The sequence below is a fragment of the Conger conger genome, chromosome 4 (genome assembly GCF_963514075.1).
Source record: "Conger conger chromosome 4, fConCon1.1, whole genome shotgun sequence".
NCBI lineage: Eukaryota > Metazoa > Chordata > Actinopteri > Anguilliformes > Congridae > Conger > Conger conger.
In genome coordinates, this window is record NC_083763.1 from 46,590,830 (window position 1) to 46,735,008 (window position 144,179).

A 144,179-nucleotide genomic window follows, 5' to 3' on the forward strand; every position below is an offset into this window, starting at 1 on the left:
GAAAATATCAGGTGATAGTCTTCGAAGTTGAGTTAGTTAAAGTGCATTTGGGATATCTCAACACAACACCATCATGTTAACTAACACAATCAACACTTTTCGCAATCAACATTTTCAATGAAACAGAGCTTATGTTCAACCTTTAATTTCTTTTAGTCTTTTTACACGCTTAATATAGTTGGATTACAAGTATTAAGCATAAGCTCCGCAGTTGGAAGCCAGTCACCCAACCAGCTGTGATGTTGTTTGCCTGGTAATTACATTCAATTAGAAACTGTCAGGTATCCTCAGTTAGATTACAAAATATTTCAACTTGATTTCAAATACATCAACAAACAGACCAGCATCATACAGGCATAGTAGCCTACAGTATAAGCATTTAAAGGCTTCTTGTGTCTCTAATGACAAAAAACTAATATTTGCTGACATAAGCCTATTCATTTTGAAGTGCTATAATGATAAGATCATAACCTGTGGTGTTGGGGAAATGCATTACATAAACGGTAGGCATAGTGCTGTTTTAATTTGGATGAGCACAGTCATAAGAATACCACAGCCTGACACTTACAAATAGCAAGTCATTTATTACCCTTCCATTATTTGCATTTAAAAACAGCAACAACTTCACACACCCCTGTGGACCAAGCACCTGTTGACTCATTGGCAAAAAGGGACAATAGAAAAAGAAAACATGACTTAAGGGTTTTTTCAACAACAGTAGTTAGAACCAAAAAAGCCGGGTAACCATGCATTAGATAATGTTTGGCCACAGAGTGTTTACAATTCACAGAATTTACAAGTCAATAATACACTAATATATGGGATTGATGCAATATATGCAACACCCTACTCCAGCTTCATGAATCAGAGCCATGTGCCCATAAAATGTGCTATTGTCTCGCGCTTTGGAAGTAATGTGCCACTAACATTATTGGATTGAAACCATTTTTCGCATTGCCAATTTCAATATGAAACTTGGTTGCTAGGCTACAGAGTTTTAACTGTAATAACACAGGACTGCAACAGAGGGGAGAGCCACAGACGTTCCATTTCAATCATTCATGCTCTGGGGGATTTGTGTTACAGTCCCTCCGTGACCGTGATTACGCTGCTAAACCATGACGTCACGCACTGTATCTGACTGTATGCAGAACGTTTCGCTGAGCGCATGGTCTGAGCACATGGAAAAGAGGTCGAGACTTAGCAGCGTGCGAAAGTATTATTACCACATTGAAGACATTTCCACTCCTGAAATGGAATATCAGTCTCCATACAAGAAGTGCGACAAATAGAAGAAAGGGGTAAGCTCTTTGAAACCCCCCTTTTGCGATTTTTGTCAAGCTTGTTGGCTAGCCATTTAATTGTATAGGATGGAAAGTAAATATGAAGCAGAAATAGCTAGCTCGCGTGATATGCAAAGTAGCTACAGCGGACAAAACAATAAGACAAACGAGTTAATTGACACAGTCCCAGACCTCTTTTTATTGGAATATATCGAAGTCATGTATTTAACACAACACCAAATATTGTTAATATATCTTATTTATCCCATTAGGGTAAATTAAAAGCTTTTATTCTAACAGTTAGCTCCGCTGCTAGTCGGTTAGGATTGATACCGCTATCCTGCCTCCAAACTCCAAGCTTTTGCTTTAAGAATACTATATATTACCAGTGGTTTTATGGTTGCTAGTAATACATAAAACAATGCAATGCAATATAGGAACGATCACTATATTTGCATGATGGAATCCGTTTATGAAACAATGTTTTATGAAACAAAGGTATCACAAGTAGCATATTTGTGGAACTTAGGTCTGCATGTCATTTCATAGTGTGGTATTTTGTTAAAAAGGTATATAACACAACACATAATCAGATAGCTAACTACATGCAAACAATGAGTTCACCTCTCTTACATTAGTTGGAATTATGATGTTTACTATTCAGCAAATCAAACTGTATTTTTATTAGAACTTGCAGTTCAATATTTTAATATATACGTGGATACACACACATACACACAATGCTCACCATTTCATGTAGGCTATCTATTCATCCTATTCAACATTTTAAGTGGCTGAAAGGGGAATTATGTAGCAATTCTATTTTGTATATTGGAACATATGGATAAGGAATAGGTAAGGAATATGTTTGTCACATGATTAGGTATCATTTTCCCCCTCCCGAGTAATACTGATACGCACAGAACTGCTTGCGCATACGGATTTGGTGGTGGATTGGCTGAGGAGTCAGCAGTATTAATTTTGTACACTCAATGATTGCTTTATTTGGTATTTATTAGACTTCTTTTTTTTAACTTATTGGTCTTCTGCTGCTGTAGCCCACCCACTTCAAGGTTCGATGTGTTGTGTGTTGAGAGATGCTCTGACCATTCTCCTCTGACCTCCCTCATTAACAAGGCATTTTCTCCCACAGAACTGCCACTCACTGGATACTCTAACCACTTTATTAGGTATGCCTTTCTAGCACTGGGTAGGACCTCCTTTTGCTTCCAGAACAGCCTGAATTATTTGTGTCATGGATTCGACAAGGCTCTGGAACATTCCTTGGAGATTCTGGTCCACGTTGACATTGCAGCATCACACAGTTGCTGCAGATTTGTCAGCTGCACATTCACGCTGCAAACCTCCCATTCCACCACATCCCAATGGTGCTCTATTGGATTGAGAGCTGGTGAAAGTGGATGTCATTGGAGTACACTGAACTCATTGTCATGTTTGTGGAACCAGCTTGAGTGTGCTTTGTGATATGGTGAGTTATTCTGCTGGAAGTAGCTATCCATGTGTAGACTGGCCATAAAGGGATGCATATGGTCAGCAACAATACTCAGGTTGGCTGTGGCATTTCAATTATGCTCAATTTGTATTACAGGGCCTAATGTGTGCCAAGAAAACATTCCAGACACCATGACACCACCACCACCAGCCTGAACCATTGACACACGGCAGGATGGATCCATAAATTCACGTTGTTTACACCAACTTCTGACCATACAGTAGAAATTGCAGTAGAAATTGAGATTGGTCAGAGCAGGAAATGTTTTTCAGCATCTTCAGCTTTCCAGTTTTGGTGATCTTGTGCCCACTGTAGCCTCAAATTTTTGTTTTTTGCTGACAGGAGTGGAACCCGGTGTGGTTTTCTGCTGCTGTAGCCCATCCACTTCAAGGTTTGACATGTTATGTGTTCAGAGATGCTCTTCTGCATGTTGTAATACGTGGTTATTTGAGTGACTGTCGCTTTTCTGTCAGATTGAACCAGTCTGCCCATTCTCCTCTGACCTCTCTCATAAACAAAGTGTTTTTGCTCACAGAGATGCCAATCACTGGATGTTTTTTGTTTTTTGCACCATTCGTGATAAACTCTTGGTAAACACTGTTGTGCATGAAAATCCCAGGAGATCAGTTTCTGAGATACTCAAACAACCCCATCTGGCAGCCATTCCGTGATCAAAGTCACATTTCTTCCATATTCTGATGTTTGGTCTGACAGTGACTGAACCTCTTGACCATGTCTGCATGCCTTTGTGCATTAATTTGCTGCCACATGGTTGGCTGATATTTGCATGAATGAGGTGGCCATATCAGATCAACCATTTAGAAATGACAGCACCTGTTGTACTGTAGTCCCCTCTTGTTAAGGTACTACAAGTATTTGTCGAATTAGCTTCACAGACGTGTTTCTTTAGGCAGGTGTATTCATTTGTGTTGTTTGTGAATGCAGAAGAGAGCTGTTGATTCTAGATTTTGCTATTGCCTTTTGAGATTGTTGTTGGGGTGTAACAACATGAGGAAGTCAGCTGTGTCAATGCAAATTAAGCTGACCGTCAATCAGGAGCATTGCAAAAACCCTGGGCATGTCCAAGTCAAAAGTTTGGTTTATTATTAACAAGAAAAAAACAACTGGTGAATTCAGTTATGTCAAAAGACTTATTCAGAATTCTAATGAATTATTATACACCTCAGAAACCACCTTTTGAATTATGAGCATTTGTTTCAGAACAGCTTTCCACCCACTCTAACATTAAAACTCTAACAGCCTTTTCTACAGTTCAGCTAATCCTCTATTGATATGCAAATGAGCTGTGTGCCTCATGGAACCTTGTGATATCACAATACTGAGTTAATATAGAGATCATAACTGACTTAATACATGACGTGGTTCATATACTGCCATGAAACCAAATCTTCATCTCACGCCTCTGATTGGGAGTTACGAATGCCAAGTAACCACCTAGCAACTGTATAGTAACACCCTAGTTATACATTTATATAATGCATATACTTTAATTAGGCGGCATGGATGGTGCAGTGGGTAGCACTGCTGCCTCACAGCAAGGAGATCCTGGGTTTGAATCCCCGTCGGCTGGGGCCTCTCTGTGTGGAGTTTGCATGTTCTCCCTGTGTTTGCGTGGGTTTCCTCTGGGTACTCCGGTTTCCTCCCACAGTCCAAAGACATGCAGGTTAGGCTGATTGGAGAGTCTAAATTGCCCATAGGTATGAGTGTGTGTGTGTGTGCCCTGCGATGGACTGGCGACCTGTCCAGGGTGTATTCCTGCCTTTCGCCCAATGTATGCTGGGATAGGCTCCAGCCCCCCTGTCACCCTGTTCAGGATAAGTGGCTTAGGATTGAATATACTTTAATTAAACATAGATGCGTATATGATTCATAAACCTCCATTCTACCAATTGGCTTGCATTATGCAGTAGCAGCTCACCTATCTGATTGGCAGTTATAAATGCCTAGCAACCACCTAACAAAATGCTAGCCCAGAAACCACGTAGCAACACCCTAGCAATGCCCAGTCAACCACCTAGCAATACCCTTGCAACCACCTAGCAACACCTTGGCAACCACCTAGCAACACCCTAGCAACCACATAGCAACACCCGAGCCAACCACCTAGCAACACCCTAGCAACCACTTAGCAACACCGTAGCTGCCACCTAGCAACACCCTTGCAAGCACCTAGCAACACCCTAGCAACCACTTACCAAACACAAGGCACATTATAGTATTAACAGTAGTAGCAACAGTCCACTGTTTTTACGCAATCACACTCCACATTTTCTTTAGGAAAAGCACATCTCTAGTTAAAACTATTATAAAGCATTATACAGTAGCATCAGAAAGTATTCAGACCTCTTTACTTTTTGCACACTTTATTGTGTTGTAGATTGAATTTTACCCATCAGTCTAAAGTTTTGAGTGTTCCCAAGAGCACAGTGGCCTCAATAATTCTGAAATGGAAAAAGTTTGGAACCACCAGGACTCTTCCAAGAGTTGGCGATCCGACCTAACTGAGTGACGGGGCAAGAAGCGCCTTAGGTGACCAAGAACTCAACGGTCACTCTAACAGAGCTTTAGAAGTCGTCTACAGAGATGGGTGAATCTGCCGGAAGGACGACCATTTTAGCAGCACTCCATCAATCAGGCCTTTATGGTAGAGTGGCTTGACGGAATATGACAGCCTGCTTGGAGTTTTTTGCCAAATGCCATTTAAAGGACTCTGAGAGCATGATTGGACAAAAACTCTTCGGGCAGAACTCCAAGCACTATGTCTGGTGAATACCATCCCTGCGGTTAAGCATGGTGATGGCAGCATCATGCTATGGGGGTTCTCCTCAGCAGCAGGGACAGTGAGACTGCTCAGAATTGAGTGAAGGATGAATGCAGCCAAATACAGAGAGGTCCTTGAAGAAAACCTGCTCCAGTGTCCACGCGACCTCAGACTGGGACGCTGGTTCACCTTACGGCATGACAATGAACTGAAGTCTACAGCCAAGACAACACTGGAGTGGCTTTGGGGCAAGTCTCTGTCCTTGTGTGGCCCAGCCAAAACCTAGAGTTAAACCCCATCGAATAGGGTGGACAACTGCAGTTTTGGCGAGATGGTGTGTATGCAAGATTTTGCTGCCACCAATTACCCTGGCTCAGCTAATTGCCCCATGACCGATTCACTCGTAAATTAAACCACAATAAAATGCTACAAGACAAGACAATTTTTTAACTGCTGTTTATATGAAAGAATGTGACTAAAAATGACAGATCACGTAAATGATTATGCGAAATAGAATAAATGTTCTTTTTTTTATGTCAAATGAATGACTTAACACTTTATAAACATGCCTTGGAAGTCGCCATATTGCACTGTACTAAATGTTGCTACGCTTGCAGACGATAGTTACAGGTGTCACAAGAATGACTCTTGTTACCATACTCACACTGTGAGCTCATTTCACACCGCTCTGCAGCAATGTGTGCAATACACAACAGTATCGAAAACTCACTCCCCAAAACTGACAGTTTGAATGCTGCCATCATTTCAAACGAGCCGGCTCGTGATTGGCTTCAAGTGTCAAGATGTCGGAGACTCTGAATATCAGATAAATGCATTCCCATGGCAAGCCAGTCCGGAAACGGCAGGGAGAGCCGTATTTCTGAGGAATCTACTCTGAGAGGAATGATCTCTTTCAACACCCCTGGCCGTCGACAGCGTTTATTTACACTCTAATGACTCTAAATTGCTCTTCCTCATCTGTCGCTTGCAGCTTAGCTGGATGGCTTTTATTGCGCCTGTTTGTCCAGGGGCTGGATAACAGCTGATATAGCAGATGGTAAAAGCCTCCACCTGCCTTCAACTGATTCCAGGTTAAGGCTGCGTTCCACTTGTACACGTGGGCAGGGAGTGACAAGTGTTTACCTGAATGTCTGCACTGCACTGATTTCAGAGCAGGTACAAGCTCTTTTTCTGATCTATGGCTTCTGTACTGTTGAAACCACCGACCCTCGCATTTACTGTAGGACAAATCCAAATCCAGCCGTGGTTTTCTTTTCTCCCGGTTAATTAGTTAAGTAGTGCTATTGATTGGCCAGACTGTCTTCACATCTGACTCCCAGGTAAAGGTAGGGTGAAAAACCAGCAGTTCTTGGCCCTTGAGGACCGTGATTTGATGATCTCTACAGTTGGGAAACGTGAAACTAATCACTGCAGAAAGCCATAATCACACATTTGTCCAAAGGTGGAAAATCTAGGGGTGAGAAAGTTAAAGTCCTGCCATGTGTTTCTTCCACTCATGAACTCAGCCAGCTGATTTCACAAATTAGTTCCACCTCCTGGCTGAAGAACTGTGTAAATACAGGGGATGACTTTTACTTTCTTAACCTGGTTTTTCCACCTCTAATTTCACTTTTTGCCCTGGTTCACAATATTGACATTGGATAATTGAAAGCAAAGAACTACAGTACCTTTCAAGGTGCAGCACACTTAATGTCGGGGAACAGGATTATTCTTTAAAAGCCAGCAGCCATACTGTACTACTGCCAAATGGCTGAAGCAAAGCGGGTGTGTGCTTGGTTAGTCCTTGGATGGGAGGCGTCCTTGGAAAAGTGAGTAACTGCTGGAAGTGGTGTTGGTGGGCCAGTAGGGGTCCATCTTCCCTCTGGGCAAATTATCCCTAATGCCCCAGTAAATGTAAAGGAGTGACATTTGTACAATATTGTGAAAAATCTGCACATGTAAGGCTCTGATAGCAATGAATGTCTGTGTGTCTCAGTATTAGCATGAGTTGAATCATACCATAGCGACTTCCAATTTGTTGACATGGCCTGCTCATGGCCATATAATGCAGCTGATCATCCGTGATACATGTGGAAAGTTCAAGAACAATAGCTTCAGATTTATGACTGACCCATTGAAAAGCAAAAACAAAACACATTTTGTCCCAGTCACATATTCTGCGGGTTATTTAAACCTCAAACAGATCTCCCAGCAGACTGTACTCCACAGCTGAGTCAGTGTGGAAGCATTCCAGGGGCGGGAGTAGGAGAGATTTAAGGCAGAATCTACCACAGAGCCTAAAGCATCCTACCAGCACTGGCTCAGCCTTTGCTTTCCTCTCTGCCTGTTTTTACAGCCTGGCGATTTCCTGATGACATCATCATTTTCGGAGCCGCACATTCATACGCACCACTCCACTCTCTCTCTCTCTCTTTCCATCAGAAAGCATCCAGTCTGTGTTTTCTTTGGCAGCAAAGATGATGTCTACCAGCCAAGCATTACCCTGCACAATGTTTTCAGTGTGGGAGATGGGACCAGAAAGGCATAGTTAGATTGTAAAGAAAAAAGTAGCCTCAGAAAATAAAAGTGGTCAAACAGATTTAATAGGACGAAATGACGGACAAACAAAGAACTTAAGCATATCTTACAGCTGGCTTCTCCACCACGGCTCTTATCAGCCAATGTATGAAGCAGCCATTACCTGGTATACGATCAGGTCTCCTCAACGTGGGTCTGGTCACTGTAACTACAGCTGTTTAGGATATCACTGTGACGTCATGTTCTTTTTGGGCTTACTCGTGGTCTTGAGTGTTTGTTGAGTACTTTGGCCTAGACCAAATAACCACAGTTCTGTGATTGAATGAAGACATTGGGCTTAATTTATCAAATGTGAACCGAACAAAACCGACCGTAAATCCACTGGAAATGCATTTACGCAAATAATGTGAGATTTATCAAAGTTTCCAGATGTTAGTTTTTTAGTAAGATCCGAACGGGCTTCACGAGTGCTCTCAGCTGTTTGTATTGTGTGCGGAAATGAAAGTGTGTGGTTGTAAAGCTTGTTTTCTGCTTTTATTATTCCATTCTTTCATATTTTGGAGTGGCTAAATTATTTTAATAAACCAATTAAATATTATAATTAGTCATATCATATAAAAGATTTTGTGCATGGCATACTTCGGAGAGAGCGCATCTTAATTCCACATAGCAATTTCTCTCCTATAATTTTATGAGTTTGCCTCCAGTTTAATGTCAAACCCTTTTGTTTTACCTGTTCCATAATACGTGGAACTTGAGATGGATTTTACAACAACAGCAATATCTTCCCTGGCCCTGGCATTCCACTGCTTACCCCCATTTTACTCCGCATGCAGCATGGCTCTGCGCTGTAAAACATTACATCCCTATTCCCTCAATAAAATTAAGGTAAGTTAACAGATTAATCAATAATATTACGTGTCGTATCAACACTGGTTCCATTCATTTTTGTTCCAGTCCTATGTGGCACATACAAGTAGGCTAATTAGCAACAAACTATGTTTAGATGTTAGTTTGGAACATTTGAATTGGCTACTTATCACTAGCTCCAACAGTGATGATGACAGCGCTCCAAAGAACATATTTTTCAATGTTGTCTTTATACTGACAGTTCTGTGAGTCATAGCTATAGCTCTTTATGTTTCTCCACCAGAACAATCAGCCCTGTCCATTTTTTAACAGAATAAACAAGGAACAGTAAGAGCGAACAACTGTTAACTTCTACATATGTTTCAATATACATTTTAATGTTCACAAAGACAATATGTTACAAAGTAGCTGTAGCACACACAGTCATATATATTGATAAAAAAATCTAATCATGTGTAGGCTATGCAGCATTCTTTCATCTTTTCTCAGCCATCTCTTTAAATTGAAATTGAAAACACCTTAAAAGGTATGTTAGGGGCATCAACTTATGCTTATCATATGTTCTGTGCACACGGTTTTTGTTTATGTTTGACTGGTATGAACACATACACCTGTCTGCACGTATTCGATAAATCTGGTGGAATTTGTTAGTTTGGTTTCCGATCACACGTAAATTTACTTGTGGATTTACGAAGATCATCCATAATATTCACTTTTATCTGTGTCACGTGGCAAATGACTGTGCACTGTGCACAAAACTATAGTGAAGCTAGACTACTGTGCTATTATCTCATTCCTTCCAAAAATTATAAGACTTTGCATTGCAGTTACACATACATAGACCTCCTGACAACAACTCCGTGAGGAGCTTGTTTTACAAATCTCTGATAATTGCTTAACAGACTTTGTTTTGTGTGTGTTGGATGAGTGCCAAGTGCCGAGATTGTGAGCCTGTATTGTTAACTTAATTATGTTCATCTTGGGGACCAGGGCAATTGCCTGGCAGCTGCCTGATCGTTAAACCTAACAGAACTTAACATGATGTGCAGAAGCACGTTTTGGCTGATACATTTTGATTTTAAAGGCACTGTCTGATGCAGTTCATCTAAGGGCCTTGAGTGGTTGAAAGTGGCTTTTTTGTGAGGGTTCTTGATCTCTTGAACGAAAATAAGAAGAAGGCAATTTTGATGGCAATCAGCATACACCCATCTCTTGTTGTCGGAGATTAAAAAAAAAAAAAACAGCCACAAAGAACGGCCATGAAGAAATGAAACGGTTTGTTACAGTTCATGTTATAAAAGTGAACTCTCTCTCATTGCTTGTATTCTGTTGTGTCTTTGTTTTCCCCAAGGCGATTGAACCGCTTTGGAAAATGACAGCCCAGCATCTTGTCCCACTTCGGCCTGCGCAGGACAGCACAAAACAAAACAAAGACATGTTTTGTGGAGACCAAGGGATTTTCTGACCTCGGACGGAGCTGCGGGAGAGAAAGTCCCCAAGCCGCTTTCGGCAAAGCGGGATGGAAAACTTTTTAAGAAGATTTGTCGCCTTGAAAGGAGTTGTCGCGGTGAGTGTGAACTTTTTGACCCAGCTTTTCGTTCCTTTTGCCGTTGTTCGTCCCCGCCAGCTCTGCATCACACAGATATCGCTGCAACATTTCCGAAGAGGAAGCGCCTGTCATTGGGTTGCCTTGCTGGGGGATTTACAAGGGTTTTACAACACGGGGGCCTTTTGTGGCAGGTACACAGGCAGCCTGTTATGTCCTCCTTGATCTGCAACACTGTCCCCCTGCGTCTCAGCCACAGACAGGAACCTCATCGAGAGGGGGTCCTGTTTTTACGCGATCCCTCTCCATGAGGAGGTTTTCAGCAAAGGTGGAAGCCTGGTGTGCAGGTGGCAAAATATAATAGTCAGTGTAATAAATGCTCTGAAAAGCCATTCAGGTTGAAACATTAAGAGTCTTTTGATGCCTCCAGAACAGGCTGTACTCTTAAATAGCTGGAACGGGAAAGTAGGAAATTCTGAGAAATTTTAGTGCAAAATGAAGACAGTTGGAAGGTCCTGGAAACACCAGGGGCACAGAAACCCGCTAAGAATTCCAAATTGTCGAAAGAACGGTCGCCTATTTAGAGAAATACAGCCTGTAATTACCAGTATTTCTTAGTGCTTTCCTGTACACCTTTAAGAGTGTTTTAATGAAGTGTTGAAGATTCTCTGGAAGTAGTGCCACTTGGATGGGAGACTGCAGTCATATTTGTGTGTTATGTTGTATCTATCATTCGTCTTGCAGCGTAATTAGCATGCCAGCTGGTAAAGAGCCCCAGAGAAGATGGAGCGAATCTAAGTGAGCTGAAGAACATGGCCGCATTTGGCTAAACTCCTGACTCTTAATAGAGCTTACAGATGGGCAGTGGGCAGAATGATCTTCAATTTTCAGTTCCTGAAATAGGTGTGCTACCCTATAGCTGGAGATATACTTACGAAATAGGTCAACAAATTAAATGATTAGAGTTTGTTGGAAGTATCAACTGTCTTCATAGACAACAAAGTATTTTTTTTATTGATGATCTGCAGTGATTGAAAATTTGTTTGGGCATTCGTGTCTTGGCCTGGAGCCTGGAAGCATTTGAAAATTCTCATAAAGCACAAGAAATTGTACTAGAAAGCAAGATTTGCAACACTAAGTGTTCATACCACAAAAATGTCAGGTCCATGCAACACTGCAGGTAAGCAAACCATTAGTGCTAAAATGATGACAAGGTAAATTATTCAATAATGAAGTGTATTTATAAAATAGCGTTCACAAACATCTTTCTTTTTCAATAAAAGTTGACAGTATAGTGATATATTTTTATTATGTATGTAGCTTAATGCTTTTATTTAACTTTTATTTAGAAAGCTTTTTTGACATTCCAGTGCTCAATATTTTTGTTTCAATAAGTGATCATTCAATTACGAGTACTACACATGCTAAGAATGCCCAATGCTCATTCACAATGTGTCGCACAAGGTGAAAGACCCCGTTTAGACTTTGTCGTTTCATGTGATTGATCAGGATAGTATCCGGGTATGATTTAACCACATTGCATTTACACTTGATAGTCTCCGGCTAGCCAGATTGAAATCTGAATGCTATTTTGCACTTAAAATCAAACGTTCGTAATGCGTCTTGGGTGCATTTCCACCTGCGTTTTTAGTTGGATAATCGGTATCTGGATATTATCCAACAACCAAGTGTAAATGGGGTCATTGTGGTCTGTGATGACAAATGGCAAATGGACTGCATTTATATAACACTTTTATCCAAAGCTTCTAGCTCAGGGACACTTCGACACAGCCAGGGGGCCTGAACCGGCAACCCTGCCAGACTACTGCTCTTACCTCCTGTGCTAATGCTGCCCCCGTGATCCCAGGGGGCTGCACTGCTAGAAGTCTGGGAGGGATTGGCCATTGTCTCTGTTATTTTGAAATCCAGTACCGGCAGATACTGGAACACACAGCTGCTACCCCATACAAAGACCCTTTGCTGTGACCCATAGCGCATTGTGTACCTTGAAGACACGGAGAGAGATAAGAGAGTCGAAAGAAGAAAAAGCTAGCAACGGCTCCGTGCTACAAAATGACTAACGACAAACAAGCTCTTCAGGCACTGCCTGTGATCTCCTGCCAGGCTTCCTTTAGGATCAGAAAGACACAGAGAGGGAAGGATAAGGCAGCGGGGAGTGGCAGAGCCTTTCACTTTTCCAGTGTGAGTCATGCCACGAGATGAACCCCAGCAGCCGTCAGAAATAAATGAAAGGAAAAGACATAATGAACAGCTTTGCCCCGTTGTCTGGGTTCATTAAGCTGTGAGTCACACCGCAGATTGTAAACAGTGGGTTTCTTACACACTCGTTGTACCTCAAGCCCCAAAGCATTTCCTGGAGCTTACATGAAAAGCCGCCCTGCACAGAGGTACGGTAGGAACATGTCGCTCACGTGCACGACTGTGTGCATCCTGTGGTATTGTAAGCCGGAACTTTGACACAAAATGTGGGGCATTTTGCTAGGAGTTTATAAGCTTTGGTACAGTTTGCCAGTTTGCTTTGCACAAAGCTGCACAGAAGACAAAATACACTGCTAAGGCATAATTCAATGTTACGGAAGCTGTACGTACAGTCAGGTCCATAAATATTGGGACATCGACACAATTCTCATCTTTTTGGCTCTATACACCACCACAATGGATTTGAAATGAAACAAAAAAGATATGCTTTAACTGCAGACTTTCAGCTTAAATTTGAGGGTATTTACATCCAAATCAGGTGAACGGTGTAGGAATTACAACAGTTTCTATATGTGCCTCCCACTTTTTAAGAGACCAAAAGTAATGGGACAATTGGCTGCTCAGCTGTTCCATGGCCAGGTGTGTGTTATTCCCTTATTATCCCATTTACAAGGAGCAGAGTTCATTTCAAGTGTGCTATTTGCATTTGGAATCTGTTGCTGACCAAAAGTAATGGGGCAAACTAACAATCATAAATCAAACTTTCACTTTTTAATACTTGGTTGCAAATCCTTTGCAGTCAATTACAGCCTGAAGTCTGGAACGCATAGACATCACCAGACGCTAGGTTTCATCCCTGGTGATGCTCTGCCCGGTCTCTACTGCAACTGTCTTTGGTTCCTGCTTGTTCTTGGGGCATTTTCCCTTCAGTTTTGTCTTCAGCAAGTGAAATGCATGTTCAATCGGATTCAGGTGAGGTGATTGACTTGGCCATTGCATAACATTCCACTTCTTTGCCTTAAAAAACTCACAGTATGCTTCGAGTCATTGTCCATCTGCACTGTGAAGCGCCGTCCAATGAGTTCTGAAGCATTTGGCTGAATATGAACAGATAATATTGCCCGAAACATTTCAGAATTCATCCTGCTGCTTTTGTCAGCAGTCACATCATCAATAAATACAAGGGAACCAGTTCCATTGGCAGCCATACATGCCCACGCCATGACACTACCACCACCATGCTTCACTGATGATACTCTTCTCTTCCCATCATTCTGTTACAAGTTGATCTTTGTCTCATCTGTCCATAGGATGTTGTTGCAAAACTGTAAAGGCTTTTTTAGATGTTGTTTGATCTGGTCTTCCTGTTTTTGAGGCTCACCAATGGTTTACGTCTTGTGGTGAACCCTCTGTATTCACTCTGGTGAACAATTCTCTTGATTGTTGACTTTGACATACAAACACCTACCTCCTGGAGAGTGTTCGTGATCTGGCCAACTGTTGTGAAGGGGTTTTTCTTCACCAGGGAAAGAATTCCTCTGTCATCCACCACAGTTGTTTTCCGTGATCTTCCGGTTCTTTCTTTTTAAGAATGTTCCAAACAGTTGATTTGGCCACACCTAATGTTTTTGCTATCTCTCTGATGGGTTTGTTTTGATTTTTCAGCCTAATGATGGCTTGCTTCACTGATAGTGACAGCTCTTTGGATCTCATATTGAGAGTTGACAGCAACAGATTCCAAATGCAAATAGCACACTTGAAATGAACTCTGCTCCTTGTAAATGGGATAATGAGGGAATAACACACACCTGGCCATGGAACAGCTGAGCAGCCAATTGTCCCATTACTTTTGGTCCCTTAAAAAGTGGGAGGCACATATAGAAACTGTTGTAATTCCTACACCGTTCACCTGATTTGGATGTAAATACCCTCAAATTTAAGCTGAAAGTCTGCAGTTAAAGCATATCTTTTTTTTTCATTTCAAATCCATTGTGGTGGTGTATAGAGCCAAAAAGATGAGAATTGTGTCGATGTCCCAATATTTATGGACCTGACTGTACACCTCTTCTAAAAGACAACAGTGAGAGATATTGCACTTAATGTGTAAATGCACGTATCAAATGCATATTTTAGCTTAATTCCTTTCGAGGTCTTATTTGTACGTGTATTGCAGGATGTTAACAGGGACTAAAATCCACAGAATCCTATAAATGGCTTTTTAATGGTCTATTGAGGTATTGTGGACAAATGGCAGCACTTAGTGAGGATGCATGATAATGCACCTTAAACAACTAAAGCCTCAGTTAGCTGGGCTATAATGACATGAAATAGAGACATTTTAAGAATTTGGATCCCTCATTGGTTTGAGTTGTATCGCTACGGTAGGCTTATGTATGTTTTAAACAGGCTGTTTTGTTGGCCTTCAAAAATGATCTAATTTTCTCTGACTTAATCTATGGTCTTTAACACCAACTGTTTTTGTTTGCATTATTTGTATCAAACTGTTTATTTTCTCATTTTGCGTTCTTTAGAAATTGTGCTTAGACATTCACCATTTTTTGAGTATTGTATGTTTTTATCAATGGGAATTGTAACTTATTTTCATTGAAGCTATAGTCATAACTATATCAATGAGCTTGATATTTAAACTCTGCCTAACTGAGGTTTGTATCTCTGACATTCTGTTGTATTTTAAGATTAATTCCCCTTAAAACATTTTCATTAGGGTTTTTCCAACGTCTGCAAAGTCTGAGTCATGGGAATCTTTAGCATGCTGTTAATATTCACTTAATGACATAGTGCTGGACAGTTTTTATTTGCCTTGGATCAAAATCACTCAATAGATGTGGACTGAGGCAATTTTAACATATCATTTGTTTTATTAATGAAACGAGAATAGAAAGCATCAGCAATGCAGTAAACAAGCAAAAGCATAATTAGTCAAATTAATAATGGACATTAAAGGCTTTCAATTATTTCTGCAAGAATAACGTGGTGGTCTGTGAGGTAAATGAATCACCTAAAGGCAAAATGAACAGTGCCTTTAATTGCTTATTGAAATTTTCAGATTTGCTATTGTGGAATTTCCTTTGTGAAATAGGTAATGAATTGCTATGGCTAACGCAAAGGGGAATTCTACCCTCCAGTTTGAGTTTTTCAAATGACTGCTCATTATATGTTATTGCTGTAAAATGAGGAGAGGCTTTTTTTGGGAATTAATTTAACATAATGTATTAAACAAAAATCAGAGTCGGGCGGATACTGTCAAGCCTTTACACTTCTAAAGGGCCAGTAAAAGCTAAAGTCTGTGCAACTTGTTTAATGTAAAGCTGTCTATGCATGGTGCCTCTTACTTGCAACTGGCTGTATCTGACACATAACTCATTACTGTATTTAGTATTAATTACTCACCACATGATGCACTGTGTTTTACTGTCATGTGGGCATAAACAGTCAAACGGCCAAACAGTCAAACTGAAATAACATGCACACGCGCAGGCCTAACAAGCTGTGGCAGTTTCAACGGCCCTCATTGTTGCTTGCCTCTGCTAAGTCTCTTTTTTTTCACCTAGAATTAATTCTGCTAAATCTAACTGTCCTCAATAATATTCTCCTCAAACTCAGCCAATTGGGTTCAGCTCTGTTCTCATCCTTCTTGGCTTGTCTGCTGCGTTACTCATGGTCAGCCATGAGGTCCATCTGTAATCCCTGGCCAAGTTGGTCATCTCAGGCTCCACCCAGTGATTGGCCTCACATCCTCGTATCTTTACTGATCCCACCTGAAGGCCTGGAGGTGATCTGGGTCCATCTTGGGTGGTATCTCACAGTGCTAGGTGATTAGTCCCTTTCTCTCCATTTTCACTAAGTCACTTAGTCCATTTATCTCAGTTCATAGCATGTCATAGCATTGCTACGCCGATGACTTTGCTCTTTTTGTCATTTTCATCCTCCGACAACAAAGTTTACACGCATTTCTCTGGATGCCGGAATTGCAGTCTGAATATCCGCCCACCGGCTTAGGCTCAACAGAACAAAATGGACTGCATTTATGTAGCGCTTTTATCCAAGCACAATTAATGCCTCTCATTCACCCATTGGGCGATTGGTCGCCATGCAAGGTACCAATCAGCTCATTGGGAACAATTGTGGGGGTAGGTGTTTTGCTCAGGGACACTCCAACACACCCAGGGCGGGAGATCGCTCTTACCTCCAGAGCTAATGTCGCCTAAATGGTTTTGCCCCTTCCTATCTTGAGACACTATACTTTCTAACCAGACCTCTTGTTCAGCGTCCTCTCTCTGCCTGCTTGCCCCGTCTCTTTGAGCACCTGTCAGCCGAGCTCCAGAGCCCTGGCAGCTCTTTGCCACACTCATCCCCAGACAGTGGAATGACTTTCACTTAAATTCATTGCCCTATTTCCTGAAAACATTTTCAGATAATACTGTTTTACTACCTTTTCAGCCTGCATTTTAGTGTTTCTTTTTAAAAAGTAAATCAGTAAATCTCTCTTCTCAGACTGAGGCATGCACCAGGATGGTGGCATTATTTGATTGTAACTTCACCTATCTCTAGATTGGGGTGCCAGATATTCTTGGTTGCTGCTCCATCAAAGTTTATATTATTTTATGTTTGGATTAATTATTTGGCTTAATACATACAGGTGAGCATGTGCTGGAGGTACTTTCACCAATACATTTCACAGTTAAGATTCAAGCTCTTAATAATTGTTCAAAGTCTGCATCAAGTGCAGAATTAGCACTCCAGGAGCAGTGACTTATTTTTGAATTGAATTGGCTAAAAGCGTCTGCTAAATGACTGAATTGTAAATGTTCTTACAAATCAGAATTGTAGCTGCTTATCATTGGTCAGTGACTTTCTGGTGAGATAATATGGTGAAATCTTTGTTGTAATTAGGTTCACTGCGGCTCAGTGTTCTTCAGCTCCTCAAGCTAGTCAGGTTTCAAACTCATCACATGTCATACACTTGGCTCACCGCCTGATAGGCACAAGCCTAATGGCTTGGGAATGTTGGACCCACTGATCTCCATTTACTTATTGGGTCTTATGCTGGTGATGACAGGTTGGCATCTTTATAGCCTCAGATGCACTGCTAGGAGGGCCGTGTGTATGCAAGTTTTCATTCCAACCAGTAAATGCAGCCTTAATTGATTACTCATTCAGCCATATGCCATACGCATTTAACTGCATTAAAGCACAGAATATAAGCAACACTTGTTAATTATACAAGACAAATAACACATTTCACTTCATGCATTATGAGCAAACCTACAGGCCAAATCCAGCAAATATTTGAGCTAATTATATAAACGAGATCTGAGGCTGGAATAAAAACCAGCATATGCACGGCCCTCCGAGTTTCAGACCACTTGCTAGCCTAATATCAGTTGAGATGACTGTTGTAGTGTGTCAGGTTTTGTAGTGTTAGGTAAATTATTTCTGTATTATCTCTCTCTGCGTAATGGTATTGGCCCCTTACTCATCAGCAGAGCAACGTTTTTGAGAGAAAAACTTATTCACATAAGTTTAATATTACTTGGATACTCTGTACATTTACAGTGAATTTTGAAAAAACTATCTCTTAAAAATGTGATATTCATTCTGTGTTTAGTTTAGGCAAGTGTAGGATATACCATTTGGTTTCAATTTGGGGTGTTTTAATAAAATATCCTGTAACCATCTTGAATTGTCATTTATTTTCATTTACAATGTTAAATAAATACTTTAGATAAGGGATAGTGGCGGCCCACTAATATAAACCATAAAAAGTAGATTAAACCTTAAATTAAAGCTAATTGTGGGATTGTGCAGATTGAATTAACACATAATTATTAACAGTTTTCAGTGACATTTTATCATTTATCAAAGATTAAATTAATGAACATTTTAGTACACGATGATGTTTGAACAAAAAAAAGGCCGTTTAATGATGAATGTAGTGTTGACATATTAATACTGTGACATTAATTATATCTTAATTAGAGTTTGCCAGCCCAGTAAGACATTTGCTTAGATTACACCGGCACCCCTGTATGGATTGTTGCATCATACAGTGCTACTTTAATGAACATAAAAACATGCTAATCAAATATTAATTGCCTTTGTTTCATGGAAACTCGCTACACTCTTCATCACCTGCACATTAGGGAGCGTAGCCTACTCAGCTTTCTCTCAAGACCAATTAAGCAGATTGCCGGTCCTTACTTTTGCAGCAGAAAGCCAGCGTGGTAACAGTAACTCAACCGAGGAGCAGTAATTGCCGCTTCATTTAATTCAATTTCATTTAATTGAGCTGTATTGGCTCAACTTTGTGGAGCATTGGTCTAGAGACAACTAGCGCATTTAGCACTCCCAGATGAAATTCTGCGGTGAGGAACCACTAAATTCCATCATTGTTCTTCGAGATACATAGCTACTGTGATATTTAGTGTGCTTTTTTTTTAAAGCATGGCTTCCATTGTCTGCTCTTCAAATCATCTCAATACCAAACTATTCAGTCTGTTCGTTATAAAAATGTAGTGTATTCGATTTGTTTCAGGACGTGACGTTCCGACCCATGAAACCTGCGTACAGATTATCATCTTTTTCTAATTCCACAAGATTCCTGAGTCATGCGCATCTTTACCAGATTGGTTGAACTCAATAAATCTGTCTTTATTTGTTTTCACAAATGTGTCCCTTCCTTTTTTTTACCCTTCAGAGGGGATGGTTTCCCCTGCTCTGTGTCTCTCAGCAGTGGCTGTTGTGACAGTTGTTGGTTGATGGCTCCCCCCACTCCCTGGAATGTGTTGCCCAGGTCAGTTGGTCCACACTGGGGCCTCCACAGCAACAGCAGTCAAAAGCGGCTTATATTTAAACGCAGACCGGCCCCTCCTGCGCTCCGAGAGGGGTTAGCAGAGCCCCCTGCCCTCTGGTTGCCTCGTCTGATCCGGTTTGAACTTGGGAATCACATAATTGACATTGGCCGAATATTGAACATGCACGCAATCTCCACCAGTTATGGGTAAGGGGAGTCATGGACAGCCATCTAGGCATTTGATCTTACAGAGAGCTCCTGTGTCAGATTTACTGTACAGTACAGACCCCTGCAGTAGACTTCTGAGCTCTTCTGAGGCACACGGGGACTGGCTTCAGAAACCACAGGCTTTGCGAATTGCAGCGAAAGCAAAAGCATGAGTTGTTTTTCGGCGTTGTCACACTTGGCCAGACACGTCACCTCGGGGGCGTCTAAACGAACGTGACAGGGGTCAGCAGGTGGCGAGAGGGCCTCTCCGCACACCTTGACCCGCAGGTAGCAGTCCGAGGCGGGGTCTGAGCCCCAGCTGTCCAAGAGGACGGATCTTTCCAGAAGCCGCAGGAATGACCTTCGGGTGACACCCCTCACCTCAAACCAACCCCCACCAACAAGGGAGTGAGGCAAGCTGAAGCGTCAAGATAAAAATGTGAAATGGTAAAAAAAAACAAAAAAAACAGCCTGTTATAAGCATCTGGCCTGTAACTAAATCTGCAAAGTGCCTCCGTACGTATGTGGGAGAACACACCTGGCAAGCGAGGGAAAGCCAGACTCTTTTGAGACAATTGCCAAAGCCAAGGGTGACGACCTGAGGAAAAGAAAGGAAGGAGAAAAAAAGAATTAACTGCGAGTCGCCGTGGCGACCGCGAGCAGGTCAGAGAGCAGCCTGCCGTCTGTGGTCCGGGTCCCGCTCCGGGCCCATCGCATTTACAGTGCGTAACAGACCTGTCTCTCTGTTCCCCTTCGCTTTGATGCTTAACTGTGCGCACAATGACCCTTGTCCCCCCCTCTAAAACACCGCCTTGCCCCCAGGGGGATTTCATTGCCTCCTCACCTCTTATGTAAAGGAATAGGAGATTGCCTGCCATCTGGAGGAAGCAAGCTCAATGCTGATTCATACGTATCACCCCGCCCCTCCCACGCAAACACACACACCACTTTTTCTTTCTCCCACTTGTCCCCCATCGGCTATGGAAGGATGACCGTGACTCCCTGTCTCATTTTGTCGCGTTAGCGAGTGTCGCCGGGTTTTCATCCGCTTTCCGCCAGCCCACGTGTTCAGTGACTGAAGCCTTTAAACCCCCGTGTCATAACATCAAGAGGATGTGTCATATTATACTCGCACCCAAACACTGGGACGTGCATGAGATCTACAGACGCTGGTGCATTGAATTATTTAATTGCCGATCAGATAATACACAACCCGGACAAGGTTTCCAGTAGAGGCACTTTCAAGCAGAAATGACAACATCCTGTTTGTCTTTGTGTATCTCCCTAGCTGTAATTCTTCAAAGTGCCGGAAGTTTTAGATTAAAGTTCAAAGAATTAAATTATGACAGGAAGCTTCATCATTTTAATTCCATAATTGGGGTTTGTTTCCAAGTCATGTTCACCAAATTAGCAAGTGTGTCACAGGTCAGCGGGACTCAATAAATCAGTCTACTTGTTTTGACATATGTGATTTTCCCTTTTTTTACCCTTCCGTTTATAGAGATAAACAACAACACACAATAGTCCAATCACAGAGTGGCTGAAAGATCATAAATCCAACCCTAAAGGACTACCGCTGGAGCTGCACGCATGGCCATCGGTTTAGTGAGGTGCAGACTTCCTTGCTTAGCCTCAGAACGATTTATGGGAGCATTTGATGTGTTTGCAGGGGGTAGGGTCACATAAGGTGTCTGGTCATCTCATTCACATGGGCCAGTTTATTTCCCAGAACAGATGGGCACAATGAGGTTTCTGCTGTTTCAGACCCAAGGTTCCATCCATCACAATTGCCCTGGTGCTATTAACAGGACCAAAACAGCCACAGTTTGACACCCCCTGTTTTTTTCCCCTTCTGGGAAAATAAGTAAACCGTGTCAGGGAAAATTAATCTTGCTTGATTTAGGGCACTGGAGACCTTGGTGCGTGAACTCTCTGCGGAAGAAAAAAATCGGCTCACGCTAGGTTTTGAAACAGCTGGTAACTTGCTGACCAGTTCAGACCAGCTCCCAGCTTGACATGGTCTAACTGGTTGACCAGTTCAGACCAGCTCCCAGCTTCACATGGTTTGATCAGTTCAAGCTATGATTTGAAACAGACTAGCTACCAACACTAGCTGGTTGACCAGCCCATACCCAGCTAGACCAGCTTTATGACCAGCTTGACCATGCTGGTTGACCAGCTTATACCCAGCTTTATCATCTTATGACCAGCTTGACTAGCTCCATTTTCAAGCTGGCATAGCTGGATTTTACATCAGGGCTCTGATGTCGATACGTACTCTTGCTTCTCTTGCGGTCTGATCATCCGGGGCCGAAATCCACAACCCCGGCCAGGGCATTACGCTCGAGGAAAGTTGGACCGTTTCCTGTGAGATGAAATTTGTATTTCTGCACCAGCTTCATATCCCTCGGTCTGCTGAGAGCAGGAGGTCAGCAGCGGGATAATAATCGGGAGAAATCTGGCCGGAACGTTCCGGAGATGGGAGAGAGTTGGATGTCCCATGCATTCAGATCAGCGACGGCTGCTGAGGAGGCAGAAGACCTCCCTTTAAACGGATTATTTGTCTAGACTTGTTTCAAATCATTTTCATTGATGATATGATTAAGTTCTCAATACCATCATGTGTATGGGTATGACAATTGAGTATGACAAGAAATAAAACTTTTTATTTTCACACAAAATGGTGAAGAAAGAAGCTGTGTGTTTATTTTCCAATGGATTATTCAGATCATTAGCAAACATGTTAAACATGGAAAATGATTGAAAATGGGTAAAGACCAATTTAACGGGGTGTTTTCAGCATCCTCAGTTTTCAGCTCAGCAGCCACCACTGATTCAGATACACTGTAATGGACACTGAATATCTCACTAAATAACATCATCATGTACTGAAGTACTCTGAGAAAGGCAAAAGAAGCAAAGAGACCTCTTTTGGCTTGAAAGTATGAGAACCCGGCTCATCAAATTGATACAGTTCGACAATTTACAGCCTGATGTGAGACTGGGTCGGCCCTATCGTTCTGCTTTGTCTCCGTTGTAAACGAGCAAGGTAATGGACAGGGAAGACACGGAGGGGAGGATGTGTGGAGTCCTCATGCCGAGTCTAAAAGGATTGTTTCAGTTGATGATGAGCGAGGATGAAATGCACGGTATGTATGAGTGTGGGACCCTTCTGAAAAAATACGTGTTTCATGGTCCTTTTCAGAAGATTACAGCCACTTACGAGTACTTTCCAGAGATTGCCAACCTAGAGTGGTGATTTCATGGCTAGGTGTTTGTATGTTTTTTCTTTGACGTCGGAGTGGGCTTTGACTTCTAGAGAATTATTTTAGTTTTTTGTTTTCTATTGTGACAATGCTTATTTCCTGCTTGAGGAAGTATGCCCGAAATAGGCTGCCTCCCTCAAACCCTTTCCCAATGAGCCATATATAGACCTGCTTATATGTTTAAGGATAATGTTATCGGATTATTTACATCCTCACCGACTTTCTGTCTAATATTTAGTCACCTGACATTTATAACCACATCAGTGCCTTTTTCCAGGGTCAGCATTTCATTTCAGGGGATTAACTATATTATAACCCCCAGAAGAATTGTTATGTGCATACATTTTTGCATGATGATCTAATCTAGTTATACAGAAAACAATGAACTTCAGACTGCCTACAGATATCGAGAAAGCTCCACTGTCCCTTAATATATAGCTACATTGTCATTTCCTGTGCTTCTTTTTCGGTAGTTTGTCATTGAGTAGTTTTGTTCAACTACCAAAATCAAATGACAGGTCACCAAATCCTATTTCATGTGAATTCTTTGTTTTGTTTTGACGGGTGATTCAAGACTCAAATGACTCAAGCCTGGAATTTCTTGGCCAAATGATGGCAGTTCATAGGGATTTTTAATGCAGGTTATTTGCAGTTACTCAATACTGAACACGGCATTGACTTACCTTTATACGTATGTTATAATGTGACTGATTATGTTCAGTCGTCAGGTTGCGGAAAAAAATCTGTTGTGGGCAGTCACACAGTACTTTTTTGGGCTTTTCCCCACAATTTGACCACTTTCTGCGCTTGTATCTTCAATTGACAAGGGAGGCGTTTTCGTTATTGCTGATTCACTTTATGAATTATGCATGCTCTTCTCAGATTACTGTGGGCTGCAGTGTAGCCAGCCCATGCTTACTGTAAGAGAAAAATATCTTCTGACTAATGCCCAGAGAAAATATCTCACACGTGACCCTCTGGGTTGTCAACCTGAATTTCAGCAGGTATGCTCAAGGTATCACTGTCGCTTACTAATTATACAATTAGGGACTAATTATCATCATCAGGGCAACAGTGAGGTAAAAGTGTGGAGGAAGTGAAACATAGATGCACAGACAATGTCAAGATAAGCTGAACTACACTCACCGAGCAATTTGTTAGGTATTTATTTGACTTATTTTTTATTTATTCATTGGTCTTTGGCTGCTGTAGCCTGTCCACCTAGAGGTTTGATGTGTTGTGTGTTCAGAGATGCTCTTCTGCATACCACTGTTGTAATGTGTGGTTATTCGCATTACTGTCGCCTTCCTGACCATTATGGCCATGTATTTAATCTTATATTGAGACTTGAAATCTTACTTCTTTTACTTTTTTGCTAAATGAGATAAATATTGCCACTGAGGTAACAGTTTGACTCATTTCATGATTTACCAATGGAATAAGAACATTTAACTTATCAAGCAAACATTAACTTAAATCAAGGTAATACATTCTACTTGAAATAAAATATCTTTTTTATCAAGTTTTTTTTAGTGTGTTATTTAGTAATGTTATTACAAGACTAAAATGCTTTTTAAGAGAGTCACTTTTTTTGCAGTGAGAGAGAGCAGAAAAGAGGGAGCATGATTTAAATTATTCAACAGCGGAAATATTCTTATTGAAAACGTGTTTCATCCAAACATGAACTTTGTCTTAACAGGTTTATCCATTTGCAAATAGTGTAAGTGAGTGTGACATATGACATGTTTGCAGGGGCAATATTGTTCTCTGTTGGGCTGGCCTCCTGACCCATGCAAAACCAGATGGGGAACTCGTTATTCTGCTATGTAGCATTCAAAATACACCGTGTTATAGTTTATGAAGTTGTGGATGGGCGTTATGCCCAGCACCAGTGCAGGAAAATGAGCTTTGTACATTTTTGGAAAGACATCAATTGTTTTGAGAAAATGTACAGCATGAGCCAGACTGATTTCATCCAGTGCTTTGAGAGTCTGGAAGACAGAATTCACAAAGTCTTCAATAAAACCGAGCAGGTTACGAATGCTTATGGAACAATGCCCAGAGCCCAGACAGCAAAAAAATGTAATATATCACTGTATTAAAACACGCAAGCAACACAAGAGCTCAGTATTGCAACCCTGAGAAAGCACGGTTCAGTCAACCCACTCTCAATTTTCTAACGCCTATTGGGATTTTTACCTTAAATGAAGGAGCCCAGTGAAACATTTTTAGCTTTTCAAGCACTGTAGAACAGGTTGCTCTTGAGTGCATCCACCCCTACATCCGTTATTTGAAAATTCAAACCTGATGCTCTCCGTCAGCTTTAATTGAACCTTTCCCACCTTCTAAAAGAAAAACCGTATTGTGTGTTGCTGGTAAATGGTTTAATCTATTGCCACATTGGGTAATACACTACTCTGAGTCCGATACGTGAGTGGCGTGTCAATGCATATAAACATTGTGCCGCTATTCTCCTCATACGACTGGTGAAGTGGTAATTGAATGATCAACCTGAGATGATCACTGCAATTACGTGAATGATTTCTTGAATCGCGGCTTGAAATAGTGGTGGAGGACTGAAATCACAAGGCAATATTTTCTGCGTGCTCAGTTGAGTCCTACTTCTGACATGCGGAGAAGTTTAATGGCATGCAACGACACATAGTTCTGTTCCTCTCACACACAATTCAAATACAATCTGACAGAGCTAAGCTCTGCTAGCTGATTTGAAGTGCGTGTTTTCTGAAGGCAAATGTTTGTGCTTTCCCCTTTGTGGAATCACACTCATTTTAGGAGCTTTGTGAATTCCCCTGCTGTATTCTTGAGAGGCTTCAAAGAAAAGCCAACCACACAAAGCTTTGACACAAGGATAACAAACAAATTTGCCACTGTGTTGGGATTACAAGAAGCATGGCGATTACATTGCACTGTTTCTGTCTGCCTTGCCATGGGTAGAAATTCTCAATGTATTACACTTGGCCTTTGAAAATGCACTAAAACTAAAAACATTTGTTCTCGTTACCATTTCAGATGCAGAATTTCCGCTCTTGGCAGAAGATATTTTGGAAAAGAGCAGTTTTTTTTCTGTTTAAATAAATGTTTAAATAAATATATTTTTCTTACTCAGTACCTGTGTAGCCTACATACATAATTTAACCATGGCAATTTGGCATGTACTTTAAAAGGAACATTCAAAGTTTATAGGAAACAAACTGCATACTGAATGCATTAATTGTCGAGAATTTAACATACATTCTCGATGGATTGCATAATCCTATTAGTCAGAATCATTATTACTTATGTCATAAGCAATGGCAAATTCCACATTAGGGCAATATGTCGCTTGTAACCGCATATGAACAGAAAGACTACTCAATACAGTTGCAGGCGAAGTTGTGTCTTTATTACATTATAAGCATGACGAGGAGAACAAATGCTCTTCTCGCTCCCCGATGGATGTTTGAGTTGTATATACAGAAAAACCTCTCATTACTAATACCCTCAGGAACTTGAACTATGTCTGACTCAGGCAGGCACACAGGCCTTCCTTCTCAATTAGTAATGAGTGCCGGGCGGAAGCTTCGAGGAAAGGAGCGAGCCAGATCAATTAAGGCAAATGGCCCCCACTAATGCATTTAAACTGATTAAGAATGTGCGTAACTTCAGGGCAGCAATAGCTCTTGTTGTCTGGGTTGTGACCGCTTTTTCTTTAGGGGGGGTGGGGGGAGGTGGTGGATTCTCTCCAAAATGAACAGCATTGGTATACGCTGCCTAATGCAGCATGCGAGCATATTATGGTATTTACACTTTGCATTTTCGTTAGTTAGTATGTCATCTTATAGTATTTACAGCCTTCCACTGACCATGAATCATTTCATTCAAAAAGTGTTGTATTTCACTCTTGTGTGTGTTTCTGTATACACTCTCAGTGACAGTGGAGGTGCATTTTTTTTCCCTCAAGGATCAAATTTCCCAAAGGTACAGTAATGCTCTCTTTTGGTACAAATGACTATGGTTTCCTAGCAAATAAGGTACACATTAGTACACATATTGCTCGTTAGGGGTACACTTGTATGCACCTACAGGGTACCACCCCAGTGACAACCGTTTGTATCTTTTTAGGCACTTTTCTTACCTTTATTTCTGAGAGTGTTTGACCTCGATGGCCAGACATAAGCGCTAACACTCTCACACATACTGTACATACACCCAATGAAAGGTTATCACTTCACAATTTGTATACCTGCCTGTCAACAGCGCTTCAAAAGGCACAGGCTGTTATTGAGAGTGGATTCGGAATTGCATCATTGTCGTCAGAATAATTCTGACTGACATTCTGACGTTCAGCTGTGTTATTACTGGGCTGAAGCAGGAGGCAGATCTGAAGTATGCTCATGTTTAACAGACTCGACTGCCTCTACTACAGTCACCTTTGGGTAATTAGGTTATTAAACTCCTTTATTTTGAATTAACATCAAGAGCCTTGTGAACACAAAGGGGGTGAATCATCAGTAATAGACCGTTCTCCTTCAAAGTGTGGGAGAAAATAGGCTGTGTACAGCCCATTCAGTTCTGTCAATGTGTTCTGTTTATTTAGTACTTAGTAATACAAGCATAACAAAAACAATTACAGGACTGCATCATGTGGCTTTAGATAAGAGGCAAACTTGCTTGCCTATCATTCAACGTCTTATTAAACACAAAGTATACACAAAGGCTCAAAGACACACACACACACACACACACACACACATATATATACACACACACAGACTTTCACACACACAAACAGACACACACACATGCATAGACACACACAGACTCACAAGCATACACACAGACTTTCACACAGACACAAACACACACATGCATGCAGACACACGCAGACTCACAAACACACACATACATACACACACACATATACACACACAGACACACACAAACATACTAGATACACACACACGCATAGACACACAGACACAGGCTCACACATATATACACACACAGGCTTTCACACAGACACACAAACACACTAGACACACACACACGCATAGATACATACAGACTCACGCACACACATATATACACACAGAGACACACACACACCCACATACACATACACATACACACACACAATCACACACACAGACTCACAAACACACACATAAATATGCACTCACATACACACACAGACTCACACACTCACACACACAGACTCACAAACACACACACATAAATATGCACACACATACACACACAGACACATGCACGCACACACACACACGCAGACTCACAAACACACACACATAAATATGCACACACATACAAACACACACACACACAAATGTTTCCTGAAGAGCCAGCGCTCCAGACAGTGGCCAGGCGTAGCCGCGTTTCAGGGAACAATGAGCAGCACGGACGTCTCATCACTTCCTGTTGCTCAGCGCTGCGTGGCAGATGGTCACTACGCAGGCACGCTCCTCTCTGCCAGCTGATCCTGCCTCAGAGAGCCCAGTGAGAGCACAGAGGGGAATGGATTCTCTATCTGCTGTGGGGAGCCTGTCTTTGGGGGGGGGGGGGGGGGGGGCACAGCCACACAAGCCTCTTTGTTGCACCATACACTCTTTAGGGCCGTTGTAACTCAGGAGTAAGGCACAGACTGTGACAATGTCTGTTAGGAAAAGAGCTGACTTCCGTTGCCTTTGTGTTACCGATGGAAGGCAATGGCTTTGTGCTTGTCGGGTGTATTTGGGTATGATATCTCTTAACAGTTTCATCCCCAAATGTTCAATTCAATTTTCTTTGTATAGTGCTTTTTACATTGCGAAGAGCCCACATCTGAAACAAATGTGTTACTGTAACCTTTAAAGTTTTTTACAATCACTTTGACACTAATTTCAGGACCTTGAGGTAATTTTTAAAAACTGTAGAGACAAAACTAAACACTTTTTCAATTGCTTGGATACAATATACAAAAACAAAAAATAATTTGATCACTGAACCAAATCACTTCACAATGGCTCAACTTAACTTTCAAAGTATTAGCATTTCAAAATGAAATACATTACATTTGAAAATACTGTTTTTTCATTTATTACAATGCATCTAACTGCCAATGTATCCAACTACTCAAAATGATAAGTAACTGTAACATTACTCCTAAAGCATAGTTTTATGGAAACGGAATACTTATGACAAAATTCCATGTTTAGATCACAAATGTTTTATGATAAATAGATTGATTGACACCTATTACTTTACCACAAAAACAACTAAACAGTGAATCTATAGGTACCTTTTGTGTGGCCGATCTAAACAAATGTTCCTATAGTATTTCATGAAACATGAGCAATTTGAACCAAGGACTTTGGAAGTGCAAGATATCAAAGATATGAATGCACAATGCATGTTTGCTAACCGTTTTGAGTGTTGTGTCTAAGGTTTTGAAAATTGAGTACTAGCTTGTGAGATTAGGGTCGAAGTGAATGCAAAAAACTAGTTGTCAGTGCACTTACACACCACTGTTAACAGTAATATTAATAATAATAATAATCAGGTGATGATGAACTTCAACACTGTACGAACGAGGAAGTGTGTATAAAAAGTTCAGTTCTTAGTACAATCACATGGCTCTCACAGGTTCATATAAACTTTGCTAAACCTCCTGTTAATCTGCGAGATTTAGCCCATTCGTATTCTAATAATTACACTACTGACAGCTCTCACATGGGGGGAAACAAGGCTCTGACCCTCCGCTAAGCCCCTAGCTAGCCTGGACTTCTCATGCCCTCAAAAGGAGGTAGAGTCGGGGGAGAGGGGAGGACAGGCACACCGCAGAGCCCGAGAGGTCTGGCAACCGTCAGAGGCATAAAGGCGTTTTATCCAAACTGTTTTCTAATTTGCTTTTAACTGTGTATTCGACTTCACAAGTGCATTTCAAACATTAAACAAACAGAGGCCGCAGTGTAAATATTTAGCCCGCCCTGTTTAATAGTGTTCAAAGGCATGTGACAAAATGAATGGAAGACTCCCGTCTTTCTCTAGCGTCCCTGTAAACACTGCATTTTATCTGAGTTTATACAACCGAGAAGCCCGAAGCGAACCGCCGTATCAGGGCACCCGACGCGGAGAATATGGGCAAATTCCATTTTTTAAATTTAATTTAAACTTTACCGCATTCACCCAACTGCAGATTCTCCATGGGAAGATGTACCGCAAGCACAATACTGGAATTCACATTGTTTCCTCTTTACTAGTGATGACTTCATATGAAGTAAGCTTCATAACAAGTCAATGACTTGATGACACAGTGCTAAGCAATACAATGTGGAGCTAATAACCTCAATGATAATACGAAACAATGGGCTGGCGACTTCTGAACTTACCAAATGGAATCATATCCATAAGGCAGGCCTTCTCATTGCACGTGGGGGTAAAAGCACATTTCAGAACTATAATGCCTATTCCTCAAGATAGACTCAGCTGACTCTCCTACTAGACCTCCAGTCATGAGCGCTTGACCTGTTTGAACTTTTTGACACTTAGTCTTGACTCGGGGACAGTACTTGACACGGGAGTTTCCTGCCTGTGAAAACATAAAAGGGGCAACGTCTGGTGTCTCGGGAGGATTTGGTGAATTGTTAGTAGTGTGTCTGTACTGAAATGAGAGAAGAATGAATTGTGAACTGCAGAAGGCCAGATGGGTAGCATCAGAAAATGTAACAATTGAAGTCACGTGTTCTTAAATGGGAATTTTCTGGAGGGAATGTCTTGCCCTAGGTTGAGCATTCTATCTCAGCAGACTTTCGTTTGTCTTACAAGGGAATGTTTACGACCCATTTGAGGTTGGGTGGGTCATATTATATTGAGTTCTCCCCTTGACTCTTATACTGAGGTCAACATTTTTAGCAGTGACAACAGGTGGAGTCTTGTCATTAAGAATGACTAGAGACTTTCTGTTTAAGTATTACAGTTAGCCAATACAAGTGCAGATGAATCTTCCTTGTTACATCATCTTGGGGCAGGTCCATGTTTAAAGACAAGCTGTAATCAAAATTCACTTTCTTCAAGTATGAATCGGAGCCTCATAGTTCAGATGAGTTTTTTGACTGAGTTGGTGCATTTAGAAATTAACATTTTATTCAAAGTGCTCTGTTGCTCTTGCGTCAAAGCCCTACGACTTAGTTCTACGCCTTTTAAAACATCATCACAGACTTATGAATGTGAGCTTTCAATTTGAATTGCAAATGTGCTGGTGCTTTTGGTTCAGTTACAGTAACCTGTTACAAAAAAAAAAAAAAACTTGAGTATTTTTCCAGAAAAGGTCTCAATGACAAAAATCTCAGAGACCGCCGAGCTCAGAGGTACTGTGAGGAGCAGTTTGCGGACATCCATTATTTAGGAGAGCGGCCTGTGATCTTGGACTTTGCGGCCACATCGCGTCATTGTTGCATTCCCGGTTTTGACCAGGTAGTATTTTGCGCACAGAGGCAAACCCGGGCTTCTGCCCGCCGCACAGATGGAAATAATGTGGGCCCTCCCGCTTCGTAAGCCTTGCTACCAAAGCGGAGACGGCTTGCACAGAGTGGGCGCTTTATTGTTGATGTGGCTGCGCATTTGTTCCATCGTCCCTGTGACCAAGACTTCATTCTTTTTGAAATAGATACTTTCCCTCAAAGTACTGGGCTTAAGAACACCCTGGCTGGCCTGCCAAGATGAGTAATTATATATATCACATACTTTATATATTCAGCCCATTAGCAGGAAATGGGTCTGAAGCTTTCTCTTTGTACAATTCATCTATTGTACCTTAAAGATAACACGTGTTGTGTGACTCCCAAGTATGGACATTGAAGAAAGATATTCAAAACAAAGATTATTTATTACAAATGTCTGTGACAGCAAGCCCCCCCGGTTTATGTGTTTCAGAAGGGTGGAGTCCCAAAACGAGTCATTAGGATTTACCAAAATAAAATGTGTAGTTTAAACTGGGCTTAAAACTTTTTACTGCACATTTTTTCAAGTCCAATAAGAAGCGCTTGTCACCCGCTTGCCCAATCAGATAAGATGGTGGATCTGCACATTGCCTGTACACTGAACATGATGAACGAACATGCTTAAGCGCTCTCTGTGGCCACCCTGTGTGCACAGGCACTGATAACCAGTTCATGACTATTTATGCTTAGTAGTGGTGTGCACTTGCCAAGTGGCTCTGCGTAGTACTTAAAGCAACTTTTATGCTTCAATAACTTTAGAGCTGTGTGAAACAGCATCGTTAGAGTAAGCATACAGTAAGTATTTGTCTTTTGAGTCACTAAACTAGACTTCTGATTAGGCACCTTCCCTGTTTTTTGGGAAACGGGTACTTAAAGTGAATTGCTTCAATAAGTATCCAGCTGTGTAAATAGATTGTATGCACAAAGAATGTAAGCCATGTCAGTTGCTCTGGATAAGAGCATCTGCTAAATGCCTGCTCTGTGATGTAAGATACAGTAGCTACTTCCTTCTGTGTGTCTTTCTTATCCAGAGGGGAGAATGTTGGCTCCGCATTGGATAATCACTCTTGCCAGTACTAAAGCAGTGAAAACAAAACTTTTAAAAAGTTAGTTTTGAAAGCGCCTGACGTAATAAATAGTTAAAGGGAAGCCAGTTTAATTTTGACATCTTTTTGCTGCACTGTGATACATTAGACTGAGGTTTAACAAAGCTTCTTTTTTTCTTTTCAGACATTTTTTGGTTATAAGTCAGAAGGAAGTTATAACTTCCTTATTTTACAGACATCACTCATTATAGACTACAACTCTTAGGTTAGGCTATATGGAAACTCAGGGCAGTTAGTTAGTCACCACTCCCTAGGAACACTTTATTACTCAGAGATGCAGTGTCTTATTTTTAACAACAACAACAACAACAACAACAACAATATTTACATACCTTTCATTAATGCTTCTGAAATAAATATTGCAATTACCGTTCTCACCCTGAACTGTTCATCGGATGACGATCACAGGTCATGTCATACAGAAAATTAAAAATACAATACAAATAAAAATATGGCTCTAAAAATACACATCGCTAAGGAACTAGCTAATAGCACCATCATGCTTATGCATCATCTGCTCCGCACGATATTAATTAAAAGGAGGGGATTCATGCATATTTAGACATGCTAATCATTTCATTTGAATCGCTTCCCAGATGTGTTCCGGCTTCCTTCCCGTCTTTCTCTGGATAGCGCTGCGTCTTCGGTGCCAGAGATCGCTGTGAGATCACCCTCTGTGTGCACTCCGCCTTACATCACAGCCTCGACTGCGAATTACCGATTTTCCCCTTCTCCCCTCCCTTCAAATACTGTAGTCTAATGATTTCTGTACTTTCTTGGCCGGCCTCCTGGAACAGTTGGTGGTTGCCAAATGCAGGCTAAGCTACGGAGGGAAAATAAAAAGAACATTTTAAATAAATAGCCATATTCTTTGTCTTTAGCCCATGAGGGTGGGGTGGGTTTTTTGTGGAAATTGTTGCTGTACAGACAGGCTGAGCACCAAGCAAATTTGTACAGTCGTAGTGCACACTAACAAGAAGTGACCATTAATCCACCATTTTCAACAGTGCTCTCATTTTCCTGCCAGCGATGTGCTGTGTCACTGAATCCTTGATGTCTGTTACTGACCTGTGTTCACAAAAAAGAAATGGTGTAATCGTTGAGTAATGCATGACTCCTAACACGATGCCTTCTCTCAGACTGCTTTTTAAACTTTAACAGTTTTGGCAGTAGGATAAAAGATATTCTAAGTACAATGAAGGGAAGATTACAGGGTATACTCATTTCTTCTGTTCCTCTGAAATGCTGACTTCAGACAAATCCCCTCTTAAACAAAAACAGATTTTAGGAGTAAATACTGTTTTGTATGTAAAACATGGTTGTGATGGAACAGAAGTTATGGTTAGGCTAAGAAAGCTTACTTTCCCTGCAAAAACGTTAAAACTTGAAGTGAATATGTCATATTATGGACACGGAGGCCATTGTTGTTATCAGGAGCATCTGAGTGGCTTGACCATCATGACACCTTTGTGGTGACAGAGAAGGGAACATATGAAGAGAATGTGGAGGATATGACATATGCTCGGCATGTGGAGGAAATTATATACTTACTGTGCTATACCACTGCTTTATTGTCCTATTGCCTTTGGTTCACGCATTACTCTGAAACTTCAGTGGCTGACATCTTTAAAAACACATATGGGAAAAACATGTTTTATTTCATCCTCATTTCTGGTAGGAGATAAAAAATAAAATGGTTGTATATTTTCTTACATTTTATACAGTTACAGAGGGTCAACACACAACACACATGTATGCCAAGTTGGTACACGACTTAGCATAGTATTATGTTTATTGCATTTTTACTATTTAGTCCCACCAAATTAGAAAAATCATACAGTATCAATATAAAAAAGGGAGATGTCATACACTGAATGGGGTCAAATCAACCCCAAACATAATAGTGTATGTTATTTTTGCATTTAGATCACTGACACACCATTTGTTCAGTAGATAAAATATAATAGTTCACAGTTCAGATTATTTTCAATCTTTTGATTCACTTTATTGATTGGTAAATTACAAAGTTCACTGTGTATTGTCCACATCCCTAGATGTAGTCCTGACATCACTAAATGGAAGCTGACAGAGCCAGACCAGAGCCAAAACTCATGACAAAAAAATGACAAAATAATCAATATCACCCCCAGTATGACAAGAACAGTCTACAGTCTATAATCTAAATATTGATGGACAATTGTATGTATCCAATCAATATATGCCAATGATAATGGAATACTCTTTGTGTTATCTATAATGCATCATTGTGTTCATGCTTTACTGTTACATGAACACAGAGGCCTTAATCAATACATCTGTTTACAATTTAGCACTGATGGAGAGCTATTCCCTTTGAAAGCAGGGACATACTGTAGGCTGTGGGAGGCAACGAGAGTGCCATTAGATCTTATTTGCTATGTATTGATCGACACAGAAAGCCAATGACATACATTTTAAAAGCCGTTTTTATGATCTCCATTGTCTTTTGATGTTGGTAGTTAGATGACCTGATGGAAGGACAGACAGTAACTCTATATCATCTTATGTCTTAGAGCTGCAGGGTCTGCTGGTTTTTGTTGTTACTAGCCACGTTATTGATCAATTAACGTTGTGAACTACACAGCTGACTCACCTCACCTGGGGGGCCTAAACTCTTACCCGAGGTATACCTCTTCAGGTGTTAACCATTCGAAAACCACATTTGTGGTACCAGTTAAGCCCAATTGTGGTTATTAGGTTTTGTGAAGCCAGGTTACGCAAAGAAACACTTTGTAGTACATCCCTCTGGTTTCTTTGGTCAGAGTGGTTTTATTGAAGGTGAAAACTATAACCAGCAGACCCTGTGGTTCCCCAGAACCAGGGTTGGCCATCCTGTCTTAGAGTATGTAACCGACAAATCCCTTTCTCTACAAAAATAGTTTTATCAGTCCAATGATATGCCTAATATCCTAAATGTGAAATGCTTTGAAAACTGTACTGACTTCTGTAGTTTCAGTTCAGTTCCATATCTCACTTCCGATTCCACTCCATGTAGTACCAGTGTACATTCTTTCTATAAAACATCTGAAAAAAAAAATCCACCCGTTCCTCCCCACTTACTCTACACAGCTCCTAGTCCAGGTTCTGGAACTCTCACACTGGTGCTATGGTATTGTAATTATTTATTGCCAGTCTCCCTACATGTGCCACTACAGCCCTGCACCCAATACAGAAAACCGCTACAACACTTTTCTACAATCTTCCCGAGCATGCTCATTTCACACCGCTCCTCATCTCATTGCCCTGATTACCTGTTACAGCTCACATCGAGATAGAAACCGCGCTACTGGCCTACAGGGCAGCAAATGGAGCACATCCGTCACACTGCTAATCAATCTTACAAACCTACATCCAGGCCAAATCTTTCCATTCCGCAACATCAAGTGGACTGGGTCTCCCAAGCCTGCATGATCCTTTCTTCCAGTTGAAATGCCTATCTATACACTCTCAGAAATAAAGGTCCGAAAAGTGTCTAAAAAGGTACAAATGCTTGGTACCCTATAGGTACATAAAATTGTACCCCTACGCAGCAATATATATACAGTAAATAATTTGTACCTTCTTTGCTTGGAAAACTTACTAATGTGTACCCAAAGAGAGCATTACTGTACTTTCAGGGTACATTTGGGAAAGTTGTTCCTTGAGGAACAATAAATGTACCTCCACAGTGGCAGAACAAAGTTCCCCACACAGTCAGGCCAGCAGAAATGTCGGCCATCTTCCAACCTCTACATTTTGCTCCCTCTCCCATCTCCAACCTGTAGCACTGTTTCTCTTCTTAGGGTTTGTTATGAACGTAGTCTGTTCATTTAAATATATATATTGTATATATATTATTTGTACATTGGGTCATGGTTAGCATATTTGACTAGAGCTTTAGTGATAACACATCATTACTCACTGATCTGAGAATGTGGTTAGCCAGGCTTATGACTGTAGCTAGTAATAATCAGGTAAATTTGCTTATGTTTCTCCTAACTAAGTCTCTGGATAGAGTATGTGTGAAATAAATGTAAAGCAGTGGCCCTCACTTCAGGCCCTGGAGAACCGCAGGAAGTGCTGGTTTTTGCCTTAATATCAGCAACCAATTCAGACCTAAGGTGAGGGGAGTTAACTGTGTACAGTAACTAACTAATTTAATAATAAAATAAGAACAAAAGCCAGCACATCCTGTGGCACTACAGGAGCAGAAGTGTGGAACACTGACATAAAGTAATGGAACAAAATATTAAGATGTTAGTTCATTTAAACTGATAAAGGGCAAAATTGTCAGTGGCAGTTGTGAGAATGGCAGGAATAAATTTTGCCTAGCTCCGTGTCTGCTTCAGATTCCTATCGATGGCTGACCAGCCAGAGAAGATAATCTCCTCATCTTGAAATAAGGGGATTTCAAGCCCAGTAGACTGTGAGAGAGAGGGGGGAAGAGAAAGAGAGGGAGGGATGACAGAGCTTTCTGGAAGCGCTTGAGCTTCGTCTACGCCGTTGATATAAATAGGCCCTCCATCCCGGCGAGGGAACTCTGGCCAGCGGTGGAACGATGTGCCAGATTCCTCTCCCGTTGGTTGTGTTGCTGTACAAGAATGCAGGTCAGTGCTGCTTCTTTGCCAGCTAGGGAAGAAGTCAGCGAGAGCCTCGCCTTCTCCATCCATCCGTGCCAACCAAGAAACCATGGAACGCTAACCACAGGCTCCTCACCTCCTGCCCAGTAACAGGGATATCATTCATAGTCACTGCCCCGGCACCACTGCCCTTTTCAGTACAGACGAAAAGCATAGTGCTTTGGTTCATTTTTTCTTGTTTCTAACTTTATTTATATTTACTTACCCATTTTTTCCATTACAATTTGGAAGGTTACTGCTGTGCCACATTATGGAGTGCCTTGGCAAGTGCCGATCAGACACGGGAATCTCTCCGTGCATAGCTGAGAGGAACAAACCCCGCGGTGACTCAAGGAACCCTGGCAGGCTTAAAGTCACCACATCCATAAAGAGACAAAGCCAATTGTTTCCCAACATTGTGCAATGCTGATCACAGTTGGCAAATGACATAACCCAGGCTCAGACCTACTGAACATTTGGGCGACAGGAATCTTCACTTGTGGCATGTGCCTTTACTGAACAACCCAGTAGGCTGTCTTCTGACTTAAAGTATTGCTTGCAAAATTTAAATGAACAGCAAGAGCTTGGAAAACATATGGGGCTTTTCAGAACTCTGCTGTTGAAGTAAGTGTTCTTGCTTGATAGGCCGGTAAGAGCTGACAAGCCTCTGTGGGCAGCAAGGCAAGCCTTCCAGGAAGTCTCACATGTTCAGAACATGTGGCCAATGTTGGACGGGCCAATCACACCAACAGAATTCCGCATGCTGAAGTGGATATTCCTTGGTCAGCATACAGAGAATCCCCCCTCCTCTCCAGCAATACGACCCCCCTCCCCTGACTCCCAGAAGAAGCACCTGTTCTGTTGAGTATCCCGTCATGTCGACATGCCAGAACTTTTATGTTTTAAATTTATAGGACACAGCTGTAGCCTGAAGTCAATTAGTGACTCCTTAGACCACTTTTCAGCTCCTCTCTGTAGCTTCAGCACCTGTGGAAGAAGCTAGAGCCGGTTTAAGTCCTTGTGGTGGACTTACTGTATGATTTTTTGCAGTGGAAAGCTTACTGCAATATAACATTTTATTAGGATGTTCTTCATATGTAATGACAGGTTCTCTGCCCAAATACTGCAGCTTCCTCTGGTTTCCCTCATTTTGTAGTGTGAGATGTGTAGTGTAGCAATGGTAGGGATGGGGGTTGACACAGCGGCTAAGTGTCTTACAGAAGCATTAGTCTGCTATAAGTTTGCTGTTTCAAGTGGCAGTAACCCAAGCTCTTCCCTTTGCTTTCATTTGACCATGGGAGGATGCCTCTGAGTCTATTTGAGAAATGATACTGTTGTATCCCTCTGTTTTGACTTTGAATAATGAAAAAGGACACGACTTGAGCCTTTTTGCATCAACCTTCAATTGGAGTGTAATATGTCTGGGTGCTTGCTGGGGAAAATATGCTTTGCTTCGTGAAAGATGGCAACAAAAAAGATGAGACAGGATTTTATAGTAGCGTTGAGCAGTTGGTGCTGAGGGGCCAAAATATTTTTTTGAAATACCAATTACTATGAGAATACATTGGAAACCACATTTTTGTATTCCTACCTGAATCTCAGCAACCTGACTCGTTTTCGTCACATTATATATGTGCAAGCAATAAACTAAGACAGGCTGTATATTCTGAACGTGTGTATGCATGCCACAGTTGACACTGCAATGGGATTTTTATACAATGGGGCTGTCAATATTAAAAGGACAAAAAAACTACAACAGCAGTTGTATTTTTTATGCCATAGGGAATGTAACTCCTGCTGCTTTTGCAAACTCTTTCACAGGCTTTCAGATTTATGTATTTTATTTCAGACAATTATGTAAATCAGTTGGCGAGTAGCTATGTTATTTATTATTTATTATTTATTTATTTATATTATATTTATAATATAATAATAATTAGATTTATATAATATAATATTTATAATATAATAACCATGTGATGACTTTAAAGAAGTTGTAAACTGTACAACATCAAATTCACCAATATTGCAGTTGCAATTGTCATTTATCAAATCTACTGTAAAAATATACTTCCTAAGTCCAGGGAGCAGTAGGCTGTTTGAATTTATACAAAATGGAGCACACCGGACCACTTTTAACGTTAATAATAAACACACATCCCTTTATTTTTTAAGCCATTGCACCAGGACATAGGCTACATTCAAAGGATTCAATCATCCGATGACCTTTAACTGACATATCGACTTAGCTATGAACACGTCATTTAGATTGGACGGCACCCTAAACCCCAAGGAAACATAAGGTTCTCCTTTAAGCGAGATGTTGCCTTCAAGGGGTTCAAGATCTTTTGGCCTGTTGCCCTCATCCCATCCTATCCCACGTGGTTATCTGAGGAACAGATGCCAGGACAGTGCCTGAGAGGGGATCAATAGCAAAAAGGACTATAATGCACAATGAGGTCTTCACCCAGGAGACTTCACCCAGGAGCCCCTTGGAGACATGTCATGGGCCCTTCAAAGAAAAGCCCCCCTCTTCACGTGACGAGGTCTCCCTGCTGCTTTAGGAAATTCGGGGGTGATTAGCCTCAGCTAGAGAAGCAATTAAGAAGGTTATTGAGTCTCTCAAGCTCATAAAACTGGATTGCTTCTCCTGGCTGCTGGTGCTGAGCCCTGTCTTGTTTTACAGACCACAGCTGTTAACTGAGCCATTTGAAGGGAAGTGGAAGGTCACATTCATGAACCCTGGACAAAGGCTTGCCGACAGTGGTTCAGTTGCACTTCTTGTAACTTCTTGCATAGCATTTCTACCCCAAGCCATCTGTTTGTAGCTGTACGTATATTTTTGGACGTTCGGCAATTTAATTTTTTTGCCATGAGACAATGAACACCAGGCTTGAGTTACACCCTTGCAGATTTCAATTTGTTTTATTTTTAGACCATTAAGTTCACCCATATGCCACCAAACTAATATTTGAATTTATTATTCAATAATGGACATAGGAGGAATTGATTCCTTCAGCTTCTGGCCATACCTTGTCCAGTCAGTCGATGTCCTGGCTAAGGGCCAGTGGGATGCTGTTCCTTATTAACATGCTGTTCTGCTTTACACACCGTATGTGTCACACAGTAAAAAAACTTTTATTTGTCCCTACCTTGACAACTATGGTCCTAGCCTGGGGGTCAGTTGTTTTGCACAAATTACAGTTCGTGACAGGTTCTCCAGCCCTTGTAGGCGAAGGTTCTTATCCGAAATGCAGTACATTCTCCCTCAACAGTGGGAACCGATTGGCTTTCTGTGGGAAACGATTCCTTTAACAACAGGGCCCTGGGTCATACGGATTCTGCTCTTTTGATTTCAAAAGAGCAAAAGCGAGTGAACTGAAGTGGCCTTGTGAACATCAGTCCTCCTCGGTACTCAGAAAAATGGCAGGGATACGAGGCGGATGATCGTCCTCTATATGGGTGAGGTCGTCTTCTCCGCTCTGATTGGTTGCTGGCAGAGATGAATAGGCGGGCCGCTGCACTTTCATGCTCTGTCTATTTATACGGCGACGGGATCATCTACTTCTGCTGCGTCAGGGCAGGGAATGGAGAGCGGGTCACTAGCTCATGTGAACACGTCTTGTAACACCATTTGAAAATCTTGACAGTCTATTAAAACAGGGTATGTGGCTGTAATCGTTCTTCGAGTTTCAGTGCAATAAGCCTTCACCGGTTTTATTGGTTCATAAGGTGCTCTGTTATTTTACCACCAAGACAGAAATAGAGGAGGAAATGTGAGATTTAAAGTTAAGATTTTTTCTTTTTACGCTTGAAGCTAGGAAACTGGTCCTAAAATGCAATGTAGCCATTGTCTAGGATGTTTAGCATACAGAGATTCTCAATGTCTGTATATTCTGGAGTAAACGTGGCATTTGTAAGTTATCCTCACTTTATGTCAATTCAAATTAGATCACTGTAAATTTAATATTCTGTTTGTTAAAGGCCTATGATTTTCACCTCCTTGTCTTTATTGTGAAGACTTTTTTGTGGAACTCCTCTAATGATTCTTCCATTACATTACATTGCATTACATTACATTTATTTAGCTGACACTTTTGTCCAAAGCGACTTAAAGCTGATTAGACTAAACAGGGTCCAATTCCCCCTGTAACAACATAAGGTTAAGGGCCTTGCTCAAGGGCCCAACAGCTGCACTGATCTTGCTGCAACTGTTGCAGGATCATACGTCCTGCAAGTCAATGTTAATTTTCCACCTCATAAGTCACTTAGTACTATAGGGAATGTAGGCTAGTGCTGATCATAGAAAATGAATACCGTATTTCTCACTGAAAATAAACTATATAGGAGCACATAGAAGCCTGTTGTGAAGTTTGGAGTAACCTGTCGAACCCTGGCTATGTTAAACCCACTCCATCCCTGAGGTGATAAGGCCGATTCTGTCCCATATGGGGTGCACAGAGTCAACGATCCCAGGCCACAGTTCACTATTAACATAACCAAAGGTCGAACCTACAACGATAGGGCCCTGCTTAGACCTTTTCCTATCCTGCAGCAGGAATGTCTGCTTGCCAAGCTAATGGGGCATTACCGTCTGAGTACAGACATTATCTGGAAGGCATAGCAAATTCAGATGTGAAATTAATAAAAACAGCACAGTGCTTTGTTATGTATTCCTGTGGTTCAGCTGGGATGGATGGGGATACACTGCCAGAGGACACAATCGTGGCACTCTGATTTGGGAAACGCATTTCCCTTTTGGCTGGGTGCTTGTCTGAATTATTTGTGTCACATTGCCGCCAAATTGAGTGTATAACACTGGCTATTGTACAGGGGTAAAGGGGGAGTGTTGTGGTGCAGCACAGTGGTAGCCAATACAGACAGTAGCCAACACATTCATTATGACATGTTGGACTGTAACACAAGTCAAGATTATACATCAGAAAGCTACTCTGCCTCGTGAATGGGTTTTGCTCATGTAGATACAGGACATACAGTACAGTATGTTGCTACTATAGATACAGTGATGGTGCTGCCAGTTGATAATGCACAACTTAATTCCACCCTGATTGATGCTAAGGATGCTAAGTTCTCCATAAGGAATTGAAAGCTTTGGGGCTTGTTTTTAGCAGACTGTAGTGCCAGCTTTTGGAGCCTTTGGCTTATTTACCCATACTACATGATAAGAGTGAGGCTTGCCCTAATAGCGCCCATCACCTCCCCAAGGAGGCTGCCATGGCACCTGTGTTCTGCCTGAACCCCGCTGACTGATTTCTGCTGAATGATCCCGGGCAGTAGGCCAGCCGCTCAGCTGGGCTTGAGATTTCCGAGCCCATATCGCAGGAGCTGCCAATGAATAAAAGTGTCTAAATAGAGCAGCGGCCTCCCGGCTCGGTTGAGGGAGGTGGGGATGGGAGGGGGGGTGGCGGGGGGGGGGGGGGTTATGGGTGCAGGTTCCAGACGGCAATGGCCTACACGATGGAAGAGGTTTTTAAAGACCTCAGGCCGCCAGGCTTGAAGCCTCTGCCACCCCGCAGAGAGAGAGAGAGCGAGAGAGAGAGCCTTGCTTTCACCCTTCACCGTTGACACTCAGCTGTCCAGCCATGTGTAGCGACAGCAGTTTAAATCAGACCCGGCCCTCCCTCTCTGTCGAAGGAAGGACCTGGTTTGTGCCCCACTGGTGATCTGACTCTTCAGTAGTGCCAAGAGGGGGGGGGGGGGGGGGGGTGTTGGAGGAAGGTGCTCTAAACTCCGTCAAGCGTTTAAGAGGTCTGTTTTGGTACCAGCCGAGCGGATACATACGCAAGCGAGCGAGGAAGAGAGGCGAAAGGAGCGTTCACGTTCAAACATATCAGAGTAGAGCAGAACCGAAATTGTAAACTGTGAGAGGCCAGTTCAGGGTAGAGGTACAAAATGCTAATCTGCGATGGTGGCTGAGAGCGGGTGGGAGGGGGTGGTACGAGTTCACATGGGTTCACTCACGTCAGCGCACCGTCTCTTAAAGGAGAGTCGACGGCGGCGACAAGGTGACCTTTTCATTGCACTTTGACCAAACTGTATTTTTGTTTATCTCCCACCTTGGCGTCTTAACAATTTCTAAGAATGCAAAGCTACAGTATATGTATTACAAATAGCTAAAAATGATAAATAAAAGTTTTGGCAAACATAAAGTTAAGGCGACAGGGCATGCTTGTGTCATGTGAGGCCGCTTTGGAAAGTAACTATGTTCGCTGTCACGTACTGTACGTGACATCCCCGCTCGCATGTCCTCGCTGACCACAGTGGCAACAGTTGCGCCGAGGCCAGTAAAAACCCGCGGTTGTGACTCAGACCTCGTAGTTTCATTCATGTGACGGGCTGAGTACGGCAGGAGGAAGAACTTCCACAATAGGTCGCTAAGCTATGCGAGTCCCCGGCTGCTTGCTAGCGGCTGGTGAGGACGGTGCTTGTCCCACGGCCGTAAGTCTGAGCCGGTAATTGAACGCTACAGACATGTGTTAAGTATTCCTAACGGAGGCCGTCATAAACCATGTTTTACTTCAATGGGCCTGCTGCTGCTGTCACCCACAACTGCGGCATTGCAAAACCGGGACTCCGAAGATAAGAACAAAGAAATCCCTGTAGTTCCAACGATGCCTGCGAGTCGTTCGTCAAACAGATTTGCGACTCTTGCCCCTGAGCCAAAGAAGACAGTAAGGCATTACCAAGTACTTAGCAAAGACAATATTATTTTCCCATATAGCTCTGAAGATGATATTTCTGCCAGTGATGTAGGTTAATGCTGGAGATTTCCCAGCTGGCAGTGCAGTGAATGCATTGGCAAGAGTTTTGGACATTCTTACTGCTCAGACATGTCTTTGTTACAATATGTGGCTCTACTGTGCAATGTATCAAATCTATGTGCAATCCAAATATTATTTGAACTTATTTATGAATTACCCTTACTTGCCCAACCAAGAAATAAAGTGTGAGAAATTAGGGGCCTCTATATGGTTTATTGTGCATTTTGTCACCATGTTCAAAGTCATTGCGTTGCGTCCTTGGCAATATTGACAGGAGTCTTGCAAACATGCAATGCAAATGAGGATACAAAAATTCTGTTGTTTCATCTGTTGTGCTTGGGCTCATTTAAATTCCTAAAATTCCAATTCCAGTGTATTCTCTGGCCAGTTACATGCATGCAAGTCTGTTGGGATTCCTGGTGCGTTGCTTGTTTCAACAGCCCTGCAATCAACCGTCAGCCAATCCTTGTTTAGGTGTCTGAGAGCCCACCTATGGGCTGGCATCCAAAAGCTAATTAAAAGGAAGCCCCACCCCTCAGAAATCTCTCTTTGGGGGAAGTCTGTCGAGACACTTCCATTCCCTAAGTAATTTCTATAGAAGCCCCTTTCTTGGCTTTTTTAATCTGCTGTGATTAGTAATGAATTGGCTTGTGATGAATGACTATAATAGATCACCGACGGTCCCCTGTCACATCAGGCTCTGGGTAATATTTTAAAACGTCTGAGCGCAAATGCAGTGGACTCAGGCAAGAAAAAAGCAGAGGCATTTCATCTCGGGAGTCATGGAGACCGTCAAGCGCCTGTCTAATTATGCAGTTTAGTAACCGATCATCAGAGAGACTGGCACCTTAACATCCAATCTGATTTATTTTGATACATCATACATAGAAATCTCTTGGGCAATTACTGTTCAAATGTTTTTTTCTTGTTTTCTGTCTAGCACCTGCTACACTGCAAAAAATGAGAACTTAAGAAGTTTTAGTCTTGTAATAAGACTTCTGATCTTATTTTTCTTCCTCTCAAGTAGAAAGTATTAACTTGGTTTAAAGTTAATGTTTACTTGATAAATTAAATGTTCTTATTCCATTGGCAAATCTTGGAATTAGTTTAAGTGTCTTATCCCATTGGCAATATTTTTGTCTGGCAAAAATAAAATGAAATAAGATTTAATTTGTCTCAATTTAAGACTAAAATATGTGTTAAGCTTGACTTATTTGTTGTTTTTTTGCGGTGTAGGGAAGAGAGGCCTCTCTGAAAATATATTATACTACAGGAAGAGATGAAGCACACAAGGCACCGACATTGTGGTTGCTATTAAAGTAACAATGGAACACGCGACACACAGCTTCAGAATATGAAAGAAACGTGTATTTGGATAGAAACAATACAGTTGCTAAAATGTTCACAATACCAAACAAACTTAAAAGACTAGACCAGTCATCTATTTGTTCACCCTCTCTTTATCATCAAACCAAATCAAAATGTATTTATATAGCGCATTTTACAAGCAATTTTCACAACATGCTTCACAGAAAACCTTGGCCGAAACCCCCACAGAAGCAAGCCTAGGGCAACAGTGACAAGGAAAAACTCCCCAACGTTTTCCCTTCCCACTGTTAAACTAAACTTCATCATGCTGTAGAACAATACGCAAAATGAAAATTACAGGCTGTACGGATGCTCAACCATAGATCACATGAAAATGGGAAGCAGACATCTGAAACTGTTGACAGGGTTTATATACAAGGGCTGTGTGGTCTGTGGGTTAAGTGTCCCAAGTTTCTGTGACCTCTCAATACATTTTTACTTTGAAGGACAGATTTCAACACAAATCCAAGTCTGTTTTGGGGATTGCAGTGGCACGGTTAAATTGCCTCGATTGGCATTTAAAGTAGGGCTACTGTCAAACCCGCATCTGGTTCGCAAGTGTAATCAGAGCTCTGCGGTTTTGCAGAATGAGGGCCTTGCTTTCATTGAAACCATAGTTACAGCCCGTAAGAAAATGTTGTACCCTAAAGGACGACATAGAAAATGCAGTGATGTGAGCTGCGGTGGCGCAACAGGTTAAGACGCAGCAGACTTGCGGTTGCAGTTTGCTGCAGTTGCACACTGGGGACTGGGGTTCGATACTAGGTCCTGCCAAAAGCCAAGTCTGGCTGGCTCATGTGGAGCAGCAATAATTGGCTCACTGCTCCAGAGGGAGGGACTTGGCAGGGTTAGTAGATTGCCGCACCTCGAGCACCTAGGAATCACGGTCACGACTTGTGAGATGGCTTGAAGAAGGTGTGTCGCTCTCCTGCCGGCCGCCGAGGGACGGAGTGTGGGCGGTGCATCTAATACTAGCTCTAATTGAATTAGACGGGGTACAATTGGCTACCAAAAAGGGGGAAAAAATATTATTAAAAAATACAGTGATGCCTTTTAAAACACTGCCGTTTTGTCTGAAATTACCACGAAATTAGAGTATTCAGGAAGTGCACAACGGGGTACCCGTGTAAGGTCTCCGAGTTCACATTTTTATATAGGATGATGAAATTGTTTAGATTTGGAATGAAAATGGTATTGAGTATAGGTGTGGGTTGTTCCATCAGTAAAGCCTCACGGTGGGAAACCAGTTTGATTAAAATCCAGCCTCCACCTTGCTACATTTCTGAGACATTGGTTACACTTTGGAAAGATGAAGGTGGAATGCAGAGAAGGTAGAACAAGTCAAGCGAAGCAAATCCAAAATAAAATTACAACATTAAATCATGTAGGGAGTGGTTCAAAAAGAAAAATATATTCAGGATAACTATTAGGTGTCTAATAGTAGCTGATAATATTGCATCATTTCACTTCTACAAGTTATTCTTTTGCTGCAATATTATGGAATGTGGTTCTCCAGAGAAGTGCATGTCTGGGCATGGGATTGCTGACTTTAAAAGTTTTTATTTAAAGTATATGCCATACACTACTGGTTAATATTAGGAATTAAAGTCGAGTCAGTTTATCTTCCCAGTACGCACAGTGCTGCTTCATTTTATCTCTGGTATTGCAGGTGAGTGCCAACTCTTAAAAAATAAAATGTTGAACTCATTATATTCCAAACGTGGCTTGGAGCAGATGGTCTCCATATTTTTATTTCTCTCTCTGAAAGTTGAGGTCTTACTAACACTTAAACACTTATGCACACTAATGTAATATGAGAAATATTGTCTTCATATATTAAATATTATATTAAATATTTAAATTATGGTGGTGGTATGCCGCTTACGTTGGCTTCATGTGTCTTTTGCTTAAAAATAAGTATAGTACATATTTGTTTGTTTGTTTAGTTGGACACAGATATGACTGCTGAATACAGTATGTGATATTGACATTTGCATTCTTACATTGTTTTGACTACTGTCATTTTTTAAGACCATCTAATTGAGAATAAAGTGTACTTCCAGTTGCTTTTCAGTGTGGTCCTGTAAGTAACCAGTGCCACTGGTGCTCACACATTCTCCAGCTAGATCCTTTTGGCCTGTTTTCTTTGTTTTTTTTACTTGCACTTCATAAGGCCTTCATAATGCTGCCACAATCATGACAAAACAGCCGCTATTACCAGCTATTAACAGCACATTACATTACTTAAGATAAGTAGATCATAGTTATGTAATTGTCATAATGTGTGAACTGCGTTTTACAAAGCAGATTTCAAAGCAGCTGTTACAAACATTAGCGTGTCGGTGCCGTGGCATCTGTCACAAGCTGTAATAAGCTGTCATAATCAGTTATGACACCCGATAGTCTAATGTGAGGTAAAGCATTACCCTGTTGTTCACCGTGTAACTCCAGGGGCATATAGTCGGCTGCGAATCCCCAAAACACAGCTAAACTTACGGTAAATTATTAACACCTGTAATCATGGTGACTGTTTGCTGGAACACGGTGTCTGGTGGGATTCCCCATTCGGAGAGTATTCTCACCGGGGCCCAGGGAAGCAGAAGTTCTTTTGTTGCTGTTTTGTATTCACAGAGCTCACTCTGTCGTTCCTGTATCAAGGTCCCTGTGCGCTCAGTCAAGCATCAGTTGTTGTCTGTAAATAGCAGATAGCCTCTAGAGTTTCCCTCTGTAGTGTTTCTGGACTGTATTTTCATGTTCCACATACAAGTAGTAACCACATTGGTTTTACAAACAAGTCTTTTTACCTTTTGAAGTTTTCTCCATTTCAGGGTGTTCAAATTCAAACTGAAAGAACTCGAGTCCCCTTATTGACTGACAGTTGTCAGCTTCTGGTTGGCCTATAACCATGGAATAGCGTCTTTCACTGATTGTTATTCTATTTTTCATCCACTGTAGTAATACGAATCATAATGGCAGTAGTGTGATATGATTCTTTTTTCATTATACTCAGTATTTCGCACATTTTCACCGTTGCTTGTTTATCCTTTCTTCTTCGACTCTCTTGCTCGTTCCGTGGGATTATTAGGCAGAGGTACTGAAAAGGCTGGCAGTCAAAAGCTGTGGGAAGCAAAGAAAGATTAAAGGTAACAGACCAGAGCTGAACGAACAGCCTGCCTGGGGCAAAACCGTAACATTACATTTTCTAAGACGGCAAGTGAAGAAATCCGCATAAAATATTCAAATAGCAGCATAATTCGCTCTTCATCTCCTGATTATTTGCACACCGTTGCTCTGAATCGCTAAGGCTGTGACCCCACTTGCATTCTGTTTACCCTGTTGGCCCATAGCTTTGAGCCCTGCTGAGGCAACGTTATTCAGATCACAGGCAAGCACCGCAGAGCTCACACCTCAAATGAGGTAACTGTTTGGAATTCTCCAGATGGATGATAGAACAGCAAGCACCTCTGCTTTGTCTCTGTGTGTGTGCGTGTCTGCGGGCACTTATCTACCTATCTAACAGGGGACCATGGTGTCATTACACATCCACCAAGCGGGGACATAGAAACCAGAGGGGACATTTTGTGTGTGTGTGTGTGTGTATGTGTGTGTGTTGCATGGATTGTGTTCTCTGAGGATTTGGCAATAGATGATGCAGTCCAGATTCACTTGTGTGCCACTTTTATTGCAGTGGGTTATACCTATCAAGCATTGACAATCCAAAAATAGAGGGGCATCAGATGGAAGAATGCTCTGAGCTAAATTGATTTCCTTTTGACAGTTGCTCATAGTATACTGTCATCAACTTTATAAATAAAAATGCGTTCTTCTGCATCTGATTGAATATATTCTGTGTTTGTAATCAAACAATTAACATATGGTCAAAGCGCAGACTCAGAGCTTTTATTCAATGGTATTTTTATAGATTTTGGTTTCACCATGTAGTAATTGCAGCACTTTTTATGTGTACACATTTGTCAGCTTAAATGGCTGTGCTGCTGCCAGATCTGCAGTTGATACCTCAAGAATAGTTCCTCCTGAATATTTTTTCCATTGAGTTCAACAGGAAAATTAGTCAGGAGAAGCAATACACAAATTAAACACCATGGGGTGTCTCGGTGGCGCGCATGCTCATTGCGAGCCGCGACGTCGGCGGTTCGAATCCGACCGTCCGACATTTGTCGCATGTCTTCCCCTCTCTCTCGCTCCCATTCTTCCTGTCTCTCTATACTATATACTGTCCAATAAAGCTGAAAAAGGCCTAAAAAATATCTTAAAAAATAAATAAATAAAACACCACAGTGGAAAACAAATAGTTATTCTGTACTATAAGGAATATTAAAGTGTCTACGTTGCCAGGAGTCAAAGGCCTGTTGGCAAGTGCATATACGTACAATATAATTATTTTGATTAATTGGCTGTATAGGGCTCAATGAGTACAATTCATTAATGAAAATAGATGATTGGCGTATTGTAATTGTAATTCTAGTTTCAACCCATTCATTTAAGGCCCGATTCTCAAAGGATCAAAAGATAAAAGCTTGAATTTCATATGACTTTAACTCACTCAATTTTTACTGTTTACGAATTCAAGCACCTCTCTATTAGAATAAAATAGTTTGGATCCTATAAGTTGTTATTGGCTCTGTCGTTTATTATCCTTTCACAATGGAGTCAATAAGAATAGATAGGATCCAAGCTCCATTTTATACTAATAAAGAGGATCCATACACATTAATCACTGAGATGGAAGATGGAGATAGAAGTGGAAGACTTATCTTTATTTTCAGTCTTCCTTATATTGAACATCTGCGCTGATTAATCACTGGTTATTTAAATACATGTAGGCAGTGAATCATTGTTACAAGTCTAGTCATCTAACCATAGACCAGAGAATTCAATATGCACTCCACACGCACATTGTGTACTTCCTCATAGTTTTTGGATGCTCAAAAATCTACATTGGATGGGGTATCGATCAGTTCTAGGCTTTTCTGATTTCATATATCGCTGATAAACCCATGTGCAACTGCTGAGTCAGAAAGCTGAAAGTTTCAAAATCCGTTCATTTTCGAATGATTAATCGGTAATTTAATACATAAAAGTCTAGCGCTCGTAGAAGTGCTGGGCTGTCAGAAAACAAAACATGATTTTCCAGTTGTTTTATGGACTCTTAGTACAAAGGCACACGTGGAGAATATATCATTAATCATTCAATCGTCAGCTTTTGGGCATCTGCACTCTATATAATACGGCCTAATACCATGCACTAAGAAGAAGGATTTTTTCTTTAACAGTGATGCCACATATGACAAATGCCGCAAAGAAGAATGATTTGTCTTGTGGAGTGATGTCACATATGAAAAATGTCCTATATAGATTCCTCCCCACAAATAGGTGGCCTACTTACTTCTGAATATAATGGGCTGAAAAAGCAGGAATACCTTTCCTTTTGCCTTTGTTTAAATGATTCCCGCTTATCCTAAATATCGCTTCCATACTGTAATTGGCCAGCTCCTATGATTGGAGGAACTGGCACATAGTATGACACGGGGTGGCTGTACTGGGTCGCCTGTAGCCTAGTGGCGAAGGTACGTGACTGGGCCCCGGAAGGTTGGTGGTTCAAGCCCCGGTGTAGCCACGTTAAAATCTGCACGGCTGTTGGGCCCTTGAGCAAGGCCCTTAACCCCTCATTGCACCTGGGGGGGATTGCCCTCTGCTTAGTCTAATCAACGCTAATTAGCTTTGGCGAAAAGCTGCAGCTAGGCAATTGTAACATACTGCCTTTGCTATTCCTTAGTAAGGAGACTGGATTGTGCATTGTGATCATGGAGTGTATCACTTTGTGGCAAACTGCAACACTGTCAACTGCCGAATGTATTAACTTAACATATGGATCTCTTTTAGAGCAATTAAAGCTTGTTGTAAAGTTTATAGCACTTCTCTATGTTTTGCCATTTGCCTGCATGACAGTGCAGTCTCAGAAACTACAAGAAAGCACCTAAAAAAGCACAAACGCTTGTAACTGAGGTGTTGCCTTATAGGTATATACAATTTCCAGCCATGCATAATTATCTTTTTTGCTTGGAAAAGGTACTTATTACTAGTCAAATATAACATTGTTGCACATTTGGCAAACTTGTTCATTAAAGACAAGCTGAAACGGAAATTAGAGCAGCACTAGCTTCCGTGATATAGCGTATACATAAGTGAAGCGGATCTTTTGGTGGAATTTTTGATCGGGAGTCAATTTGACTGAAGTCGAATGAGAAGGGGCACATCAAATGAGAATGCCCCCAGTTGTGTGAAAAGGATATTGATTGGAAGGGAAACAGAGAATTGAAGGCCATTTAATCAACATACAAGCCCAATGGCACTCAATGACATCAAATCTCATAAAATCTCGTTTTCTGGTATTGTATTGCAATCGTATTAATTCTTTGGAATATGTACTTTGGTGTTGGTATGGTTTTGAAGAATTGCCTACACTGGGGAAAAGGTACATTTTGATTTCAGCTTGTCTTGAAAGAACAAAAATGTACTTAAACTGTACCTTTATTTCAGAGAGCGCAATGTTAGTGACATCATTTCACAGGAGGCATCATTTCATTTGTTTCATGGAAACTCCATGAGTGGGCTCTGGTGGGGAAACCAGCGCCCCAAATATGGGGGATGCCACAGGCGTCTCTGTCTCTCAGCTGCTCAATGTCACGTCTCAATGAACACAGAGTTTCAGCCACATTTGATAGCTACAGTGGACGTTGTAGAGCTTTATAAAAACTTACTCTCAAAAGTCCAAAATCTGAAACCACTAGTGAAAATGCTACTACATTTTACATTTTACATTTTAGTCATTTGGCAGACACTTTTAATCCAAAGCGACTTACAAGTGCATAGGTTCCTCCACAAGTTAAAGCATCACATCCATAACTAGTAAAATACACATGAAGTGCTGTTCTAAACATAGTCATCCTAAGTGCATTTTTTTTTTCTAAATTATAGTTTCAGCCTAACAATTTGGGTCAGAATCTGTGAAAACAGTACACGAATTTCAGAATTTCTTGGTATTTGGTATGTCCCCCAGCTTTAATGATAACATGCACTCAAGCTCTCTTGGACTCCATGCAACTTGATGATCCAAGTTATCCCAGCATTATTTGACAATGTTTCAAAGGGCATCTTGTGATGTTACTGAATGCTTGGCTTTTGTCAGTCTTCAAGTGCCCCCATAAATGTTCAATGGGGTTGAGGTCAGGTGGTTGTGGATTGTGCAGCACTCCTTGCTCTTCTTTGGTCTTCAAGTAGTTCTTGCAAAGCTTTGAAGTAACTTTCATTTCAAAATTGTCTGTTTATTTACTTCATCTAGTATCTGACTTTTAGACCCCACTGTCTAAAAGGGCGACATTTGCTGCCATTTTTGATGGGCAGTTACTGTTTTATTTTTTCAGGCAAATTGTGTCAAACCATACCCTGACCTCCTGTGCCAATCCTCTGGAGTGTGTTCTGCAATTCACCCAACAGAAATAAATTAAGGCACATCAAGCAAAGACAATGAAGTAAGCTCCTTGTACAAATTCAGGACAAGGTTCATTGTAATTATATGCATTGTCCTGAAGATTTTGGGTCAGAATATAGAGATTTATTTTTAAGAGAGAAGCTAGAAATTAGCTGGACCTTTAATTTCCCAACCCGTTTGGTGCACACAAAATCTGGAATGAAAACTCAAAACGGAGGATAAATCCTAAGAGTGTCACGTGACCTGGCAAGATATGGGGGTGATGTGGCAGCCCCTGCCGCACACACTCTCAAGCAGGACAGCTAAGTAGTAACCTTAGAGGAGGTAAATTACGCTGCCAGAAATTACCTAGCCTACCCTATCAAAGGTAAACTCACACTCTGGGATTCTGAGATTCCACTGGGGGGGACACAACAACGGAAATACCCTAAAGCCGCCCCAATGCAGGCTTTGATGAACCGTGCTCAACGCGCAGACGTTAAGGAACAAGACGTACACAAGCAGTGCAGTTTCGAGTTTCCATACTTCTTCTTTTTGTGTTCCGACGTGATCCACCCTAAATTGGGGCCCGCTTGTACAGAACATTCCGCGGGCTCTGTGGTAATGCTTGGGGTTAGAGAACATGCGTATATAACTATATCTGACACTTCCTGTCCTCAGCTGAGGTTCCTCCATGCTTATATCAGTAGTTTATGGCACTCATGTAATACTGCAAAATGCCATTGACTGAATTACTAATTCCAATGAACACAATGCAATTACCATAGTAACAATATTCTATAAAATATACAGTAGAGGAGAGGTTAGGTGCAATTTACAAGTGATTCTTATAATGGCTTGTGAACAAGTCTGTATCATGGTATCATGTGTAAGATGACAAACTTTTTCCTGGAGAATATAGACTGAGACAGAGCAGTAGGGTGTTGTTTTTATTCATTCATTCATTCATTCATTCATTTATCTCTTTCTGGTTAAATGCATCAGCTAGTAGTACCATCTCCTGTGCCCAGATGTGTGACGCTGTTCTCCCTGTGTTCGACTAAGTCACAGAAACTGGTCATTTGGAGCGATTTACCCCCACTGAAGCCATGCCTGGAAATGAAGAGTAAAGTAGAAGACAGTAGAAGTATTAGCAGCATTGGAAATCACTGTGCTTGTTTGCAGAGAAATCAGTGTACTGCTTGATCAAAATGAGCAAGTTCAGTTGTGAATACATTTTTTTTTTAATCCCTTAGATCATAGGTAGATGCTGACTTTAGTACTTTTCTTTACGATAAAGCTGCATAGGCAACTATGCAAGTGTATGTGCAAGCTACACCTAAACCCACCATCTTAATCTGGGCATTTTAATAGGTGAGTCACTGTACTTTTTGACCTTTTTAACCTGTACACACCACGCATGTTAACTTTAAAGCGAAACAGCATAGGGCTGTTCAGCTGTGTGGGCGGTATACAATTCATATCATCGTATTTTGCGCTAATATGGCTAATAACCAAAGTAACATTTATTACACATTAATATGCAGAGGTTTTTGTTAGTTTCTTGTAAAAAATCATAAATTTGAACGGTCTCTCTAAATGTTTAGAACATTTGAATAACTAACATCAGTGTATTTCTGATAAGGTAAGTGTGTAGCTGGTAAGGGTCAACACAATATTATTGATTCATTCTATTCATTCATCGTATTGCGTTTGTGCTACTCATTGATACTGTGGTTACAACAGAATCTTTCAGTATGTTTCTTTGTACTGTGACAAAACTATAACATGCCTAGCAGCCAGCGATCAAAGGTGAATAAATGCACTGGGGAAAATATTATACAGGTTTACTCACTTGTTCATTTCGTCATTGTAGTGAAAAATCAGTCGCCTTCATTTCAAATATCATGACAAGTTGGCAGGGCTGGTTAGTATGCTAGCTGGTTAGCATTCTTACCACAAGGAGTTATTCAGAAATGTTTGAAGGACGATAACACAATTTGCATGGAAAATCTTTGCTGCTGAAATTATAATGATGTCAATGTACATTGTACATCATATCGCCAACCACTGGTCTAAACCACCGGTCTAAATAACAATAAAGTAACCCCATATGCCATTTAATAATCGTGATTTATAAAGAAGAAGGATAATAGTGAAAACAATGTGTACAATTGTTGATGTAATTGTTTCAAACCTAGCATTTGAACAATGAAGACAAACTGCTTACATGAGACCTGGTAGTGAAGCCCTCATGAAGCGATCATTAAACAGGAACAGGTCAGCATTACAGACTCTGACATTTGAGCGGGCGACAGTTTCCTAACTGTCACATCCACTTTGATGTTTTCCGCAGGTTACTGTGCACAGGTCTTTGAACCCTAGCTTTATTTTCCAGGCCTGAGCGCTGAGCATGGCTCAAAACAGTGTTTAGGGGGGAGGTGGGTTTTTGGAGCAGCGTAATCTTACTCACTTTTCCCCATCTCAGGGACTTCCCCTGGCCTTCCCCCCCCTCTGCAAACCAGGTCGCAAACACCCCTTCCTGACGGCCGCTGTTCTCATAGGCTTCTGTGGAAATGAAACCTTGACTGAGATGGCGGTTTCACTAAATATGAATTTCTGTCCTGCAGATGCCCCACTTGCTAGTTCCGTGATAAACATCGGAGGTCTTCTTCTTATAGAAAGACACATTAGTTCAGATTCTAGGCATACTTGAGCAATAAGTGATCTCGACCTCCTACGATTAGATTATGGTAAGCTCATGCCGTCGTGTATAATGTGAGTTATGTGAAAGAACTGGTCCACCCCACTTTCCCTGACTCTGAAAATAGCATTCTGCCTGTCACTAGGGGACAGTAAATTGAACCAGTTCTGGTTGCTGCTGGAGCTAAGGGCTGGCAGGAATATAGAGCTATAAAGTTATGAAACACTTTCGAGATTGAAAAAAATGACAGCTGAATACAGGGAACAATTACAATACATCAGTTGGTACAATGAACATCAGTGACAGTAATATCAAATGAATCCCATGTTTCATGTATCATAATAACAGCTTAAAAGTAGTCATTAATAATTCACATGCAAGAAATGAGAGCTATACAGTGTTATGTGAGTTATACTGTCATCAATTGCAATGGCTGCACTGCGTAGCTGGTGGATTGCTGAGTGTAACAAAGCAAAACTGTGGTTAGCTGTGCCATTTTAACAGTGCATATCCCTTGAACTGTTAGGGAATATTGCAGTCCTGTGATCCAAAATTGGAGAAGTAGTATTTTTTTATTTTTTTTAATCAAATGTAGTAAATAGCAATAGTTGTACCAACGTGCTGTACAAAATATACATGTGAAATATACATATGCAACCATGAAACACACAGGCCAAACTGTAAAACCCTATACATTTGCTAGGTGAGTTTTGAGTCTCGATTAAAGGGAGATGGATGGGACAGGCCGTATGTTAAATGGTAAGATGTTCCACGGCCTTGGGGCAAATACTGAAAAACCACAGCCTTTAACTTCAACCGGGAATATGGAACAGGGAAGAGTAATGGATCTGAGGACCTCAGCGACATAAGGGGAGAGGTCGGTCATGTACGACGGAGCCAGCCCATTAAAGTGCTAAAAGCAAAAAGTAAAATCTTCAAATGGATTCAAAAATGTTCAAATAAATGTTTCAATGTTTTTTTTTTTCACGAAACATTTGCCTGCTGGACTCTCCACATTACCATTTTAAGATTCAGCTGAACTCATAAATAGCAGACACCTGCCGATAACAAGCCTGCAGAGATAAGGCTCACAAATGAGGTTCTAACTGAACTGAGTCTCTAAATGAACTGAGTCTCTAACTGAACTAAGTCTCTAACTGATCTGAGTCTCTAACTGAACTGAGTCTCCAACTGATCTGAGTCTCTAAATGAACTGAGTCTCTAACTGATCTGAGTCTCCAACTGATCTGAGTCTCTAACTGATCTGAGTCTCTAACTGAACTGAGTCTCAAACTGATCTGAGTCTCTAACTGAACTGAGTCTCAAACTGATCTGAGCCTCTAACTGAACTGAGGCTCTCTCTGGCTGTTGTCACACAGGTGTTGTGTCAATTTGCATGGCGATTTGGAAACCCTTTCAAGATTGCAATGCAAATCAAGATGTTTTCATCATGTCCAAAATGAAGGAAATGGTTGTATCCTAATTTGAAAACGACCAGAGAGAGGATAAGAGATCCATTTAGTTATTCATGCAAGTGGGGAGATTTGCAAATTGGGTGCCCATTAATGCAAACATAAACTCAAAAGATTCCCAAGTGTTGTAGATCGACAAACCTGCTGTACATCACTTGTATTTGCATTAAATTTGTGGAATTGTATGGCCAGTAAATTACTCATTCATCCTCATATCGTAGGCACAACTGCTATATAAACTTTTTTCATGTTCTTTCCCAAGTTATTAATTAGTGAATTAATTTTAACTCTTGAGTCTGAGGTCTGGAATAGTGAAAGATAATGAAACATCCTTTTCTCACTGAAAAAATGCTTCATTGGATGAACCTACTTTTACTCCAGTAAAACTCAAATGAACCTAAGAAAATGTTCAACTGAGAAAATATGTCGGGATAACAATTTTTTTCTTTTCAATTTTCAGTTTATATTTTTATTTCTTGTGATTTCCTCACTTTATCATTGCTTACAGCCAGTTAAACAGGACTTAAAGTTTTATCAGTACATTCTGTTTGGCTGCAGGAGGGAACACCAAATTTTGAGTGGATCCAGATTGGTGAACTAATTCTGCTGCACATGTATAATAATATTGCTTTATTAAAAATACAGTAGTTATTTGTATACAGTGCACCGTATAGAGTAGTGTCCCTACAAGGTGCTGAAGCTGAAACTTCATTTGACTGGGAGAGCCTGAGGAGAGGGCCTCAAAGCAAGTTCCTCTCCATGTACTGTCATGTTTCAAAGGTATGCATAGTAGAGGCTGGGATGATAACTCTGCATATTCATTTTCAGCCCCAAAGGCCAAATCAAAATTTTTTTTTTTTTTACGCTCTACTTTGCATTCTCACGGGACTCAAAAACTACAACCATAAATATTTCACTGCTTTGCATGTCTGTCTTGTGAAAAGCATGCTTTTTTTCTACATTTTCACATGGTATATCCAACTTTTTTTCAGATCACGTTTTCCCATACTCGGTTTTGAGCCTTAAAAGTCTGTGCTGTTCCAGTGACGTGTTGCTCATACTGATGAGTTTTTCTTGGAAAAAAAACCCTTTATTGGCCTCCTGGCAGTGAATGAAGGGAGAACCTGTGCTTCTAATTCATATCACAGATGCATGCACCTTTACAGATAGTGAAATGTAGTAATTTAGACATGAAAATTATAGTTTTGAAGTGCTTTCACAGTAGCAGTAATGGGCTGCTGTAGCTACAGATGTACTGGAAGTGTAAAAACAAAGATGAAGCTTCAGAACATTCCAGAAAAGTGTTTAGTGTCTTGTTTTTGCTGCTTGTCCTCAAGCATGGGGGAATGATCGTTTGAGTTCAGTCAACATTTGTGCTTAACTTGACAAACGAATTTCGGTAATTGCTGAGCTTGTTAAGGTTAAGGACAAAAGTTTCTTGAATCCAGGGGTATCTTTCCAATGTAAAATAACACCCTCTTTGATGTAAAAACCACCAAAATTCTCTGCATATTCTAAGAAGATGTTCTGATGGATGTGACATGGAGCATGAAAGAAAGATTTCTTTCAATCCACCACTAAATCTAGTATTCTGGATTACAATGCTTTTCCATGCTTTACTGAGCTTGTTGCGTGTATTGGAACCAATTAAATACTCTCCAAAAGTGCAGACCCTACCTTCTGGTCCTCATAACAGAGTCACTCACTCTGTTATGAGGACTTAGGGGCCTTGGTTAGATCACATGATTTATTTGCTTAGAAGCCCCCCCCCCCCCCCCCCCCCCCCATCCAAAGCATATGTGATTTACATTGTTTGCTAGTTTTAATTCTTAGCTGCTCCTCTATAATTCAAGATATTTGAAGAAACAATTTGGGTTAAGTACCTTGCACAAGAGTTCAGCGGCACTTTAACAGCCTTCTCACTTGTCTCTTAAATTTGTCTAAAATGCTAATAAGTTAAAGGTTTTGCCTTTATAAACAGTTCTACAGTGTATGGACAAGTGTGCTTCTAGTTTAGGTATTATATTACAGTGTTGGGATTCAACAAACACCTGCATCACCTCAGTAATTTCTCAGCTCTAACTGGGCAGCTAGTGCTAAGAGAGTTCCAGAAAGAAAGCTGTGGTGATTTATGGGCGTTAGTTTGTGAAAGCTTATGATAACGAGTTGAATATGAAAATTAAAAATGAGTCACTACAATTTTAACTCTGCATTGTACGGTATTTTGGAGGGTTTTTTTATTTGAAAAGGGTGTGCTGTATTTTTTCTCAATGAAATATGTTGGAGAAGTGTATTATTTTAAACTGCTTTGCTTTTTTATGTGTTTTAGATACTGACCGTATTCAAATTGTTAGAACAGATAATCCCTCTACTATGGGCTTAATTCCAAAATGGAGGGGCTGAATGAAACACTGTATGCAAATGTTTTTAAAAGTGATGGAAAAGTCAGTGTTCATACAGGCGGGGCTACCTTGTGAATTGAGATGTAAACATACAACACAAAAATTGATACGGGTGAATCTTTTTTGTGGAGCTTGTATTTCAATAACATTTGCGGACCATAATTTGAATCACATGACTGTTTCTGTGAATCAACTTTATTTCAGTCGCCACAAGAGATGATTCATTTTTTTGTCTGTCTCTATTTTTTCCTGTAAGTTATGTAACAGACACAGCTGCACTCCTACCCCTTTTTTCAGTGATGGAGTTTCCTCGTTCCTGCTGTGCTACGTATCAGTAATTACTCAGTCAAGAGAAGAGCATCAGTGATTGAGCAGTTGCAGTTTCCCCACTATTATACTAGTGTTGATTCCACACAATGTAGGAAATTGTGATCTGCGGCCACCAGACCAATGCTGACAAGTGTCTATGATTTCCAGAGGGAAGCGAGTTGGAGCTAATGAGTCTAATGGTAGAAACAGAAATTGAAAGTGAGGGCTGCCACAAATAACTCTAATGAGTTGCAATAACAAATGCATTAGTGAAAATGATGTCAAAAATAGACTGCTGTTTCATCTAACCAATCTACCTACTATACTGTTGTGACTCAGAATGGCACACCGCTAGCTTAAAGATACAATAGGTAATATTCTTGTAAATTTGAAAGTAAATGAGGGCGGCACGGATGGTGCAGTGGGTAGCACTGCCGCCTCACAGCAAGGAGGTCCTGGGTTCTCTGTGTGGAGTTTACATGTTCTCCCCGTGTTTGCGTGGGTTTCCTCCGGGTACTCCGGTTTCCTCCCACAGTCCAAAGACATGCAGGTTAGGCTGATTGGAGAGTCTAAATTGCCTGTGGGTATGAGTGTGTGAGTGAATGGTGTGTGTGCCCTCTGATGGACTGGTGACCTGTCCAGGGTGTATTCCTATCTTTCGCCCAATGTATGCTGGGATAGGCTCCAGCCCCCCTGCGACCCTGTTCAGGATAAGCGGGTTAGGGTAATGAATGAATGAATGAATGAAAGTAAATGAAACAAAAAACAGCATTAGATGGGTTTTAAGGGAAAAATTACAATGACAAATGACTTAAATTGTTTGACAAGTTGAGATTGACAAGTGGTAGCTTTTTTTTTTTTTTTTTAGATATTTTTTAGGCCTTTTTTCAGGATTTTTATTGGATAGTATATGGGGTTTTGCGATTGCAGACTGGCTGAGAGTTGTAACATTAAAATGCAAGCTAGTGTCCTTAATAACTATATTAGGCTCGCCATAAATGTGGAGAAACAGGATGCTTGTTACATTTCCATCCGAACGAGCGACAAGATTTATTAAAACCAGCCAAAAACCGCAACCCCGCAACTTCCCTTTTTTCAACAAGCACAACGTCACATATTAGCCAGCAACTCTGTCTACAGGTAGCCTATGTTGTTTGCCATTTTCATGCATTCACCCCTTGTCAGTGTCATGCCTTCAAAATATTGGTTGTTGTTTGATAATATTACTGGTGATACACTGCTAAAAACTGCTAAAATAAATCTTTTTTTTTTAAATTATGCCCCTGTTGTGCAGTAACATATCTAATTAATGTGCTTATCCTGAATTAAATTTTATTGGAGCATGTTTGTACAGCCCATTACATTTTTTTTTATTTTTAACCGGTTTATCGATTACATTTAGCCAGTTAACTGAACCATGAAAATTATGAAAATTCCCATCCCTAATTTAGGGTTTTAGCACACTGGCTCTGATCTTTATTTCAATGGGGAAAAAGAACACAGTCACAATGGTGGCCCTCCTATTGGTAACCCTTAGAGCAATAACTGGCAAGATTAGCTGAACATCAACCTCAAATCAAAGAAAAGCTCAGAGTCTGTCTCTGCAATGTTTTACTGCCTTCCGTTGATCTTTTGTGCCAGTTACTGTTACTATTTCTATTACAGCTTCATTGTGCCGTAACAACCATAGATAGCATAGTAACAACAAGGTGTCTTTTTTTCCGTTAAAGTGAGATTAGCCACTTTCCTTTGGAGATCCTTCAATGATGTTTTTTAACCTTGGTGAGACGCAAAAAAAGCAGACTCTATGAAGCCAGTTGTTTTGTAACATTTGTCTACAATCAAGAAATGATATACTTCCTTAACAGGTGCTGTTGTCCTGCATGGGATTTGGAAGCAGGAAACCTGCTGCTACAGGGTGTGAAGACATGTAGGAGAGCAGCCCCATCTGTGTCTCCCTGTGACCAGACTGAACCAGACTGGGCCACTTGGATGAAAACGGTACTATTATATCATTGTGATTCACAGGCACCAAGATGTTTTCTCAGAAGTTTGACATTTCGTTATCAGCATATCTGAAAACTATCATAAAGTATTGTTGAACCTTTATGGAACTGGGATATATTGTAAATTATTCTGAAGTAATTATATTATTTAAAGTATATATTGACACTTGTAGGGAGTGAAATATATTTACTGTTCCATAAGTGAAGGACTGCTTATTTATCATTCCATAAGCAAAGGCCTGCTGCTGGCTCATCCTGTTAAGGCACTGCTCCAGTGCATGGATGAGCCCTGTGGTCTGGTATTGAATCTGTACCGGGCCAGCGCTGACTACAAGGCCACGCATGATTGGTCAACTTCCTCTGACTCATGTCTGTGTGAGCCTGACTTGTCGACCTTGGTGTGGAAAAAGTAGTGCCGACACGTGCTTCAGCCCTCTCAAATTAACAGTGGAGACTGCGGACAGTATTGTTGGGTGAGTACGATTAGGCACTCCAAATTGGGGGGAAAAATTGTGTTTTAGCACTACTAGACACACGCACACAATTGCAGTAGGACCTTTGCTGATATATAAACCCTTGAGACATCCATCCAACATTCTCCCTGCGACCCCCCCCCCCCCCCCCGTACTGTTGTATTATCCTTAGTCCCTTTTAACTGTGTCACTCAGTGTCTGCAGACCCTGTAGATCCATCTGTGAGTCAGTCAAGCGGGGCGCAAAGCCTTGTAGAAGTCTGAATGAGTTATGAACAGAACGTGTGAGCGCTTTGAATAATGTGTGAATAAATTGCGCAGTTGAGAAAAATCTCATTTGTCTGCGTGTTTCTTTCTATCCTTCAGGCAGTCAGTGGAAACTGCTATCATCTGTTACAGTTATTAAAACATGGGTTTTCAGTGTTCAGTGACCTGGAGGGACTCTGTCGTTCTCTCTTTCTCTCTCTCTCTCTCTCTCTCCCCGCTCTATCTCTCTTTCTCTACTTTTTCTCTCTCACACTCACATGTGCACGCACATACAGTACACACACAAACACATACACAAACATATGCAAAAACATATCACACACACACATAGGCACACACACAGCACACACACACATAGGCACACACACACAAACGCACACACACACACACACACACGCACACAGCTTGAGGGAAACTTCTTTTCCTGGAATTTCGATTCACAGGTGCTCTGGAGCACTTTCCATATTATTTGCATGGCCTGCAGTAATGCATTGAACAAGTGCCGTATTTCTGGCGTATTTCTATGCTTAATGCCTCTGCAAAAATAAGCAAATTTTGAACCCTATCACTGTTGTCTTAGTTTTTTTTTTCACAAAATCTATAAAAGCACCCTAAAATGAGTACTATTTCTGCATGGTTTTTTTTGTCCTTTTCAACAACGGAGCATTGGCACTACACACAGCTTCAGTCAAGCTTCTCTAGGTGAAGTCTCTTAGAGAAGTCCCTCAGTGTAAAACATTAAGTGTAAGCCGACAGTTGCGCATCCAGTCAGTCTGAAACCAGCCTCGGTCTTCCATATTCCCCCGCAAGCATATCTGTTGCCTTGAAGCGCAGGCTCCCCGCTGTGTCTAAAAGGGACGCCAATCTCCGCCTCACTGATCAGGACGCTGCTGACGGGTGTTAGCTGCAGTAACTTTTTCCCATCAGGGAAAGCAGGCAGTCTGAGTATCGTACGCACAATGACATCTGGCAGGAGGAGTTGTGAAATGACTGATTAGGGAGTTATGTAAGCGTCCCAAAGGGAAAGGAGGGCGCACAATCCGAAACCAGGTTCTGTCTTCTCCACCGCCGTTCACTGCCATTCAAAAAACCCAATGTGACTAGTCTAACAAACATACAAAGCAGGTAGTTAAAAGCGCCGCCTCATTTTAAAGTTCTCGCCGCTGCGAAATGAGCACTGCTTTCGAGTTATTCCTGAAGAATTTACTTTTGCGGGTTCTTGCGTCTTCCTGTCCCTTGGCTTATCACTGCCATTGGCATCACTTATCAGTTGTGAATAACTAGGGCCACCTGGGGCTTCCCTGCTGTACAGTTATTCAAATTTTATTTGTCTGATCTGCCGCTGAATTTACGCCTTGCTAGAGGGGGAATTCCAAGTGCCAATATTCAGTATTAGTTGCTGAGGAACATATTCTCTTGAAGGCCTTTGCTCTCTGTTCCTCTCTCGTTTATTGATCCCTCAGCGAGACTACGGCAGCACTATTCAGCATCCACAAATGAAGCATTGAGTTGAAGCAGCCCTATTTTATTGGCACCTACGTAAAAAGCCAAATAAAATTGGTTATGCACTTAACGTATGCATGCATGTAGAACTTGGAAGTGCTTGTTGAATGCATAGGTCTCTATTGAATGTAATTTCTGTGTTTTTCCCTCCATTTTGATATTTACTTTATAGTTATGTACCACTGATGTGTGCGTGTGTGTGTGTGTGTGTTTGTGGAAATAATAATTTGTAAAACATTACTTGTGAACACCTCTTCCACCTACAATGGTAATTAACTGCTGTATTAAATACTGTATTTTTATATTATGCTAATTTTATATTATCACCCGCTATTCTGAATAAAGAGAGAGATGAACAGAAAACAGAACAGAACTGTAATACAGTCTGAGTGGCTCACTGTGGGAAGTTGTGCTATGAGTTATGAAGCTGTTATTTTTTGAGATGTGTAGGAACAAGACATTGGTATTTACAGTTCTCATAAATGAAATGCAAGTACACAATATGTAAGATAAATATAATAATAATATTCTTACCCTAAACATTATGTATGACATACACGACATTAAAACCACCTGCTGAAACCAGTTTGACTAAATGCTTTAAACTGTATGAACTTTTTATATTTAATTAGATGATATTGTACTTATATAAGCAGATAATCAGAAGTGAATTGCATTAAATGAAAATGGAAATCTTATGAGCTAATTGGGAAGGGGGGGGGTGTATTGTTTTGTTATTTAAATATCTTGGTACGTACTGGTGTTCATGATGACGTCTATCTTAACAGATGCTCCAGGGCCTGTAGAATTTTTCATATTTAAAAGACCAGCCGCTATATAAAAAAATGCATGGCATCTAATCCTACATCAGTTTCACCCTTCTTCCCTCCATTGGAATTACATGGTACTGCATGTGGGGAAACTTATGTAGGTATAGATCCCACCCATTTTGAAATATGGTGGGTGGTTTTTGTTTTTTTAAATACTTGATTTAAGAAGGTTCTTCAAGCAACCCTATGATGCTTAGGATAACTCATTTTAAAGAGGGGATCATTTTCTAACGTTCAAATATGAACTGGTGATAGAGGAAGGGTTCTTATGGTAACTTTCAGGGTCATTAAGGAACCTATAGGGTTTTTTTTTTTTTAAACTCTATCAAGGTGTGCAGGCCCTCTCTGACTTAAGGGTTTGGCTTCTTGCCTTCCTTAACAAATGAATCAACGAAGGCTTCTTCTGTGTTTTTAATGAGAAATCATTGTAATTTGCATAACTTTCTATACAAATAAAAGGAGTCATGGTTAGCAAAAATTCCAGTGAAACTAAATTTTGTTATAACAGTACATTTTCATTAGGTTTTTCATAACTTGCACATAATGTATTCGTTTTTTGGATCATGTTACCTGCACTTCTGATATACAATATCTGTATGTGAAGTTTCATTTTTGTTGGATTGATTGCGACAGAAAAGACATTTGATCGAAATGTCACAACTCTTAAAGGCCTAAAGTCTTAATTTAATCATTTATTTCCTGTAAATTCTATATACTCTATAGGTCAACATACTGGGTTTTCTTGACCAAGGAAATCCCAAATCTTACTTTATTTACTGATAGCATCATTTTATTTTAATTGAAACGATATTTGCAGAGGCTGCAGTACATGCACCAGCATACAGGACTGGTGGGAGTTGGCGATGACTAACTGGAAGTTTTCAGGCCAAGCGAAAGAGTTTACTTTCAATTACTGATCTCCACTTACGATACACATACATTTCATTTCACAGAAATGAGCAGAATTGAGTACTATATAAATTAGCACAGCATGCTGCTTATTTATCCATTCATCCATCCATCCATTATCTGAACCCGCTTATCCTGAACAGGGTCGCAGGGGGGCTGGAGCCTATCCCAGCATACATTGTGCGAAAGGCAGGAATACACCCTGGACAGGTCGCCAGTCCATCGCAGGCTGCTTATTAAACACTCGTTTAAAGTACACAAAAGCATTTTGTTATTTTGGCTTTTAAAAAATTTGCCTAGTGGCTACATTACTTGACTGGGACCCAGAAGATTGGTGGTCCAAGCCCCAGTGTAGTCACAGCAGTTGGCCCCTTAAGCATGGCCCTTAACCCCACATTGTTCCAGGGAGAATTGGCCCCTACAGTCTATCCTACTGTAAGTCGCTTTTGATAAAAACATCAGCTAAATAAGTAACCATATTTCCATGACAATCACTATGTCAGCATTATGAGCTGTCCCTGATATCTTCAAGACACACACTTGCAGATAACTTTTACACAGAGTACATGTCAAGATTTTCCTTTACTACCTTCCTTTATATGTTTTAGAAAACCATGCATGCATAAACAGAATGGTTTATCTTTTGATGTCTTTTGTTGTTTGACCTTCATCTAAGGGTGTGGCCAACACAAAGAAAGTTGAAAACATGCTTAGGCACCCCCCAACTGTGATGCTTTTCTGAACCCCTTGTAATGACAGGCCTCGACACCTGCTTGTCATACAATATCAGAATTATTTGTTCTGTCCATTAGCATGGTTTTAGCAGTGTTTTCCAATGGCTAAAATGTTCTCCGTACATGTGGAGCTAGTCCGGCAGACAACTCAAGAAGTGCCACCAGCTTACATGAGAGGGGCTATATAAAGCGCCAACCTTACTTGTTTAGGCCCTTGCTCATTTTGCACATTCTGCCATGCTATGCTGCCTGCTAGCTGTTGCCGCATCTGCCCTGATGCTATCATACAAAGCTGCCCTGCTGCCTGGTTCATTCTGCATGCTAAAGGCAATGGCTCTTTCTGCTGCACTGCCTGTTTTGGAATGTTGCCATTGCCCATATTGCATGCTATTGCCACTTTTGCAAGCTCTAATTATCCTGCTATTCTTAATTCATGGCTTCAAAATTTGAGCGCTCCCACCACCGCCCCAGCATCCACCAGTGAGCTCTGCTTCTCAGGATCCCCATGAGGGGGGGTTTGTAGCCACTCTCTGTTTCAGCAGGCTTACAACAGGGAGTGATGAGAGGCAGAGCTGACACCAAAGTTTGGATTTACATTAAACCTCAATAAATTCATTGTGAGTTGTCTGACTGAATTACATCAAACACACATTAAACGCAGGGAATTCCCCAAGTAGACATTCTTTCACGGCCTTTCATACTGATATCAATATTAAAAGTGTTCTTACAATAATCTTTGGGACATTGACATTAAATTCCCAATGCATGAAGAATCTTCAGTTATTCAGTTATTTAATCTGTGCAATCAAGGGAAGGTCTTCAAGTGTTCTGTTTTACATAATCATTATCTAAAATAGATAACGATGATGTAGAACATCATAGCACGTGAATATCAAGGATCCTGCTCTAGAGACTCATACAAATCCAATTAATCATTGGATTTACTTTAAAAAAATGATGGACAGTGGTTGCACGCAATATTATAAATAAAAAAATGATGGACAGTGGTTGCACGCAATATTATAAAGTAGACACTCACTGAGCACTTTATTATGAACACCTGAACACCTACTTATTTGTATGATTATCTGATCAGTCAATTGTGTGGCAGCAGTGCAATGCATTCAATCATATATGGGTCAGGAGCTTCAGTTAATGTTCACATTAACCATCAGAATGGAGAAAAATGTGATCAAAATTACTTTGACCGTGGAATGATTGTTGGTGGCAGAGAGGGAGGTTTGTGTATCTCAGAAACTGCTGATCTTCTGGGGTTTTCACGCACACTAGTAACCAGAGTTTGCAAATAATGGTGCAAAAAAACAAACAAACACAAAAACTGAGCAGCAATTCAATTCTGCAGAGAGAAACACCTTGTTAATGAGAGACGTCAGAGGAGAATGGCCAGACTGGTCAAAGCTGACAGGAAGGTGACAGTAACGCAAAAAACCACACATTACAACAGTGGTATGCAGAAGAGCATCTATGAACAAACAAGGCATCTAAGTGGATAGGTTACAGCAGCAGAAGAAGTAATAAGTTCAAAAAAAGTCTAATAAATACCTTTTGATTGTCCTTAAATCTTCACAAGGTGACAGCCAGATTCCTCAGACGTTGTCATGGAGCCATAACAACATTTACTAACAATATTTCTTTTTTCATGAGTATGTGTCCTGCCCCTTGTATTTACTGGCACCATTAGTAATAGTGAGTACTTTGAATAAAAATAAAATGGTTAAATGAATCACTCATCTTAGACTCAGATCTCTCAGCTTCTCCCCAACTGACTTACTGGAGGATCTGAAACACAACCAAAAAAGAATAGTAAAACCTTTCATTTAAAATGATCATGGGCAAGCATATTTCATGCCCTGTTAAAAAATACATGTTACATGCTACTGCGCGCATAAACAAATTAATTTGCACAAATAAAAATAAAAGGTTTGGCTACTGAATGTATCAATACCCAAGCCAACAGATTTGAAGAGAAGTTGCTTATGCAAATCAGCTGAAGAATTTTTGAGCTTGATACATTACTTGGCAAAAAAATAAGCAATCCAATGCAGTGTTATTAACATTATACAAGCAAACACATTAGTAAAGGCGATGTTATGTTGAGCTTTAAAGGAGGAACACGTGAGGTGCTACACACTGTAAATAAAAAACACCCCTGAGGCAGTCTATGTCTGCACCTATATTAAAGCATTGTTTGTTTCACTGAGTGACATTTTCTTCCCGAACATCTGCAGGGCACATTAAATGTAGTCAGGGTGGGGGAGCCGCGGTGGCCCAACAGGCTAAGACGCAGCAGACTTGCGGTTGCAGTTTGCTGCAGTTGCACACCGAGGACCGGGGTTCGGGGTTCGGGGTTCGCCTCTTGAAGAAGGCGTGTCGTTCTCATTCGGGCCGCCGAGGGACGGGGTACGGGCGGTACGTCTAATACGACTACCTCCAATTGAATCAGACGAGGTACAATTGGCTACCAAATTGGGAGAAAAAGGGAAAAATCTGGAAAAAAAAAAAATGTAGTCAGGGTGATTGTGACTGCTGCCTAAAAACTTGTGAATTCTGCTGGTTGATCAAATTGGATACAAAGGCAACTGGAAGAAAAGTGACTATTAGTAGGCGACATTCCTTTCAACCGTCTTAACATTTGACACCTTCGTTGTCTCACAAGAAATTGTATTGTGCTGCTTTAGCTTCACTATATGGGCAAGTTTGTTTGTTATATACAGGTTTGTTGCTCCTATTAATCCAGCAACAATCAAGCTTCACAGATATACCAGGACTACTGCCTAGGGTGATATCTGCACTGTTTCTAAGAAATGGTGTGGTCCCCCCAGGATCACTTCCACCAAGACTTGGTGTATTTATTACAATGACTTGGTTTACATGTGCGTGGTATTCCGGGTAATGGTCCTTGTCCTACTTCTGATTATATTCCGAATAAGCTGTTTACATGCACCGTAAGATATGACGGCTGCAGATATTCCTGTATACTGTATATGGTAATCGGTGTATCCAAAATAAGCTCTGTTGCACACACACACAGTTTCCCTGTAACTGTATCATTTGGGAGCGCTACGTTGCGTTGCATCAAGACATCACATCATAACTATGTCTTTCTTAATGTAGAAAGTTAACTTTTAGGGCTCATCTTGACTGCAGGCCTTCTTGAAAAATCAAACATGCAGATATAAGTCTATTTCCAGGTAGGAGAAATATTCTGAAAATGGTGTTTCGTATTGCCATTTTATCTAGCTGCACAAGTATCATAAATTGTATTCTCTTAAAACAATGATGCATCCGTTTCATAGCCAATTATAATGCCACCACTATAATTAAGTGGCTCTTCGTTGTTGAACAAATAGTTAGTAAATACAGATGTGAATATTTTAGCTAAATGTTTGGTTTGCTGTAGGTATAATTAGATGTGTGTGGGGTGACTGGCAGTTTAAATTGTTCTTTAAGAAACTTTGAGCAGAGCACTGCTGGATGACACTACCTGGGGAGAACAACTGTTTACTGTCTGCGTAGATCAGTGGTCCCCGCTCCTGGAGGTGCAGGGTGTGCTGGTTTTTCTTTTCACCTTAACATCAGCAACCGATTCAGACCCAAGAAACCAGGGCCACATTCAGCCCTGACAAAACGTAGCGAAATGTTTATCTAAACAGAAACAGTGGTGCGTTGAACATCCTGTTGCAAACCGTGGGCGGACTGACTGACATACTACGAGAAGGCGTTCTCCGGCCCTCAAAGCATAGGCCTACGTCATTATTGATTCACCCCAGGCACACCCACCAAACGGGAGCAAACATACCTCAAAGTCTGTTGCAAATCGTTGCACACCGTTGGGAGAAAACATATCGTTCAACACAGAAACCGCAGAGAAAACACAGCAACGCATTTCCAGATTGAACATGCCCCAAGTGAGGTGAGTTAAATGTAATTAACTGCTATAATTGATCAATTAAGTGCTGAGTAACAACAAAAGCCAGCACAACCTGATGCTCCAGGACAAGGAGTCAGGACCACTGCGGTACAGTAGACGGACCATGGATGTGATTTTCATCTGTGCTGTGAACACACCATCATTTTTTTCAGTTGTTTTTTAAAGTGTGACCTGATCATTTTGGACTGATTTCCACTTTAGGGTTTCTAGAGAATCAAGCCCATTCAGATCGGTCAGTCGTTGACTGTTGTCAATCACGGCTGGAAAGAAATGAACAAGGCAACCAACAGGAGCCGCTTTGTTGAACAGTAATAAATGACACATCATCTGGAATTGTTTAGGTTTCCCCTCTAGCCGCCCTGCGGTTTGTGGCCTCATTTCATCCTCAAGGAAATCCACCCGCGCGGTCACCCGTTTCACATTCAAACGGCGCTTCTTCATCAGCGCTTCTGTCGGAACGACTGAAGGTATATCGCCTTCTCTCCCTCTCCATAATAAACCCGTATCACTTCCGTGTCAATCAAGTCTGAGCACCCTGGCAGGTTGTCCATCATGGCGATTGAAGCCCTAAGCCCTTTTCCCTGAAAAGCAGACCCATCGCTTTTAGTCACCGAGTCACGAGAGGTACTCAATCCAACGAGCTCCCGCGTGAGGGACGACGGCGTCATCCATAAAGATGCGTTCCCTCGGGTGCGGGATTCAATCAGGAAGCTAACAGACTCCTTATTAACATATGTGTCCTCCTTTTACAGCAGTCAAACTTTAATATTTCTCAAAGGCTCAAACACGATGTCACAGTGTTCCGGTGACTCCGAAGTGCCCGTCATCGGTGCTTCTCTAAACGCTTGCCGTGCGTTTTTCAGTAATTTGCATGCGGTAGCACCGAGGGGAGACAGCACAGGCAACCTGTATCAGAGCCTCGGGATGGCTGGATGCGTTTGGGAAGATAATGACGGCGTGCCCCCCTCCCCCTTTCCCAGTCAAATTGGCAATCATCGCCCTTACCCTGGCCTGACTCATCCTAATCATTTTTCTGTCATCCGCTCTGGATTGTCCATTTCCCCCAAGTGTTGAGCTTATTCATCATTCTCCGGGGCCCTCTTGGGGACAGAATTAAAGATGAGACCACACTGTAAATGCTCAGTCACCTTACCCTCCAGGCAGCTGCTTTCACTGCAGGTTTAAACGTATATGCCATGCTGCTAGCGTGTAGAAATCTACCTCAGACAAGAGAAAAGCATAGTGAAGTCCTCTTTATTTTTAGTATACCTGTTGCTTTGGGCTTACAGTATATGGGGAGGCAGGGCTGAGTGAATGTTATCATGTAGAAGGTTTAAATTAAGCCGGATTTAATGGTTGGGATTCATTTAACACACAATGAAAAAAACATTGAAAACAAAGACCTGATCATTTTTTCCCATACTTTATTTTTTGGCCAAATCCGTCCATCCAGCATTCATAACAAAAAATGTACATATCTGTATATGCCCCAGATATACTGTTAACCAATGACAAAGCCTGGGTAAATATATGTCACATAGTATTTTACAATATACACTAACCAAGCACTTTATTAGGAACATTTTTATGTTGTTATTAATATACCTACTTATTCATGTGATTATCTAATCAGCCAATTGTGTGGCAGCAGTGTAATGCATACAATCATGTAGATATGGGTCAGGAGCTTCAGTTAATGTTGTCACAAAATGTGATCTAAGTGACTTTGACCATGGAATGATTGTTGGTGGCAGACAAGGTGGTTTGAATATCTCAGAAACTGCTGATCACCTGGGATTTTCACGCACACTAGTCTCTCGAGTTTGCAAAGAATAAAAAAAAATGTCCAGTGAGCAGCAGTTCTGCAGACAGAAACGCCTTGTTAATGAGAGACATCAGAGGAGAATGGCCAGAATGGTCAAAGCTAACAGGAAGGTGACAGTAATGCAAATAACCACACGTTACAACAGTGGCATGCAGAAGAGCATCTCTGAACACACAAAACATCATAGCTCTAAGTGGATAGGCTACAGCAGTAGAAGTATAAAAAATAAGTCTAATAAATACCTAATAAAGTGCTCGGTGAGTATATAATATACAGTGCATGGCTCAATACCAAATCCAGTGGAAAGTAAATACCCCAAACAGGCAGTTTCGGAAAACGTTTTAAGAAGATTTTTTGGCTCCAGGAAAACAGGATTTTCCTGCTCTTGAGCCATGGGAAACTTTCCCATCCACACCTTCTCAGTGCTGGAAGGAGATCTCCTCTTGGGTTGAGTCATGCTTCACTCACATGACGTGCCTTTTATGCTTTGTTGTGACTGGCCTAAAAGAAGGACAGCTTAGTGCTGTTCAACAGTGTAAACAACTACGAACCTAAGAATTACTTGGGAAAGAACAAGACAGAAGTTTCAGACATACCGTATGTGTGGGATTGTGGAACAGAAAAAAAAATCCTCCCACATACACATTCTTGATCACTGAAACATTATACAGGTTGTATATAGTGTATTTTATTTATATAATTTACATCTGATAACACAGTACACTTACCTTGGGAGAAGAGCTCCCCTGATCTCTAATTAAGATAATTATAGGATTGCTTTCACCTCAGCCTTGATTGACCCAGTGGGTAGAAAACTTTTTCCTGAACTGTGGCCTGTTTTCTCTTTGAATCTCTGAATCTCTTTGCACTTCTAACCCTGCCACACAGCTCAAATAAGATGCGAAGAACAAAGACACAATTGTGTCAATCCGTTCTGCGGGCTGCAACTGTACATACTGAATTTGCATTGGCATCGCTACACACGCGCATAAAAAGAATCAGGAAGAGCAGAACAAAAAGCGTTCCTGACCGGCCTTGTATTGCTGCCACCCTGGAGAACATAAGTAGCTGTGGGCCGTGTCGACAGCTCCGTCCGAAGACTCCTGTCAGCCTGTTCCAGGAAGGGTCAGGGGGGTCTCGAGAGCGTCTGTCTGCATGAGCGCGCCACCAGCATTCGGTGACATTCCTCCGCTGGAAGAGCACCTCTCTTCTCAGCCTCCTGCAGCGGCCCACGCTCGAAACCGCCGTGCCAACGCCGTGCCACCCAAACAGGCCGTTACACGGGGGAGTGCACAAAGCTAAACAGGGCCCCGTGCTGTATGTCTATCAGGAAAATAGGTTTTTTGCCATTTTAATGTTTTCTTTTCATATTAATGTCTTTACCTAAGATGCTATCAAGTTTAAATGAAGTTTATTATTATTATTTTATATATATTTTAATCCTGCAGCATTTTTCAAAATGGCAATCTTTCGACGTGGAACTCATGCCAGCCTGTAGCCTAGTGGCTAAGGTGCATGACTGGGAACCAGATTGTTGGTGGCTCCAGCCCTGGTGTGGCCACGATAAGACATGCACCGCTTTTGGGCCCTCGATGAAGGCCCTTAACTCCACTCCCTGGGTGCCACATGCTGGCTGCCCTCCACTGCCAATTAACCAGAATGGGACACATACAGAGGACAATGACCCAATAATGGTCCAATAAAGTATATATATAATTTTCCCCTGTATTCTTCAACATGCCACTCTTAACATTACATTACATTACATTAATGGCATTTGCCAGATGCTCTTATCCAGAGTGACGTACAGTTGACTAGACTAAGCAGGAGACAATCCTCCCCTGGGGCAATGCAGGGTTAAGGGCTTTGCTCAAGCACCCAACGGCTGTGCAGATCTTATTGTGGCTACACCGGGGATTGAACCATTGACCTTGCGGGTCCCAGTCATTGACCACTACGCTAAGTAAGCTAGTAAGCGAAATATCCGTTGTAATGGGAGCCTCATTTCCTACACATCTCTGCTGATGTTCTATCAGTGTCTGATAGAGAGCTGCGGCTACACCATCGCCATCCATGGGACTTATAAGTGATAGCAGTTGAGCTAACTGACCCCCGGAAACTGTTTAGAACCCCGCTTCTAACCCCCGGAAACTGTTCTCCATTTTCTCCTCTCTCCTCAACGCACCGCCTCCTCCACCTCAGTCCCCCTTCGCTGCTGATGACTTTGCTGACTTTTTCGATGAGAAGGTCACAGTCATCCGCAGATCCTTTACAACCACCGCCCCCTTACTGTGCCCTTCCCCCCCTCTAGGCCCATCCCTTCCTTTTCCACTTTCTCCCCCCTTACAGACTCTGATGTCTCTCAACTCCTGCTCTCCCACCGCCCTACAACCTGTGCCCTTGACCCTATCCCCTCTTCTCTTCTCCAGACTATCACACCAGACATTCTCCCATTTCTCACCTCCCTTGTCAACTCCTCCCTGTCTTCCGGCTGTTTTCCAGCATCCTTCAAGAGGGCCCACATCACTCCATTGCTAAAAAAGCCTACCCTGGATCCCTCCATCATCCTGAACTACCGCCCGGTATCTCTTCTTCCTTTTCTTTCTAAAACCATAGAACGAGCTGCTTCTACTCAACTTTCTTCTTTCTTTTCTAACAACAACCTGCTAGACCCCCATCATTCTGGCTTCAGATCGGGCCACTCGACAGAGACCACGCTCCTCTCCGTCAGTGAGTCACTCCATGCCGCACAAGCAGCCTCCCTCTCCTCTGTCCTCATTCTTCTAGATCTCTCTGCTGCCTTCGACACTGTGGATCACTCCGTCCTCCTGTCCGCCCTGTCAGCAACAGGCACAGCCCTGGACTGGATTGAGTCCTACCTCTTTGGTCACTCCTTCCAGGTTGCCTGGGCTGGTACAGTATCGACACCTCGGCCCCTTGCCACAGGAGTTCCCCAGGGCTCAGTCCTAGGCCCGTTTCTTTTTTCTCTTTACACTCGTTCCCTTGGCCCTGTGATCACTGCACATGGGCTATCCTACCACTGCTATGCGGATGATACCCAACTCTTCATCTCGTTCCCACCATCTGATACACAGGTTTCTGCCCGTATCTCTGCTTGCCTGAGTGACATCCAGAGCTGGATGGATAACCACTATCTAAAGCTTAACCCAGGCAAGACTGAAATGATATTCATTCCTGCTAATACCTCTCCCCACCTGGATCTCTCCATTTCCCTCGGGGATACCACACTCACACCATCACCCAGTGCAAGGAACCTCGGCGTGGTGATGGACAGCAGACTGTCCCTTTCCGAGAACATTGCGGCGGTGACCCGGTCATGCAGGTTCTTCCCATACAACATACGGAGAATCTGCCCCTTTCTCACCCCCTACTTGACCCAGCTCCTGGTCCAGGCGATGGTTCTGTCCCGCCTGGACTACTGCAATTCCCTCTTGGCTGGCCTCCCAGCGTCCGCCATCAGACCCCTCCAACTTATCCAGAATGCAGCAGCTTGTCTGGTCTTCAACCTTCCCAAATACTCACACTCCCCCTCTCCGAACCTCCACCTCACGCTCACGACTACTGTCTGTTCTGGCTCCACGGTGGTGGAATGAACTCCCCGTTGAGGTCAGAACTGTACAATCTCTCCCCACCTTCAAAAACAAACTGAAGACGCACCTCTTCAAGCAGCACCTCTCCCCATCCCTCCCTACCTCCCTGTGATCCTTAATTGTTGACTTTGTGATTTACTTTGTGTTTTGGTATTTTTAGTTGGCTAGATAAGCAGTATTTGGATAGTTAAGTTTGGTCACTTTTGCTTTGTTGTTTGTTCATTTGTTGTTAAAAATAAATAAATAAAAAATAATGGCCCTGGTCCTTATCTGTGTTGTACGGGTAGCAATTGAAATTGTACTTCCCTCTAGGGTCTTTCTGCGCACTTAGCCCTGGTTATGGGTATGCACTTTGTTGTACGTCGCTCTGGATAAGAGCGTCTGCCAAATGCCAATAATGTAATGTAATGTAGCATGACCGATCATCAACAACAGACTTTACACCTGGCTCTGAGGGGCAGTCGGAGTATTTCATCCTTCTCAGATGAGGCAGGGCCCACCCCTTTACCTTTCTCCCAGATACCTGTTGGGGCCGGGTTCACACACCTGAGAACGGTGCTCAGACGCGTGGCACACGAGCGGTAGGCCGCCGCGTCCGCCATCTGATGAAACGTGAGCCACTGGCTAATGAAACATGTTTCGCCCACCTGCGATCTCTGCAGTCAGTCTTTCATCATCAGCGGCTTTCTCCGATAGTGCTGAGATGGAACAGCTCGGCAGAAAGATTACACCCCCTGCCCGTTCCCGGGTTTTTAGCAGCCAACAGAACATTCGGTGCTAGATGCTCAAGATGTGGTCAGGAACACTCCGAGAGCTCAGCAGCTCCAAACGCGGAACAAGTCATTAACATTTGTGGCACTGTGTACAGCCAAGAAATGGTAGCACTGAGAATTGTTAAAATTATATAACATTTCTGAGGGAAAACTTTCAAGCTGGCCCAAGAACAAATTGTCAACTATTTGGTTTCCCCCTGTCCTTCACCAGACTTTGCTCCGGATTGAGTTGACATACACTGAGCTTAAAAGCTTTTCTCTGAGGTTTCACATGTGTGAGTTAATGGGTTGTGGTTTAGCGATGTTCCCAGTGGTCAACAAAAGGGTGAAGTTGGGTAATTTGTGGTGTCAAACAAGAGGAAGTGGTACTCTCCTCACACCTATAGAGATAACAGTGGACTTGTTATTTTCCTGTGGATGTCAATTTTACCTTGTGGCATATACGGTTCAGATGTGGGACTTGTTGAGAGCAAAGAAAGCTTGTTGCAATCTACATGGTTATCTGTCCACCAGACAAAGATCTGTCCTTAGGGCAAACATATAAAACACCAACATTAACATTTACTCCCTATCTGCTTCACCAGCAATTAATAAAATGGCATCTGAACTCACAGAGAGAAAAAGGGGGAGAGAGTAAGACAGTGAGTCTTTAAGCTTCTTCCCACCCTTCTGCAACCTGGAGGAAATTGAAAGTCTCTTTCAATTTCCTTGTGAACCCTGCTGGTATTTGACAAAAACCAGGTGGTACTGGAACATATGCCAGGCATCATGAAGAAATGGGCTGTGTGCTTGAAAGCACAGAAAGAACAGGTCCCTGGGAGGTACTGTGCTCTTAATCTTTGACCCTGCCTCTAGCTATAGCTGAGAAACACGCACCATCAATAAGACCTGATTCGGCTTAATGTGTCAAATTAATTAAACCCTCAAAATAGTACTGTGTGTAGAGTGCAGTTTGTAAGTATTTGGACAGTGGCACACATTGGATTTGAAATGTAACAATGAGGTAAAAGTGCAGACTGTCACCTTTAATTTGAGAGTATTTACATCCATATTCGGTGATCCGGGTAGGAATGATATTTTTACATATTGCTCCCTCCATTTTAGGGGACCAAAAGTAATTGGACAGTTGGCTGAGCTGCTTCTTATTAGTCCCGTGTATTCAATTACGTCCATAGTGCAGGTATACAGTAATAATCTTGATTCTAGGCTTTTGATTGCCTAGAGTCTGTTATTGGCATTTTTCAGCATGAGGACCAGACTTATGCCAATGACAGTCAAGGAAGCCATTATGAGGGTGAGAAATACAGTCACAGTCACAGATACACGCCAAGCAATTTGCTTACCCAAATAAATTGTTGTAGTTATGTATGTACTGTGTAAGCGTAATTATCTGAATATAGAAAATGCATGCATAAAATCAAAGCAGCATATACAAAGCACATTTTCAAGACGTAAGTTATACTGTAAAACTGAAAGCTTACAACTAATTTACTGTTTCTTAATGGATTTATTATTGCTTCTTTGATGTCTCAGTCTCCTACTTTGAAGGAGAATGAGATTGTGTTTGAATAAGTTATCAGCTACATATAAAACAAACTGTGCCAGCTGTTGTGGTTAAGGTGACTGCCAAGCTACAGGGTAATGATATGTTTTGATGTAAATTATAGTAGAAAGCATTTATTTGATTCATTCTATTGCATCCCACGCAGCAATTAATTAAAGTTGTATTTTAGTTTTGGAATGTGAGTGATTAACCACACTGTTTATGAATACATTGGTGAATTATTATCTTGGAGAAGCAATTGAGCTGGATTGATTTTATTTCTTTTCTTGCCAAAGAAGTAATCACATTAATGAGTACAATTCCTCCTCTCTGCCCATACACAACAGATGCAAATACAATGTTGTTAAAGTGTTTTGGGAAGGTCCTAAAAGGTTTCTATATTCAGACTTTTATTTATTATTCTGATATCTTTTGTATTTTTGAACTTATACTGGAAGTCTTGATGAATTGGAAACAGAAACTCAACACCTGTTACTAAGCAACGAGAAGTGAGTGTGCTATTCCACCATCCGTTTCTTGCTGTGTTGATCACATATCTTTGTTCAAAATCCCCGGATGCTTAATCCAATGAGACTCAGTTCCCATTGTGTGTGTATTTGTGTGTAGGTGTGCATGTTTGTGTGTGTGTGTGTGTGTGTGTGAGTGTGTGCGCATGTGCATATGTGCATGCATCTGTGTGTGCAAAGATTTGTTAAAACACAATGTACATCAGATTATTACCTCTTGTATATGAAGTGAAGCTGAAAGAGAGCTTTCCTTTCTTCTTCATAATAGCCAGCTGAGATGCATGCTAGAACATTCTTAGTTTTCTCTGAACCATTCTGAATGAGAAACTATTCATTAAAAAACCATGAGGCACGGGAGTCTTTACTGCTGAATCCCAGCAAGGGAAGATGTAAACGATAATCTCATCTGAGACCAAAACTGCTTACATTTCTGTTGAAAGATGTTGGACAACAAATATCATCCTGAATTCTCTCTTTTGAGATGTACCAGACCCCACTCGTGTTGCTACAGTAGTGGTTGCCTAAGCCAGGAATTGTTAACCTTGAATTGAGCATAGACAAGCACCTTCATTCCTGCTTGAGCAGCAAATTCCAACATCCAAGCCAGCATGTTGACTTACTGTTTAGTACACCGAGTGAACCCATCTCTCGACTCCAGTGCGTCCCCACGTGTACCTTAGCTCTGGAATTTATGCGCTTTCTGAGACCGCACAGATCGACCTAATATCCTCTCTCCCACCCAGAGCACACAGTGTTTTGAAAGTTTGTAGGAACTATACTTGACAGTATGGATCACCTGACAAAAGAAGTCTTGTGTTGTGTAGGTGAGGGAGTCCATTGTTGAGGCAGAGGGTTTCGGGTTTGGGCCCATATATTTTCAGCCTTTCCTTAGATGGTGTAATGGAATGCATCTTTTGAAGACGTATCAAAAACATATCTCTATGTGCATGACAAAATATAACTTGTGCACATCAAAGTTTTTTATTTTTTACTTTAGAGACAAATGGCTTTTGTTCTGATAAGACAAATTAAACTCAAGATAGTTTATGACATCTGTAGGCTTTTTACTTCTCGTGCATTCATATTTTGAAAATGTAATTGCCAAATCTGAAAAATTTAGATAACAGTGTCAAAACATCTACGATTGATGGAGCTATCAGGCTCCGAATATATAACACACATAACAATGATATTCCACAGTCACAGGTGCATGAATACAGTCTTTTATTGCAAACCGTGATAAAGTAACTTCGGTCTAATAGCAGATTGCATTCTATCCACGTAGCCGTGCAGTAATCAAGCAAATAATGAACTATTTTGATAGTTTGGAAGATAGGGTGGTATTGTCGCCACTCCCAAGAAAGCTTGGTAGAGTACCATGAACAAGGGCAGATATAAAGATATAATATACACACACAGCGGGGGGGGGGGGGGGGGGGGGGGGGCAACAGACCGTTATGCTCATTTGGCTATTAGTCATAACATGCTTTATGAAAACCCCAATAAAGTCACCCAGGATCAGATTATTGAGATTGAGCTACTTTAAATCTGTGTACATTTTTTGAAACAATGTTTCTCTGACACTTTTGAACTCATATTATTGTGGTATTTTTCACATATTGTAAAGAATATAATAAACAAAATAATAAAAAAGCAGCCATGAAACACTAATGCAGAACAAACCACTTGTAAATGGACAAAGTAGTCAGTGCAGTCATGGAAACGCAGCCATTAATACTAGTTCATTAAAAAGTATCAAGCAATGTTAAACATCCCTGTGTACTAGCTCGTTAAACAAATCTTTCATGAATTGCTGCTCTCATTAGTGTTAGCATCGCCCAAACTCTACTTCTGTAATGACTGGAATAAGCATTAAGCTAATTTCCCACCTCCCAGACTGATTCAAAAGGATATTTTCTTTTTTTCAGAATGAGTAAGAGATACAGTTCTCAGAATGATTGTTTTGGTTGCCTACAAAGGCATGGGGCCGCCACCTTGGGGCCATATTATCGGTAACTCTACACATCATAGCGCATTTTAATCTTTATAGGTCACCTTTTCAATCAGTGTCTGTAATTGCTTGGCACCACCTCAAGGCTTGTTAGTCCCACTGAAACGCTCACCGGTCAGATAACAAGGTCTGCGACAGAGACGTTGTTCTTGATAGCACCGGCAATCAGATTGAGCGTTTATTTCGGAGGTAACTTTTAGCATTGCGGCGTCACACTAGACTTTGGCACTCGGTTCAGCTCCATACCCCGGCCTCTCTCTCTCCCTCCCTCTCTCTTCTCCGCGGTGACCTGTGGAGTGTGAGCGCCCGTCATCTGGGGAGCGAAGTGCCGGTGGCTCACGTCCCACTGTCCTCGTTGCATCGCCCCTCCCCGCACGCCCGGCTGCCCCACTCTTTGTTTGCGTCGTGGCCCGGGCTGGCTTCGCTGACTCCCTTTTGATGTGGCCCGGTGTTTGTTTATCAGCGTCGGCGGTCTGCGGTGCCGGCCTGCAGTCTGACTCCGGCTAAATCCCCTCTCCGGGCCCCCGGGCTCGCCCCGCCCTCCCTCCTCTTGGACGGAGAGCGCTTCTGCAGCAGCGTTTGGCTTTATGCGCGGGGAACAGAAACAGGCTGGCTCAAGATTGATTTATGCTTATTGACGATCATTGGCATGGCCAAAATTATGTCACATCAGCAGACAGCGTCCCTGTCCAAGGCCTCGCACGGCTGTCTCATGCCGTTCTGTGCACACCTAAAGTTGTGCAGCCGTTATTTCCACCTTATAGTGTAGCCTCCGTAAATCTGTTCAAGTTTTCTGCTTACTGTAGTCACTGACACATCCACATATCTCCTGATGAGTGTTCATGACCTGTCAGATAGGTGTTTGGGGTTTTTATGGTAAGACTTTTTCAGTCATTAACTGCAAGCCTAAGGTTTGGGCTATGTTTCTGTTTTTTTTTTAAATTTTCACAGCCTGATAATGACTTACTTAACTTTTATTGGCACAACTCTACTTCTCATGTTGATAAATGCCAATACCAGACCCATTGGTATGCGGTGACGTAAAATCGGAAGCACAACTAGAGTTTGGGATGATATCGGTTTGCTGTGTAAATGCTTACATTCGGTCCGCTTGTAAAAGAGGCCACCTGCTCTCAATTTGTCTCTGAATTTAAATAAAGGATATGATATGACTGAAATGAATGCTGTGGAGACACAGCAACAAAGAGTATAAATGCTCCAAATGCATGTTTGTTGCGGTTTGACGTCATCGAAATCCTGTGCGTCAATCCACGCGGAAATTCTAACCCAGGCTTCATTCATGCCATCTCATTCAGCCCCTCTCACACGCTGTAGTCATCTGTCCTTCCACTGCAATGTCTGCTCTGTTGATCAATCAGAACTGCACAATCAGGGAGAGCTACCCTATGCACCAGTCAAACATGACCATAGTTTTTGTACATCAAACTTACCCATCTTTGCACAAAACCTTTGCTAAATGGGGAAGGTACAAAGGAATCCAGTGATGACAGACTTCCATTGAATCGGATGCCTTAAATTCTTCAGTTCTACTGAACTGATCACTAATTAGAATTCAAATAAATACTCCTGCTCGGTACTGTGTCCTATCTTCGATAGACTGACATAAGGCTGTTTTTCTACAAGATATTTCTAACATCTATAGACAAACAAAACAAAAAACAATGAACATTTATAACAATGGAATATGTTTTCACGGCATATCGTTATCGCTGCTAAGGCATATGTGCATTAAGAAAAAGGCACACGTGCATAACATTGTATTGCATACAATGCAATGCAAGCTTGCATTGTTCTTATGGAACTACATACCTACTGTATATTGTTTGTCATCGCATGTGCATTATTTTGGCTCTTCTATGGTTTATTACGTTTATCAAGTTTATTTCATTGTACTGTGCAAACTATTTGTATTCCAAGATTATGAGCTATTATTGACTCTTGGACTTTATCTTTTAAAACTACAGTATGTGTTTGCTGGTGTTTTTGGTTGCCACAACATTGGTTTCATTTTGTGTGCTGTGGCAAAATGACTGTGAGGTGAGGTTTTCTCATGCAAACTCACCTGGGTTACCAATTTCAACTCAAACAATTCAAATTGCATGGTTTTAAAAGTGTTTTGAATATATATTATAAGAGTGCTCCACCAGTAAGAGGCTAGAGTTAAAATGAGGTGAGCACTGAGCAGGGAAATCTACAGGAATGTGGTGTATTTTCTGCTGCATTCAAGGTTTGGCTTTCTTAAGAAACATGTTGTCAATGATTGTGAATTATTGTGTGCCACATAATATTGTACATTTTTCTTTCTTTATTTATTTGGCTAATTATTCAATACAGGCATATTATGAAACCAAATATCCCACCTGTTTATGAAGTTACGACTAACGTTATAAAATAGTCTTCACACTTCAGCACAGTTAATTTGTTTTGTTGTTGTCTCTTTCGGTCAGACTGTGGTCTGTGTGTTTTTTGTTTATGGGGGTACAATTTGGTCCAGACTAGACGGGGGCCCTCTTACATTTCTCACACACCTAGGGTTTATATTTGTCTAGCACACACCTTTAGTAGCAGCTGCCACACACTGTATTTTTGTTTTGTGCCTTGTAGCGTAGGTAGGTGATTTATTTAAGCTATAAAGTAGTTAGTGTTCTTTATTTTGTTAGCAGTGTTTTTATTTTCTTTGGCACTTTCTTTGCAACCTTTTTGTTTCCCCTCTCCCATGTTTGTGTGTGTGAAAAAAGAAAATATACACGCTTGCAAGCAGTCCTGTTTCCCTGGCTATTTCTTCCGTGCGCTATTCTTTCAAATCCACCCTATCGTTCTCTGGACGTAACATAAAGCAACATGACACAAGGACATATCATTTATTAAACCACAGGAAATATAGTCTTCAGTTGACCAGTAGACCACCAGGGTATTACTGCAATAACACTGTGGTCTAATGGACTCATTTATCCTGATGTGCCAACAGAAAGCAGCTCAGCTGCTTACAGTGTGGACACATCCTGCTCACATTGCACAGAGGGTGGGACATGTCTATCTTAACTCTAATCTCTTTTAATAACACACTCATGCTGCAGTGACTTACGGAAGTTCAAAATCAAACACTCCAGATGTTCTTCCCTACCAAGTCAACTTCTCTATGTACTCTTTGGATTTAGACTAGGCCTTCATGCAACAAAAGGCCAGCATGAGCATGAGGCCCCTTGAGTGAAAATCAGCTGACTCATGTAAGCTGACTAAAGTTTGTGGAAAAACCTATAGCATACTAAAGTAATTCCTCTTTATTAAAAGACACTATGTACGGGCCTGTTGCAAAGGGAACCACTTACTGCCTAGAACTTACTTTACTGTCATTTTTACTCTGCTCATAAAGTTACCAGTCTTTAATCTCCAATAAATAGATTTACTGTATGTCGGAGACATCCTGGTCTGTGAAGTATTTTCCACCATCAGTAGGTCGGCAGATAACTGGGATAAGCAGATAAGTGTTGTCTTATTGTTAGCTGCTGAACTTTTCATGTTGCACCACATAGGGAATGAACATCAAGATAAGCTTTAAATTTGCTTCAGTGTACCAGTGATAATACTGAACCCTGCGAATATCCTGCAATGTTACAAGGAGGGGGGAAGTTTATGAAAAATCAAATAGTTCCTCTCTCTTTCAAAACCATTTCCTTGTTTTCCTTAGCTCCATTCACCATGCATTCCCCAGCCCATCAAACGCCTGTGATTGAGAGTCTCCAGTCGCCAATTAAATGTCAATAACTAGAGAGATAACAAATCTTATCTGATTAGAATTAAGCATGCATGTAAAAGGATGCCTATGCAGTTGCGCAAAAAGAATACTTGCATATAAATGTAAATTGCTCAAACAGCAAGTATGGCCACTTGTGATTTGTGTCAATGCAACGCAATTTCAGAATGTTCTTACCTGGTAACCGCAGTTTTACCAGGGAAGTGAGACCTGGGACTGTCACCAATGCCAAGACTAAAATGTGCAGGTTTTTCAACACTGCTGCCTCCAGAAGTGGCACTATGGAGAAAATGTCAAGGAATTTCAGAAGTGCTGGACGGGGTGTGAAGACCATTTGTCCCCATGTAGGGACGGCCTGTAGCGTAGTGGTTAAGGTAAATGACTAGGACACACAAGGTTGGTGGTTCTAATCCCGGTGTAGCCACAATAAGATCTGCACAGCTGTTGGACCCTTGAGCAAGGCCCTTAACCCTGCATTGCGCCAGGGGAGGATTGTCTCCTGCATAGTCTAATCAACTGTATGTCGCTCTGGATAAGAGCGTCTGCCAAATGCCAATAATGTAATGTAATGTACTACAAGTTCGCCATTCTCTGCTTACTTTGTGGTTTGAGCACAGTGCAGTATTGAAATTGTGTGTATTTCTTGATAAAACTCTTGCGCACAGTGATATGATAATAATAGTATCTTTTCTTTGGGCATCGACTGAATACAGCAGTATAAAATAAGGATTCCATCAGCAGTTTTGGCTGAATAACATAGTAATGGTGCTCTTCTACTGTTTGCAATATTGCAATACTGTGGTCTCCATTGGGATCATAATGAACACTTCTGTGAATCTGTGAAACTAATTACAGTATTTTTTTTGTTTCAGATTTTTCCCCATTTTCTCTCAATTTGGTAGCCAATTGTACCCTATCTATTCCAATCACCCTTGTTGCTGTTGATACACCGCAACGGCCTCATCGTTTGGTGGCCCAGGAGGATCGGGATTTTAGAGAGCGATACACCTTCCACAAGCCATCACAATCGTCAAAATTTCCCGCGAGTGCAAACAGGGCTCTTCTGTATACAGCAATCCTACAGCCCCTGCCGAGTACCTCCCCCTACTTTCGGAGCGGCGAGCCAATTATGCCAGCCAAACATATTCCAGCCAACTTTGGCTTTGGCAGGACTGGGGATCAAACCCCGGTCCTCGGTGTGCAAGTGCAAAGGACTCAAGCCTGCATCAAGGTCCGTTGCTATAACTGTGAACCTCCGCAACATGTAATTACAGTATTTTTAGAACATTCTATCAAGACAAACACGTTCAGGGTTAATTTTCATATTTCAGTGATATGTTTGAAATTCAAACAATTTTTATGTTGCAAGTGTTTTGATTAGTTCAGTCCAGGCTAACAAGTACACCATTAAAGTCAATCAAAGAATTTAGCTACAGTAAAAAGAGTTAATTTTGCTGCAGAAGCTTTCTTTCAGCAAATAAATTTAGACACCAGCGATGAATAATAGGATGACTAGCTATTTAATCTAGCTAGACAGATCAAGGACATGTTATACTGTACAAATGACAATTGAAGTGCAACCGCCAACTCATATAGCTTAGGGTCAAATTGCAGGATGAATTAGAGTTATTGGAAATAGTTACAGTTTTTTTTGTTGGGTTGCCACAAGTCAAATAAATGTTCCAGTGCTCATTCGGGTTGTCTAAAGTGTTCTAATTACAATGGGAGCATCAACCAACTGGCCAGTCATTGACCAAAGATATCAGGTTGACAAATACTATAGACAGCCTCATAAGCCATTTGTCAATCTTCTATAGGGGCGACATGGCTCAGGCAGTAACAGCAGTCGTCTGGCAGTCGGAGGCTTGCTGGTTTGATCCCCCGCCCGGGCTGTGTCGAAGTGTCCCTGAGCAAGACACCTAACCCCCGAATGCTCCTGATGAGCTGGTCGGCGCTTGCATGGCAGCCAATCGCCGTCGGTGTGTGTGTGTGTGTATGAATGGGTGAATGAGAAGCATCAATTGTACAGCGCTTTGGATAAAGGCGCTATATAAATGCCAACCATTTACAATTTCTATACACAAAAAAGAAGAATCAACCATAATTATGGTAGCAATGATTAAAACAACACTGACACATTTCAGAAACTTTTGCATACGTGCATGCGTACATGTGCATTGCGTGTGTGCAACCATGTGTAACATTTCTAAGCTTGGCACCTGGTCAAATCTAGGTTTGGGTGCATTTCAGTGGAAGGAATTCCCTCTGTGCACTTAATTAGGCTGAGAACAGGGGTGGTCTGGGCCTTTGTAGAGACGTAATGCCAGGAAGTTTTCTGATGTCTCTTTTGAGAAAGTACATTATGATCTCATCAAGCTCGGGACCTTATTTTCCACTGTATGTCATGTCAAATATGGAAGAAGGACCACACAATCATAACATTGGATTAATGTTCCTCTGTGTTAAGGTTCTTGCAGGAGTAAGCAGGAGGCCTAAGCTATTGTGTTTGTTTGGCCCCCGTGCAGGCAGCCAGCCAAGTACCATTTGTGTAAAGCAAAATCACATATATGGTAAAACCAAGACTACAACCTGTGCAAACAATACTGTTTGAATGACTGTGGCTGTGGTATGATTCATAATATACTGTATACCAAATATTTATATATTCAGATTTTATGCTTTAGTATTTGAACTTTTGTTTTAATTAGCAACTAGACCAGGGTTTTGCACATCTGTACCGAGCATTCAGTTTCAAGTTCTGAGTCAGGTGTCTACAGAACCTCTTTAACATATAGAGTGTCTATCACCGTATTACTGCGGTTGTTTTTATTGTTACAGCTGTTGCGTTACTTAATCACAGTAAGTGGTCCTTATGGTAGTTCCAGATGTAGCGCTTGACTTTGGCAGACATTTATTTTGAGAGAAACTGATCACAGAGCAGGTTCAGACTTTAAGGAAGTTTGACATTTAATGTTCCACAAGATTATCTAAGCTCTGGGTCTGATGAGAGCAGCTTAAATGTGTCTACTGGTGTTTATCTATCTCCATTAGACGACTTATCATCTGACTGCTAACCGTCTTATGAGCACAATCAAACACAGCGAGTGAGAAGGGTCTCAGTGCAGGTAGCAGCAAGTTGTTAAAGGCCCAAATGCATCAGTGTTCTCTTCCTGGTTTTAGTATCTAAAACACTGACAAAAAATTAGCAAAGAGCAGTGAGGGAGGTTTTTTGAAGTCTCTAACCCTGCCCCCAGAGCCCAATTTCCCCTCCCCCTCCGGCTCCTGTGGTCAGCTCTCTGTATTAACATTTAGCAACGTTATCCAATAATTATGCAAAAACATACAATGTGTCACGTGGGAATTCATTTTACAAACAGCTCGGAAGACTGCTAGTTAGACCCTAAAATATGCATACTCCAGGATGATATGAAAAGCTCAAAAACACAAATAAATATATGTGTGGGCCTTTAACAGAGCTCTGGGGGCTGCTGCAGGGGTTGGGCGGTAGAGGATGTGCATGGGACGTTTGACACATTTCACAAACACAGTGACCTGCATTGAGTGTGAGCGTCTTGCGTACAGGTTTGTCATCAAACTAGCCTGCCGCTTGGCAGGCAACTCCCAAAATATAATTGGGGACAGAGTATCCTGCTTTGGCCGTGGCTGCAGAGTACACAGAACTCTTTATCTGTCACTCACACCAGCCATGGGGCAGAAAGCACCTGTCAGCATTCTGAGTTTGTTGGCTCGGATTTTGGCTCCATTCAGATGCATCAGTTAAGGAGTAAATTCACGGTAGATTCTGACTCCATTTGAAATGTCTAATCACCTCTTAACCTTCTAAATGGAATACATCAGCTGGATGAATTAAAAAAATTAAACCTCCTTAAGTAAAAAAAGCAAGTTGTACAATAGTATGTGCATGAACAACAATAGATATGCACATGACATGTACATGACAGGACATTTTACACTGACACTATTTTACTAGACGTGTCCCTATGTAATGCCAGAACAGGTGCTGCCCTCTTATCTTAGGACTCATAATTGGGGTGGCTGCTAAACATCACTATGCTAGTTACAGTATTTGGCACAAATGTAATATTTATGTTATGGCATATTCTGTGGTGAATCTTGATTCCCTTGGACACAGACATGCAGTTATCCAAGAAAGTTAGTAAGACCAGCATTCTTTATCATAGTTCCAAAAATGGTGAATGCAGAAAGGAACTGGGGTGGAGAGGTAACATTTGAGGGACTTAGGCACAGCCACAGTGCAGGATGTATGTGTGGGTGGGGGGCTTAAAAACAAATTGACCTTTTACCAAAAGGGGGGTCTGACTGAAAAGGTTTGGTAACAACCGCTTTGTCCAGTGACTATGATGTTATTCTGAGGTCTTTCTGATCTCCTGCATATAGTAAGCAAAGACTGTGTCCTTCCTGTTGCTATTGTGCAGTAATAATACTCCCATTTGTCACGTGGAGTCATTCATAAGTACAGAAGTACAGTCAGACTTGTGCAGGGAGCTGCACAGGGCAGCTGCTCAGACCCGTATCTTCTGAGCTCGAAATGCGGGCGCGCTGATGAGCTTGCTGGCTGAGCCGAGAGCGATGTTTACATTTTTATAGCTTGCCTATTTACACAGATGTTTTAATTTAGAGGATAAAAGCAATGGGGAAGCAGGACAGCTCAAGTGCCCGGTGGATTTGGGGTGGAGTGGAAGGAGGCTGCAATATAAACAGACAATCCAAGGTGCTGGAGGTCTCACTAGTGTGTTTGGAGATGGGCTTTGATGGTCCTCAGCAGCAATAGCCCCATAACAGAGAGGCTGGCAGTCACGTGTGAAAAGCGCACAGTGCAAACTCTTGTCCACTCTTCCTGGTGCGGTGCAGCAACTTCTGAAATAGCATTCCTCACATTTTCAATAGTGTATTTAGCGCCGTCCCAGTTCATGGCATGTATTACGAGCATTTTTTTAATTCTCTGGAACTACTAATTTTTACATATTAGGTAGACTCATGTGGTGGCTGTGCGAATGAAATAATAAAGAAAATTGTGATAAATAGAAAGCAAGATTGCTTTTCCTTAAACCCAAGACCCTCCTGTTTTGATTTGATATCATTTATTGTATTTCCTCGAAGCAGTCTGAAATGTTATAGTACAAATGTAGTTTTCGTACCCAGATCATAAATGGGAGAAGCTGAATGCAAAATAAGTATGTACGTACAGTACCAGTCAAAATAGTTTTTCTAAAAACAAGAGATTTCTGAGAAATTTAACCTTTTGACACTCTGCTCAACCAGCGGAAGATGGAAGAGGATACATGTGTGTTCAGCGGTTATAGTTCCAACAGTCTACCATTTCTGAAAACAATGTCTCGTTTTAATTTTTAAATACGCATGATACCTCGTGTAAATAAGAAAGCTTCAGAGTTGCTGTAAGGTGTATTTCTTCACTTTGAAGAAGGTAGTCTACTCTGATAGGCTGTTCATTTTTGAAAGGCATTTTCTTGATGAGATGACATAGGTGACCAAATGCTCGTACTATATTGAATGAGAGGAATATACTTGAAACACTTTTCCATCTTGACAGTGCCTTTCTATTTAGAGCCAATAGTTTATGAGAAATCCTGTCTTGTAAAACGGAAGAAACCAAAATAAATGTATTCAGTCTTCAGAGGGCTCAGTTTTTCTCTTCAGTGTGGTCAAGTCACACACTGACAAGGCTGACATTTCTAACAATTTCTAAAGCATTTCAGAATTTCAGAAGCATTTCAAGAAAGAAAAAAGGAAACAGTGTGATCTGTGGTCCATACAACAATGTGTTTCATTGACAGAATGATGAACCTGTGCTTGTTGATTTGCTGATTCTTTAAAAAATGTTTTCTTTCTTCTCCTTATTACTTTTATCTATCTGTCCACAACTAACCATGACAGCATTCATTTTAACCAGACCAGTCGCGAGTATTATTATTTGTGGGCAAGATTGTGACATGGTGCAGTGGGTAGTACTGCCGCCTCACAGCAAGGAGGTCCTGGGTTCGAATCCCGATCAGCCGGGGCCTCTCTGTTTGGTGTTTGCATGTTCTCCCCGTGTTCACGTGGGTCTCCTCCAGGTACTCTGGTTTCCTCCTACAGTCCAAAGACGTGCAGGTTAGGCTAAATTGCCCATGGGTATGAGTGTGTGAGTGAATGGTGTGTGTACCCTGCGGTGGACCTGTCCAGGGTGCATTCCTGCCTTTTGCCCAATGTATGCTGGGATAGGCTCCAGCCCCCCTGTGGCATGTTCAGGATAAGCTGGTTAAGATAATGGATGGAAGATTGTGACAGCTCTCTGTTGATTGTGAACATATACCCCATTATGTGAATTTCCATGTTTGTGTGGAGCATGTATTGGTTTTGTCAGATTTAATACTGAGATGTATTCACAAGTTGAAAGAAGCAAGTGAAAGAAGTGCATTTTTTTTCTATCCTTTCCAAACATCCCAGATGATCATAATGTAGAATTCCATACTACATAATGCTTTCAGGATAAAGGTTGAGGGATTTAGTCACACAACTGAAAAGCATTGGTGAGTAAAGCATTATATTCTATCCAATGACTCAACCTGTATATACACACAAAAGAGCTCTGGTGACTCATCTAACCAACAATCCCAATATTGTCAGTGAGTCAGTGAGAGTGGAATTTCTCCCATCTAACAGTGTGGGGGAAAACAATGTGGTTTTAAATGAAACAAGCATATAGCATGTCCGCACAGGTAAGTAGGCAGAAGTGCGTCAGGTTTCACTTTGAGCACCGAGGTCACCCAGGGTGTCAGATTCAGATGCAACCATTCAGTTGGTTGTGGCAATTGGTTAAAAGCCAATGAATCTCTGCAGAAGTGAAAGAAACCAGAGGAGTTTAGCACAGCAGCATCCCCTGAATTAACAATAATTAGTCATATTTAGGTTGAAATGATGAGTTTCAAAGTTTTTGTTCTTTTCATTTGTGGCGATACTGCACAAGCATAATGTTATTCCTTTTATATCTACAGTATGTACTTGTCAATATAGCTGTGTGTTCAATTCTCACGTGCCCAATCCAACATGGAATTAGGGAGCTGAAAAAACCCTGCTAATTTACAAGACAATAAATCTTTTTTTAACAAAACTCAATTGCAGCTTGTAAGCTGAAATGTCATGGTTCATTGTTGAAAACCCACACAAGTCAATGACTAAATGGGAGGTCATCTACAGTAAGTGAGTCAATATGAGGAAGCAAACTGGAGTGACAAAAGAAGAAAAACATCTTCAGTTTGTACAGCCACCTTAGGGTTCTGTTTTCACGGTTTAGTGAAGTGGGTCATGTTTTCAGTGGGGCATGAAAGGATGACTGTGATGAGGGCTGAGACAGTGTGTACGTGGGATGTGTGTAAGCGTGTGCGGGGTGGGTGGAGGGGGTTATGCGTTAAACGGAAATGCAGCAAATGTAGCTAAGATACAAATCTGATACAGCTCTTTCTGGAACAGACTGAACCTAACAGCAAACCAGTCACAGTGCAAGGAAGAAGAGGGTACAGACAAAAAGCTAAGGAGAGTGTATAGGTTATACAGTATGAAACTTTGATTCATGATTTAACTGCAATGGACTTTTAGGTTTTAACTTCATTGTGTCCTGAAAACAGTGCACTGACATGCACACCACAATAACACACAAGCTCCACTCAGTGTCCACTTTATTAGGTAGACCTGTACACCAGCTTGTTAATGCAAATATTTAATCAGTCAATCATATGGCAGCAACTAAATGCATAAAGGCATGCAGACGTGTTCAAGATGCTCAGGTATTTTTCAGACCAAATGTCAGAATGGGGAAGAAATCTGATCTATCTGACTTTGACCGTGGAATGATTGTTGATGCCAGACGACAGTGGTTTGAGTATCTCAATTGCTGATCTCGTGGGATTTTCACACACAACAGTCTCTAGAGTTTGGAGAGAATGCTGCGAAAAACAAAAAACATCCTGTGTTAATGAGAGAAGTCCAAGAAGAAGGGCCAGTCTGGTCAACACTCTTATCCAATGTGCCTTACACAGCTTAGATTCCTTGTATAAAAACCATTTGCATATTATTTACTGCAGCAAAGCAGGTTAAGCACCTTGCTCAATGGCACTGCTTCACTTCTGATTCAAACATACAACCTCAAAGAGCCAAGCCTAGTTTCCTAACCATTATGCTACACTGCTGCCCTATATTGTCACATATGTGCAAATGTGAGAATTGAACACTCTTTCAACTAAAATTTTTTTTGAAATATTTCAAACATCCATAAATATAATACAGGGAAGGGAGGGTCATAAAAAAGTACAGGTTGCATACAAGGACAGCAAGATGCTGTACATTCATTCATTCATTTATTATCCTAACCTGCTTATCCTGAACAGGGTCGCAGGGGGGCTGGAGCCTATCCCAGCATACATTGGGCGAAAGGCAGGAATACTCCCTGGACAGGTCACCAGTCCATCACAGGGCACACACACCATTCACTCACACACTCATACCCACGGGCAATTTAGACTCTCCAATCAGCCTAACTTACATGTCTTTGGACTGTGGGAGGAACCCGGAGTACCCAGGGGAAACCCACGCAAACACAGGGAGAACATGCAAACTCCACACAGAGAGGCCCCGGCTGACGGGGTTTTGAACCCAGGACCTCCTTGCTGTGAGGCGCCAGTGCTACCCACTGCACCATCCGTGCCGCCCAAGATGCTGTACAGGACATCTGTATTTACTTGCTTTTGATTATGAACTTATGAACCCCCAATTGTCCTGTACTTGCCATTATAAAGCCAGCAGATCATCAGAAACTGTTGTAAACATCAAAAATACCTTTCATTATAAAAACTGTCAGAATAAGCTATTCTAAAATGTACCCTAAAACTGACATTTCATCGAAACGCTTTATCCCTTTTAATTCTATACTGCGGTAAACTCTGTGTTTAGTTATTCAGAACCTTGCCAGAGTCCCAGTTTAAACAATAAAACCTCTAAATCCAATCAATTCACTGAGACGGAAATGTCAAACGAGGTCTGTTCCTGAGAACCCAACTACGTACGTTTTCAGCAGTGTAATACTGTATCTCAGGCACACCGCTCTTCTCTGGCTCTAAACCATTGCTAGAGATGGTTAAAGTGTATGTCCATGAGGTTGCAGTTTCCTGGCAATGAGAAGGAAAAGCCTCTTCATTCTTCAGTCCTGACTGTGATGAGACTGATCCGGAAATTCTATCGGAAGTTGGCTCGTAGATTCCTACTGTCTGAATAATAAAAGTTTGGATGACGATTAATTTCCTGATGCACTGATCCCTCATAACAGTCTTGGTCACTTAAAAGGGTTAGCTGTGAATCACGGAGGATGGTGATGACTCTTTTCCTCTAATGTAAAGCCTGTAACGGCACTGGCGAATTTAAAATCGTAATTTTTTTGTTAACTGAAAAATAGACTAATTAAAAGGTATAGTATTCTCTGTTATTTTACCCATCTGGATGTAGTATATGTGTCACTTTCTGCGGTATAGGATAAACCAATTTCATGCCCCTTATTAAGGCAAGAAAATGACAGTTCCAGCTATTTGTAATGTGGATGTCAGGAATGTTGCAATGAATCACCGTGGCATGCCCTTCGAAATAGATGTTGTTTTGTTCGGTCGGAGGAGAGCTCGATGACAACATGCCTGTCTTTGTTGTTGTTTTCTCTTTTTGAAGAGCGGGGAAAGGGAAGGGGTGACAGGGGGTGTTATGAGCCATACAACAATGTCACCCCCCTCTCACGTGCACTTGGATTCTCTCTGCATGCCTGTGTTCAGCCCAGGTTCTTTCCATGCACTGCACTTCATAGCCCCTTCATTTCCTCAGCCGCGCTCAGGCTTAATAATTTCTCTGGCCAATTAAAATCCCGGTTGCTCAACGCGTCTTGTGAGGACCGTGTGCTATGGCTGCGAAGAACTGAGACTAAACGCTGACACCTATCTCCAGATACTCCCAAGTTTCCTCTCTATCAGCTGTGATCACATTTGCAGGCAACCAATGTTCCTAAATGAAGGGCCATTTGTTATCAAAGCCTTGCTATTCCATCATGTGCTTCTTCTGCTGTGAAAACATTAAGGTCTTTGTTTTTCTTATCTCATATTCTTTATCATCTTAAACTGTTTCATTGGACAAAAAAAAACCCTCCTCTGTCTCCTCTGCATACTTCAACATGAAAACATATTGGTTATCTGCAGTCACCCAGCACAAAATAATTTTTTCAAATAAGGTTGAGCCTTAATATCTGTTCAGAAACACTGTCAGTCAGTACAGGCTCCAGAATAATCCAGCCAAGCCAGTCTGCACACTTAATTTTTTGTAACATTTGCTGAAGGTCATACAAACAGTGGTATTATTTGAGTAGCGCTCCCTGAAATACTGTAACACCATTATGCCTTTGGCTCTAGTCATCTTGGCAAATACTACTTTTAGAGGGCCTCAGACAACAGCCAAATGTACACTGGTGAATGATAATATTAATAATAAAATAAATAAAAGAACTGCCATAATGTATTTGTGAATGATTAAGAGGTCAAGGTTCTACAGAGTGCCCGGTAAAGGACTTTAACTGGTATGGAAGGCCTGTAGTTCTTGGTGAGCAGCTGAGATAGCAACCGTTTCTCTCACCTGTTCTCTGTTCCCTGTGATCCCCTCCCCGCCCACCCCCAATTTCAGGCAGTTGTCATGGCAACTCTCTAAACCCAGGCATGGGGAAGATATGGGCACACCGTGCACAAAAACACCAAATTCATGTACCCCATCTAAAAACATCCTGACTGTGCAGAAACAGAGAAAGAGAAAATATTAGGTTGCTCTTCAACCAAGCTCTCTATGGGAAAAATGGATAAATTGAAGAATAAATGAATGAAAATTAAATACTTTGAAATTGAGTTCAGTTATTTGGTGGGGATCACTGCTGTTACCCCTTCAAAGGGACAATTTTACACCTGTATCAACTGGGGAAATATTTCAATGAAAAATATGAACACCTAACAAATATAGTTCACTGTTGTAAAATTTAAATAGCGATCATTTTTATGTCAAGCCTGAATTATACAGGTATATCCAAATGCAGAAATACATGAATACAGGATTCCTTAATACCAGTATATACATGTCAACATATTTACGTGTAAGCATTTTGAGTATGACTGAACTACAGATTTAAAAAGGATTAATGCTAGATTGCTTCTATGCGGCAGTTGTATGGCTGCTTATTTGGGACCTAATAAGTTAGGATACCATGAGGAGACAGTGTGTGAAATGCTTGAGAGAGTGTCAGCAGATATTTATTCACAAGTAATTAGGAGGAGCGCGCCCCACTCCTTCCCCCTGTGTCCCCGCTGCTATCTGCCTCTGTTGGAGCGCAGTGCATTTGAATTTCAAATTGTAACTGCTGAGATTTTACATTCAGAATTATTAATGTTTAAAGACATTAACTGTTTGAGGTTGTATTCCCTTGCCAAACATTAAACCATTCAGCTCTGTGAGCCTTTCAGTTTCAATAAGGTCAGACACGCTTTGGTGACTTCAAACGGGTTTCCAGTTTTTGCTTAATTTACCCTCACTGCCATTCAAGTATCAGGCCTTTTTTCATAGAAAAAAATTAAAATGGGTGTCCTGCAAATGTCAGCGTGTATGGAGACTCAGTGGAGGAGAGTTTGGAATCCACTGTGGATTTATTTAAAAGCTTCTGAAGATCAGACGGGTCATGCATAGTGGGAAAAATACCTGTGACCTCATGGTAACTGGTAACACATTGCAGGAATACCTAGGCAACAGAGCAACAGAGCAGGGGATGTTTTCAGAAAGATTTCGCAGACTTGTCAACAATCAATGGAACCAGACAGTTGACCTTTGTGTTACCTGGAAAGTGACTGGACATTGCATTCCAGTTGCACCAGCCTATATGCTGTATATATATTTTAAAAACATGCCCAGCCCAGTCGCACGCTGAATGTTCGTGTGGTTTGTATCTCAGCTCAAATCTATTATCTATTAGCATCTGGTGCAGGCGATAGTAATGGGCGTACTCTAATACAAATTAATCACCACAAATGGATTTGTAAACATATTACAGCGCACTATAATGCTCGAGACCCTGGTAAAAGATGGCCAGGAAAAGATGTGAAACATTCTTTACCATTCATAAAATTCATTTCTATTGCATGACGTACTACAGTGCAATAGAAAGATTGGGTATCAACAGAATCTTTTTTTTTTACATCTGGAATATTCTGGAGCCAGTCTGCTTGCGCTCAGATGCCAGTCCTTCCATTTGCTCCCTGTGGCTGCAGTCAGATCCCTGTCATCCAGCAATGTCTTAGAGCTAAAGCCCTGAGAAATTACCACCCATGTAATTGATGCCTTTAAATGAATGGAGGACAGATCCCTCAGACAGAAAAAGAAGCCACCGTTGGATGCGGGCTTATAATTTGCGATGTGTAGGCGAGCCATATTCTCATTTGATAGAGGCCTCCAGCGTGGGATGGCATGCTCCGTAGCCGGTAATGAGACGCGTGTCCTCAAATGACAGCTTGCCACACACCGAGGGTCACGGAGGGTATCTACACCTAGCCTCCCATGAAAACAAAGTTCTTCTATTGTTTCCCCCCCAGGCATCTGTCTGTCCACCACAAAAAATTGGGACTCGCGCGCCAGCCACAAAAACACGGAATACTCTTTTGAATGTGGGCGGGGGGGGGGGGGGGGGGGGGTAGCAGAAGCTAGATACGCCCCGTTTCAGTAAATGGATCTTTTCAGCGTTATATGAAACAAGCTGGGCACCCGGATGAACTGAAAACATAGATGACAGTCTTTGTTTGTTTCTGTATATGCCAAAATCAATGACTGTTTGTTTGCCGAGAATGAAAAAACACTGGCAGACACCGATAGGATGATATAAGAGTCAGCGGCAGAGCATCGTGTGCTGAAGCGAGAGTGTGAATGGGTTCGTCCCGACATGAATGACTCGTTTTGTGAGCACATGTGAGGGACGCGTGGGCTTCAACGTCCAAGAGGAGGCCACTGTGTTCTGGTGGTCTGCGCAAGCATGCATCTCATTATGGGACAGGCACTGAAATAGCTTCTGGTTCTGAGACAGCCACAGCTGCCACTCCGCAGATAGAGACAGTCCCTTTGGCGTTTTTTTTTTCTTCTTTCAGATGTGGCGGAGCAGACAGAGACAGCAAAAATGCTCAGAGGCCACCCAAAAGAAACATATTCTATAAAGGAATGTAAGAGTGTAAAGCAAGGTGGTATTTATATATATTGAGGGTATTTACAGCCATATCTGGTGATCTCTGTAGGAACAGTCTGACGCAACATTAGTTCAGGAGGCACGAGCAGCCGTCTGGCAGTCAGAAGGTTGCCGGTTCGATCCCCCACCCTGAGGTGGCCCTGAACCAGACACCTAACCCCCAGTTGCTCCTGATGAGCTGATTGGTACCTAGCATGGCAGTCTACTGCCGTCGGTGTGTGTGAACGGGGGAATTAGAGACATCAATTGTAAAGCACTTTCGATAAAAACGCTATGTTAATACAATCAATTTACCATAGTCCCTCCATTTTAGGGGACCAAAAGTCATTGGATAATCGGCTTCTCAGCCTTTTCTGATTAGTCTGGTGAATTCAATCATTTTCTTAGTGCAGGGAAAAGAAACCTTTCAGTATCTAGTCTTGATTCTAGGCTTTTGATTATCCTTGGAGTCTGACAACAGATCAGAAACACTTCACAGAGACTTCACAAACACACTAGATACTGAAAGCTTTCTTATACATTGTTATGGCTAAGGCTCTTATCTGAACGCAACACAAAAGGACTTGATATGGACTTGACATGATAGTTCAAAAAGGGGTACATATTTATTTTTAGGGGATACAGAGTGGTTAGCTGCTAGATGTTCTGGTGCCGCAATCAGCACCAGAGATAATCAAGAGAGCAGGGAGAGAATGGCAATTTGGGAAAGCAGAAATGGAGCAGTGTGACAAGAATGCACTCAGGAAGCTATTGAATTCAACTGACTAATGAAAAATACAGTAGCTGAGAAACCAACTGTCCAATTACTTTTGGTCCCTAAAATGGTAGAACAATGTTCAAAAAGGGATGTAAAGCCTTCACAGATGATCTTATATGGATATGCCCTCAAATTAAAGGTGACAGTCTGCACTTTAACCTCAATATTCATTGCTTCATTTCAAATGCAATGTGCTGGAGTACCGAGCCAAAAGAACAGAAATTGTACCGCTCTCAAAATACTTATGGGCTGCAACTGTTCCAATTCCCAATTTCACTTTCTTTTACTTTATTGACAATGATAATTATGACACCTATAGTTTTGAAAAAAGAGGTTACTTAATACAAAGCCTTGAAACATGAGAAGAAATGTATTGAAATAATACATTTGAAAGTGATCACCTTATTATGCATTTTTTAGGCTGGTCTACTGCTGCTGTAGCCCATCCACTTCAAAGTTTAACATGTTGTGTGTTCAGAGATTCTCTTCAGCATACCACTGTTGTAACCACTACTGTTGCTTTCCTGTTAGCTGGAACCAGTCTGGGCCTTCTCCTCTGACCTCTCTCATTAACAAGGTGTTTTTGGCGCTTGTGGACTGCTGCTCACTGTGTGCAAATCCTAGGTTCTGGGACACTCAAACCACCCCATCTGGCACCAACAATCATTCCACGGTCACGATCACATTTATTAGCCATTCTGAAGTTTGATCTGAAAAATAACAACCTTTTGACCATGTCTGCATGCTTTGATGCATTGATTTGCTGTCACATGATGGGCTGGTTAGATATTTGCATGAACGAGCAGTGTACAGGTCTACCTAATAAAGTGCTCACTGACTGTACAGTATATACCCTGTATAACTGTATATATATGTGAAATTGAGGAGAATGGCATACGCCAGAAAACCGTTGACTTAATCCCATTGTTAATTGCTACTTTGCTTGATTATGTTCTTTCTTCATTTTTAGATTTCTAGATTCACAAGAATTTCATATTTCCACAAAGAGATCATTGAGAATTCTTACTTGGTACTTAGGTATGAATTAGTCCAAGCCTGCCACTTAATTAATAAGATTAGAGATGGTATGTCCTGTCCATACCCCCTCAATAAGAGCATCCCTATTGCCCCTACACTGACATCATTGTGGGTCTCTGCCACCAGGGACGGAGAGAAAGAACGCACTCATCACGCTGGCTGCCTTCCTGTCTGTGTGGGACGCCCTGCCATTGCTTTCATTCGGTGCACTGTAAATCAGGCCCATTCTCCAGCAGGAAGCAGTTTTGCCCCTCCGTGCCCCTCGTGCCACCCACCCCCAGCGCTGACCCCGCTAGGACACGCAGCTGCGCTCGGAGGCCCGGGTCCGACGTTGCGGAGAGCGGCCCCGTGCCAGGGCCTTGCTCAGCAGCTGCCCCGGCAGCCCTCAGACACGGTTTCCTTCCCGCCGCGCGGGTAGTCACTGCGTCGATATTTGCTCAAACCACACTGTGCAGCGTTTCATTTTTGCCTTGACATGCCAAGACGACTGTGTACAAGGGAGCAGAGAACCTTTTGATGGTTACGTTGTTTCCTATTGTGTCATATTTCAGTAACTCTTCTGATGAACTGTCCATCATGATAACTATATAACTCCTTCATGAGCACTAGGTAGTGCCTTCATAAGCACTGCATAGACATACATTTAATGTTTTTTGTTTTTTGTAACTATGACATACAATACAGAATATGATATGTTACTGTTTTTTTTATCAAATCATTCATTATGTCATGTGTATAACAGTGTTACTCTATGTCAGGCTTATGTTCAATGGTTCAAGTAAAGTGTTAGCCATTTTTACTTTTTACCACATTAACTAGGCCAATGTCTGAGAGGTTGAAAGAACACTAAACCCATTTGGGGTTTTCCTTTCACCGTGACCACCCCCAGTCCCAGCTCAGATTGACAGAGAGATGGCCTGTGTATCCCTCACATGTTCCCAATGTACACTACAGTACCTGCTGTTGACACTGCGTTCAGTAGATTAAGCGCAATGTACACGGAGAGACCCTTGAACTCAGGAGCAGGCCATTGGGGGCATGGCTCTGTATCTGTGATTTCACTTAAGTTAATGTTCAAGCCTTTTGATCTGAGGTAAAGCCACATTGCCACATTCCAAGAATTCCTGGCAAACATTTCAAAAGGCTGAGCTATGAATGATTCTACAGAGGTCAATTCTCTCTCTCTCTCTCTCTCTCTCTCTCTCTCTCTCTCAAATTCAAAGTCAAATTCAAAATGCTTTATTGATATTAAATACATTTGTAGATATTGGCAAAGCATACATACAGAAACAGGAATAGGAATATGAATACAAACAACAAGAAATGCACTCTCTCTCCCTCTTTTTTATAGGTGTGTGTGGGGGGGTTGTTTGTGTTTTTGTGTTTCTGGTTTTGTTTTTATGGCTGTCTTCCCATTTTTATGGTAAATAGAATAGCATGTCTCCTTATTAGTTGTCAAAGTTAAGGGGAATCAAATCTCTCTCTCTCTCTCTCTCTCTCTCTCTCTCTCTCTCTCTATCTCTCTCTCAAACACACACATACACACACATGCACACACACACTCGCACACGCATGCACACACACACACACACACACACAAACACTTAAACTCTTACTCTCCCGTTCTCTTTATCGCAGTATGCAGAGATAAACACAGTGAGCAAACTCAGTTGAATTACTAGCATATCACTTCATATACATTGTTCAAAGGGTAGCTTGTAATGACTGAAGCATAACAGCTATACTTTGAGATTAGACTTATCACAGAATTGCTATGAACTTCCTCCACTGAGTTTTTTTTATGTTGTCTTTTTTGTCCTTTGTCTCCATTTTGTATTTATGAATGAACAGAGTGACCTGGCCTAGATGAAAGAACACAGTCACACAGAATGTTACACAGTGGCGCTGGTTATGTAAAGCACATTGCAATCATGGTGTAATAATTCCCTCTGCTGGCTTTTGGCACTCAAAGTTTTCATGATTATCAGCCAAATTAGCTTAATGTGAACCCATTGTTTCCCTTTGGTAGTGTGTTATATTTCTACACCCAAATTAATATTTTAACTGTTAGATATTTTATTCTGAACAAGGTGTATTTGTGTACATCCCGAACTGTTGTGATGTTGGGTTTATTATTGCTCAATAAAATAAAAATAAAAACAAAATCAAACCAAAACAGTGGAATTTAACAGTACAATAGAATAAATTAGTATTATAATAAAACTTATATCTATGTATAATGTAAATTTTGTATGTCGGATACTGTAACTTTTTCATTTCGCCCCACCCAGCCTTAAAGAAAACCTGTAATGTTCCGGAAGGTTGTCCTTTTAACTGTTATGCAAATTACTTCTAGGCACAGAAGAGTGGCAAAACATTTGAATATGTCTGTCGTTTCCGGCTTCCAGGTATGCACGGGTGTGTGCTGCACCGTCAGCCTGGTGATTAACCATTGTTTAATGAAATGAGCTAATCTTGAGCAAACAGGGCATAACCATTTGCTGGATTCCCCCCTCCTCTCTCTTACACTGACGTTAACACCCACCGCTCCCTTTCTGTGTTGACTCTTCCTGCAATTTGTTTGCCCATTTGCCATCAACCCTGGTCCCTCACATCAGCGTGGAAGGTCCCTGAGCACAGAGGACAGCCACGGCACATCCTGTTTTCGGACACTGATAGCAGGGGCCGATAAGACCTGCGGAGTCACAATGACCTGGGTGAGGCACTGGCTTTGATTAGGAAACAGATCAAGAGGAGGCATGGGGGGCCTCTCTCTCTCTGTTGTTGCTGTTTTCAGGTCTATTGATTTTTCCAGCTGAGCGGAAAAGACCGGTGCTAATGTGTCCTCGCTGTTTCATCGGATGCGCCCCCCCCCCAATGAAAGATGCTACGTGTTAGAAACTCGGCAACACAGGATAAAACTTAGGGCTTCACGGTGGCCATTTTCAGTCTAGGCCTGACAGGGCCCAGAAGGATTCATAAATCTTTTATATTCTGAAATGGATTGTGCCCCGGAGAGCTCAGTGTACAGACTGTACAAAGAATGATTCAAAAGGGACAGAGATGAGTGTTTTCCATTACTTGAAAAACACATTTCCACAGGAAGGCCAAAATAGTGACGTATGCATTGCAATGTTAAAGGCAAAATCACCTTATACATGAGCTTACCCTCATATTTTATGACCGCTTTTATTTTCTAATTGACCCCAACAGTTTGAATTGACAGAAGTCAAATCTTCGTATTGTGAGACTTTTATTCATAAATATGAAAAATCGGTGAGAAACATCTCATTTTAGAGCCTGAGGTAAGGGATGGTTTGACACCTGTATGCTACTAGAATCATCCATAAAGAAATCTGAGATAACTACAGATAGTAAATCTAACCTCACACAATACCTTTGTATACGACTTTTTAAAACATTCCTTTTTAAAACATCCCAATTAGAAAGATCATACAGAATCAAGGTGAAAATAGGTTAACTGGTTTTTAAGAGATGTTGAACGCTGAAATAGTCAAATAGACCCCAAACATAATATGAAGGTTAATTTAAATTTAAGTATTTAAACAGGGCAGAGGTTGCAGCATTTAAATTATTTGAATATACATATATAATTTCTGCAAAACATACAATTATGGCTGATTGGCAAAGTGATATTATTAAATAACAGACTGTAATAATCCCTGGTGAGACCCAGCCCTTCCATACATAGCCAGCCTTCTAGCCAAGGCCATATTTATTTAAAGGCCCACACGCATTAGTGTTCTCTTCTTGGTTTTAGGATCTAAAATGCCAATAAAATGTTCACAAAGAGCAGTGACGTAGGTTAGAGTCTCTAACCCAGAGCCCAATTCCCCCTCCGCATCCTCTGGTCAGCTCTCTGTGTTAACATTTAGCAACGTCATCTGATAATGCAAAAACAAATGTCATGTAACTTGTTGGAAAATGTTTTACAAACAGCTTAGAAAAACATCAGTGAGAACCTAGCATACTTCTACCAAAATTGCAATTGTTTTACTTCAATCGGTATGGAACACAAATCGAAAGCTACAGGATGATATGAAAAGCTCTAAAACATGAAAGAAATGTTGAAGAATCTTTAAAATGTCACAAGAGCAGGTCACATGTTTGGGAGTCTCTTCTGTGGATCGCTCCTTCTGAATGTTCTGCAGTTTGATTGGTGGAGAGGGCCTCTCTCTCTCCTCCGCTCTCTGTGGTCAACACCAAGGACAGATACTCCACAGGAATTCCACACCATTTCCCTGCTCTCTAGCTGAGCCAAAGAGGTAAGGACTCTCGACTGTACTCGTTCTCATTATGGCTTCATACCTTCAAGTGTTTTAGGTCTGCCTACTGGCCACATTGGGCTGGCAGTGTGCTGTATATGGCTTAACACTGACCCAACAGACCTGGGTCAAGTACCTATTGTTTTGGATTCATACTCTGCGCTCGACTGATCTTGTCTGGTGCAATTGAGGCCAAGCAAGAGGGCCAGAAGGTGAGGTTTGCACTTTTTGTCATAGGTTCTCATTGGAGTCATAGGAGTATGTCATATGTTACAATACACCAGATAAGCTCAGTAAAGTGATTATATATTTGACCCTGGTCTGCTTCACACCGATGATCATTCAGACTTGGCTCTCTTACAAAGACTGAGAAGTGGATGAATCCGGTCACACTGTAATCCGGCAGCAGTGGAGGCTGCCTGCAAGAACAGTGGGCTTATTGGATTGTGCATTGCGACAAGCCGGTGGAATGAAACTAGCTCAGATTGAACGATCAGATTCACAGACAGGCTCATCTGAACCTGTTCGACCCCCGCTCCAAACAGCACTCCACGTAGCACTGATTGAGGGTCATCACAGGGCAAACCTGGTCTGGCTAGACGATGACATCAGAGGATCCGTTCTAATCTTCTTACATGTGTACTGCCGGGGTCAGGTGACCTCCACCAAAGGCAATCCGGCACTTCAGGGACGGGAGGGGCTGGGTCCGGCAGACTGGCGAGTGGGAGTGTAAATAACCGCGGCGGTAGTGCGCCGGCAAACCTGGCGACCCGGCCAAGCAGCGGTCCTGCGTCGGCATCAGAAATTCGTCCTCCAGCCTTAACAAGCATCTCGGGCACTCGGTCCGTTTTTATGCGGGCGGGAACAGCTGGGCGTTTTACGATCCCGGAGACCGAGAGGCAAGGTGATGCGGCACTGGAGATGAGTTATGCTCGACATATTGTCGCTGTTCTCGCAAACCGGCAGGTGCTTGTCCCTAAACAAGTAAAAGCAGCATGATTTAAACCCCTGGATGAGATGCCTCTGGGAGAAGATGGCAGTTTGATAAAGCTTGTGTAATGGCGGGATGGAGTTGTCAGATGGCAGTGTTTAAGCCTGGGTTAAGTGGCCGGGGACCTAATAAAGCACTCCCTTGTGGGACACTGTAATGGGACAGAATGCTGAGGATCCATTCAGAGGGAGAAGGTATCTGATTGAAGGTTATCTTCTGCGGTAGCAGTCTTGAAAGCCCAAATGGGAAATAAATATACTGTATGACATGCTATTTCATTGAAAAATACAGAAATAAATGTGGGTGTTGTCTGACGCATTGACAGGATGAAAATCCAGACATTCATAATACAGGCAAATTGGTTAACTAATGCTATAATTAGAAGTGGTATTATGCAGTATGTGGTTAAACATGATGTTACATTATTGCGGAAAAAATGGTTTTGCACAATAAAATAAAAAAGTTTCCATATTAAAGAATGACCACTTATTAAAGTATACGAAGCCATATTATAATGTGTATGCAGTTGGAAACCACCTTCTCAAAAAGAAAGCTTGTCCGCCTAATCTATCGATAAATGACTGTCATGCTTTCAGGCTTCACATTCTTCCATAGTCAGTCCCTGTACATTAAAATTCACCATGGATTAACTGCAAGCCCCTGTCTGCTCATGCATATCAAAATACATTAATTTAGAGTCAAGTGGCAATTCTAAGAAATTTCTAGATTTATGACAACAAGCTAAACGAGCAGTACATGGATCTGTCCCATCATTATTTCAGTCATATTTTGTAGACATTATTAATTTTTTTTCTTCACAATTTTGCATTGCAAGCACATGAGAAATAGGAAATATTGTGTTCATATGGTTCCCTGTTAGGAGAATAAGTAATTTACAGGGCTGAATCGGATGCTAAGTGTCTCTCAGTAGCAATTTCAAGGAAGCCAAATTCAATTTTATATGGTAGGGCAGGAAGTGAGTGTGGCATAACATAAATTTGAGCTAATCCACACAATCCTATCCTCTTCAGTTAATTTAGCATTTTTTATTTCCAATTGCTGCAAAAGTGCTGCAGGAAACATTATTGCAAAATGCAATTTGCAAAAAGTAAGCAATTAAAGGGTTGCATCCAATTTACATTATTGAAAAATGATAAAAAGGTTCATTTAAATCATTTTTAATTTTTAACAATGCCTAATATTTTATAAAAATATATTTTGCAATACATACTCTGTTCTAATCATCAAACAATTATGGTAAATAACACTTTTATGAACACTTACATACAGTGCAGCCTCCTCAGAATCTCTCATGTATCTCATTTATAACAACTTGAAGATCAAAGCCTGATGCCAATTTAATGAAGGGTCTTTCATTTCCTGATTGGTTACTTCAAAGAGGGAGTGGAGGCTTATGTGATGGCTGCCTGGTTCACTGGCATGTGCCACCCCCACCCCCTCTCTTCCTCACAAGGCCTTGAGGACCCTTCTTCTCCCCCAGCTCCTTATCACTGGCCGCCCAGCGAGGGACACGTGTATCACTAACCACTGACCACTCTGATAGAAACCGTGAGTGCAAATAAAAAACAAAAGAGCAATGAGGGTCAGTAAATATTTGGCCACGAGTGGAATAGGTGACCGAGCTGTTTATAGGTCGTTGCGGAGGCAAGGGCAATCTCAAGAACGGTATAAAGGATGCATCGTGTAAACTATTCACTGGGCAAAGCTGAAATATCCATGCAATTTCGGCTTTTCGGTCTCTAAAGGGAAAATGTAATGTCAACACAGCACGGGCAACTAACATTGACCTTGGAGCAATATTTATATTTCTGTAGAAAAGCCTAGAATCCTAATGGAACTCAAAGAAAAAACGGTGTGCTATTCATAAATTTCATGTACCCTTTATAAAAAATCTCCTATGAAATACTGGTCACACATTGCTATTTAAACCTTATCTTTCCCTGTGGTCACATGCTGTGGCATAGATCACAATAGAAGTCAAAATGAAAAGTAGGCTTATTTACAGCAGATATATTTTGCCTGAGGATGCAAAACACTGGCTGGCTTAAGATTGATGATAGTGTTAAAAAGTAAGCAAACTGAATATGTATGCAGGAGATCCTATATAGTATTTTATTCACCTACATAATCTATAATTAACAATGAAATGTCATTAATAATCTGTAATGTATTATGTTTATTTCTTTTAACTTTTTTGGGTGGTCTGTTTTCATAGCAGATATGTAACACATACAGGACAACCAGTACCAGACAAACACCTACTCGATTTCCTTCATAGAAAAAAGTGCCCTTGTGCCACAGGTGTTATTACACCTGGATTTTCAGGGCTTAAGACCCAAATGTTTTGAGGCTAGCCCTGAATATTTTGTCCAGCCTCATCAAAATGTCTTTGTTTTCAACTCACACAGATCAGTGCACTCCTGTCCAATCCCCCAGTGTCTGTGTGAGTGGGAAGACAGGCACTTGTATGCTAATACTCGCTCATCGTTTGCCTATTATTATTAATACTATTGATAAAGAAGTTGTTTGGTTTCTTTAGTTAGCAAAATTATATGGATATACAGGGCTGTTGCAAAGAATTAAAGCCAGTGAAGTGAAACTGCATAAGCAGCAGAGCAGCTAGCTATTTCAGGCTTGTATAGGCCCAGAGAGGAATGGCAAGCCAGGGCACACAGGATACTATGGTGTAAAATTTGTGTTTTCCCATCATGATTTGTGTAGTCATTAATCCACAACGAACCATTATGTTAAGTAGTTTCCACGTTAGCATAACGTGTTAGCTTAGCATAAAGACTTGATGCCTGTTGGGGTCAGTAGCTTACCTCCTTCAAAGTGAAAAAATATGCCTTACAGCAACTTCGAAACTGTTTTATTTACACAAGGTATCATGTATATTTTAACTACACTTTAAGTACCTTAAGTGCGACTTGGGTCCCCATCTCTGCAGAGCAATTTAAGAGTGCTTGTAATAAGCTTGTGCACTTATGCAATCAGGATTAATGATTCAAGATTCAAGAATCATGATTTTCATTAATTAATTATATTTACTATATTTTGTCTTTCACTTTTAAAGTGTGGATCCGTTGTGCAGATTGATAAACATCAAATCAATTTGACCAATGTTAAATTGTCTTAATATCAGGGTGTAAAGTTGTAGAAGGATGAATTTTCTCTCTACTGTATGCTCATTTTCATATATCATCTATTGGGCTGGACTGGGCGGAACAGAACATATAATAGCCGGCACAAACAAACATGTTGTAAAGTAGAATGCACAAAGTAATATTAGGCATGAAGTAAGTATTGTGCTGTTGACTGATTATGCTTTCCTGGGATTGCCTGTGTGGATAAGGGCAGGGGGTTTGCAGCACAGAGATTGAAAAGGCAGTCTAGTAGGCACGGAAAGTGACATGACCTCCCACCACCCCCTAATCCAGCCGTCCTCACATGCCCTAGTCATCAAACAACACCGGACTTCATTAAAATCGCATTTATGCAGAGTATGCTTCCCTCTGTTTTCTGAAAAAGCAAAAGGTAAAAAAAAAAAAAAGTTCTCTTTCCATCTGATCCAATTTACTGTAAGAGGAAAGGAAAGCCAAATAAATGCGTCTGGACGCGGACAGATCGGGTCTCCGTTCAGACCTGAGCCCGATCTGGCCGCGGACGAAAGCGGGAGCTTATCCTGGATTGCGTAACCGCATGGCCTGAGGTTGCGGGCACTGACAGAGGAGGCATAGCAGGCCCCTTGCAAAGCCCCTCTGTGCAACGTCCCACTGCTGCCTGCAAGGCCCAGACCAGTGTCTCCACGGGCCTCCCAGCCCCGGCAGTGAAGGCAGGAAAAAGGAGAGAGTCAATAAAGCGAGAATGAGTGAAGGAGAGAGAGGCTGAGATAGAGATGGAAAGGAGGAGAGAGCTTCCAGCTTTCAGTGGGCGAATAGAAATAAAAAAAAACTCTGTCTAGCCTGTCGTTGTCTTTTTCAATCCCTCGTTCCATCACTCACTTTATGCCTCTTTCTATAATCTCGGGGAGTTAAAAAGAAAGCCGAGGCTTTCTGGGTAGATTTCGCTTACGTCATACGGTACTGTATGCTGACGCCGGTTTTCAGACAAAGTGGACAAACTGCGATTAATATGCAATAACGGCGATGTAAATTTATAATTGCACAGCTGGTGCATGATGCAGTCCACAGCATGCGTGTATACGGTACATGGGAAAAGAGAAAAAATAAAACGCTCTCCATGTAATCAGGAGGCAATTGGTTTCGGTTCTTGCACCCAGGGGCTTCTGCACCTCAGCAAGCCCAGTCGATGGTGGAAAGAAAGTTCATTTTTTGCTCTAGTGAACAGACAGACAAGTCCATCCAAAAGGCTGCTAGACTGTGTATACTGTATACCAAATATGCCTTGTCCCAATCATGACTGTATATCTATATAGTGTGTGAGCTCCATAAGTCTTTGGACAAAGTCCTGTTTTTTTTCTTGATTTGGCTCCACTATTTTGGATTTGTAGTCAAACAATTTGCATGTGTTTAAAGTGCATATTTTCAGCATTCATTATAGCATAGTTTATACATGTTGGTCACCATGTTGAAAGTATAGAGAAAAATGAACAGAAAAACAAAGCAATGTTTGCTGTATTCATGAAATGCCATTTTTACCATGCAAATTCCCAACTAACAGGCCCATGTAGGGATAACAAAGGCTTCTATCAGTTACCTTTACATCAATGGTAATATTACTGATAAATATGACTGCACTATGAATATGTCTCCATGTAGGGAATGCCCTGCCTGAAATGTGAGATTTGTTTTGTAATTACACATAACGTTTTCACATGGTTTCATGGTTTTATTCTCCTATTCCATGAGCAGAAACAGGAACTGGAACAATTCAGCTAAATGGGAAACGTTTGCTATTTTCATGAAAATGGCAAACATGTCCTATTTAAGCTGAATTCTTCCAGGATGTTCCAGTGTTCCCTGTCTTTTGACATTAGGAGAATGTTTGCCAGCTTTCATGGGAAACGCGGGCAGTTTGCAACAAAAACTCCTCACGTGTTGGAATATTGCCAAAGATTCATTCAGGAGACAAAGGCATAGTTAAAAGAACTGTCATTTCCTTTCATAACATTTTGGACATCGGAGTAAGGAAATATTAAAATATTTATAACATTTATCAGTCACAGCTGAAGCCATCCTTTTCATTCCTGATTTTATGTATCCTCTTTCGATCAATTATGAATCAATTTGATTTCCAGAAAGGTGTACTGAGGTGGAGATCAATAGCCTTTCCAACAGTGACCGACCGCATACTCGCATCCCCTCCCTGCATGCAGGAAGCCTTCAGCAGACAGATTCTCTCCATGAATAATATATGCCAAAATGCTTCGCTGAGCCATTAAAATTGACCTTGGTTAATAATTGATTGGAGGATTATTCTGTGCCCCCACCTATGCAGACCTACTGTATGTCAAGAGAGCTCTTGTCCACCTTCGTGTGGGCTCCACTTTCATTTATACTCTCATAAAGCCATGGATTTCACCCCCACCTCTCATTTCATAGTTGGAAAAAAGCTGTTGAAAAGATTGCAAAGGAGAGAGTGAGAGAAAGAAAGACAGAAAGAGAGAGAGGGAGAGAGAGAAAGAGGGAAATTCACTAATGGCGGGGGTTTAATTGACATGGCTACTGTCCAGAGCTACAGAAGAGAGGCTTGTATATTTCACCATGTGGAAATGACAGTGTAAGCACAATGATGTGCACCCATTTTCATGGTTGGTTGTTGGTGACATCATATGTGCTGTCCAACCCATTATCTCATCATAAATGTGTCCATGACGATTTTTGTTCTTTCTGTTTCTTCACCGGTGAAATTGAGGCTTGGATCTGCAAGCCCACCAAAACATAGTACTACTGTAGCTTGTAGCTAATTAGCATAGGTTGCAGAATGACTAATGTCATTTGACCTATTCAAGATTAAATTGAAAGAAATTGTGGTAGTAACACAACTGAATAATATTTACTTTAGTTAGTTAGCTTATTCATGGATGCCATTTAGCTGGTGCTAATTGGCAATCTTCTCTGCAATGAAAAATAAAACCTAATATCAGGCGCTAATGTGCAATGTGTTCTTATGTGCATATGTAAGTGTAGAGGGAAATAATGGACTGTAGTTTGACACAATTATTTAACTTCAGCTATAATTAATGTAGTGGAATGTCTAGGAATAAAATACAACCCCAACTATGACATTGATGGTTTTGCTCAGTGGTATTATACATTTACTGCTTGCACATGCAGATTCAATCTTGTCAAAACACTTACCCCTCTGACTTTATTTGTCATTAACTCATTTGTATGTATACTACATTATATGGCTCGGAACAAATGTAATTCATCTACAATGTACAAATGTAAATCTGCAATATGTATTTGACATTCAGCTATAAACTAGAATATACACTCACTGACCCCTTTATTAGGTTGACCTGTACACCAGCCTGTTGCTGCAAAATATTTAGCCATCACGTTGCAGCAACTAATTTTTCAGACCAAATGTCAGAATGGTGAAGAAACTGTGATCTAAGTGACATTGACCGTGGAATGATTGTTGATGCCAGACAGGTTGGTTTCACTATCTCAGAAACTGCTGCTCTCCTGAGATTTTCACGTTCAAGAGTCTCTAGAGAATGGTGTGAAAAACATCCATCCTGTGGGCAAAAAGACCTTGTTAATGAGAGAGGACAGTGGAGAAGGTGATGAAGGTGACAGTAACGCAAATAACCACACATGACAACAGTGGCATGCAGAACAGCATCTGAATACACAATGCATCAAACCTCTAAGTGGATAGGCTACAGCAGCAGAAGACCAATAAGTCAAAGAAATAAGTCTAATACAGTATTCAGTGAGGGTATGTCTTCCAGCAAGTCTTTAAGTCTCAATGCATGACCACAGAGGCCTTAAACATAGCCAAAGCCAAATACATTTCCCCAGTAGTGATAAGGACATGATGGTCCTTGACCGTTGAGGCGTTCCGCGTACAACAAATACATCACCACCACTGCTTATATCATTCGAAGCAGAAAGAAATAAACAGGCATCCCGTCCCGTCATTTTTATGAGTTATGATACACCTGTTCAGATCTTCACTTGCGTTCACAGTGTTCTCCATAGGAAATGTTTGTCTGACATTTATGGCTGAATCACATCCCTGACGCAACCGGCGTTTGTTTTGTGCTTTATTGAACGTGATGAGTCATTTTTTCCCTCTCCAGTCACTGGGATGGCAGGCTTAGTTTCCACGGCAATCAGCTGCCGAGGGTGCACAAGGCAGGATTGATTAGACATGAGTGGTGACAACGCAGGCATCGGTGGAGACAATAAAAGCAACGCCGTGCGACAACGGGGATATGTCACTCCTCTTTCTTGGTGACCTTTTGTGGTATTTCAAGCAAGCCATTATCTTCTCATCCCGGCTTCTCCTCGCTGATATCGATCTCAGGAGAAGATTGTTCTTGTTCATAACACGGAGAGATGTTTTATGCAAATGGCGTTTGTCATTATATTCCCTCCTGCACAAAGGTCAAAGCCTGAGCTGAGTGAAGGCCACTGGCGTTAATGAATTCTCATCAGACCTAGACTACACAATGATCTGAACACAGTAAAGTGACAAAGAAAAAACAAAACACAGGCTGGCACACTGTTACCTTTGAGCGGCACGAATTCGAAAAGTTGTGCAAAAAATAACCAACTGATGCCATATTGCGTGCGACCCCTTTTTAACAGAGGCAGTGATTGCGGGAGTTTTATGGCACGTGTGTTGTGAGACAGAAGGTTTAATGCTGCATATTAAATGTTATTTATAACCTGTCATCCCAGGAAAGGAGGCTGCAGACAGAGAGATTCGTTTTTACAAGGGCACAGTGCTGGATTCATGATCACTTCTTCTTATGAAGATGGGCCTTGTGATGGCGGGTGCTGTCTATACCCTTGGGTCTGAAGATTGATCGAGTTAGACTGTGGACAAAGGGTGGCAGATATCAGGAAGTCCAGACAAGAGAAGATATTACACTGGTTGAGCAAACACTTCAGGTTTGAGAATTATGGTAGGTGCAGACACCTTGTTTTATTGTTGAAGATATTTTTTCTGTTACTTGTAAGACACACAGACAGTTTAGTAGAAATTCACACAACTTGAGTCTCTAGGCTGCATCCGATGAGCACCCCATTGGTATCCTTAGGAAAAAAGCACAAAAATATGAATGCATGTCTCAGGGGCTCTAAAGTACAGATTCAGAGATACAAAATGAGGTGCCACTTACAAAGTGCCTAATATTTTCGCTGTAATGTTAAATAGAACTTGGTGGTTCAAATTGATAAATTTGCATAGTACTAAATATACATAAATATAAACAGTTAAAAAAAAACTGAAAAACTGAAAAAAGTTGATTAAGTTTTCTCCCCTGTCAATACTTGGAGGATTAACTTGTCTCAATATTTAATTATTTTTTCATACTTACAAATTACTTTTAGTTTCAACAACAAGAGGGATGATAGATAAGCACTTCAGGAATTTAATTCCACTGATATCTCACTGATATGACCACATACATATTCTGTGCTCTCCTGCGTGACCGCGATTTGGAGGGGTTGTCCACATCACGTCACACATGCAATAAATTACAAAAATAAATGAATAAATGTAGCACAATCGAGCAAACCATCTGTCTTTGTTCAGAATGGTTGCCAATTTTGTTTGGTATGATGAGCTGTGGAATATATTGAGCAAATATTAGGTTGCTTTCTATGGGTCAGCATCCCATGAATACAGAAAAAGATATGTACCTGTAGCATGGGGCCATTTGTTTCACAACTAGAATTTAGCTTCTAAAATATAGCCTTCTCACCACTTCCAAACAGTATGCTCTCTCTATATAATTTATTCTCTGCTTCTCAACAAATTAGCTACACTTTTTCAATAATTTGTTTCAGATTAGTTTTGTGAGTAAGCTGGCTATACGAAAACCAATTGAATAGAATGTATGAAAAATTGACTTGATTGAATTTACTGAATTTATATGTGAAACTGACACTTAAATTCAAATACAACAATTTATTTGTTTACCAAAGATGCCTGAATGCTGTTCCGGATCGTTCTGTCCTAAGTAACCCCTTTTTTACTGCGGATATCCACTCAGGGTCAGCATATCTCTAAAAACTAGAATATATTTTTCACAGTACTCTCTCATTCACTCATTGTAATTGTGCATTGCCATTGTTAGTGATTTAGTGTCATTCATAGGCAAGTATTGAATATTTCATCAGTTTCACTAGACAGACTTCCACCGATGGAAAAACTGCAGATATACACTCAGTGAGCATTTTATTAGGTAGACCGGTACACCAGCTTGTTAATTCGAATATTTAAACAGTCAGTCATGTGGCAGCACCTAAATGCATAAAAGCATACAGACGTGGTCAAGAAGTTGTTGTGGAATGGTTGTTGGTGCCAGATAGGGTGGTTTGAGTATCTCAGAAACTGCTGATCTCCTGGGATTTTCACGCACAACAATCTCAAGATTTTGCAGAGAATGGCGCGAAAAACAAAAAACATGATGGACAGAGATGCTAACGCAACCGGATTTCAGATTCAATTAACGTGTGAAATTATGTAATTAAGCAGAACATAAAAAACTGTTTGTCAAATAGCTAAGCCAATCAACCAACCAATTATTAACCACATACATGCCTATCATTTTAATATTGATTACTATAATGTGCATTTTAGCAACATTAGCAACAGAATCAAGCCATTGATTACCTTTCATAACCTAACGTTGATTACTATTTTACGTGTGTGTGTGTGTGTGTGTGTGTGTGTGTGTGTGTGTGTGTGTGTGTGTGTGTGTGTGTGTGTGTGTGTGTGTGTGTGTGTGTGTGTGTGTGTGTGTGTGTGTGTGTGTGCACGGGAGTCGTACCAGGCAACCGAATGCCACAGTGAAGTTCGGCCTGTAGCGTAGTGGTTAAGGTAAATGACTGGCACACACAAGGTCGGTGGTTCTAATCCCGGTGTAGCCACAATAAGATCTGCAAAGCCATTGGGCCCTTCCCTTGACCCTGCATTGCTCCAGGGGAGGATTGTCTCCTGCTTAGTCTAATCAACTGTATGTCGCTCTGGATAAGAGCGTCTGCCAAATGCCAATAATGTAATGTCATGTTCCATCCAAATAAAAGCCATAACAGAAAGCCCTCCCAGTGTCACAGAGAGCGCCAGTATGGCAATTTCACGTTCGAGTGCACAGACACACGGACAGGGATGGGCCAGGAACGGTACACTGCGGGGAGGGACAGTTTGATCAGCCGGCCACGCGGGACCCATTGTCTGACCCCTTGCGCAGAGTCTGACAGAATGTGCTGACGCGTTTGCCCCCGAACGAGGTCCACTGCCACAGCCAGACATCTCTGCTGAGTGGGCAAACCAGCCCCCCCACCCCTCCCCTGGAAAGAAAAAAACTGCCTCACGATTTTGATTTTAGTGCTCGGCTGTGACCTCGGCAACCTCGGCAAATAAATTATTTATTGCCTACGTTATTGACTCTATATGCGCCCGTCCCTTGCATTTATGCTGCAGCAGCGAGAGTCAAGTGGGTCATAATGTAGGATCAGCTCTGGGGTTACGTTTTACCAAAATACGTTTCCACGAACCAAGCCATGGAGATATGGTGTGCAGAAGCTACAGAATTACTCAGCACTATGTATTATTAACAACATCATCTGGGGGGTAGCAAGATAATGAACCGATATTGGCCATTTTAACTATTTCTATATCATCCATACCAGCATAATGAATTAGTTCTGAATAAATTATCAATCCGAAATACAAAAACCTAAAAACAAAACTCGTTCCACGATCGGACTTTCCTTGTGTGTAAATATAGATGTTTATAAATCATCGTGAAATGATCCATCAATCATTTATTGAAGAGTGACAGAAGGTTGTGTTGGAACCTATCTCTACTGCAGTGGATAGTGCAGCTAGGGGATAGAGGGATACATCCGCTGCCTCTGGGACTGGGGGATTTGATTTACTTTGATCACATGAAGCCTTGATGAGCTTTAAAACAGCTTTTAAAATTTAAAGGTCATAGAGGTCATAGGCTATTAAGTGTGCGAGGGTCTATGATCCCTGTGATGTCAGATCAGAAATGTTATAATACATATAAAAATACAGTGTTTGTGTGTGTTATAAATTGGAATTTGCAGACATTCTTTTCAGCAGCATACACAGGTGAATAGAACAAATAACCCTCTATTAAGAAACAGGAAGCATAATGTTTCCATTGAATTGTCATGCAGAAAACAGAAAACTCAACAGAAAAATTGTCATGCAGAAAACAGAAAACTCAACAGAAAAGAAGTGGTATGGCCTTTGTATTCGCCGTGTCATCAGCATTTCATTAAAATCCATTTGTTATTAACAGAAAGAGTAAATGCCATGCATGTCAGTTGTCATTTTGGCGCAATGGTCTGACATTGTCACTGTGTCCTGAAACTCCAGAATAGAAACATTTAAACCAAAAGAAAACCAATACACACAAAAATAATCCACGGTTGTCAGGGTGGTTTTTTTTCCCCCTTATTTAATTCTTCAAATGAATGTCCTTTGTCATACAGTATGCTCTGTTTGGCCACAGTGGAAGCCCAGCTGGTTCACAGCTTCTAGCCGTGGACAGCAAACTGTTATTATTGGAACGTCTTTTAATTAACGGTCAGTTTGAGCTTCTCACCTGTCAAACAGTGGCTGTGTGCATGTTGAATTGATTGGTACTGGCAGGGCATGGTGGTGTCTGCACTGAGCCATGCGCCACACCGGGGCTAATGATGAATTCACTATTATCCTCCCCACAAGCCCCTGCTGCCCCAGTGGCCAACGTCGTGTTGGCTCTGTTGTCCGTGGCGCAATTGCGCCTTGGCCCCTCGAGACTGGAGCAACGCCAGGGACTCCTGTGCAAGGAAAATCCATGAGGACATGGCTCCTCATGGTTTTCATATAAGTGCCATGGCTTTGCAGACATAGTTTATCCAAAAAATTTGCATCCACCCATGTGAAAAGGCAGTAATTAATTGAGTAATTAATAACAGACATACATGTATTTCTCTCCTCCCCTTCAAATTAATTAATAACAATAGTAGAAATTAGTGGCTGTTGTCCTCTTTTTTCCACCATTTTGTTCCTTCCTTGATTAGATTTGCAGTCAGACATTTCATTTCAGGAACGCTGTCATAAATAAACATCAATCACTGAACGCATTTATTCAAAAGAGGCGGGATCCGGTTCCTACCTTTTGTAACTGATAGCGGTCTGATTCAATCGGACTTGTGACGGACTCTGCTTACACTGTGAGGTTATATGCTACTCAAGGTTGCACTGAGGTGACATGGTGTGCCATGATGAGGAATCGACAGTGAGTACTATAAGTCTGGGGTCAGGGGTAATTGCTAGATTCTACACATCCAAATCAATGGCTAGTAACTCAGTGCTCACCAATGAGGCTATTATTGAAAGCAAAAATTCTTCCAAACCAGAGCAGACATCTGCATGATAACCTTGCACTTTTCTGTTCGCATGAAAAAGGTGAGAGTGTTGTCATACAGTCTCCATTATACAGCAGTACAGCAAGCATACTGTAGATTTATGACTAAAACACACAATTAAATGGAAAAGCGGGATGCCATTTTTTGATCTAGCACCTACAAATGTCCTCAAAGAGAAAAAGACGCGGAGCTGAAACGGAGAGGCCGTTCCCTGACCTCCCTGATTTACACAGGGAGTGCTACGATCAATAGTCTAGTCTAGACCTGGCCGGGTGCAGAATATGGTTGTCATTTAATTTCCCAGAAGGCTCTGGTACAAGGAGGAGAGCACGACACCTTGTTAGAGCCTGGGACAGGACAAGTGTCCTTCTCCAGTAGTTAGACTTTGTAATGAAGGTGGCACTTGGACGCAAGCATAAATCCACAGTTTTGGCACTGCCAGCCTTTTCTCTTCGAGGTCTTACATCCTTCACCTTTTACTCTGCACGTTCCTCAAAGCAAGAAAGAAAAACAAGGGTTTTCTTTGAAACAAATGTTTCTGCATCCCACGTTTTTCACCAGTTCAGGAATCTTAAAATGTGCTATTATCTTCATCAGCACGCTTGAATGGTAATTGCTGATTGCCATCCCACCCCTAATTTGGAGTTCTTGCTTCCCGTTTGTTCTTTTCTCCTTCACTCTCAGCCCTAGATGGACTTTGGAAAGCATAATTTACATAGATTTTGTAGCAATGACGCTGATGGTTCAGATGGCAGCAGAGGAACAGCGTGTTCCAAATGCTTAGGGCCTATATTCAGGCAGCATCTTTAAGTAGGGGCCCTGATCTGGTATCAGCTTCAACACCTCTCCATCTCCATCAACAAAACCACAATGACTCCTGCCCAGGCCACCAGGAATGTCGGTGCGAATCGAGACAGCCAACACGGCCCACATTGCTGCAATAATGTGATCAAGGATTGCACTCAACCTAATCAGAGCCTTCCTCACCAGGGGTGCTATCCAACTCCTGGTTCAAGATATATTCATCTCCCACCAGGACTACTGTAAATCCATCCTGGCTGGGCTTCCGTAGCACTCTCCCAATGCATCACATTGCATTATGGTTATTTAGCTGGCGATTCTATCCAAAGCGACTTGCAGTTGATTGGACTAAGCAGGGGACAATCTCTCCTGGAGCAATGTGGGGTTAAGGGCCTTGCTCAGGGGCCCGACAGCTGCACAGATCTTATCCAGGCTCATTGTGGTTGTACCAGGGCAACCTTCCAGGTCCGTGGCAACCTTCCAGGTCCCAGTCATGTACCCTAGTCACTAAGCTACAGGCTCACCCAAGCCCATCAGCTTATCCAGAATGGCATTGCCCATCTGGGTTCCTACCTACTGAAAATGTATCATGTAACCTAGGTTCCGATGCACCAGACAAGCTCAGTAAAGCGTAGAAAAGTATTTGAATCCAACACAATTACATATTTGACCAAGGTCTGGCACACCGCAACCAGTGTTCTACACACTGCTACTTCCAGACACCTCGCTCTCCCCTCCCTGCAGTGACCTGGCCATCACCTGGTCTCCACTCTTCTCCCTACTGGCTCCCCAGTGGTGGAACGACCTGTCCACCATCTGTCCACGACCTGTCAGCACAGCGGAATCCCTCTCTACCTTTCTCCATAACCTGAAGACCCACCTCTTCGGGAAATACCCCTCCCCCCAGCCTCCCTGATTCCCATTCTACTCTTCCCCCTGAATTCCCCCTGAACCAACCCTGAATTGTTCTATCCCACAAAAATAAATAAATAATTTCTATAAATAACTTCCCATCCATATGAACTCAGATATTGTATTGTTGCACTCAGGGTATTCGAGCTGCCAACCGTGATATGCTAGTTCCTAAGTTGATGTATTCTCCAAGGGTTCCAATTGTATCTGTATGGTCACGTTAGGACTCGGAACTGTCCTCTAGGGTCCTCTTCACACTTGTTCCTGTGTTCAATCTGGATAAGAGCGTCTCCTAATGCATTGTAATGTAATGTAATGTAAGTCTAGTGACAAAGGTATGCCCATCACTGGGTGCTATGGCTAAGCATTACACTTCTTCTTAATCGCTACTTAGGATGTTGGTGATGTACCAGTCTCAGCTTTTTCTTTGTTTACACTCATTGGAATTCGATCTAGAGCATCGAAAATACCGAAAATAGCTCAATGGAAAAGCACCGTTACTGTCAGGCTATGATTTCCCATAATGTACTTTGGGACTGGGTGATGCAGGGAAGGCCCCAAAGCAGCTGCTTCCCCTTGTCCCTCACAGTCCGATCTACAGGAAGCAAGACTGGGAAGTGAGCCAGACACAGCCAACAAAGACGGGGTCACCTCTATCTTCTGCACCCCAGAAGCATTCCTTTAAGCTCATTTCCTTAGCCATGCTGTCATGTAACATCATGTCAATGCCCGGATGATTCTGGAGCCTCTTCCAGGTTGCTATGGCCTCCACTGGTTCTCTGCAATAATGGACAATCACTATTCCTCACAATAACAGAGGTCTGTAATACCCAGGTTCAGTAGGTGCAGTTGTGCTTGCAGACACAATGACAACATCTGCTACGGAATCACAAATATGATGAGATTTTAACTACCTCCAGTGCTGTTGGAGATAGAGATTATGCAACTCCCAAAACACCTTTGCTGATAATTGAATTCTCCTTGACATTTTTGTTGAGTCAAGGATTTGTGTAGTTTAACATAAGTGGAAACAGTTAAGGTTTTTATCACAAATCACTTTCTGTTGACTGTGTGTGCAGCTGTCGACAAGTGTGTCCACTGGAGATCAGGGCTGGCTTGTAACAATGCATGACACAAGCCCATCACAGCACATTCAGCGAGTACTGCAAATGAATGCCTTTCTTAGTTCAGTAAGTGCCAACATCAATACAGTAATTGCCCGTAGCTATTCAAGCAATGTTCTCCTTCGCAAAATTAAGTATTTACAAGAAAGTCTCTGAAACTGGAAATTAGGCTCTTCAGTCTTCCTGTGCAAGAGAAAGAGCTCTCTGGGATCCATGCGAGTAACTACATTTGAATTACTAATAAAGATACAGTGTAGCACAATGGCAAGTTTACGGTTGTGTGTAATGAGAGGAATATGTCTTATTTACAGTATGTTAGTTAGACCATTTATCAGAAAAGGACTTAATTGGAGTTAAGGGGAACTTGTTTTACACAATGTATTGCCTTGGGAGCTGTGCAGACACATGCATGAAACAATACACTCAGTGAGAACTTTATTAGGTATTTATTAGACTTATCTTTTAGACTTATTAAGCCTTCTGTTGCTGTAGCCTATCCACTTAGAGGTTTGACGTATTGTGTGTCAGCTTCGACCAGTCTAGCCCTTCTCCTCTGACCTCTCTAATTAACAATGTCTCTGCAAACTCTCTGCAAACTCTTGAGACTGTTATGAATGAAAATCCCAGGAGATGAGCAGTTTTTGAGATACTCAAACTACCCTGTCTAGCACCAACAATCATTCCACGGTCAAAGTCACTTAGTTCACATTTCTTCCCCATTTTGACTTTTGGTCTGAAAAATAGCTGAATTTAGTTGCTGCCACATGATTGGCTGATTAAATATTTGCAGTAACAAGCTGGTGTACAGGTCTACCAAATAAAGTGCTCACCAAATGTAGGTTCAAGCATTGCACATTCAAACATCCTATACGCTCCATGTAAATAGAATAGCATATAACAACTCTAGTTCCCCAAGGGAAATGCAGGCAGAGTGATTGATTTATTGATTTATTATTATTGTTGTGTGTGTTGGTGACACCACAGATCACATTAAGAAAACCAGAAAGATCTGCGATATTGATGGTACCTTATATTACCTTTATTAACTTTTATCTGAATTACTTTGTAACAATTTTATTTTTTCTTCTGGTATATGAAAACAAAAACAAAACCTCTCAAACCAGACTGACTCCAAAACCCCAGCTCATCTGCTAGCTCACCCCCTCCCCTTGTTTGATACGAGACCTCACTGATAGGGAACACCTGACACCATAGTCAGCCTTTCAGCAGTGTGATGAATTACCCCTTATTGCTGCTCCAGCTGTTTCTTTCCATCCCCAGGTCTCATAACCAGTCTTCATTTACTGCAAATACATTTTTATGCTTCTTATTCTGCTTCTCTGTCTTTCGGAAGCCCAACAGGGACACGGTCCTCAGTCAAACTTAAAGATAATAGCCTCTTTAGAGCTGACAATTCTCTCCTCAGTCTGGCAGACGACCAGTACTTTTGCGTTACCTAAAATAGGTTCGCTGTCAGTACTCTCTGAGCACTGTGTCGACAGAATAAAAAACATAGTAGAGTGTGTTCAAAGCTACCCACAAATATATTTTTATGTACACATACTGCCTCTGGATCCCTGCCACCTAAATCAATCACACAAAGAAGAACAAAAAAATATGACAACAAAATATCAACACCTCCCGTTATGTGGGCATACTGGTTGTGTTAATCACACCACTAAACCAGTTAATAGAGTTACCAACCCCAATGTCTTTCTACGTTGAGTGATAAACACAAAAGTAAAAAAATCAAACCAGAACTGTTTTTTCATTCAATCAAACAAGCTTTTATCCCACCTGAAAAACCCAAGAAACAGTCAAAGACCAGGCTTTAAATTGTGCCACCCGGGCTGCATACGTTTTTTTAAAGCAGTGTTTTTCACTGTGAATAATCTCTTTGCCTGTCTCCAATATCTCACTGCTTTTATATAATAATTATAAAATACATCAAATTAAATGAAAGGTAATGTAATGAATTGGGAATATAGACATACATTTGAGCATTCAAAATATTGTGCAATTAATGTAGTGATTTTCTTACATTTGACATTGTAACATGATATATAGAAAATCGGTTTTAAGTATCATGAGAAACATATATTGTAAGTAAAAGATATTTCAACGGTTAAACTGTTTCATTTAACTTTGAAATGTTATCACTTTATAGTTTCCCACATAAATAGTAATTCAAGTTTTTGGTGCCTTGGTGGTATTCTGTATTATGTGCTACTTGATGATGAAGTAAATATCATACCACCCTACACCTAGTTTACGCAGATGGCATCATGGAACTTCAGCTTTTTTGAGAAGAAATTAAACCAATAAATACAATTATTTCGGGGTGTCTCGATGGCGCAGCCTGTAGAGCACTGACCGCATACTCATTGCGAGCCGTGACGTCGGCGGTTCGAATCCGACCGTCTGACATTTGTCGCATGTCTTCCCCTCTCTCTCGCTCCCATTCTTCCTGTCTCTCTATACTGTATACTGTCCAATAAAGCTGAAAAAAGGCCTAAAAAAATACAATTATTTCATTAACTTTTTAATTTTGATTACATTGCCAGGACTGTATAATGTTGAAGTAGAAACAATACATTTTCCCATAGTTTGATGTGAACTTGCTATGAAGATCACTGAACTGAATTTAGCATGCAAAAAATCCGTAACCCAGACAACACTCTAAGCACAAAATGGCAGTCCTGCTTTTGGCAACCAAACAACCATGTGTCAATCACCCAATGATAAAAGGTTAAACGTATTTGGTATGAACCTTTTATTTCCGGTTGCCGTTTTGAGCACACAAAGTAGCCCTTATTGTGATATGACCCTGGAGTAATCCAAAGGATTTGATTGAATTTCATGTGCCTTCCTGCAGCCTAAGTGTGTCTGATTGAATCCCCCTGTCTGTCTCTGTTTGCTGAAGGTGACAGATACCTTGGTCCAGATTTCGGACACCAGTCTCAGGAGAGAATGGGATCCTGATATGCTGGATGTCACACAGTAGTGTGCCTTTGTCATCAAAATGGAATAAAATGTATCATGCTCGTACCTCTACATAATCGTGTGGAAATGATGCATGCTTGAGTGCCACACGGACTTAGCTATGAGCCTTAGGATGACTGTTGATGGATAGTGAAACAATATACTTAATTCATGTTGCACAGTACATTGCATTCTGAAAAATCTATAAGAATAGAAAATCAATGCGCTTGTTATGTGTCTTTCGATAAAACGCAACAATAGGTAATATTCATATTTTAAGGGAATTAACATACCTAAACAACCACTAATATACCACATTCAGATATACAAAAGAGAAATGTTCAGCCTCCTACAGCTGCTTGCTAGAGAATTTTATAATGACTTTCTGAATTACTTTGATTCCCAAGGCAAACAATCATTTTTGCATACGGTTCAAAAGGTTGGTCTTTCAAATAATTGACAATATTTTACAATAGCAGTGAAAAATAGCATATTAGGAACCTCATTGTGACCTGAGATAGTATTTGAACTCAACTGACCAACTGCCTGCATAGTTATGAACCTATGCGACCAGGACCACCATCTATTTAGAGGAATGGACCAGTTGTATTGTAGGAGGCCTATTGATGTTGCATTGCGATAACTATGTTGTGTTGTGGTTAGCCAAGCACTCAATACAATGACGCAATGACGTGTGACACATAGTAAAGGGGATTAAAGCAAGGTTCATACTCTACCTCATATCCTCTAATGCTTTTAGAGGATGACAGCTGTGCATGTAACACTTTTGGTGGTGACATCAATATAGGACTGGGAAGTCTGGGAATAACCCAGCCTTTGGTTCCATCTGATCTCCCGGCAACAGCCTTTTTCAATCTTTAATTTTGCCACAATCCCATACAGTCAAAGGAGATTGTATAGTACTATATTTTATTATAGCTCACTAGTGGAGCATCAGTGTAGCCTAGTGTCAGGATATGGGTTATAACTGGCTTATAACTGCAACATTGTATGGCACTGCTACTGCTACACAATTACAAGAACTTGTGTTCCTAATATACAGCAACATATATGCATAATGGTGGCATTGCGCATATCTTTGAAAATGTTATAATTATAAAACTGCCTGCTTATAATAAATGCTGGTCATGGGCCACTGTACTGTAGCTGCAATCTTAATAATGTATTTGGATTTTTAATGAAATTCATGTAAGCAAAACATTTATCCCTAAATGTATGCATTTATACAGTATTTTGATTCTATGTGGATCTTTTGACCTGACAGATTGAACTGTTGTCGATAAATGGTGTAAACAGCAGCATAGTCTGCAGGTTTTTAATGTATTCACGTCAACCTTTATTCCACGTTGATTCTTAGCCAACCGCCTAGCAAAGGAGGTGCTTGTTTCCTTGCTTCAAGTCATTGGTCAACAGGATTTCTGTTTCCCTCTGGATCCTAAACAGACAGTAAAACAAGAAGTTAACAAATATTTTAGCACAATGTACACAATTTTGTGGCTTAAAGTCTCAAAAGAAAATGTAAAACTTGGTATGAATGTCTTAAAATACTTATAAAATGGCATTGTGCCCACTTTCACTAACGGTCTGACATTGCTGTACTTTCATGTTACACTGTACTTTTGCATTCCTCTCCATTTTTTTTCTTCTTCATTTGTGTGGGAAAGTTCAGCAAGCCCCTAGTACATATGGGCCGGTCGTCAACCCCCTACTGGGCCAAATCCACTGCAAAGACTTTCATTAAGTTCAAATAAGACAGCCCTTTTCAAATGTGTTGTGCTGTTAGGTGTTGTCTGTACTACATGAAGCAGAAGTGAAGAATTTTGCTGAGTGGGGCAAATCAACAGGGATCAGTTAAGGGATTAGAGGAGTCGCCATTCATCACTATCATACGAGACCAACGTATCCAACTGAGTTCCTTCAATATCAAATACGATTATTACGAAATTATGCTGCATTTATAATCTCATTCCTTATGTGTAGCTCCCTCCATCCCACTTGCTGATAAACATAAATTACGTGATTTGGCCACGCTTTTCTTAATGTTCCCCATCAAAGCCACTCTTCATCCCCCTCCAGGAAGAACCCAAGACTGTGACTCCGTCAGTGAGTTTAACATTGAATCAAGCTGTGGGCGCTCTCTCTGTCTGCGGGCTCACACAGCGGAGTTGAAACGAAAAAAGCGAACGTGCGGTGCAGCGATTCGCCGAAAACCAGCCGCCGGCGGACGTTTGTTATGTCCCTTAATCACGGGAGTCCAGACGAAAGCCCACATTATAAGCTGACGCCGGGTTCTGTATTGCAGTATTTTTTAATGAGGATGCCACGCATCAGTTGCAAAATCCCTCATTTACTTTTACTGGCCCTTTTTTTTCCCCTTATAGACTAATGAACCAACGGCTAAATTAAAGCTGGCTTTAATGAGGGAAGAAAGTGCTGGGGAGAGTGCTGATGTGATTTTCAATTAAGCAGGCAGATTTCAGTCACTCCTGTGATTACAGTACCACAGGAGCCTTTTTTTTTCCGTAGGAATAGCCCCCACCAGGCACCCGACTTGTGCCATTTGCATTCAGAACAAAACCTCTTGTTCCCTTGTCAAGTCCGGAGAGGACCTATTTTTACCGTTTGCTGAAGGAATTGTCGGGAAAGAGTGCGAGAAGAAGAGATCATTGAATAAAAGAGGGGGTAGTGTTGTCGCTAGTATGAGTTTCTCTAGCCATTTTCTCTTGTCACATTTTAATGTTATAATGATGCACACTAGCTCATTCTATTGTATCTACAATGTCACAAAGAAGTCTTCGTTTCCACAAACACTGATTAGAAGGCAGTTTTAAAAGCGAAACTGCTGTCCCTTTCTACATTCCCCATAATTTAAAAACAAGAAAAATGAAATGTTCACCATTATCACAACATTACTTGTAGAGTATATGATAAAAAATTGATTTATGATCGATCAGATTTTTGCCATTTTTAAATGTTTTCTTTGATTATGGGATTTCAAAATATATTTCTTGAGAACATGCGATTTGGAAAACAATTCTCTGAAAAATGCAATCTCATTACTGTTTAATTTACCTATGTCTATTTGCACAAATATCTGAAATGCAAATTACAGTCACAATGACTTACAAATTAAATGAGCAAAATGTTAAGTGGTGTGTGAAGAAGATACAGCACAGAAAATGAAAGTACTGATGAGTCAGTAAGTCACAAATATACTTTCAGTCAATTTAGTCACAATTGGCAAAAAATAATTTTTATGTTTGCAGCAACAATGTACAGTAAATTATGCATCACAAAATGACAAGTAATCATTAAGAAAGCTGGTTCAATCATTCAGGCTGATTTTCTCCTTGAGAGATTGCACTGTCTGCCTCATTGCTAGAAGGGTCTTAATTATCACAAAAACGGTACCCACTAATTGCGTCCCTGACTCTGTGTGTCTTAACTGCTGTGGTTAACTGCTGTGATAATTGGATCTTTACTTTGTTGCAGCCGTCAGGCTCAGATGTTTCCAAGCTTTCACGTTTGACAGAGCTAGGGGAGGTTTTCTGTTCAGAAGTGAATGGGGGAAAATCTGCCCAGTGCGGCATTGGGATTTGTTATATAAAAAAAGATTCTTTGTAAACTGGTAATCCTGATGGAGGACTGTGTGCAAAAGAACTGTGGTGAAATGGGCAATGGCTGGGCCCCGCTAGCCAACACCATAAGGGCCAGCACCTGCGATTCAGAGTGGCCCGTGGCAATGGATAAGCAACCCGCAATCGGTGTTCTACATTGCATTACAGTACAGTCATTTAGCCAGGGACAAGCGCGTTGGAGACCCTAGAGGAAAGTACAGTTCCAAGTCGTAGAGTGATCACATAGATAAAACTTGAACCCTTGAACCCTTGACGCTTTCCAAGTAGCATACCAGGGTTGGCAGCTAGAATACCTTGAATAGTAAAATAATTATACACAAGTGTGATTATAACCTATAGCATACACATGGCTAATTAGAGCACTGAGGTAGGGAGGGAAAGGTGCAGCCTGAAGAGTTCAGTCTGCGCTTGAAAGTGGCCAAAGACTGTTCTGACGTCCACAGGAAGGTCATTCCACCACCGCTGGGCCAGAACTGACAGCAGTTGTGACCGAGAACTGCAGGTGTGATGAGGGGGAGGTGCCAGACGTCCAGAAGTAGTGGAACAGAGAGGTCTGGCCGGTGTATAGGGTCTGATTAGGATTTGGATGTATGCAGGGGCTGATCCCTTAACTGCCTGGCATGCGAGCACCAATGTTTTTAATTTGATGCGAGCCATAACAGGCAGCCAGTGGAGGTCCGTGTGAGTGTCTGAGGACGTTGAACACCACACAAGCTGCTGCATTCTGGATCAGCCGCAGATCTAGCCACAGCTTTGAGATTGAAGATTCAATCTTCGCCTTTGCTATAAGAGTCAAAACGTGTGAATCTAGATCAAATGATACTCGTGTCGTGTGTTAAGTCAAGTTAAACCTAATCTTGATTCCATCTGAGAGAAATTATCCTGCTAGCAGATCAACTACTCCTGGGAGAAGTGAATGGTGGGACCAAATTAATTAACAAAATCGCATGCTGTGTTTGACGACATACCTTTATAAATGTATTCATCAGAACATTTGCCATCGAATTTCATTGGATAGACTGAAATTACCACACACACACACACACGTTTGTACATATACTGTATACATGTGTGTATGTATGTACAGTATATATACACCAGTGTTGTGGAGGATATTGGGTTTTTTTTCATTTTTATATCTCTCCAGCATCTTTGATATACTGTATAGTCAGTATATAGAGTGTTGCATATTGTCTTTTTGCTTTCATAATCACGTAGTAATAATGTTTTAATAAACAAACACTTCTTTTAAATTTAAATGAATGAATAGGCCATTTTTATTACTAAAATTAATTAAGACATTTTGGAAACAAAGCATACAAAAACAAGTATACAAAACAAAGAGCAAAAAACTACAAAAATGGAGGATAAATTACTCAACCAACAATGCAATCTAGCAGTACTAGTCATGTGGAGTCCCTCCAAAATAAAGACACAATATAAGAAAACCAACTTATTTTTTATTTTATAGTCCGCACTTTCCAGCCTCCAGTGTTAATTTTAAACCAGCCTACATGAAAAAGTTGAATTTATATACTTGAAATATGTATCTCAGGGTGCCAGGTGGCTTGTCTTACTATCGCACAAGTGACACTGCAGTAAAAACTCCCCAGCCTCGTATCAAATCCTGACTGTGCCATTGCGGCTATGGCCGGTAGTCCCCCAGGGCATTGTATAATTGGCCATTGTGTCAGCTAGGCACAGAGCTGTTTAAGCTGGTAGGGAACTAGGGTCTTTCCAGTCCAACTGCATTGGTAGGTTGGATGTCTGAAGTCTGCCGAGGCCACCTGTGCATAAAGCGTACTCCTCCAATGCAATGACTGTGCAGCAGTTGGTGGACTGCATGGTGAAAGGTAGCAGCAGAATGCATGCCTGTCTGCACTCCCTTTAATTGACAGCAGTGCAGCAGTGAGACGGCACAAAAAACACCACCATTCCAAGACAAAAAATGTATGCATAAAAATGCGTTAACAAAATGTTTGTCTTGATGGACAAGGAGAGACTTTGAATGGATGACCCTTGCCCATAAGAAAATGTAAAAACATCAGTACTACTACTGAACCCTGTGGCTAAAATATATTCTTGACCTAACTCCACACTGTTGAATAAATGTGACCAAACCCCCCAATCATAAGTAGGTCATTTGCTACGGCATGAATTTCCTTTTTACTGGGAAAACAAGCAACCAACGTGTCTAAACACCGACATTATATACCTATAAACAACTGCGAACCACAATGTAAGGTTCCAGTAGTTTTTGTCTAGTGTCATGAAGCGTGTCCTGCAGTATACTGACAGAACTGAGGGCGGCATTCAAAGGATTGAGTGGCGGCTGTGCGTAAAGAGTTGCGACAGGTGCGACAGTTGCACTGAGTCATCAGGTGAGCGAGGTTGAGAAGAGATGACACGGCTTTCCTTAACACAGTTCACGAGGTGGAGGATGGCTGCAAAGCAGGTACGAGCCGGCATCACCCATGCGGTCAGTTTCTCGGAGCGGGAGGGGAAAGTTGGAAAAGGTGTGTCTTGGAGAGGAAAGTACAAATAAAGTGGAGAACAAAGCGGTCAGCTGCTGCGGTATCAAAGAACAGCTGGTGCCGAGAAGCAGGGCTGAGGACAGAGCGTATGCTGTTGGGACTGGAGCCAGGCGAAGCCAGGCCCTCCCTTTGGGGAGACGGGACCTTCACTGGGTTATATAACTCTACCGCAGAAAAAACAGAACAACATAGTACAGAAGGATATTTTGGAGCCACAAAACTGCATGCTTCAAATTACACATGGAATTACGCAAATGGCAAGGAAAAGAACAGCTCCAAATGCTTCTTTGATATCCCGATTGGATTCTAATTTAAAAAAATGAAGAAAAAGATTTAACAAATACACTACAACAAGGAAGGCACATTTTCTGTTTTACAGTAGTTCTTGGAGTATTGACGCATGTCTTTCATACATTGATCCCTGTCAAAGTTTTCAGGAACTTTTTTATGTAGAATTTAGATTTTTTTGGTCTAACACAAGACAATTGTTGAAGATAATTTACTTAAACATCGAGTAGATTGAACTAATTAAAACGTAGAAGCGAAATGTAGATGCTGCAATAAGAATTTAAAGTAAATTCAGGCAGAAATAATTTCCAACCTCTGACAGAGAGCCAAAGTCAACTTTGTGGAAGACATATTCCAAAGTATATAAATAGCTCAGCTTCGCTTAAACTTTTGCATACAGAAAAATGCCTTCTTTATTCTTTTAAATAGGCAGTATATATTCACTCATGGTGAAAGCTGTCGTTACAACTCCACTGAGATTGATGATAAACAAAGAGCGGACAGATTGTAGACTTTCCCCTTTTAGATTGCCAAATCTTTCAGTCAAGTTTTCTTCTGTGGGATTTGGCTAGGCCAGGGTTCAGACCAGTGGAGGCTGGTGACTTCCAGAATTGAGGAGGCCATTTTTTTCCGCTTGCTCACTTCACTCGCGATGGAATGTTCCCTGTTCTCTTATCTGTCTTTGTGCTGGCCAAAGGCATACTATTTGGAGTGTAAGCTACAGTCAGAAAGTTCTGGCTGATGAAATTCATTGTGCAGAGCTTAGCCTTGTGCCTTCCTGAAGAAATGACATTGCTGTAAGTCTATGAGCCTGCCTGATAATTAAGCTGAGAAATGACATTTGGATGTAATATAAATGCCAAGTGAACATGTGTAAAAGGCAGGAATTTTAATTATGTAATTAAAAACAATTTTGTTTAGCTTACATTTTTCATTCTTCTACAGCTTCAACATGTAATCACCAATTTAATCAAGTTTAGCATATAAAAAAGATAAGATAACACTTTCTTTATCATATGTAGTTTTATTCAATATATTTAATATAAAATATGTAAAAATATGGTTCCAGTTGGCTTTATCTAACGTTAACGTTATCCACTAGAGGGCAGCACTCTATTCGTATTTAGAGTGAATTTCCTCACAGAGCAACAATTCGGTAATTTGATGGAAGATTATTAAATTGACTTGTAATAAAACGAAATGGACTACATTAAAAATAAAACTGTTCAATAAATCCCAAATGGTGTCTAACATGACCTATTGAATGTCATTCTCACTCCCTAGTATCTGGAATCTGCATATCTCCAGCCCAAGATCTCAAATTGCGCTAGAATCTCGCCGACTTCCGAGGTAGTTTTAAGCAAAAGTGTTTGGCCAAATGAGCTATAAACTCCAGGGATGATAGCCAGGGGTGTTCTCTAAATTTCCTGAAAAGCACAAGTTGATAGGACACTCGTAGCCACTATGGCGAGTGTTTGTTTGACTGAAGTGACTAGCGAATTCTCAAAATGGCTTCTGTGTTGAATAGGAAAGGAAAGGATAGTTGATTCCAAATGAACCAGTAGCATGTGATTGGACGAACAAAATGTCAATCTTTCAGCCCTGGACACAATGCATGGTGAGGCCAGGCCTCCGTTGCCCACCCATTTTCAGTGATCTGGCCAATCACATATTGGCATGAAAAAAAATGCATTACATTGACTTCTATGAAAAGCTAATTTCCTAGGGGAGGCCTGGCCTCCCTTAATACAAACTGATAGGGAAATATGGCCTGTTGCTTTACAATTGCAATATTGGGTTTCAGCCATGGGAAAATTTAGATTTATGAACAAAACAAAAATAATATGAATATAAAAAAGAAAAAATATGTTTTTTGTTAAAATAAATAAATAAAATAAATATATATATATTTTTTTTAAATCTCTCTCTTCTCTCAAATTATTGGGGAGGCCAGGCCTCCTCGACCTCTATGGAGGAGCCTCCACTGGTTCAGACAGTATCTTTGTGTATTTCAGTGTAAGGTCAGTGTGAAGACTTGCCTTAGGCCATTTCTAAAGCTCAGCAGTCATGGTGGGGAGGAGCTTTCCGGTTGACCTCGTGGCCCCAGGTTAGACACATCTGAGCACCCCAGTGACCTTTCTCCTCAATCTGTCTGTCACTTAATTTCACTGTTTAAGCATGTCACTCAGTGATGCATAGTGCATCTTTTCTGTTTTTATATTTTATCAACATTTTGCTCTTGTTGAACAAACAAACATCCATCCATCCGTCCGTCCATCCATCCATCCATCCATCCATCCATTATCTGAACCCGCTTATCCTGATCAGGGTCGCAGGGGGGCTGGAGCCTATCCCAGCATACATTGGGCGAAAGGCAGGAATACACCCTGGGCAGGTCGCCAGTCCATCGCAGGGCAAATGCACCATTCACTCACACACTCATGCCTACAGGCAATTTAGACTCTCCAATCGGCCTAACCTGCATGTATTTGGACTGTGGGAGGAAACCGGAGTACCCGGAGGAAACCCACGCAGACATGGGGAGAACATGCAAACTCCGCACAGAGAGGCCCCGGCCGACGGGGATTCGAACCCAGGACCTCCTTGCTGTGAGGCGGCAGTGCTACCCACTGCACCATCCGTGCCGCCCACAAACAAACGTTTATTTTTTTATTTTTTTATTACAAATGAAATAATATATTTAGTTTTCATGTGTTCACTGGTCATTAAAAGTGTCCTAGTCCTATAAAAGTGTCAATATCTCATAAACGATTTACTGCAAACACATAGTTGAAGACTTAAATGAAAGAAGGCTTCAGAAATGTGAAATTTGAGTAAGTATATAAGTATATAAGTAAAGAAATTGAAAAGTATTATGTTTTGTATATTTCATTATTTCAAATGATTCTTGCAGGTGTTGTTGTTTTTGAGGCAATGGCAATTATTCAGTTACATGGTTAGTTAATGTTGGGTGATCATTAATTTGACTATAATTTTGTGAAATTATTACTTATTGATTCCTAAAGTTTTGTAGGCATGGCACTGCTGATCCATTGAATGTATTCACAAATTACTTTCTTTAGTCTGTGAAAGCCAGATGAGATGCCCTTAGTTATAGCACAGTTATAAATCATTATAATGGTTATTACAAAAATGACTGTCATGACTCATTGTCCTTCTGACAATTCTGGAAATTCATATTAATTTATATGAATATTCTCATTCCTAAACATTAGAGTACAAAAATGTGATATTTAAAACCGATAACCCAAAGCTATCCATGTTTTCATAAGACATTCACTCAAGTTGACTTAACCCTGTGGTCTTCATCTTACAATGATTTGTCTCTCTTTTGCTTATTTTCAGTGAACATTTAGTTGCCATGGTTGTTTCATAAACGAGCATGGTTTATATTCTGGTTCAAACAAAAATGAATAATTATGATCTGTCTACAGTACTCCCAGCGTTGAAGAGGCTTGCTGATTGACCATCACTCCGCTCCGTGGGCCCACAGATGTGCAAGCTACCATCACTTCACATTCAGATCTTTTGTTCAATCACTTTCTGGCAGGCAGGCAGTGTGGAAAAATAGCCCATAAGCTAGGGAGGAGCAATTTATTAACCTGAAGTGTATATCAAGCTTGAATGATGTGGTGCACCTGCTTCTGACAAAAAAAAGCTGTGACATTCATGTCTCAGTAACTTTAACGTGAAATCTGATGGTGACACTTAATATCACCTCCTCCTTTGGTCTGCTGAATTCGAAGGATAAAACAGGAGGGATCCCTTTGATCTGCCACAACCCTTCTGCACAAAAGAACCATGAAGGACTGGAGATTCGAAGCACTATAGTTATGAGCCTTCGAGGCCTTTAATCATTATGCTTGTATGTATATCAGGTATCAAAATATGGACCGTATGTGCAGTAATGCATTGACTATGCCCCTTTCATAGATCCTAAAATATTAAATGTCCATTGCTTCTCTTTTTTTCAGTACAGTAAGGTAGCTATGAATATAAAATATTGACATATTCTACATTATCATTATCAATGAAATCTGTTTATAATATGCTAAACTGCAGGCACCGTGTGACGTGTTACTAAAGACTGGAAGCCCAAAATGGAGGCAGCTCAGATTACTATGTTTTTATCTGCACTTTTATAGGAATCACAAACAAAATCAGCATTAATGCAGGCTGTGAACCAGACAGCTGACAACTGAGATACAGTCATGTTTCTGAGCGCACTGCCACTTGCTGATTTAATTTACTTTTCGGTGAAACAGGACAACACTGAACCTATGGCCTGGATTCAATGAAGGATGTAATTGAATTTTGCATAACTATGAATTGCAAGAGAAAGTCTTTCTTCATTTCTTTCTTTCTTGACAAAGACATTTTGCTTCGGAGAACATACTATAGTATGTAATGCTTGCTACAGTATGTATTTAAATGGCAAAATAAAAGTCAAATGTCAATTACATTCTGTCCTTTGTCTGGATAAAACCATGTGTTTAGTAGTGAAGTAGTGGCAGACTGTTATGACCATGGAGGCATAGTGACCAGATCACTGAATGAGTTTAATCTATATAAATAATATTAATTCAAAATTACTTTTGTCCCATGAGTTCCCTTCATAATTTTATGTTATGCCCATAGTGGTTAATCTTCTTGCATGGACAACACGCTTCATTCATTTCTCATATACCAAACTGGTGGGAAGAAAATGCATAATATTCCGATCCACCACCATCCCAATAAAATATGTAACAATGCATACCATTGACATATATACCTGCGTATCTCCCTAACTGCGAAGGTACAGTTTTGTGGACAGTAACACAAGATACCGCCATCTGGAACCAGACCACCCGAAACGCACATGTTAACTTACAGCAGCTGCTGGTCACTGGAAAATGCAGAGAACATTAGGAAGCATGAATGGCCAGCTGTGGGCAATCCTTGATGTTGTGTTTCCCTCTAATTATATGCCAGTCAGTAGATAGAAATTGGATTTGCTGGTGGGTGATGGCCATCTTGTCGGTGCAAGCACAAGTGCCATAAAGCACCGACAAGATGACAATTTAACAATCACTTCCCACATCTCTTGTTTCCACCTGAGTTGAGGTTTTTAATTTGGACAAATGAATCATGCTGCTGTTCGGAAGTTGTCCGTTGGGAGTATGAAAGCAGTAAATCTTGCATGTGCGCTGGACTGAAGAGTGCCAGATACCCTCTGCTACACACACTCAAGGGAAACAACATCATTAGCCATTTCTAAAGGTAAGATTTATATAAAAGGATGAATGGCGTCCCTTTTTGTTGTCGTAAAGTGTAGTTAAGTGTTTATTACATGTAGACTACACTTGAAAACAGACTTTCTAAATTCTTCTTCTTCTTAGTGCTACTACTACTAATAATAATAATAATAACACAATATTTGTATTATAGTATATACAAAATATTATTATTACTTTTAGTAGTAGCAGAAGTAGTACTATTGTAGTAGTAGTAGTAGCAATAGTAATAGTAATATAAAAAAATGTTTACTAGTCACTATTAAAACATATTCATTCAACTGTTTTAATAGAAAGTAAGGCTGAACTCACACATCCATTACCTGAAAAAAATGGTTTACTAGCCTGAATTAAAGGAGCACTGTCACACTTTTTTCAGATTATCTTATTTGGATTAAATGCTTAAATTATGTATGAATGCATTTTTGAAATCCATTTCCTAAATATGGGGAAAACTTCCAAGGGCAAACATGTCCTGTGACGTCACTCCAACCTGAAACTCCAGCCTGTGTTTCCCAGAAGGTAACGGTAGCTAAAACTCCACCCTGGAATGCAGAGACTGGTTTATAGACGGCCACCCAACCAGGCAATCACATAACACCCCCACAAAAATACGATAACATTAGCATACAAATATCAGAATTTACAGAGGAAGAATTGCATGAGCAAGAGAGACAGACAGTGGAGCACGAGGCAGCCAAAGTTAACCGAGAGGACTAATTGGAAGAAGTATCCATAACTAAGGGGCCCAGGAGGGCAACTAAGCGATGAGGAAGAAAATATCTAGCTAACAAGCTGTATCAAACCGTTTCTTTTGGATATTTCTTCACTAAACTAATATCTAAAACGGATAGCCTAGTAGGCTACACACAATCGCTATACTGTTTTGTTATTCAGTTGCTAATTGATAATCTGTTATTCAGTTGCTGTTGATTATCAAAAACCCACTGGAAACAGGTTGAGAGTAATCATCCGTTTATATTACTGAAGGTTTTTTCTATGCCATTGCGACCCGTTGTGGCAAGGATGTGTGGCTTCAGCTGAAATGTTATACAAGAATACATATTGCGAGGGGAAAAATACTCATGAAAAAAGTACATTTAAGGCATTACATTTGTTGATGACTGTATGTAGACAGAATGGAAGAGGAACTTTTTCAGAGGTACAGGATAAAACATTATTCTATTCTTATTACGAGCTAGCAATTGGCAACAAAATCATAAAGAGATGGATGACAAGCGGATTACATTCTAAGGATGAAACCAATACCAATCATAGACTTGCAATAAAGAGGACCTGAGTGATACAATTCATTATAAGTATTCATAAGCAGCAGTGGAAATGTTGAATCAGATAATGAATGAAGATGCAGTTAAGCCAATACAATAGTCATGGAAACATGGGATTTCCTATGTCAATGCACAATCTTCACAACTGTGACATTTATCATCCACAATCTAATACCAGCATTAACTGTATTAATGGCTCCCATTCCATCCACTAGATTAAGTGATTTCTTCTCTGACCCAATGTCACCATACTTTGCAGCCCAGAGAGTGTCGTTCATTAGAAATAGGCTATGCAACGATATTGGTACACTTGCCTTGTAGGGCAATAAGCTGAGATGTTACCCTGACTAAAAAGAGGATTTTGAAGATCACTATAAGCATGCAGTTATATAAGCATGCCACACCCCAAGATACAGTGAATAAGCAACTGGGGGAGTTTTTCCCCCGAATTGTCACGTTTCAGGTCTGTCTCGCCATGTTTTATGTTTATTCATGTTGTCTTAGTCACGTAGTGTCTTATCATGTATTATGTTAGTCTAGGTTCGTCATGTTGTTTAGTTTATTTCTTGTTACGATTTATTTTCTCGTCATGTCTAGTTATGTTTCGTTACGATTATATTACCTGGTTATGTTGAGTGATTATCGTCTTAGTTTCGCTTTGTGTTATGTTTCGATGCATGTTTATTGTTACGTTAACTGGTCATTGTTATGCATACACTTTTACATGTTTTTCCGCAAACCTTGCGTTCCGCCTTTTCTCTCTCTCTCTCTCTCTCTCGTTCTGTCCTTCACTCCCCTAGTGTTTCTATTTGTCTATTTACTAAAACTACTAATGCTAGGGCAGGATAGGTTTATTACTAACGATTACTAATCTCCTTGTTAAACTTGTCATCCATCGCACCTGTTTTCCATTTCCTTGCTACGCTCTAACTAATTGTCTACACCTGTCTACACCTGCATTTATAGCCCAGTCGCGCAACTGTTCACTGCGAAATTGTCTGCCTCTGTTTTCCACGCAACTCTTGAGCATTATTTACTGTTTGATTACACGTTACGATCCACGCCTGTTTACCGACCATCGATTATTGATTTCTGTTTTGTGACCTTCGTTTGTTTCTTGACTACGTCCCCGCCTACCCTTTTTGTACTTTTGCCCCGCTGATTGTTTCATGGTTTCGACTCCCGCTTCGCCCACGACTACGCCTCTGCCTGCCGTCCGCCTGTTCATCTGCCCCGCTGACAGCTCTCCTGCTACCGGACCTCCCTGCACGCCTACCGACTACGAGATTGCCTCTTCCCTCGGCACCGTGCTTTTTGTTTGTTTTGTATTTGTTTGGCTGGATCTTCGTGTATGGACTTTGCTTGTGTTGACTACGCTCCTGGGACTCGTCCCGAATAAAACCCTAACGGGACTTTATTTTACTATTGTTTCTGAGTCGTGCATTTTGGGTCCAACCCCCACGCACCCGTCTCACGATTGTCTGTATGATGGCAATATATTTTTCTATTTAAATAAAATCTTTCCAATTTTCTTCATTATTATTTGTGTCATAACTAATACTTGTACTGTCTTGTACTTGTTTGGCAATGACAACTCGTTTTTTACACTTGTCCAACTGATTTTGACATTTTTAACGCATTCCTCATCCTCAAACCCTTTAATTATTTCACTATTTAATCCATGAAATTATTTGTCTTTTTCCTTAAAAAATAAAAATGAAAACCTAATAAATACCTACTGCATTTTTCATGTTCTACATGAACTTCTATTGCACTTCCTAGAGCAACTTGAAATGATACCCACAATCCTCAGTATTGATGTGTACTTCACATCTATTGGCCCAAGCATTCCTTATTACATCAGAATTACAAGCAGATATTGGCCAATTTGAATCCATCTCTTTCACCGGCTGAATATACCTGTACACTCTCATAGAGCCTCTTAGCTGACAGTTTACAAAGCCAGCAGTTGCTGATTAATACTGGTTGACTTCTGTCATGATTTCTGTTGCAGAAAGTCAGCAGAACAGAGGCAGATTCTGATGTCTTGCTGAAGGATGAAAAAAGGCAAAGGTTTTGCATGATTAGTATTCTCACAACAAAAGCCTTCATTTGTCATAATCGAATCAATATCTGACTTACCACAAAGCCCACCATGTTCATTTTATATTTATTATTTCTTCATACACGTTTCATAGTTGAAAAAGTATGACTTAAATGGGATGTATCTACCATTTTTTTTCAAGGACAACAGAAATAACAAATTTGAAGAAATCCTACATCTTAACCAAACCCTTATCCACAGTAAAAGCTTGGCCAGGCTGTCATTGTGATCTCACGCACACCCCTACCTGACATTAATGTCCTGCTGTTGGATAGATCTGTTCCTTCATTAGAGCAGGCTACTACACGGGCATGTCTGGGCTTGTTCCCGGGAAGTCCCTTGTTAATGGAATACCCTCTCAGTGTAATCTGAAGAGGTGTAATTCTGTTGAGAGCAGAATCAAAATTGAACAGGGTAAACTCAGGGGATTCAAACCCAGCTCAATTATCAACCTTTGTTTGCGAAACCATTTACAGTTTAGACGGAATTAATCAGCGCATTCTTGGGTTAATGGCGGTCAACTGATATTTACTTCTGGTTAAAGCACGGCCAGACGTGGAATTTAAAACGCACATTCTGGTGATGCTTTAGCACACCGTGGTAGCCAGCATAAGTATCCAGCTCAGGTTCTCAGTATATTGTGTCTGTAGACGTTAATATTCATGCCACACTGCACCAGGCTCAATTCTGTTCTATAATTGATGACTATCACACTAACTCTGTGTGAGGAAACAGAGGTTTTTTGACATTGAAACCGTTTTTATTTTTTCTTGCTCTCAGATTTGCGATAAGGTAAAATCGGCAAATCAATCATGTTGAGAGTTACTGTTAACAGTAGATTGTGATATTGCATGATTTAAGTTGCACTGCCCATTCTTAGTATGCAGTGAGTCTCTGGTGGAGGAACATTTGTTAAAATGTACATTTTCGAGTGAATAAAAATTCTAACTCTCCTCATATGTTGACCTTTTGCTATATACTCCTGAGACATACGAAGGAAATTGATTAATTGTCCATCTGCAGGGGACATAACCATATATTTAACTATACTGAAACCTGCTATAAAAGGGACATAAAAAAAGGAAATATATCTTTCAAAATATTGTGACCGGAACCTATTTTTGTCATCCATGGCACTTGTATTATGTCAAAAATTAAAATGCTTTTTTCCTCCGGGACTGGAATATAAATTCTCCCTTCAAAATACAGTGGAAATCAAGCTCTACAAAACACAGGCTTCAAAAATGCAGCTGCCATTTTGTCTCAGTTCTGCTTTGATCAAGCCGCTGAATTTACGGTCCCTTTTGTGGAGTGTTATCTAATCAAAAAACCCCAGCTCATTTTTGGCTCAGCGGTAGTTACTAAACATTTATAGCGATGAAGTAAATTAAACCATCACAAATAATCCACTCGAGAGCCACCTGAGTGGCGAAAACGGGAAGGCGGTAAATGGAAGTTCTTCTCAGCATCTGTGCGTAATTCTCTAGATGAAGTGGGTGAAGTGGTGCGCTCCAGTTAACGTGTCGCTTCTCAGACGACAATGAGGGATTTCACTAATTGAAAATAACACACAGCCTTTCCCGCTCCCTTCCTTTGCCGATCCCACCGGATGAGTAATCCTTCTTTTTATTGCAACCTGTAGAAAGTTTTTTTTTTTTTTTTTTCACCTACCATGCAAAAATAAATACGCACCCAGAGAATAGGCGGTGTTCACTCAAGCTGACGCCGTCTCCTAGATCCAAAATCCCAGCTGGGGGCGTGGAAAGGACGAGTCAATGTCACAGAGTGGAAAAGGCTAGGAAAATGCAATTACATTTTGAGCTCTAAAGGCCTACTGTACACAATGCGGAACAATTATCCGTCTAGTATAGACCATGTTAACATGCTAGATACTGATTGATTACTGAGTATGGTTACTCAGTTACCAAAATTCCTTCCCCATATTGCAACGCTGACTGAAAACGCACCATTTCAGACTGTACCTTAGTACTGTATCTCATGATCCCCCCCCAATATTCCTGCAGTTATTATGACTATTGTTTATGACTGCTCTACATGTGCGCTTTTCTGTTCATGGTTTTGCTACTTTTCGTTTGTTGAGGTACTTACGCATTTCAGAATGTTTATGTGTGCATGTTTTGAGTATGTATGAAATGAATTCCTAACACATACATTTTTTGTGGTTGTTCCCACTTTGGTCATTCATTTCCTTATTTCGCTTTGACTGCTCCAAAATGTTGTCAGTCAGCTTAGCAGTTCCGATTTGTTCCTCGTTTTGCAGTGTTGTGAAAAAGCTGCAACCTCTTGCAAAAGCTTTGATTATCTCGCCCTAATTGTGTTGTCAGTCAAAGTCGGTGCGAGGGGCAGCAATGACTGATGGTATCAGACTCCTCCAGAGGCACACGGTGTCAGCCAAGGAAACATTGTCTTCCAACTCAGCAATGGAGCAAACAGCCCTGGAGGATATTTAGCATATTCAGGAGACATGCTTGAAGCCCACTCTTCTGTTGCTGAGGAATGAATTCAGTTGGCAGTAAATGTGACAGATGAACACCGATCTCTCAGAGACTGATTTATATTAACGGGTGATCTATGACTGCAGCATCGCGATGGATTACTCAACATTTACCCCAAGGAGCACGGCTCCATAAACTCTGTGAGCTCACTGCGGGGGGAAAGTGAGGCAAAGATAAACTAATACTAATAGAGAGAGAGCATGAAAACAACGAATTGCGCTTGATGCTCTCAAACTTTCCCTTGTTTCAGAATTCAATAGCTATTACCAGTGTACACACAAATTACACACTCTTGGACAGGCTCACAATAAAGCGTTTTATGTCCATGTTGACAATCTATTCAATTCTCACTCATAAATTCTACATTTACAACAAGAGTTAAGTAGCAAAAGGAAAAGCCTGGACCAGGCTGGTTGACATCCTGGACTAGAACATCAGCAGAACTTAAAATAATATTTTTCTTAAAAAAAGGATTCTGGATTGTGGACTCCTCTGTCATAGTGTGCACATCACTAGCAGCAGAATGTCAGGCCTGCTCGTTTTCCCATGGTTGTGGGGTTCATAGGACCTTGCACAGAGCGGAAAGAATAACAGGACCAACTGCTCACTGTTCCCCTTCTGGCGAGCTTCTCATTAGCAATTAGCTCTCTGCCAGGTGCAGACCCCTCATTGCTTTACACAGTGTGTGTGGGCTGTCACAGCAACAGTGAGCTAGACTGGTCTTCTGGATCTGTGCCCAGGAGGGGTGACAGAGGCAGGAGGCCGAAGCAGGACAAACAAAAGTGTGGCAGAACGGGTGGGGGCATGTAGGGTCTCTAACACGGTGGCTGGTGTGTGTGCCACTACTGAACTGGAAGCAATGGAGGATACAAATTTGGAGTCTTTTTTCTGTTGTGTATTGAGTTTTTTTTTTTTTTTTTTAACCAATGCATCCAACACTTTCAAATGTGTATAGACATGTAGAGTGGTCCCCAACCCAAATATATGCAACTTTATTTATTATGCTTTAACGACACTGCTGACGTGTTTCGACTGGTATCTTCCCGAGTGCATTGTGAACAGATTGACTTAAAGTGCCTTTCTAACAATCAGATCACAATGCTCTGAGGATGATTCCAGGCAAAACACATCATTATAGTTATCACTCTGCGTAATAAATAAAGTTGCATATATTTAGGTGGTGGGTCTTCTTTGTGGGAGTTCTCTACATGTTTATTTGAATAAAATTATCCCAGGGCCCATCAACCCAAAGACCAACTGAGGAAGGGCTACAAGTGGCCCCAGCAGTGCACTTTAAACTTAAATGCCTTGTTGTCTCTCTGTTCTTGTCGGGAAGTGTCTTTATATTGGTAATAGTCTTCTTACATCCATGCCATTTGTCTCTGCTAGAGTATATTTATGGACTTACCCTAGTGTGAAGTGCCTTTTCATCCCCGGCAAACCAAATTGTAATAAGGCAGAACAAGGAACCATTTAGATACATATAGAGTCGTTTGTAGTTCCTGACTGAAACTAGTTCCTTAACTGCTTTCCAAGAACCTGGGAACATGGAGGAGGAGTGACATAATTGGAACCTGGTCTATGAAAGTGCAGTGTCATCAGTATGGCAGCATTTACAGAACAACAAAAGGCTGACGACAGTCCAAATTCAATGAGACCTCCTGCTTTTCATTTAATTTGGTTTCCTTGTATGTTAATTAACATTATCACTTTACTGCCTCAATCCACTTATGGCGCATTTCCACCGGTGGAACTTTACCCCGGAACTAAGGTATTTCGCCGGAAGTCGACACGTTTTCATACCACATGCCTGGCAAATCTCATCGTTCCGGGGCCGTTATTCAGCCCTAAAAAAGCCCCTGCTCAGGAGGTAGAGCTTTCTGATGGCCAGGAAGTAGCGTGGGTGTGGCTAGCAGCGCAGGTCATTTCTGATTGGGCGAGTTTACGTGCATTGTATTCCAGGCGGCATTTTTAAATGAGAGCTTGTTTTGTTTGTTGTATCACAACACCTTAGTTCCTCAATTTACTGTACGAGCACATAATGCTTACGCCGGTCTGCCCGCTAGCAAGCGATTATGTAGCGATAGCTATTTAACGATAGACCGGCGTTTTGCAACGATGTAGACACACGTACAGGTCTAATGGTGTTTCTCAACACATTGTAGTGTGACTGTTGTTTTCGATTTGGACTGTGGCTTTACTTATGTGCAATGTGAAACCATAACAAGTGAATAAATGCAACATTTTTCTGTCTCTTTCGAAATCAGTATTTGCAACTCCTGCTTAACTGCGGTGGGTTTTCATTAGTTTCACTCCCACACCCAGTGTAATAAGAACAACAGCTTGCTATTAGTTTAGCTCGCTAGCAGACAGACCGGCGTAAGCGTTGCAAAACGTGGAACGTTTTCACTTTTTTTCTTCAGACTAATTTGCGTAAACTCCCCGGGGTCTTTAGCCCCCGGTGGAAATGCAGGCTGAAGGAACCTTTTGTTCATTGCGTACTTGTTCCTGGGAGTTAAATTCCCAGGAACTCCCGGTCGAAAAGAGGCATTACTGAGCTAACACTAGTTCTTGGCTCCACATGGGAGAAAAACAGGCAACTTTGTTGTCCTTGATCTGGGATCTGGGACTTTGAATAGGAATGCAGGTGCAAATCGAGCTAGTCTGATTGATCGCATGGGATTTTAAAAAATAGTCCAGGATGTGCTATTAACTAAGAACAAGGCAGGAAGTGTTGAAATTACTTTTGTAAGTGAGGTATGTTACTAATACCATTGCATAATACACTGGATTATTATGTAATCAATTACAATCAGACAGAGGATTGACCTCACTTGATCAATTATCAACTGCAAATAACAAGATGAAAAAGAGTACAGCAGGATTCGAGGCCATGTTTTCAGTCAACACTAAGGTTTTTTTAAGTAATGGTCAATATCTATAAAGGATTAAAAGGAAATAATAATGGCCTTTGTGCCATGGTGGGAAAAGAGGCCAAGACTCAGTCATGATTTGTCCTTCGTTTCGGCTGAGCTACAAACGCTTTCAGTTTATCTACACAAACACAATACTTAAATTTGCTGATTGCTGAGCTCACCAAACTACATTGGTGA

The 144,179-nt window shown here is 41.2% G+C and overlaps 2 long non-coding RNA genes across 4 annotated transcripts; one reads left to right on the top strand and one right to left on the bottom strand.

The window, feature by feature from the left end:
- Positions 1 to 1,154: 1,154 nt before the first annotated feature.
- LOC133127274 (uncharacterized) lies at positions 1,155 to 62,570 on the top strand. 3 transcript variants are annotated; one of them, XR_009708607.1, is made up of 5 exons: positions 1,155 to 1,301; positions 2,437 to 2,772; positions 2,893 to 3,187; positions 10,338 to 10,553; positions 61,675 to 62,570. It is a non-coding gene; the product is annotated as an uncharacterized LOC133127274 (long non-coding RNA). The 3 variants fall into 3 exon arrangements; XR_009708608.1 differs by lacking the exon at positions 61,675 to 62,570 and adding an exon at positions 19,309 to 19,398; XR_009708609.1 differs by lacking the exon at positions 61,675 to 62,570 and adding an exon at positions 11,277 to 11,356.
- LOC133127790 (uncharacterized) lies at positions 31,994 to 40,673 on the bottom strand. The gene is made up of 3 exons (XR_009708658.1): positions 40,430 to 40,673; positions 34,192 to 34,264; positions 31,994 to 33,463 (listed from the first exon to the last, which is right to left on the bottom strand). It is a non-coding gene; the product is annotated as an uncharacterized LOC133127790 (long non-coding RNA).
- Positions 62,571 to 144,179: the final 81,609 nt, after the last annotated feature.